Source organism: Cynocephalus volans, chromosome 2 (genome assembly GCF_027409185.1).
Source record: "Cynocephalus volans isolate mCynVol1 chromosome 2, mCynVol1.pri, whole genome shotgun sequence".
NCBI lineage: Eukaryota > Metazoa > Chordata > Mammalia > Dermoptera > Cynocephalidae > Cynocephalus > Cynocephalus volans.
This window is the reverse complement of record NC_084461.1, coordinates 40,733,246-40,877,424: the sequence shown is the minus strand read 5'-3', so window position 1 is coordinate 40,877,424 and position 144,179 is coordinate 40,733,246. Positions and strand designations below refer to the sequence as shown.

General features: G+C 36.4%; 1 protein-coding gene across 1 annotated transcript; it reads right to left on the bottom strand.

Moving 5' to 3' along the window:
* Window positions 1–25,416: 25,416 nt before the first annotated feature.
* Window positions 25,417–143,683, bottom strand: LOC134370482 (uncharacterized). Its single transcript, XM_063087588.1, has 4 exons — window positions 143,447–143,683; window positions 141,954–142,088; window positions 26,424–27,713; window positions 25,417–25,916 (listed from the first exon to the last, which is right to left on the bottom strand). Exons 1-4 carry the CDS (start codon window positions 143,681–143,683, stop codon window positions 25,584–25,586), a joined length of 1,995 nt encoding a protein of 664 aa, XP_062943658.1. The 3' UTR covers window positions 25,417–25,583.
* Between the last annotated feature and the right edge of the window lie 496 nt (window positions 143,684–144,179).

Sequence of the window (144,179 nt, the reverse complement as noted above, 5' to 3'; positions counted from 1 at the left end):
ATTGACATGTTACATTAGTGTGATACATTTGTAACCATTATGAATTAATGTTTATATATTATTATCACCTTAGTTTTACATGAGAGTTCCTTCCTCGTATAGTAGAATTCTGTGGATTTTTCCAAATGTGTAATGTCATGTATTCACCATTACAGTATCACACAGAATAGTTTTACTGCCCTAAAAATCCTCTGTGCTCCGCTTGTCTGTCACTCCCTCCCTCATCCCTTGAATCCCTGGCAACCACCGATTTTTTTCCCCATTATCTAGAACATTTATCATTTGTATGTGTTGGAAACATTCAGATCTTCTCTTCTAGCTAATTGAAACATGCAATAAAATGTTCTTAATTATAGTCAACCTATGGTGCTAGAGAATGCTAGATGTCATTCCTCCTATCTAATTGTGCAGGTTTGTTTTTCGTAAAGAAAACAAATCTTTTTTCTGAATGAGCCACACCATTCTAAAATCCTCCTGCTATGAAATCTAACAAATCTTGCTATGTTTGAAATACAGAAAGGTCACAAAAGTTCCATATTCAAAGTCTACTTGAAGAAGACGGTGATGAATGTCAATCAATGCTGGGACTTTCTGTAGGCACAGAAAGGAAATCTATGCCCCACAGTGCCAAATCTGTGGGCCCTCATCTAACATAGGGATGTTTCAATAATAACAGAATTCCGAAAATACCTGTTTTTAGCTGTATCACTGTGTTCTGCCACTACATGTACACAGTACAAATAATTTTGGAATGGCTTTTTAAACAGGTTCTGGCAAGGTTTTAAGCCACATTTGTATTCCTGAGAATTGCATCCACATGCCAACCTCCCAAATAGACTCTGTTTTTACCCATTCCTATTCACATACTAGTCTGCTCTTATTTTCTCTTTGCTCTAAGACTTAAAATTTAGGATAGTTTCATTAACTTATTTTTCTTTAATCATTTGTTTTTTGGAAAAGCTCATTTCTCACAATCCAGAGATATAATATAAATTGTGTCTAGTTATAAGAAACTAATTATTTGGTAAAAAATTCTGGATAATACAAATTAAGGGAGTTTGGTCTTTTAATTTGGGGGGTTGGTTTCAACACAAAAATGATAAGAACCAATTCCATCTTTGGAAAGGAGCAAATGTTTGGCCTTTGGATTATCCACAGAGGGTGTGTTAATGTTAAATTTCTGTAATGTTTGGATGCAAATAATGCTGAGGAGAGAGCCATTAAGTGACTTACATAATAAATTAGATAAAATCTTCTAAATTGAGCACTACTGTTTTATTTCATATTGGGCCACTGTGTACCGCAAAAGGGTGCCATTTCATACAAATATCCTTTTGGTTGTCTTCAGATTTGAAAGCTGGATATCTGTCTAGTTGATATTTGTACTATGCCTGCATTTGGGGTTATCTCTTCAATCTTCTTTCTTGCCTCATGTCTTTCTTAACTTTCACAAGTCTCCTATTCCTAGCTATTCTCAGTGTTCCATAAGGGATCAATCAATAGGCTGTATAACAGTGCATTTTAAAATACAAGAAACCTTTTGAATGGAAAGTTTGGATTGGCAGTGTACTTTGTACTGTATCTTTATGTAATTATGTATGTCTCAATAGTGCCAGCCTTCAATTAACTGAAGGCAATGAATGACAAGTATAGTGAATAGTTTTGCTAACCTTCTGCAAGGTGATATTATCATTTCCCAATAATGAGAAAAATGAAAGATGTTATTGCCATAAAATTTTAATACTGGAGCAGCATGCTGTCCAGAATTTTGCTCAAATGAAATTAAAAGCTATTAAAATTGTTTTATGGTTATATCAAATAGATATTCTGTCTTACAAATAGCCATGTTGGATGTTTTTCTTGATTTATAGTATATGAATAAATATAATACAGCACATATAGTGTGAGTTATTTGTTCAATTAAACTCTGCAACTGCCATGGTAAAGAGGTGGCACAATCTTGCTATTCAGCGTTCATTATGAGATACGTCACTAAAGATTCATTCAATAAATTGAATATTCATATATGCAGAACTCTCATTTTCACTTGTTTTACTGAATTTTATATTGAATTCATAGGTAACTAAATAAATGGGTTGGTTCAGCATCCTAGAAACCTCTCAGTTCTTCTGGTTCAAAGGAGTGCATTGCTCTTTTATCTTCTTAGGATAAGGTTTATTATTTATGGGGTACAAATTCATTAGTTTGCTTATTCAACAGATTCTTAATGAGAACCTCCTATGGTCAGAGTCCTAGGATAGCTGAAGAATACAAAGATATTTAAAGCATCTTTTCCATAAAGTAAAAGTTATTTAAATTCTAATGATTATTTTATAATAATTATAATAAAAATGCACTTCATCTGAAAAGTAAAAACAATGGGACATGATTATATGTATAGCTCTATATGAGGCAATGTATAGCATGTGTCATATGAGTGGTGTCACAATAGGTATTAAAGTAACTCAGAAAAAATATGAGTTCTAGCTAGGAAAGTCTGTGTGTAGAGAACAGTGTTGAGGAGTTAGTAGGGTTTCTATTTCTCATAATGATAACATGAAGGGGATGCAGTCAATACTTAATAATTTGCATAAGAAAAAGACCAACTCATACAAATTATATTACTTCAAGTACTATACTCGACATTGTACCATTTGGAACTGATGACATGACTGAATCATTGTGCCTAAAAACATAGTTATTACCTTCTAAATTACCATACATATGGCCATTCAAATTTATTTCAATAAATACTCAGACATCTTATGCAACTAGAGGAAAAAAACACTCAATGTGTTCAAGTTGGTTATTTTTAATATACAGCATCAATTACGCTATATGCTTATATAGACAATCAGAAAGCTTCCAAGCTTAAAAATCAATTTAGCTCAGTCACCATGAGTACTCAAACTAAATTTAGCCCATGACGCTTTCATCAAGAATAAGCCACTCAGAAAAATGCTAGTCAATATCTGCCAATTTTGACAATATAAATAATTGTGCCTGGAATTTGTCACCCTCTATTCCTACTCCCCAATATTTTAAGCCAAGAAAAGTTTTGGAATGGGCTGAAAATTTATCAACCTCTTCTTATCTTCAGCCATCACCTCAAATCACAAATATATCAATTTTATTCTCAATACTAGGCAGTTAAGGTCTTTTGGAAATAATAAAACAGAACTGTTGAACTGATCGTGAATTGGTATTTCAAAGTGTATGCCCACTGCAGCTTGTATCACTCAGTTTCTCACTTACCTTTCTAAACCATAGAAAGCATACACTTCTTCATGAAACTTTTCAGATTCCTTTCTTTGAACTCTTTTTATTCATTAGAGGAAAAGACTCAATAGTCTATGGTAAGTATCTCCATTCATTGTGTCAACATTTTACAAATATTTATTGTCAAGACTGGGAGCACAGAGGTCAGTAAACCTCCAAGCCCAGAGCCTGCCCAAGATGGGGCATCCACTAGGAATCTTACATTAAATTGTAACTTAAAGGATTACACCCAGAGGAGAAGTCAGAGCAGAACTAAGTCTACCACTCTTCCCAGGTTGCATTCAGGAAATATTTCCTTGGCGTTGCACTGAACAGGACAGACTGAGACATTGTAAACTACCAGCCAGTATTCATAGGAATATGTAGCACCACTTTGTATGACCCATGGGTCCACGAAATTTAAATTATGACTTAGTTTAAAGTTCTCAAGCTTGAAATGCCTTAGACCCCTCATAAAAGCAAACTTAGTGAGGCAGTAAATCTTAGTGGTTAACAACATGGACTCCAGGGCCAATCTTCGGTGAGGAAGCCTTGTACCCACCACTTATTAACAGTGAGGGTACTTTCCTTTAACTTCTCTGTTCTTCAGTTCCTCATTCTGTGAAATGAGATTCATAAATAAAGTACTTTTATCATAACACTATTGTAATGATTAAATGCAATTATATACCTAAAATATTTAAGTGTGCATGGCAGATATTAGATGCTAAATAAATTTTAATTGGTATTGCTATCCCCTTCAGAAGAAGATATTTTTATTGCAGGGGCTGGTGAAAAACTATCTTGATCGTATCTTATGCACAAATCATATATATTTATGTCGGAAAATGCTGGCAGGAAATAGAACACAAAATTAACAGTGTATATGTCTGAATTCTGTCATTAAAATTATTTTTACTTTTCTCTTTGTGCCTTTCAGTATATCCTAAAATATCTCAATTTAATATCAGAAAAAAAGTTATTAAAATTCTCAGCCAATTCAATGACAAAAAATTCTCCACTTCCTAATTACAGATATGACTGTCAAATAAAAATAATAAAAATAACAGCTGACATTTATTGAATAGATGTGCACTATTCTAAGAGCTTTACATATGTTAAATTAATTAACGATGCTCATTACAAGATGATGAGGTGAGGCAATTTTTAAAAGCTTTTTGTTTTGTAAATAATTTTAGATTTAGAAAAGAGTTGCAAAGACAGTACGTATAGAGTTGCCCTTTATTCCTTACTCAACTTCCCCTAATGTTACCTACCATCTTGCACACATGGTACATTGACCAAAACTAAGAGATTAACATGAGCACAATACTATTAACTAAACTACAGGCTTTATTTGGGTTTCACAAGTTTTTTCCACCTCAGACCTTTTCCTAGTTGTAGGATCTAATCCAGGATATCAAATTGCATTTAGTCATCCCTTCTTAGTCTCCTCTAGAACTCCAGTATGTAACTTTCTCAGCCGGTCATTGTTCTTCATGACCTTAACATTTTTGAAGATTCCCAGTCAGGTATTTGTAGAATGTATCTCAATTTGGGATTGTCTGATATTTTCTCATGATGAGACTGGGGTTATGGATTTTGGCAAAGTATCCTTTTCCTCAAATTATATCAGAGGATACCTTATATCAACATGACTTATTACTAGTAACATTAACCTTGATTATTTGGCTAAGGTGGTGTCTGCCAGATTCCTCCATCACAAAGTTACTATTTTTCCATTTCCTTAACTGTATTCACCAGAAGTGTGTCATTGGGTCCAGCCCACATCCAAAAGAGAGAAATGAAACTCCACATTCCTGAGAGAGAAGTATCAGAGAATTTTTGAATATGTATTAAAACCACCCTGCTGATTAATAATTTTTATTTGGGGGGAGATACTTTGTGGTCATGAAAATATTGTCATTCTCCTTAATGTTTCAGCCACTAATTTTAGAACTCAGCCATGGATTTTGCCAAGGAGAAGCAATTATTACTGTGTTGTTCTGTGATTTTCTGTTTCTTTTCCTTCTACATGTATTATTTGGAGTTCTGAAGGAACACTTGTCCTTTCTCCTCAATTTATTTATTTATTCAATCATATATTTATACCAATGTTGATCTATGGATGTTTATTTTATCCCTTGGGTTATAATCCAATAGTATCACCATTTATTTCACTGTTAAAATTGTCTCAGCTTTTGCCATTGGGAACTTTTTCAGATTGGCTTCTGGGTCATTTAGATGTGCCCCCAGTCTCATCTTGTATTTTTCCTGCCCCAGCCCCTAGAATCAGCTGTTCTTCCAGGGATCACGGCTTCCTATCTTTGGAAAATGGTCTTTAAGAAATAAGATCAGTAGTTAAGTGTGTTCATTGCTACTGAGCTGCCACTGCTCCTAGAACCTCCTGGTGGATAGAACTAGCAAATATATGTATGTACTATCCTATGTATATATACAGGCACACTTCAAAAAGCTCATGGAAAGGTTCATATCATCTTATAATTCTATTTTTCCATGAACTTTTTGAAGTATCCTTTCACATATCTATATTTCTGTATCTATTTTCTGTACATATCTATTAAATAAACATGAGTTCATTCTGTTATCTATGACTCTAGTCCAGTACCACAGCATTCATTTGAATTCCTCCCTGTTTATTTATAACTCACCATCTCTGACAGTGAGAAATGTGTCTACCATTATCTACATTTATTTACATACTTGTTCAACCTCAGTACACGTGTAAAGTAGTTTCACAGCTGCTAAAACATACTCCAGTGAGGAATGAATTTACCATATAGAGTAGTGTTTACATACAGTTCTTTTTGTCTTTAGCCTTATAGAAGCGAGTGAAAACAAGGGTGTCCAAAGTTTCCAAGGTCAGCTCCCTTTTCTCCACCTTTTCAGTGAGGTCGTGTCTTGAATGCATAATACGTTTTCTGCAGTTGGCCTTCTATCCTGGGATTCTTCACATCTTGGTTGACTTTTTAATCTGCATAACTTATATTCTCTCGTGGTTTTGACAAATGAATGGCAATGTATTCACAACTACAGTATCACATAAAACAATCCTACCATTCTAACATTTTTCATGTGTGGCCCTTTCATAGTTCATCCTTCCCTGTACCCCTGACCCTTGCAATCACTGATCTGTGCTCTATCCGGTACTTTGCCTTTTCCAAAATGTCACGTAAATGGAATTATGCATCATATAGCTTTTTTGTCTGTTTTTTTTCACTTTGCAAGATGAATTATGATAAAATGTAATCTCTACTTTAAAAGCTTTTTTTTTTTTTTTTAAATAAGATTGAGCAATAGAAAGCTTTTACTATGGAGACACCATCTTAAAATATTTAAAATCATTTTTAGTTTGAATAGTAAAAGTGAGTCATTTCTAAATCTCTCAAATCTACATTCTTAAGGAACCTGAAAATAGAATTTATAAGCTTTTTAAATAGAGAGTTTTAGTGGGTTTTGAAAGCATCCATAAAAGTATTAAAAGTCATTAGCATTCCAGTAAAATTAGAAGAAAAACGGAGAGCAGGAAAGTTGAAAACTTATGACCAAATTTCCAAAAAAATCCCTTTTAATGTTTTTATGTAATTGAAAAAATATATGTACTGTTTTAATAAATCATATCAATGGTATACAGTCTTTTAGATCTATGTATCTTTAAGAAGTAACTTTTTCAGGTATATTAGCTATTAAAATAAACAGAAATAAACAGAACTTAGAACCAGGGCTTCCAATCACCTTACCACAAAATATTAAATCAAATTTCAAAAATATAAAACAATTGTAGTCACACTATTGTTCCCATGTATTTCTGATTAATAATTGTTATTGAGAATACTTAAAAATATTATTTAATTTATATTCATTTTATATTTTTAATATATTTCCATGTGTATGATTTTTAAGAGAATAATACAATAGTAACATTTGGTAAATGTATATAATTTACAAAAGGTCCATGGACATATTAGGGGAAAAGTGTTCTAAAGGTTTTTACTATTAAATGGGCTAATAAAGAATGTCTGTAGTCCACTACAGTACAGCACAAGCTCAATTGCCCTAAAATCCAAGGAGCACAGTAGGCACACAATACATTTGTGCATTACCTGGAAATCCTTGGTCTAGAATGTGATTCCTTATTCATAGACACCTTTCCCACATTAAAAAAAAAAAAAATTAAGACCCATTAAGCAGAAACCATTAAAATCAAATAGTTAATGTGACAGCATTTGGAAAAGTGATGATATCACCTGTCATTGTAAGTTTCTCCATAGCAGAATGTCTCAAAAGAGGTGATGCGGTAGGAAAAGGGTGTGTGCTATTTGGAAGGAATTTAGAGAGAGGAAAAACAAAAACAAAAAACGAACAAACAAACAAACAAAAAACCAGAAGCATCAACATTTTCCCCTTAAAATTGTTTTTAAATACCAATAAGAACAAACATTCTGACAAATTTTCTTCTATAAAATATTTAAAGTTCAAAACATAGGTTTGCTTTAAGTCGTTTAACAGCAGAATCCTTTTCTATTTGACTATAGTTTCATTTTTGCATTTTTGACTTCAAAATATTATTTTTATATAACATTCATATGTCCAGATTTTTAATCACCCCCAGAGAGCTTATATATTTTTAATCTTATTTGATAAACTATTAGATTTCAAAAATAAGATTTAGTCTTTGGAAAAAGTTGGAGTGAATGTGCTCTAACATTCCCTGCCATGGAGAAGAAGCACTTCTTAATTAAATGCTGACTTGGGTGCAGGTATTAAACTGAACATCCTTTAGCTTGCAGTAGTATTTATTGGCAATGACTGCTAATCAGTTTGCTTTCCACAGAATATTACTCGAGTGTTCTAGGTGATATGACTGTTGAATCTTTTATTTACATTGTATTTAAGTATGATTTCTTAAATCCAGTTAAACACAAGATAAAGAGAGCAGCATAATAATAGCCAGGATTTGGGAACTGGAATCCTAAATTCTTCCTTTGCCATTAGTTTCCATATATACCTCAGTGGGAAAGTGGAATTTCACAAAATAACACGCTTGCCTCCTCTTCTTCCCACCTTGGGATGACAGCAACTTACCAGTGTCGAAGATTGACCATCACTGTTCCTGAGGTTGAAAGGACCTCGCCCACACTATTTCTGAAAAGGATAGTCTGTTTTGAAAACTATTTCTCTCTTAAAATAACAGAGCAGGTTTATCACTGTATAAAATACCACAAGTTTTATTCCATAGTGTGCACCATTTCCATGAGGGACCAGTTTTGCAAGATTTAAAGTCTTACAAAACTTTAAAAAGACAGAGTTATAATCATTTTCATTTCTCTTTTCCTTCCATACCTCTGAAAACTATTTTTCTTTTTTTATTTTGATTCCATTCCTAATTTCTCATTTGTTGTCAAATATTTAAAGTACTCACAAGGTTTAGAGTGTTAATTTGTATTAAGGGCTTTGAGAAAAAATGTTTATTTTTGTGTGTCTCTTGGTTCCCAAGGTATTTTTCCAAGCCTGTGTTCTCACGGCAGTAGCACCAAGGTGGGTAATAAATTAGGAGACAGCATCATTTCACCTGCCTGGCTTCATTTCCCAGCATATGGCTTTGCAAATTTCTAATGAAGCAATTACACAATTTATACCAAATTAGAAGAGGGTGAGGTTGCTAGGCCACCCAAATGTATTCAAAAGACATCAAAGTAAAATGTATATAATCTGTCAACATTCTCCTCTACTTTTTTTTTAATCTTGTTACAGTTGGAAATTGAGGCTATATTTCTTGATGCCACTAAATCAAATGGAATTTTGGCTTTCATCAATAGGAACTGTGAGCAATTTCCTAAGCAATACAAAGGCAGTCTTCTCAGTAGGAGGCCTAACTGATTAAGGTCTAGTTCAATAATTATAGATTTAATAAACACTGGTCTCATGAGATGCTCTGATGAAAAAACAAGGGATGGTGTCTCTGTGAAGTAAGTCAGGGAAATCGTGCCCACAGCATATCATTCTCTGAGATTCACAGTATATGTAAAGTGATCTGGGATCTCTTGCCCTATATATTTCCTTTTTTATACATATAAAAGTATATGTTTACTTTTATTATATGTATATATACATGCAAATAAGCAATAGATGAGATAGGCAGATAGAAAGATGAATAGATAGAAAGATACATGGTAAATAGTAAGTATTCTGTGGAACTTATTTTGGGAATTGGCGATCTTGTCACATTCCAGGTAGCCCCCTTGTGAATAATTCCCCATCTTGTCGGTCAGCAAATATACTTGAAACAGAGTTTTTCATGAGAGTTTTAATATTCATACCATTCTGTTTCCAAATGAATATGGAGTTCATCATTTTCGAGTTATGAAAATTAATTGTAAATGTCTTTTTTTTCATATTTTCTTCTTGTCCTAGATAATGGAGTACTCTTTCAACCACTATTTCATAGAATATTGTCTGTAAAATTATAAAAGTAATTAATATCTATTTTACATTTGTATTAGTCTATTTCCGTTGCTTATAACAAAATACCTAGAACTGAGTGATTTGTAAGAAAATGAAATTTATTGCTTACAGTTTCAGAGGCTGGAAGTCCAAAGTCCAGGGAATACATCTGGTGAAGGCCTTCTTTGGTAGTGACATCAGTGACAGTAGGGCATCACATTGCAAAATGGTGGAGCAAGAGAGCGAGAGACCAACTTCCTCATTCACTCTCCTTTTAAAGCCTTCAGAACCATGCCCCTGACCACCATTATTAATCCATTCACTACCACACGGTCTTACAGTCTAATCACTTCATCAAGGCCCCACCTTTCATCTCAACAATTACAATGGGGATTAAGTTTTGGGGGGACATTCAACTCAAGGCAACATTCTATATTATAATAAAAATTACTATTACATGCTATGAAAACTTCCTATTCAAAAAGAAGATTCAGAAGAATCCAAAGTTAATAAACTTTGTTTTATTTTTTAAAGAGTATTTTCAGGTGATCCATATATTATCATACATAAATTGCTTTACTCTGAGAAGTGACATAAAACAATCTATATTTCATTCTAGCTATTATCTTTATTCAGTAAAATGAGGATTTGAAAATAATATTACTCAGAAGATTGCTATTTAGCATGTATAAATCCATGAAAAATGATTGTGTTTTCAAAGATATTGATTCTTTGTGTGAAAGCAATTTAACAAATAAGAAAATCCCCGACTCTCTACTATGGTACTACAAACATTTTTTTTTAACTTGGAAAATGCAGTTCTGCTTTAACATTTTTAAAATATAAATTTATCTTTAACTCTGTTAGCAAACTTATCAGACAAGCTGGGTCACAAATGGCTAAGGACAATACATAGCACACCAAACTGAAATAAGCACTTTCGTTACAGTGTTCTGCATTTCAACTCCTTTGGTTACCAAAATCGTAAGACAGTACTAGTGAGATCCAATCTACCCTGACCATGTGTCTCAATAATTGACCTGAATATTAAACCCTGGCCTTCGTTAAATGAGAATAACTAAGTCAACGTTTTGTAATGATATTATTTTACTAGATACTAATTAAAGCATGAATATATGCCCCAAACTACAAAGTACAATACAGCGTTCTCTGAAATAAACTTTCATTTCCTCTTCACCAAGACACTGATGAGAATCTCTAAACATGTTGGCCAAGAAAAGTATGCTTTTTACCGAGTCTCTTCTCATTGTATTGTCCAAGGATCATCAGTGTGTATTACACCATCTCTCTTCCGGGATTGATTTACTTGTTTGGGGGCCATTGCTTGCAGATTAGCTCCAAATTTTGCTAATTGATTGTTCAGAGATTCTTTCATTTTAACCAAGCCATTGTGTATTGATGTTTGTTTGTTCCCACCAATATTGCTACAAACTACCTGCTGCTTTTTTATTTTTTAAACTAGATTTGGACCTTTCTAATCTGCCCATGTGTACCCTGTGTCACAAAAAAACGTGGTTTCCTAAGCTACGGCTCCAAGGAGGTTTACATTATATTCCCCATCTTCTGCTATCTAACTGTGCTGTCTAATTGGATTCCAAGCTAAAAATGGCTCTCTCATTAATAACAGAATTATGAATATAAGGGCATTTCTTGTGTAACATCATTAACAGCTCCCTGAGCTGCCAATGACCAGGATTTTCCTTTTTAATAATTGCCAGCCTTGTTTAACAATTTCTTGCATTGGTTATATTATCTTTGAGGTGATAACTAGACCATATTCTTCCATTTCCTAAGCAGCTACTTCTTTGTTGTAAGTGAAGCACATTTAGCAGCTCTGAAAGTTCTATTGCACTTGAGACAGCACAATCAATGTTACCTAAATGAGGCATGGATTGCTAATCCTTAATTCACAGAAGTAGATATTCAACACTTGACTCTCAAAAGCCCTTTTTCTGAACACGGCTTTTAATAAGGCCTCTGGCATGTCCAGATTAATGGTCCTGGTCTTTGTCCACTGGTTCTTTTACTAAACTGTAAACCTGTCCATTAGGCTTAAGTCAATTGGAACTGAGTCACATGGCTATCTCATTTACCCTAAAGTTCTGACACCTAGCCCTGCTGAATGATTGACATGATTAGTTTTCTCATATTGTAGTCATTTATACACTACTAACCCTCATTTGAATATGCTTCATTTAGGTTTTGAATTTGACAACAAAATTCTTTCTGGAAAATTAATGACTGAGCAAAACACACTAACACATAAGAAAATATGTTCAGGGAAAAAAAATATATAGCTTTAGGAACATTGTAGAGTTTTCATTGATACGGAATAAAAGCAACACTGTGGTCTTTTTAAGTATTTAAAATAAACATTTCCAATGTCATATAAATATCTGATTGAATGAAACTTCATAGTTATCTTATATTTATAACAAAACTTTTGACAATAGCATCCTAATATACTTATTAAGATAGTACTGCCACAGATAAGGATCACAGATAAAAAACTCTTCGAACTAGTTGTATAAACTAAACAAATTGTAGAGTAGTTTCTATAGGTTAATTTCAATAATTTACCAACAGCCTTTTCCATTTTGAGAGCCATCAATATGATTTAAGCAAATTTAACATGTAATGTATGTTGTAATCAGCCCTATTCCTGACCTTCTAAGTTCGCCCTTATATTTCAGGAGCTGGAAGACTGAAAACTGCATTCTCCATACTCACTCAGTAGAAGGATTCTGGTTTAGTTTCCATGAGCAAGATTTAGAAGGGGGAAGAGAAGAATCATGATTGTTCCAGGAGTTGAGAAGGCTCATGAACTTTGGCAGTTAAACATCAGAGGGGTTTGCCAGGGTTTCTCTGCACCTCCTACAAATTACTCACTTCAGGACTGTACATAGCTAAAGTCATGAGGGGTGTTTCCTTGCTGTTTTTGTAATTCATTATTTCCTAAAAAGTATTGCCTTAATTTATCTGGCAAATATATTTAGCAATAATCCAGTACTGGCTTCCCTGACCTTAATTCCCTCAGCCTTCTGACAGTTTTATGTCTCTAATCCCTCTTTTAATTCCTTTCTGCTTGAAATATGTTAGAGTAGCATCTGTTTTCCTGATCAAACCCCGACTAATAGGATACCTAAAGGAACCAGAATCCAACACTTTATAATATACAGCCCCCTCCCTGCATCAGTACAAAACCTGGGATTACTTCCCCCTTAACAAACTGGCAGAGTGGCAAAAGATGACAGGTATTGATAATGTAGATTTAGGGGGAAAATCTTTCATTATTTATTAGTCATTGACTCAGTTTTTGAGAAAAAGAATAACTTTCTCAGAGGAAGATTTCTGAACCAATTCTAAAAAACTGTCTTCAATTTGCTACAATAACATAATCACTGAAAATCTTCATTCCAAATCCTATAAAGAGATCACTACAAGCAGAACTTTTAAGATACATTTTCTACAAATTTGGATAGATAAATGCGTAAGAAAATAAAATACATGTATGTACTGTGTATATATAAAAAGGAAGCCAGGGAAGGGTGAGAGAAATGAAGAATGAGATAGAGGAATAGGTCAAAAATCTAAAATCTAGTGACTAGAGAGGAGCATTAATTCAGCACAGAGCCTTACTACTCACAGCAGCAAGCGGACATCTGCCTAGCTCTTACATGAAGGTGATGGGTAAGGGCGAGCATGTGCTGAGTTACTAGAGGAATCAGATTTCATTTAATGAAGATGTTGAGGAAAATTATTCTGTTTTCATCTGTAAGTTAATTGGACACTGTTTGTACTCATAGGTTTCATTAGTAGAGCTGAGTTACTTTGTAATTCAAGCGTGAAAAATGACCTTTAGGAAACAATGCTGGTCTTAAATTTCTAACAAAAGATTCTCTCATGTAAATAATCATGTATTCTGGGAACAAATTAACTTTAGATCTTCAAAAGATACTGTTAACGTGAAATGTCCTACTCCAACAAAGTTATGTATCCTTGCAACAGAACGACCAATCAAGAAGGAACTAAATATCACTTTTCCTGTAAGCTTATAGATGAAATTCTTTACATATCACAGATAAGATGATCCAGTTATGAGGGTTTTGTAAATGCTAATTCTTAATAATTATTCTTTTTCTTTTTAATGGTTTACAGTAGGTTTCTTTTAAATTGAGAACCCACTATATTTAGTATTTCATGTCATTGCCTGTGACTATTAGAGTAAATATAAAATACATGCATTTTATTTTCTTATGCCTTTATTTATCCAAACTGTATTTTTATTATTATCCAAACTATAGTTTATACTTTTTGAACTTAGTAGAAATGTTTATTCCCCTGGAATGATTTTATATACATATGGCAAAATGAACAGATACAGAGAACCTTAAAATCTAATGTATTATTTAACGCTTAAATTGTAGAATATGCCAAGATAATATGTAAAAATATACCGGCTTACTAAAATTTGGTAACAAAAAACATTTAGTCTAAAGTTTAGAAAGTTCAGGCCAAAATTTTTTCTTCACATGCCATAGAGTTGGCTTCACTGACCTTCAAAAGAAAAAGCTGTGCATTTGTGGGCTCAGAGCTGGGCAAAAACAGGTTCTATATATCTACTAAACACTTATACAAAGCAATATCTGTATGTCCACTTAACAAATTAAAGATAACAATAATCAGCAAATATAAACTAGCTACTCTATCACTAAGCAACAAAGCTGCTCAAAACATTATGAGAATTTGGAGGTATCAATTTAAGATCTGCTGTTTATTTAAAAGAGGGTAAGGTTTTTCTGCTGTTTATTTCGAAAAAGGGTAAGGTTTTGATGACTCTTTGAATATGATATTTTCAGTTGAGGATTAAAGTAAATCATAGTAACAGTGTCAATAATAAGCTACAACTTCAAATAAAAGACATATTTAAATACTTTGGTAAATACATAATTTGGATTCAACAATGCTTATATGTGTGTATTCGTTTCAAAGCTATTTTTATCTCTCTCCTCTCCTCCTAGCATGTTATGTATTTTATTTAACATCCAGTTATATAGCACTCCCTATGTGAGAGACACTGTCCAAAGTACTTTACCAGTATTAACTCATTTAATAATGAGTTCTATTTAACTCTTAAATTACTCTACAAATTATTAATTTTTTTCTTCTTCATGATTATAAAAGTAATAACACGTCTGCTTGGTTTAATCTTAAACCCAAGTATGAGTTCATCATGGAATGCACTTTGCACAATATTTCATGCTATACGGTAATCTATTTATACTTTGGTATCCATGAAATTTTTGTGCGGAGAGCTTGGACTGACTAAGTAGAGTAACAAGTCTATGGCTTGTACTTCCTCCCGTCCTTTCCTCAATTACAGTTTTCCAACATTGCCTATTGCCTATAAGAACCCTAAGTTGCATGTAATATATTGAAGAAATGTGTCCATATCAGCATTTCCCAATACTCCTCTCACAAACCACACTATAGTCTTGAGGGATTCTCCGAGAAACAAGCAAAAAGCTATTTAATATGAGCATAATATGAGCAATAATTGTGCAAGCAAGTCTGTTGGAATATGCATTCTAAATGTCCTGAGAAATCTGGTTTCTCCGAACACATCCAACAACAAAAGGGATCCACTTTATTTTCTAATTAACATCTCTACAAATCCTGAATAATTAGTCCTGTAGAGAAGACATCTTGAGCAACAATGGTCTACACCTGGCCTGCTGTCTGTTTTTGCACAGCCCATAACGAAGAAAGTTTTTTACATTTTTAAATGGTTGAAAAAAATCAAAAGTATATTTTCGACACATGAGAATTCCAATTTCAGTGTTCATAGATGAAGTTTGATTGGAATGCAGCCATGTTCATTAATTTTTGTATTGTCTATGGCTGTTTTTGAATTACAACAACAGAACCGAGAAGTTGTGACAGAGGGTCTACAGTCCACAAAGCCTAAAATATTTCCTATCTGGATCTTTGCAGGAAAAAGGAAAACAAAATTGCCAAATTCTGGTCTGCATTCCCAAAGAAGTCTTTCATTTTTTTCAACAAATATTTACTGAGAATGTTTCACGATGCTACACATGATTGCCGGTGCTAGAAACATAGTTATAGTGGTTGAATGGTCGTCTCCAACCCCTATTGCCTGTGAATGTGTGATCTTGTTTAGGTAAAGGTCGTTTGCTGACGTAATTGAGCTAAGGATTTTGAGATGAGATTATCTTGGATTATCCAGGTGCACCATAAATTCAATTACAAGTGTCCTTATAGGAGACAGAAGAGAAGACATAGAGAAAAGAGGAGAAGACCATGTGAAGATAGAGACAGAGACTCGAGTTATACAGCCACAGACCAGGAAATGCCTTGAGCTGTTGGAAGCTAGAAGAGACAGGAAGGATTCTCCTCTAAAGCCTTTGGAAAATGTGTGGCCTGCCAGCAATTTCGATTTCAGATTTCTGGCCTCCAGAAATTTCTTCTCTCACATTTTGTATGAAACGACAAAGCTTGAGTAATTTGTTAGAGCAAACCTAAGAAATTAATACAATAGCTTATATTCTACTTGGGGATGACAGACAACAAGAAGAAAAGTAGTATGTCAGATGATGATAAATATAATGCACGTTTAAAAAATAAGAAGGGAAGGCAGTGCAGTACAGAAACAAGTAGTCCTCATTTTAAAGCAGGAGATTCTGGAGAATGTAACATTTGAGAACAAACTTAAAGGTGGTAGAAAAACCCCACAAAGATAACTAGGAGTGAACATTCTAGGTAAAGGGAATGATAAATACAAATTCCCTAAAATTAGAGCATGTACATTAGTCTGTATCTGTTGCTTATAACAGAATATCTGAAAGTGGGTAATGTAAAATGAAATAGAATTTATTTCTTACAGTTCAGAGGCTGGGAAGTCTAACGTTCAGGAACACATCTGGTGAGAGCCTTCTTGGTGGTGGCTCTATAGAAATGCAGGGTGTCACGTGGTGAGTGGCTTGAACAAGAGAGAGCTAACCTGCTAAATCACTCTCCTTATAAAGCCATCAGAACCATGCCCATTACCACCCATTAAACCATCAACTTATTACTCCATGAATGGATCAGTTCATTCACTAAGTCATGGTCCTCATAATCTAAGCACCTCTTAAAGGTCTCAGCTTTCAATTACCATGATAAGATTTCCCACCCTCAACTCTCTTACAGTGGGGATTAATATATGAAACTTTGGGAGACACAACTCAACCCATAGCAGCATGTATGCCATTGCCTAGAAACAACAAAGAGACCAATGTGTCTAGAATGAAATGCAGGGGAGGGTTGATAATGGGATATGAGTTGAAAGAAGTAATGGGATGCAGGCTTGCAGACTAGCATATGAATTCCTGGATGAAATGTGATGCTGTAATAAGATTTTTGAGCAAAGAAGTGATATAAATAAATTACTTTTTGAAATGATAACCTTTCAGCAAAGTGGAGATGAGACTGTAGTTTGATAAGGATAGAGATAAGGGAACATTATCCATATCCTCCTGAGGGACTATTGACAATGATGATTTGGACCAGGATAGTGGTGATTAGTAATTATCATATTCTGATTATATTCTGAAGATTGAATCATCAAAGCTTTTGGATGGATTGGATATGAGATGAGAGAGAAAGAGGAAAATCCAAGTTTGTTGGCCTGACCTACTGTACAGACAAAATGCCCATTACTTGAGAAGAGAAAGAGTTCGGAAGGAGTAAGATTTGGGGGAAAGGTTAGAAGTTTATTTTTGGACATGTTAAGTTTGAAATACCTATTAGATTCTAAGCATAGTTGTCCAATGGTAGTTTAGGTACCTGTTGGTTCAGAGAAGAATTGAAGTTGTAGATATAAACTTGTGAATCATCATCTAACAAACGGTAAGTAATTAAAGCTACGAGACTTGAGAAGAGTGCTAAAAGAGTGAGTTTAGACAGAGAAGATTTGGGGCTGAACCTGTACAACTTCATGTCGCAAGTTTGGGAGATGCATAGAATCAAATAGTGCGGATCATGAAGAGCCAGACAGTGAGGTAGAAGAAAAACTGAGAGAGTGATGTCCTGAAAATCAAGTGGAGAAAGTGTGTCAAGGACAATGAAATGATTCCCTCTATCAAATGCTGCTGATAGGTCAGGTGACATGAGGACTAAAACCTGGATTGAATTTTGCAACATGGAAGTTATTAGTGACCGATACAAAAGAAGAATGGTGATGTGGTAGAACTAAGAGGGGTGTAAAGAGAGAGGGAGAATAGGATTTACATGTATTAAGAACAGAAAATCTTTCAGATATTATTACTATAAATAGGGAACAGAGAATGAAGTGTGGAGCTAAGAAAGGTGTTACTATTTGTTTTGTTTTTGTTTTTCAAGAGAGGAGAAATATGTCTATATAGTTCTGGAGTTATCCAATAGTGGGAAGTAAAATATAGTGCAGGAAGAAACAGCAGAGAATTGGTGGAATGGTGTCCTTGAGTAGGAAAGAGCTGCTGGGTCCTTCTCAGGCCGGGAGCATCAACAAGGCAATTGGTATCTGGTAATACGAAGGTCAGGTACTAGACGGATCATCTAACCGTAGCTTGAAATAATCAATAATTAATGGAAAAACTGTGCTGGAACAAATGACAAAGAGACAGAAGCTACAATCTTCAAGAAATGAGGGGGAGAAAACTGAGTCAGAAGACCCCAGCAAAGAGAGGAAATGGATCGTGTACTTTAATGCAATTCAGAGCTGGAGATATTTAAGAAGGAGAGGAAGATTAGCAAGGGGAAGCAAAGGGGAATACAGAGGCCAAACAGGTTACAGGCAAAATAGAGTAGTATCAATTTAAAATATTTTTAATTAATTTTTATTAAAATGTATTATTTTAGTCAAATAGCACTGTTTTGCAAGAAAATCAGTATTTCACAAAGAATCCTCTAGTTTCTGACCATTTTACTTTATCTTTTTAATTTATCCTTTTCCCTTTATTTTCACAACCATTGCTGTGATAAAAATGTATTAATTTTCAATCTTAATTTAATAAGATACCTACTCCTTCCCAGAATCTTTGGTAGATCCAAATCATTAGATTTAAAGTCTAATTTTTATGGGTCCTCTTCAACCGATCTCGGACTCTCCCAAAACAATAAATATTTGTCTCTTCAGGTGATTTTGCTAGATTCACCTTCCTCTCCCTCATATCCTCTGCAGGCTGATTTTCTTACCCTTTTTCACCTCTCATTTAATGCTGTGCGCAATATCCATCTCCATGATAAAGATATATGCACCTGGTTTCAGCGGTTTAAACTATTGGAGAAAGACTTATATGACTGCACTTGGTTCTGTCAGTATTTATGTTATTTTTATACATCCATTCTTTATAAAATATTACTTGAATGTCTAATAAGTCTGTAAGATTTTTAAAAAATTCAAAGTCAGGGTCCATACACCTCTGGTGTCAGTGTCTAATAGATTATGCAGAGTACACACTGTATTCTAGTTAGGATCATGTACATTTCCTCTATCTTTTCAAACCTACTAATATTACTCTCTAACTCAGCCAGCTTCTGCTTATAGTAACTGAATAGCTGAACTGGCAATCAAAAAATACAAAAATATTTTATTTTTCTTTTTGGATTTTAGGAAAAGTCTGGTCTGTTTTCTCCTCCTCCTCCCCCACCCCTTCCCCTCCTCCCTCTCCTTCTTTACTTAAGCAAGAGTGATGGCTTTATATTTCAACATTGTATCATCAAAACTTCTTGATAAGGGAGAAGTCATATATTCTACCTGATATAAAATGCAGTTGCACAGCTCTTAATAAATCAGAAACTATTCTAAATACAGCCATTAATGCATGGCAGAGAGTAGTCTAGAATAAAATATAGCTACTTAAGCTTTTCATTTGGCTTTTGTTTTGTCTAGGTCCACATATATCCCAAGTACAAAAACAAAAAGAAGTTATTTATGACACTTTAAATTGAGTTCGTGTCTAGAAAATATGCGATGTACGTGAATCTGAAATCTCAGCAATATTACCATGTGATCAATGTTCAAACAAATCAATTGGCATACTGAATTACCTGTCATGACAGTCAAAACAATATCCAGTCTACTTTTAAATTTTAGTTTAGGCACATTTTTTTATAACCTGATTAACTTTGAAATACTTTCTTTGTTAAAGTTATTAAAATTTATGATATTATCTAATTGTAATTTTTAATCACACTTTTATGAAAAAATTATAGTTCCTTTTTCAAATTAAATCAATACAAATTTAATTAATTTGGCTTTCTGATGACATTTTTATTCTTGACAAAGTATTCTAAAGTTTTGCATGTAACCGACATGATAATAATAACTAAAGAATTTCAAGCCCAAACAAGGAGCAAATATTTTTGAGAGGCAACAAGGCTCATTGGAAAGATTACCAATCTAAACGTCAAGAGGTGTAAGTTTATCCCTAAATTCATCTTGAACATACTATGGTGACCTTTGTCAAGTATAATATATCTATAACCTCAGCTTCCTCATCAGTACAAAGAAAATGTGTAAGTACACTGAAGTCCATTCTACATCAAATATTCTATATTTCCTACATTAAAAAAATTATTGACACAGTAATTGTACATAATTATGGGATCCAATGTCATATTTCAATACATGTATACATTGTATAATGATCAAATCACAGCAACTGGCGTACCCATCACCTTAAACATTTATCATTTCTTTGTTGTGGGAACTTTCAAAATCCTCTCTTCTAGCTATTTTAAATATACAATGTGTTATTGTTAGCTACAGTCACCCCACTGTGCAATAGAACACCAGAACTTATTCCTCCTATTTAACTATAACATTGTACCTGTTGACCAACATTTTTAAAGCACATATATTACAATAGAGCAAGGAGTTAAAAGTTTAAGTTAAAAGATACTGACCAAATACAAATATTTCAATATTTTTATTATAATTAAGATGCTGTGCTGAAAGCTCAAGTTTATTTTTATAGCATACTCTCTCCACCCTCTCTTTCTTTCTCTCTTTCTTCCTCATTCTCTCTCTCTCTTCTTAACAAAGTGAGATAATATTGGACAGATTATTCTGCAACTTAATTTTTCCTCTTAGTTAACTATGTGTGCATGGACATTCCTTCTGTTTAATGCATCAATATCTACATCATTCTTTGTGATAACTGAATAATGATCCATAATATGGATTTACCATTACCTTGTTCTGTGGATTGAATTGTGTCTTCTGAAGTCCATGTATTAGAAACTTAACTTCCACTGTGACAGTGTTAAGAGGGTGGGAAATTCTATTATGGTAATTGAAAGGTAGGACCTTGAAGAGGTGATTAGATTGTGAGGACATGCCCTAGTAAATGGATTAATAAATTGATGGTTTAATGGTGGTCATGGGCATGGTTCTAAGGGCTTTAAAAAGAGAAGGAATAAGTAGATTCTCTCTGCTTCTGCCATCCACCATGTGACACCCTACTTTGCTGTGAAGGATGACTACCCACCAAGGCTCTCACCAGATGTGTTCCCTGTACTTGTACTTCCCAACCTCTGAAACTGTAAGCAATAAATACTGTTTCTTTATAAATTATGCAGTTTCAGGTATTTTTGTTACGAGCAAAAGAAACGGACTAGTACACCTTGCTATGCACAGATTTCAGATTTTTTCCAATTTGTTGCAATTACCAAGCTGTGCCAAGCATTCTTGTGTATCTATGTCAGTACAGCACTTGTACTTTTACTTTAATAAAGATGATCTTCATAAAAGGTATTGTTAACACAAGACATGTATGTGTTTTACATGTTAATAGATAACATGTAATCTTTCCAAACAACAACAACAAAATAGTAGGAATTCACAGCCTCTTCTTGTGTCTAGGTAGTGGCCAGATTTAAAGTCTCATATGCCATTTTGAGCATGTGGGTCTGTTGCGAGGTTACACTGAAGTGATGACATTTTGAAAAGATGTCCAGTAGTATTATAGAGTCGGACTAAAAGTAGACACAGTCTGAAACCAAAAAGAATCACTAAGAGGTTGTTCCATTGTCTCAGTCTGAATTAGGACAATGCTGAATGATTGTAGAGAACAGCAATGCAGATAACTTCTGAGATAGAAGTGCACTAAAGTTGTTGGTTAGGTAATTAAAAATGACAAACTTTTTGAAGGTGAATTGAAATGAATTCAGTATGTCCAGCTTTGGTCTTTTCATTCATTTCCTTGACATTTATTGAGCCCCTGCAATAAATATGTCAGGCAGCATTGAACAAAGTGTTTGTCCTTACGAAGCTTAATTTCTACTGAGAAAACAAATAAACAAGGTATTAAGTGCATTGAAGAAAAATAAAGAAGGTAAAGGCAAATAAGAGTAATTGGAGACAGGGCATTTTAATGAGATGGATAGGTAAAGTCTTTCACAGAGGGCGAGATTAGAGCATAGATCAAAAGAAAATCAAATTGAAAGCAGCACTATATATATAAACACTTCAGTAACCAAAACCACAGTGGTAGAATATATTATTGGATTAAGAGTTCTAATAACTGTAACATAAAAAGATAACTCACAGGGAAAATTTTGGTACAATACACTATAGAAACATTTGGGAAATTAACTGACAATTTCATACTCTGTTATGTAAAGATGGATTTTACTAAATCTGTTAGGCTTTTGTCTCAGCAATGATCTTTAAGCAAATTAATAAATGACTCCATTAGAACAGAGTTTATGAATCTGCCATAAAAGCAAATGCTTTTAAAAATTACAGACAGCTCATTAAAATAATGATGGCCAATTTGGTGTGCATTGAAGAGTTCTTGGTTGCTTAGCTGTTAATCTGTGTGTCCCTGCCCTTGTGGGGATGTCCTTTTCTTCCTCCTGGGTTGTTTGGGTAGTGCTGCTTCTGTTCTAAATGCATATTGCATAACTGATTTTACAGTGCTGTTCTGTGTCCTCTGTGGTCCTTGTTGCATAGGTAATGAGGGTTTATTTAGCAGGTGTAATGCAACAGGTAGCACATTCATTTTCACACTACGAAATCTAAGCCTCCAGAGGGTTGATTGTCCAGAAGTTTAGTCCCCTTGGCCTACAAGATGAGAGTAAACAACACATTTTGAAAATGAACATAAATAAACTAGCAAAGAAAGTCGATCATTTTAACTGGAAGATTTTAGATGAGGCATTCCAGTGTTTGTCTTACTAAATTGTCCACCATTATTTTTGACCTAAGAGAAAGTTTTCTTTATCTCTTCAAAGTATATGCACAATTGATACATTTATTCATTTCACTGTTTAAACTTTATTTGGGGAGCACATTTTGCAAGATTTTTATTCTAATCACCTCTGAAGAATCCCAGCTGGCTATGTTCCACACAAATAAACCATTAAACAAAGAGAGAGAGATAAGTGTACACATGTTCAATAAGAATTGAGTAGGGAATTTGATTAGAAATTAAAATTTATAACTAAATCTAAATCTAAATAAGTTTCTAAATAAACTTCTCTAAGCCATAGTTGCATAAAAGGTAGACAGTTGACCACTACATAGATATAACATTTAACTGTATTTATTAATATTTAGGTGGGCACCCATACATTTTGCTCTATATAAAATAGTATTTTATAAGACGTTTTGCTCTTAACAACTATCTGTACTTTATATTTGAACTTGCTTTGTAGAGCTAGGGCTAGGGTCTGGTGCTCACAGACTCCTTGAACCCGTTCACAAACCCTTCACGCGCAGGTCTATGAGCTAGGTAGCTGGACAAAATGGTCCTTGGAACCTTGGTTGAAGAAAGAGTAGTCTTTATTCAGCACACACACATCTAAGAGCTAAGCAGTCCACAGGGAGAAACCCAGAAACTCCAAAACTCAACTGGTATCAGCAAAGTCCAAAGAAAAACTGAAACTGAGCAGCTGCCAGCAGAGTAAACAAGCCCTATTGTTAGACATGAGCTCTCTGCCACCAGCCTGCTTCACAAACTGCAGAACACACAAAAACAATTAACTAGAAAGATACATGGGTGCACATGCACACTAATTCCACCCACACAACTTGTTTACAAGAAATGTGCTGCTGGACCCCCCCCCCCAGCCAAACCTAAGCTGAGGGAGCCTGACTAAATTATTCTATTTTTCCCACATGCTTGTTTTCCTTTTCTTATATTCTTTTGGTAATATTTTTGCACTGGCTAAGAGGTCATTATTCAGACAGTTTCAAATCTCTCCTTCTTCAGCATTTTCAAACACCTCTGTCCTTCCACCTTTAAAGGGTTTTACGCAGTAATTGCATACATGATTTGTGTAAAAGATATCTAAAAGTGTAAAGAAAGACATACTGATAGGCAAATTGTCCTTGGGATAAATTCATTGTAGAAATAACACTATATTTTCTTTCTTGAAGATATCTATAATGTAAAATAACTGTCTCAAAAAAGTTGAGTTTATATACACTCAGGCAAAATTCACATTGAAAGCCTAAAAAAACTGACTCCAATATTTATACCCATGAATATTCATAAAGAAGAATGTCTTTGAATATGATACTCTGTCATTCTTAATAGACTGTGTGGAGCCCCATCCATGACTGTTTTTCATGATGTTATTTGCAAGTGACAAATGTTTTAGTATTTTTTAAAAAAGCAGAAAGTAATGATAAGTGCAATATATATTTTTATAGTAAAGTCCAAGAGCCAAAAGCAGAAAACTTTAATTAAAACACGTGTACTTTAAGAGAAAGGAGAAAAATATCTACATTTTTCAGAGAGAAAAACAACATAAAAGTTGTATCTGCATTACATATTAAAATTATCCAAGAAATACTGGCCTACTAGTGATAGAAAATATTAAATAAATATTTTAAAATCATATTTCTATGATGGACAGTGAATCATAGGTTTGAAATAATTATATAACAGTTGCTCATTGAAAGACTCCCGCAGTGGGTAGTCAGTCAGTTCAGGGAGACCCTCCCAAGGAACAGCGAGACCACGGCTTCGGATGCAAAAACAAGAGGTTTATTGAACACACAGGTACCCGGGCGACTCAGTCTTTCTAAAGACTGGCGCCCCGAGTGGAATTTCTGGGCTCATTTTATAGCAAAAAGCGCGGGTACAGAAGCGAGAAGCAAGGTAATTGGTTAGTTTAAATCAAGCCAGGGGTGAACTTCGGTCAAGTGGGAGTCCTTGAAACAGCTGAGGGGCACTCTTGAAACTTTAACTGACTTGTCTATTTCTGGGAACTATCCGCCCTTGGCTCCGGGCTGGGGCCCAGGTGCATAACTGCAGATATCTCAGACCTGCCCTCTTGGCTGTACTTTCCCTATACCCTTGTAAAAAGCACTTCCTTCATTCCCCCATTTCTCTTGTGGATCGCTCTAATCTTAGAGCGGAATTAAAAGTTATCTTCGCCATTTAAGGTTTGGTATTTTTGCCTAAGGACCAGAATCTTAACTGCACTTACCCTATCATTGATGAATTGGACTAGTCTATTGATGACGTAGGGCCCAAGGGTGAACAACAGAAGGAGGAGTAATAGGGGCCCGGCGATGGTTGACAGTAGGGTGGTCAACCAAGGGGAGTTATTTGATCTGGTTATAAGCATTTTCATAGCCTGAGTCAGGAGGCCCGACTCTTTTAGAGGCCGGTGCATCAATTTCTGGAATATCCCAAGCCTCGAGACCCGCCGCCAGGGCACATATATCAGGGGTAAGGGAGGGCCACCAAGTCCAAAGGGGGTGGACTTCTGTCTTGAACCAGACAACCTTTCCAGTTTGGGACAGTACCTGCCAGGTGAGGGTGTTGGGCTGGTTAGGGTTATTACTTGGTAGGCTTGCTCCGCCGCCGCCGAATGCGCAACTTAAGAGGATTATCAGTCCTCTCCAGCTCCCAGGATTCATCTGGTACGGAGGGTGGCGCAGGCTTGAGGTGAGAAGCATGTACCCAGGCTGCAATGCCGTCTACTTTTACCGCTGTTGGTGTGGTCAGTAGCACCAGGTACGGGCCTTTCCACCGAGGCTCAAGGCTGCCGGTCCGATGGCGCCTAACAAGCACTTGGTCTCCGACCTGGAACGGATGAGGGATGGCCACGGCACCTGGCTCGTATACCTCCTTGATCTGGTCCCAGATCTGGGTTTTTACAACTTCTAAAGCCTTTAAGTGAGTAAATAAGACAGGAAGAAAGTTATCATCGGGACCCAGTGTTCCTCCCAACTCAAGTATGGGGGGGGGTCCCCCGTAGAGGATTTCATAGGGAGTTAGACCGTACTGGCCAGGGGTATTCCTGGCTCTGAACAGCGCTAAGGGAAGGAGGGCCACCCAGTCTTTTCCACCGGTCTCTAAGGCCAATTTAGTTAAGGTCTCTTTGATGGTTCTATTCATTCTCTCTACTTGACCTGAGCTCTGGGGCCTATACGCACAATGTAACTTCCAATTTATCCCCAGTTGTGTGGCCAGTCCCTGGCTTACCTGAGCAACAAAGGCTGGGCCATTATCTGACCCGATCACCTTAGGGATCCCGAAACGGGGCAGGATTTCTTCTAGTATCTTTTTACATACAGTCAGGGCCGTTTCAGTTTTGGTAGGGAAAGCTTCTACCCATCCAGAGAAAGTATCTACAAATACTAGCAGATACTTGTTTCTATACCGGCCAGGCTTTACCTCTGTAAAGTCTACTTCCCAGTATACGCCGGGTCGATCTCCCCGTTGTCTTTTTCCGGTCTCTCGGTAGGTGGTAGCCGCATTAGTCATGGCGCAAGCCGGACACCGATTGGCGACTTCTTGAACGGTGGACCGGAGATTCGGGATGGAGAGGCTGGTGCGGCTCGTTAGTTGAAGGAGCTTTTCTGGTCCTAAGTGTGTTAGCTGATGTAACCGCTGAATGAATTCTTTTCCCTGGTCAGGAGTGAGCTCTCTTGGCTTGGTCCTAGCTTGAGCAGGCTCGATTGGCTCTTGAAGCTTTGTAGTTTTTGTTAGCACCTTGACCGACAGGGCGGCTTGTTTTGCAGCCTCGTCAGCCCTCCGGTTCCCGGCCGCCACAGGGTTATTCCCTCTCTGGTGGCCCGGGCAGTGGATAATGGCGACCTGCTTAGGGAGGTGAATGGCCTCTAGCAGAGCCAGAATTTCTTGTTTATTTTTAATGTCTTTTCCAGCAGAAGTGAGCAATCCCCTCTGTTTATATATTGCCCCATGAATGTGAGCAGTGGCAAAAGCATACCTGCTGTCCGTGTAGATGTTGATGTTTTTCCCTTCGGCTAAGCGTAATGCCTGCGTTAAGGCTATTAGCTCGGCCTTCTGGGCTGATGTCCCTTCTGGCAGGCTGCTTGCCCACACCGTCCGTTTGCCGTCTACGATGGCGGCCCCTGCTCTCCATTTACCTTCCGCAATGAAGCTGCTACCGTCTGTATACCAGGCAGGCACTCCGGGCAATGGCTGGTCCTTCAGGTCCCGTCGAGTCCCAGCTTCCTCAGCAAGGATTTCTGAGCACTGGTGTACTGGAGTGGATTCTGACTCGACTGGTAGTAGGGTAGCTGGGTTCAGGACAGCAGGGGGCGCGAACGATATTCTTTCGTTTAGCAGCAAACTCTGGTAATGAGTCATTCTGGCATTGGTCATCCACCGATTGGGGGGCTGCCGCACGATACTTTCGAGGCTGTGGGAAGCAATCACAGTCACATTTTGCCCCAAGGTTAACTTATCAGCGTCTTTGAGGAGGAGTGCCACTGCAGCAACCGCTTTTAGGCAGGTTGGCCACCCACTGGCCACTGGATCCAGTTTTTTTGATAGATAAGCTACTGGCCGTCGCCATGGTCCTAGGGTCTGAGTAAGCACTCCTCGGGCCACACCGGCTCTTTCATCTACGTATAGAGTAAACGGTTTGGTGAGGTCTGGGAGAGCCAAAGCGGGGGCAGACAGCAAGGCTTCTTTTATGTGGTCGAAAGCCTTTTGATGCTCCTCAGTCCAGGTAAAAGGAATGTTTTCCCTTGTCAGGGGGTACAAGGGTGCAGCCAGGGAAGCAAACCCAGGAATCCAGAGCCTGCAGAATCCGGCAGTACCCAGAAATTCGCGGACCTGCCTGGGGGTTGTGGGAGTAGGGATCTTCATAACTGTAGCTTTCCGGGCCGGGGTCAGCCATCTTTTTCCCTCCTTGAGCAGGTACCCCAAATAGGTGACCTCTTTCTGGCATAACTGGGCCTTTTTAGCTGATACCCGGTACCCCAACTTACTCAGTTCCTGCAAGAGCTTCTGTGTCCCTTTTTTGCAGCCTTCATATGTGGGAGCCGCCACCAGGAGGTCGTCCACATATTGGAGTAATGTGACCTGGGGGTTGAGAGCCCTAAAAGGAGTTAAATCCCGGTGGAGGGCCTCGTCGAAGAGAGTGGGTGAGTTCTTGAACCCCTGTGGCAGCCGTGTCCAGGTCAGCTGACCAGTGTTACCTTTTTCTGGGTCTCTCCACTCGAACGCGAACAGTGGCTGGCTGTTGGGGTGTAGTTTGAGGCAAAAAAAGGCATCCTTGAGATCCAAGACTGAGTACCAAGTGTGACTAGGCGGAAGGGAACTCAGGAGGCTGTATGGGTTTGGGACTGAGGGATGAATGTCTTGCACCCTTTTGTTAATTTCTCTCAAGTCTTGGACTGGCCGATAGTCATTGGTCCCTGGCTTTTTTACTGGTAGCAGAGGGGTGTTCCAGGGCGACTGGCAGGGCACTAAGACCCCTAGGTCTAAGAACCTTTGGATGTGGGGTCTGATGCCTTCCCGGGCTTCTTTAGTCATTGGATACTGTCGGACGGCCACCGGTGAGGCACCTGATTTCAGCTCTACTACTACTGGTGGGACGTTATTGGCCAGTCCCATACCTGTCTTTTCTGCCCATACGGTGGGAAAAAGTTGGAGCCAGGATGGGTCGATGGAGGGAGAGGCCGGCTTTTCATACAGCCGGTATTCTTCTTCTAGGTTTAGGACCAAGCACATGGTAGAGTGATCTCCCCATGTTACTTGTGGGCCCTCTGTAGAAAACTGGATTTGGGCCTTTAGTTTGGTCAGAATGTCCCGGCCCAACAGAGGAGCAGGGCACTCAGGTATGACCAAAAAGGAATGGGTCACTTGTTTATGTCCAACCTTTAAAAGTCTCTGTGTGGTCCAGGGGTAGACTTTGCTGCCGGTCGCTCCTACTACGACTGTCCGCCTGGACTCTACCTTCCCCATGGGTTGGGTCAACACCGAATGTTCAGCCCCGGTATCGACCAGAAACTCGATGGGGGTCCCCTCCACTGTCAATGTTACCCTAGGTTCGGGGAGGGGGTCCGAACCTTGACTCCCCTAGTCGTCTAGGGATAGAACCCTGGCTTTTTTGTCGTTTTTTTTTCGGGGGCATTCCCTTGCCCAGTGGCCTTTCTCTTTGCAGTAGGCGCACTGGTCCCTGTCGAGGGGAGGCCTTTTGTCCCTAGGTGTCGGTCTTGCCCGGTTGCTCAGGGTCCCTTTCTGCTTATCTGTAAACCTTTTATCACTTACTACTGTGGCCAAAATCCTAGTTAAATTTTTTTCTTGGCGTTTATCACGCCGCCTCTCTCTCTCTTCTGTCTCTTTTTTTTCTCTTTCCTGTCTTTCTTCTTCTGTTTCTCTCTTGTGGTACACCTTTTCTGCCTCCTTTACTAAGTCTTGTAAGGAAAAGTCTTGGAGCCCCTCTAGTCTTTGTAACTTTTTCTTGATATCTGGGGCTGACTGGCCGATAAAGGCCATGGCAACTGCCGCCTGCTGTCCCTCAGAAGAGGGGTCAAACGGAGTGTATCTCCTATATGCCTCCATTAGGCGTTCCAAGAAAACCGAGGGGGGTTCTACTGGTCCCTGCAAGACCTCTCTTACCTTAGCCAAATTGGTGGGGCGCCGGGCTGCCCCTTTGAGACCTGCCACTAGAGTCCGGCGGTAGACCAGAAGACGCTCCCTACCTTCGGCCGTGTTGTAATCCCATTGAGGTCGATTGAGGGGGAAGGCCTCATTAATGAGGTTCTCGAGTTGTGTAGGGGCCCCGTTGTCCCCGAGAACGTTCTTGCGGGCCTCCAGGAGAATCCTTTCTCGCTCTTCAGTGGTGAAGAGGATCTGGAGTAGCTGTTGGCAATCGTCCCAAGTGGGCTGATGAGAAAACATAAGAGACTCAAGGAGTCCCGTGAGTCCTGCTGGTTTTTCAGAAAAAGACGGGTGGTTAGACTTCCAATTGTAAAGATCTGCTGAGGAAAAAGGCCAATATTGTAGAGGAACTAGGCCGTTGGGCTCGGCTGGGGGTCCTATGGCTCGGAGGGGTAAAATCACAGTGGAGTCAGGACCTGAGTCGTCTGCCGGACTGCGGGCACGGCGACTCCTGGTCCTAGCGGCTGGTCCCTCAGGATCGGAACTATCGGGCGCCTGGCCCGGCACCGGTCCGATCGCCTGAGGGGCCAGAGGAGGCGGCAGGGCCGCCGGGTAGGGCGGGGGCTCAGAGAGAAGGAGCGAGTCGTCTGGTGTCGGGAGGACGGGGGGTTGGGGAGGGGCGGAAGGCTTCCTTGTAGGTGGCCTTTGAGTATTTTCTGATCCCGAAACAACAGCGACTTTGCTGGAGGGTGGCACCCAGGGAGGGGGATTCTGGGCGAGGTCTTGCCATACCACGACATAGGCAACCTGGTCCGGGTGTCCTCCGGTCTCCTGAAAAACAATCTTTTTAACTGTAAAAATGACAGTAAGATCAAAGGTTCCCTCTGGCGGCCAACCTACGCCGAATGTGGGCCACTCAGACGAACAGAAAGTCTGCCATTTTCCTTTTTTGATCTCCATGGACAGATTGTGAGCCCTGGCTTTGACATCTTTCCAATGATCTAGAGTAAGGGAGAGGGGCGTAAGGGCACCTTGCCCCATCTCGAAAATTTCCAATAGGGGAACGACGACGCAAAGACCTATCACAACCAAGACAAAGAGAAACCAGAAACGGCGACGAGTCCGAGTGCCGTAGAAATAGAAGAAAGAGTCCGATGGCAGAGCGCGCCTCCCGAGACGCGGTGAGACCAAAACACAATAATCCTCTGCCAAGGGGTCCACCAGGCGTCCCTGGTCCTCCCCTGATCCTGGGACGTCTCCCAGGATTGCCGGGTGGCGAGCCCCCGAACACGTCTGTTCGCTACCCGCACTTCGCTCCCAGAGCGACTAACCCGGAACAAACTGAAACCAAAATGCGCGCGCTCAGAAAAGACAGTCAGAGTCACAGGATTAGACACAGAAACGAGACACAGAGCAGTCGCTGGCCAGCTTACCTCCCGCAGGTGGGTCGATGGTCCCTGGGTAGGGGTCTCCGATCCCGGACGAGCCCCCAAATGAAAGACTCCCGCAGTGGGTAGTCAGTCAGTTCAGGGAGACCCTCCCAAGGAACAGCGAGACCACGGCTTCGGATGCAAAAACAAGAGGTTTATTGAACACACAGGTACCCGGGCGACTCAGTCTTTCTAAAGACTGGCGCCCCGAGTGGAATTTCTGGGCTCATTTTATAGCAAAAAGCGCGGGTACAGAAGCGAGAAGCAAGGTAATTGGTTAGTTTAAATCAAGCCAGGGGTGAACTTCGGTCAAGTGGGAGTCCTTGAAACAGCTGAGGGGCACTCTTGAAACTTTAACTGACTTGTCTATTTCTGGGAACTATCCGCCCTTGGCTCCGGGCTGGGGCCCAGGTGCATAACTGCAGATATCTCAGACCTGCCCTCTTGGCTGTACTTTCCCTATACCCTTGTAAAAAGCACTTCCTTCACTCATCAATAATGCTAAGAATGAAGATCGGTGTCAGGCGGGGAAAACATTGTTAATTATCTCCATACAAAGAATTTTACAACTGGTGAGAGGAGCTTGGATCATATCTAATCCAACACTAACTTGATAATGAGTAACTTTTTGTGTGCGGCTATAGCTATAGCTCTGAAACACTCAGTTTTGAACCTTGGACAAGATATTTAACTTCTTCAAGTCACAAAATTATAATTTAAGAATCGTGTAAAAGTACCACTTATGTGTAACTTGGCTAAATCTATGTGTCTGCTACAAGTCACCTTGGCATCTGATGTTGTTCAGTCAATAGCACAAACTTACAAGAGGGAATTTGGAATAACTTAGAAATGAAATAGTAATTAAGACTAACTAAGATTTACTAAAGATTTATATGAAACTGGCACTACTACTTAAAAACAAAACCTGTAAAAAGTTAAAATATGTAAGAGTTTTGGTTGAACAACCAATTGCTCCTTCTGGAGATAGTTAGACACAATTCCCTAGTGGACATCACGAAGTCTGTGTCTCGTCTCTCTCCTGTCCAAGAATCGAGGTAGACAGTCACAGAGGAACTGGTGCAGTCTATGGAATCACACAGCCTTAGGTTGGATTATGATTATGTCATATATTGATTGTGTGTTGAGTATGTACCTAATTTTATGACCCTCAATTTCTTTATTTATAAAATGAAGGTAATAGTATCTACACTAATAGGATTTTTGTGAGGAACAATTACTGTGAATTTTACCCCTCAATATCCTGAAAGAAAATTTAGCTACACACACACACACACACACACACACACACACACACACACACACACACACACACACACACACAAATACAAAACAAAATGAAAAACATACAATGCCTCTAACTATAATACAAGAGAAATATAAGAGCTTTATTATAAAGTATGTATTTTAATATATAAATACTTAATGATGATTAGCCTAGAAAACATAATATTCATATGCTTGCAAGTGGAATCATCATGAATGGGAATTGCAAATGCAAACCATTCAAGTTGTGGTGTATTGGTGAGTCCAATAACACAGAGACATCTGTGATGTGATTTTCTGCCTTGAATTTTATTAGTGCTCTACCATCACTGTGATAAAAAACACTGCCCCCCTAAAATTTGCAAAATATGACCTAAAGAGTAGAAATGTCTCTAAGGAGAACCACTAACAAAACATCTTCTGAACAACATGGGCTTTAGAATTGTGTGGACATGAACTTAAATTTTTTCTGTATCACTTTGTAACCTAGGATAAGTTGCCAAAATTCTCTGAACTTCAGTTTCTTGATCTGTAATAGGTGGGAGTGGGGGCATGATATATACCTAATAGCACACCTAAAGGAATTAAAGAAAATTATGTTTTGAAAGTATTTTGCAGTGTAACTGTACCTAGTACAATTATTTCTAAATATTTGTTAGACTCAATACATGAGATAAATGTTAGTTCCTATTTCCTCTCTAATTTTTTCCTACAGACTTTTAAAACTTCATCCTTAGTTCTCAAAGTTTCCCAGTTGACATCTCTGCTTTGTTATTATACTTGTTCTGTTTTCCAAGTTCTGGCTCCTTTCTTCCTCCTGCTCTCATTCTCTCCTGTGATTCCTATCTCCCAGCAGTGTTACTTTCTCCCTTATTCACTTCTGCATGTTGCACTACCTTTCTTCATATAGTCTTTTCTAAATTAGCACTCATGATAAAACTAAAGCTCCTTAAGGAAATTCTATGGTTTTCTTGAGAGCCCATCAAGAATCCCCTAAAATCAAATGTTATACCTCTGATACGTCATGGATCTTGGGAACAAAACCAGTAGGGTACTTTATTCCACAGTGTTTCTTGCTGTGGCCAATAGTAGAGAAGAAGGGACATACATGAAAGATCTGCATACTCAATAGCAGCTGCTATACAGAACAGGAGAACAACATCTCAGTGCTTTCATGTACATGATTTGCATGTGACTCAAGATACACATTTTGTATGTGATAGTTTTCTATACATTAAACATTAGTAAAGACCTTCTATATGGGCAAAAGAAACCAAATTGACATACCTGGGATAATATATGGCTTGACATACACAACAGATATGTGAAAATTTTACTTTTAAGTAATTAAAATAAATAGCAGCTACGTAAGTATAAGAAATAGAAATAACTATCTCAGACCAATAATTAACTAGTTGGAGACTTGAATACCCAATTTCAATAACAGATAGAAATAGGCAAAAAAAATTAGTGAGGAAATAGAAGACTTGATAAATAGATCTAATACACATCTATAGAACACTCCACCCAACAACAGGAGAATACATATTATTTTCAAGTGAACATAAAACATTCTCCATGATAAACCATACATTAGGCCATAAGAGAGGCTTCAAAGAAATTTTAAAAAATTGAAATCATATAAAATATGTTATCTGACCACAATGGAATAAAATTAGCAATCAATACAAAGAGGAAATTTGAGAAATTCACAAATATGCGGAAATTAAATAACACTCCTAAATAAACAATTAAACAAACAGTAATTTGCAAGAAAAATTAAAAAATACTTTGAGATTAGTGAAAATAAAAAACACAAGATACCAAAATGTATGCAATGTAGCTAAAACAGTGCTTAGAAGCAAATGTACAGCTAGCTGTAAATGTCTCTATTAAAAAAGTTGCAACAACATGGATGGACCTTGAGAGAATTATATTAAGTGAAACGAGTCAGGCACAGAAAGAGAAATACCACATGTTCTCACTTATTGATGGGAGCTAAAAATTAATATATAAATTCACACACACACACACACACACACACACACACACACACACAAAAAAAAAAAAAAAAAAAAAACGGGGGGGGGAGAAGATATAACAACCACAATTACTTGACGTTGATACGACAAGCAAACAGAAAGGACATTGTTGGGGGGGAGGGAGGAGAGGGAAGAGGGAGGGAGGTTTTGGTAAGGGGCAACAATAATCAACCACAATGTATATTGACAAAATAAAAGTTAAAAAAATAAATAAATAAAAAAGAGGAAAGATCTCAAATCAACAACCTAAACTACCACATTAAGAAACTGAAACAAAAAAGGAGAACTAAATATAATGTAAGCAGAATGCAGAAAATATTTTAGATTTGTGCAGAAATAAATGAAATAGAACATTAAAAAGCAATAGAGAAAATCAATAAAGCCAAATGTTTTTTTAAAAAAAGATTTTAAAAATGGCAGTGTTGTGCAAACTAATCAAGTAAAAAAGAAGACTCAAATTATTAAAATAGAAGTAAAAGAGGAGAAATCTACCAAACTTACAGATACAAAAGAGATTATAAGAATACTATAAACAACCGTATGTCATTAAATTAGATAACTTATATTAAATGCACAAATTACTAAAGCACACCTGCTGAAACTCTCAAAAAGAAACACAAAAACTGAGAAGACTTATAATAAGAGAACAAGTCAGTAATTTAAAAACTTCTCACAAAGAAAAGCCCAAGCCCAGATGCCTTCAGTCTTGAATTCTATCACACATTTAAAGAATTAACACTGTCCTTTCACAAATGTTTTCAAAAAGTAAAATACAAGACAACACTACTCCAGTCCTTCAATGATGATAGTATTACCCTGACACCAACATGAGACAAAGATATCACATGAAAAAAAACCAAACTATAGACCAATACTCCTTATAAATATAAATGCAAAAATCTTCAACAACATGTGATCAAATTAAATTCATCACAGTATAAAAAGCACAACATATCATTACCAAGGGGGATTGATCTCAGGAATGCAAGCTTAGTTTAACATATGGAAATTAATTAATGTAATATGCCGTATTAATAAAATAAAAGAAGAAGAACATAATATGAATAGATGTAGAAAAAGCATTTGACAAAATCCATCAGCCTCTTGTGGTAAAAACATCCAATCAATTGGGAATGGAAGAGAACTTCCTCAGCCTAACAAGACTATCTGTGAAAAACCCACAGTTAACATCAAACTTAATGGTAAAAGACTGAATGCTTTCCCTCTAGGATCAGGAGCCAGACATGAGTGTCCATTCTTGTCACTTCTAGTAAGCATTATGTTGAAGGTTTTAGTCAGAGAAAATAGGAAAAAAAAAAAAGGCATTCAGATTGTAAAACAACAAGTAAAACCATCTCTCTTTAAAGATGTCATGATCTTGTCAAGGGATACCTGCACTTCCATGTTTATCGCAGCTCTATTAACAATGTCAAGAGTTGGAGCCATCCTACATGTCTGTCAATGGATGAATGGAACACTACTCTGGCAGAAAAAAGAATGAAATTCTGCCATTCACAGCAACATGGATGAACTTAGAGAAAATTATGTTAAGTGAAATAAGCCAGGTACAGAAAGAGGAATACTCCATGTCCTCACGTGTAAGTGGGAGCTACAAAAAAAAAAAAAAAAAAAAAAAGAAGAAGAAAAGAAAAAGAAAGAAAGAAAGAAAGAAAAAAGGAAAAAAGATACAACAATCACAATAACTCCTCGAACTTTCAAAAGTAGAGAACAGAACTGAGGCCACCAGAGGTGGGAAAAGCGGGCAGGAGGGGTTAGGGAGAAATTGGTAAAGGGCCACAAAAAACGTTCATATTGTGTGATGATTAAAAAAAGGAACACAATAGTTTATTTTTCTGTAAAAGTGCTGAAGCCAATAATAAAGCAAGTCATAAAAAATTATGAAACAAACAAAAAAATAAAGATATCATGAAACTGCCTTTTAGTTATTTTTTTGGTAGATTATTATATCTTTATTTTTTTTGTTAGTTTTTTAATCTTTTATGACTTGGTTTATTATTAGCTTCAGCACTATTACAGAAAAATAACTAAAAAGTGATTTTAGCAAGGTTGCAGACTACGAGATCAATAAACAAAAATGAGTACAAAAATCCATTGTATTTCTATATATTAGCAATGACTTAATCCAGAAATGAAGTTAGTGGAACAATTCTATTTATAATAGCATAAAAATGAAATATTTAGGATCAACTTTAACAAAAGTGCAAGACTTATACAAAGGTACTTTAAAAAGTTCATGGAAAGATTCATATTATCTTTTAATTCTATTTCCCACAAACTTTTTGAAGTACCTTCATACCCTGAAAAGTACAAAGCATCACTGAAAAAAAAAAAAACCTAAATAAATGGAAAGACATCTATACATCTCATGTTCCCCAAATTTGTTAACATATTTAAAACAATATTTGACAAAATTCCATCTGCCTTTCTTCAGAAATTTATGAGTTGATCTTAAAAATATATATACAAATGCAAGGGACAAGAATAACCAAAACAATCTTGAAAAGAAAAAACAAATTTGGAGAAATCGCATTTCTCAATTAAAAAACTTACCACAAAACTACAGTAATTAAGACAGAGTATACTGGCATAAAGATAGACATATAGATCAACTGAATAGAATTGAGGAAAAACCTTATATTTATGGTAAATTGATTTTCCACAAGGGTTCCAACACAATTAACGGGGAAAAATAGTCTTTTCAAGAAATGGTACTGGGATGACTAGATATTCATATCCAAAATTTAACTTAAAATGCATCATAGATTTAAATATAAGAGCTAAAACTATTGAACTGTTAAGAAAAACATAGGCATAAATCTTTATGAACTTGGATAAGGCAACAGTTTCTTAGATATGACTCTAAAAGCACAAGTGACAAAAGAAAAATAAATAGGTAAATCAGACTTCATCTGGTTAAAAACTTGCACATCAAAAAATACCATCCAAAAAAGTAAAAAAAAACAAAAGCCACAAAGTGGGAGAAAATATCTGCAAATCATGTATCTGATCAAGGTATAGTATCCAGCACATATAAAGGACTCTTAAAACACAACAACAGAAAGACAAAATATTCAGTTAAAAAATTGTCAAGCAACTTGAATAGATATTTTCCAAAGAACACGTAGAAAGAGCCTATAGGCAATGAAAAGATTTTCCTTCTCATTAGCCATTCAGGAAATGCACATGCAATGAGCTACCACTTCACAGCCTCTATGATGGTATAATAAAAAAACAGACAATAACAAGAGATGGTGAGTATGTGGACAAATTTGAATTCTCATACACTGCTGTGGGAATGCAAAATGGTGCAGCTGCTTTGAAAACAGTCTGGCAGTTCCTTAAGGCATTAACATCAAGTTACCACACAACCCAGTAATTCTACTCATAAATATATACCTGAAAGAATTGAAAACATATGTCCACACAAAAATTTGTGCATCACTGTTCATGGCAGCATCATTTGCAATAACCATAAAGTGGAAACAACCCAAGTATCTATCAACTAATGAATAGATAAAAAAAATATAGTATCCTTACAATGGAATATAACTTGGTCATAAAATGAAGTACTGATATATGTAAGAAAATAGATGAATCTAGAAAACATGCTCAGTGAGGGAAGCCGATTAAAAAAGGCCTCATATTGTATGATTCTATCATATGAATTGTCCAGAACAGGCAAATCCATAAACACATAAAGCAGATTATTAGTGGTTGCCAGGAACTTGTCGAGGGAGGCAGGGAAGAGGAAGGGGAAGAGACACCTAAGGGATATGAGGTTTCTCTTGGGAGGTGATGAAAATTGTCTAAAATTAGATAGTGTCAACTGCTGGGTAACTATGAGAATATAATATAAACAACAGAGGTGTACGTTTTAAAGGAGTGGGTTTTATGGTATGTGAATTATATCTCAATAAGGCTGTCATATTAAGTAAAAAAATGTGGGGGTTTTTGTCTCTTTTTTCACTGCTGAAATTTTAATCCGAGTTCTTTTCAACTTGGGCCTGGATTTTTGAAAAAACTCCTAACCATTATCCCTGTATCCTCTTGTTTCCCTGAAATCCATCCTTCACACACAAGATCAATCTTCACAGACTTAATCATTACTATCTTTGCAACAATTTGTGAATGAATAAAGGTTAAAGTCTAAAATTTTGGTCAACCTTCTTTTCATTTGACCTACTATCTCTATTCCTACTGCTAATATTCAATATCTCCTGTATCTCCCCCAAATATCATGAAATTTCCAATTTGTGTTTTTAAGAAAGTACTTTCAATCAGCATAATACACTTCTGGAAATCTGCTCCCTTTCCTCTATGCTTCTGTCTTTCCCCATTATTTGGGTCCTGGTCCAAGCCCTGTTGTTTTGTAATCCTTTCTTTGGCTATCTCAGATCATGGTGACCGGCCCCCTTGCTGAAATCCTAATGTATTTCTTATAAGCATTACTCTATCCATAATGAAGTGCTTTGTACTGTGTTGGGTACAAATAAAATGGTAAATCAATTTCAGTTATCATCATTACTGTGTTGTTGTAGAGTAAAATAGTCTTTGTTAAGGATGGACTATTACAACAAGCCATGTTTAGACATATAAATAACAAAAAAATGGTTATTTAAACTTGCCTTTGGTGATTTCCACTGGTCATGTCTAGAACTATCTCATTTAACGATTATGCCCTTTACTAAATTAGGAAATGCCAGAAAAATATTCATAGCTGTTCCCATGTGTGGAAATGCAGAATCTTCTCTTGCGGTACATTATGTCCAGTCCCGAAAACACAAGTTGACATACCATTACCCCTTTCACTCCTTGGCCTTTTAACAGACAAATCTACTAACCAAATAGAGAAGGGAACCGTCCCCTAGAGAGTAAAGTTGGGAATGAGAATCAGGCTACAACTTAAGGGGAGAGGGGCAGAAAAGTTTAGAAGAGACTGTTAGTGCCCCCTAGCGTTAAGTCTCTTCCAGTTTTTTGTTTTATTTTATTTTGTTTTTTTAAATAGGATGCTTCACCAAGGGATTTCAAAGTTGGAAGCAACTAAGCTTCGTTCAAATGATTCTTCATATTAGGCTTCTTTAAAGTGCATACACACATAATTTTTCTAAGCAAGAAAATCCTTGAAGGCTAAAGACACACAATCTGGTTATTTCACTAAAGAGAGGCTGAATTACAAATGAGAGGAAATATGTCTAGGAGAGGGAATAAAATTCTGTATTTAAATATTTTCATTAATTGAAGCAATCAGAGTATCAAAATATGTACATTTGAGTAGTGGATTTCAGCCTAAGTAACTCTAACTGAAGCAATATAGTGTTTGAATCTACTTAAACTCCTTCGTGAGGCTATTTTTAATGGAAATGCTGACATCCTTAATATGGAGATCTGAACACTTCTATTCTAATAGCATATATAGCTTGCAGACAAGTCTCACTAAAATGTGCTGAGTTAACTTCCCAGCTTCGGGGCTTTTATTTCACAAGGGCAGAACTTTAATTTCACGACCTTCAAATGTTCTAAATGATTGTATATAACCACTGAGTTAAATAGCTGGTTTTATTTAATAGCTATTAAGCCTAGAGAAGGAGGTCCAAAGCTACAGAAACTGGAAATTACTTTTATTGGTATTTTTACTGATTAAACTTCATCTTCAAAAACCTATTATAAAAATGACAGTTGAAAACCTATTTCAGAACATTCATAACTAGCTTAAATAGAACTTAAATAGGTCATTATAAAGAAATAATTAGTTGGCTTGTTTTAAGCCGGACTAATGTTTCTTTCAATGTGATTACATCAGAAAATATTTTTACTCATGAAAAGAAAACCATGTCTGATGTGAAATTGATGTTAACAGGCCTTAAGTTTGAATCAAGATGTTTTATTTCTATTTTGATATAGTCCCTCCAAAATTCAAAGAACATACAATACTTCTAATGGTTTTTGTATTCTAGTGTTCCTCTGGTTAGGATCTTCTCAAGTTTTGCTCATTTTAAATTTCACCCTTAAAATTGGGGAGGTGGATGGTGAGCTGTCGTTCAGTGTGTCCACAGCCAGAATTATTCGTCACACTCAAACCATTCTATATTTCTTCCGTATAACTTCCCAGCCCAGTTACACTGTACCTACTCTGCATGCTGACTTCTTCCTAAAACTCATTCTTATGTGACAATACAGTAGTCCCACTTTATCTGCAGAGACATATTCCCAAACCCCCAGTGGACGACTGAAACTGTGGATAGAACTGAACCTTATATATACTACCTTCGATCAGATAACCTAGCCAGCTACTGATTGACTAAGGGGCGAGTTGCGTCGTAGCATGGGTACACCGGACAAAGGGATGATTCATGTCCCAGATGGGGCGAAATGAGATGGTGCCAGATTTCATCATGCTGCTCAGAATGGTGGCATGCAATTTAAAACTTATGAATTGTTTATTTCTGTGATATTCCATTTAATATTTTTGAACAACAGTTGACTGAGTAACCATAATCATGGAAAGCAAAACTGTATATAAAGGGAGACTACTGCAATGTCATTTTAATCTAGTCCCTCCATATCCCTTAATTCAAATGCAGAAGCGTTTAAAGTCATGATTATACTTGATGAACTTCTCCAGGGTGATGAGATCAATAGGTAAAGAGTGGCAGTTTTTTTCCAAGAACAGACACTGATGTGATTGGTATAGCTAAAAACGTCCTCACTAAGAATATTGACATAAATGAGTATACTAGAATGAGTTATCAAAAGCAGGTACTTAGATTCTCAGAAGAATGTATTAGTCCGTTTCTGTTGCTTATAACAAAGTACATAGGAGTGGGTAATCTATAAAGGAAATGGCATTTACTGCTCACAGTTTCAGAGACTAGGAAGTCCAAAGTCTCACACATCTGGTGAGGAACACATCTGGTGAGGGGGTCTTGGTGGTTATGAAAGTGACCCAGGGGCTTCACATGACAGAAAACCGCAGAGCAGAGAAAGAGAGAGATAGCTTTTCCTGAACTCTTTTTTTTTTTTGACTGGTAAGGGGATCGCAACCCTCCGCACTGTCGTCGGCACCACGCTCAGCCAGTGAGCGCACCGGCCATCCCTATATAGGATCCGAACACGCGGCCTCAGCACTACCACTGCCGCACTCTCCCGAGTGAGCCACAGGCCGGCCCTCTGAACTCTCTTTTTAAAGCTCTCAGAACCATGCCCCTGATCACCATTCTTAATCCTTTCACTATGGTATGGTCCTACAGTTTAATGACCTCTTCAAGGCCCCACCTTTCAATTACCATAATAGGATTTCCCATCCTCTCAACAGTCACAGAGGAGGCCAAGTTTCTAATACATAAAACTTGGGGGACACAAATTCAAGCTTCCGTGAGTTTGAGTGGGGGGACATTCAACCCACAGCGGAGAGGTAAGTGTGCACACATTAAGATTTTTTGTTCCGACCACATGTGAATGCTTAGTTTCAAATCAGTTAACTGTCATTGTGTTTTATTTTATTTCCAAACTCCAAGCTCTTTAGAAGAAATTAGAATTCTCATGGAGTTCATCCTCTTTTAGGGTCCCTTGGGCTTTTGAAATTAGTGGATTTAGAGCTAGGGCTAGGGTCTGGGTCTCTGGTGCTCACAGTTCCCACGAACCTGTTGACAAACGCTTCACACGCAGGTCTACCAGCTCTGTAACCAGACAAAAAGGTCCTTGGAGCCTTGATTGAAGAAAGAGGAGTCTATTCAGCATACACAACACTGAGTCAAGCAGTCCACAGAGAAAATCAGAAACTCAACTGCTACCGACAAAATCCAAAGAAAAACTGAAACTGAGCAGCTGCCAGAAGAGTAAACATGCTCTATTTTTAGACACAGGCTCTCTGCCACCAGCCTGTTTCACAAACTGCAGAACACACAATAGCTACAAAACTTAAAAGATACATTGGCTCACATGCGAACTAACTCCACCCACACATAACTTGTTTACAAAGAAATGTCAGGGAGCCTGACTAAATTATCCTATTTTCTTCACAGTGGAAAACTGAATAGAAATCACCACAGTTATGTCAAACTACAAAACCTCAAGAGTCCTCTAACCTTGGAGATTCCAAATATCTTGATGCTTCTCTAGCCCCGGAGAAAAATGCTGGGACACAGGGCAGTGCCAGGTGCTCAGAGATCTTGGCTCCCTGCACTGCCCGGCGCCAGAAAGCAGGCATGAATTTCTGTCTGCTTCAAGAACTAGAAGGCTGATATTTCCACTTTGCCTTTTCCTCTCACACACACTTTGTTATTGTCTTACTTTGCTTTCAATAAGTAAGGAAAAGTTTGATTTTATGACTAATAAAATTTTCTTTCGTTTTTAAGTGTTAGGGTATAACCAAAAAAGAAAAAAACTTTATAAGAGTACAGAATACACTCCTTTTTATTCACCAAAATGTCCAAGGAAATTTAGGGTATTGTTAATTGAATATCTAGCTAACCAGAGATATTCAAGTATAATAATGCAAAAATTCCAGTGTGTTAAAATCAATTCAAGATATCCTTTGGTACCTAGTGGCACCTCAATAAATATTGATAAATAAAAAAATAATAAAAAGCCCAATTATATTCCTCAACTTCTGAATGTAAATTTCTGAATTTAACATTTTTGTTTAAGGAATCATACAGATATCATGATGATTAGTTATGGATATACTCACATGATTTTACGTGATAACCTCTAATATAAGATATCATAAAATATTTTCAGTCAATGGGATCTACATGGCTTATTTTTAAGGATATTTATAAAGCACAAAAAATGAACAATATGGATAAGATGAGACTTTTTAGTGAATCAAAACCTTAGAAAATAATTTGGAAAGAAAAGCAGATAGCAGGTGTAGTACCTTTAGTCTTAATACAATATGAGAAAGTTTCCCATAGCATAGGAAAGAGTCCTAATTTTAAGCATAGGCACAAAATTTCACAATTTTTTTCTTTGTTGCTTTATATTCCCTGATCCCTTTCTTAGAGAGTACAATGAACTAAATAAATTGAACAAGCAGTCTTCATGAGGCCACATTCAAACACTGTTACACAAATCGGGGCATGAAATACCTAATCAGGCCATGGAAGTGAGTTCATTATATAATCACCTAGTCCAACCTGCTTATTATAAATGTTCATAGCAGTTAGAAAACATCACATTTTGGAAAACAATAACACCAAAACAAGATATCTCTGGTTTAGGAACTGGAGATTCTTTCACCATTATCTACTAGCCTCGAATATACATTTTTGAACATCCTTGGGGTTTGTTGAAATACAATTAGCACATAGCTTCTAACACATTAGAGAGTTATAGTCCAAATAGACCATCATCCTCATCATGAACGAAAATACACGGTGAGTTCCCTGTGCAGAGGCAGCTGATTAAGCCTCAGCAGTTGCCTGAGTACTCTGTGGTAAGCCTGCGGGTCTTGGAGTAGGGCTTGGTTTCTTGTTAACCAGAATCTTTGACTTGGACTTCTCACCTGATATGCTTCCTAGTCTGCATCCTCTGGACTCATATCCTTCTTCTAGTCTGGATCCATGTTTGCTAATTCTTGTAGCTAACTCACCTTGCCTCAGTAATTATTATTGCCAACTCATTCCAGATTAACCTCACTCACTGATCTGCTTTCCTAGGCTGTCCTATTGCTGTATAAGTCCCGATGTGACCACTCTGAATTAACAGCGCAGATGGCAGTCTCAAAACTCAAATCATTAGATGATACATTATCTATGAATTACCTATTTTTAATTTTCACTCATAACACAGAGGTCACAACCAAAATGATAGAAAACTACATGGTTTTTCAGGTTCCAGTCAAGATGGCAGAATAGATGGTCCGCAGCATCACTCTCTCCCATTAATCAACCAATTTACAACTATAAAAATGGAACATCAGCCAAGCTGAGGCCACTGGAGCTCAGGGGAAGAGAGGAAGAGACCTATGGAGTTCAGGAAGGCAGGAGAAACCTTGATGAGAGAAAGAAAAAACTGCTCTGAGCATTTAAGGCCATGGCAGCTTTAAGACTCAAGCTGCTGAGCACATGGCGCAGGAGCTGACAGAAGCCACAGCTGCGCCCTTCAGATGGAGTTACTTGGAAGGCAGAGGAGAAGAGGGCCTTGGTTGCCCCCAGGACAGCAAGACCACTAATAAGACCTGTGGACCCATGCAGGAGTGAGGAGCCAGAACATCTGAAAAAGGGGAGCCACTCAGAGGCTGGTGAGTCATCGCAAGTGACTAGTGCAGGGCCAGTCCCATGGGAAGTGTTTGGAGCACAGGCAGTGGGGGAGACAGGCCCACCAGGAGAACACTGGGACACAGCAAGGACAACCAATGTGCCCCCCCAAGCTGCAAAAGACCACTCAGAGGAGACTGGTCAGGAATGCAGAATTGCATGAGGTGCCGTTTGATGAAATAACTCAGGCCCAGATCTGAGTTTCTATACAACCCAGGTGCACCCAGTCCCTGGAGAGCTGAAAGTACCTATATGGTCAACCATTAAACCCTGAGCTACACAAAAAGCCTGCCCTAGGGAAACAGCAGCAAAGCAGCAATTTAGCTCAACCACAGAGCTTCAAGTACTGGTTCCCACAGGAAGTTCCTCCGTTTTAGAAGTAAAAAAAGAACAACAAATTAGTTCTAGCCCAGGCACACCACTGGCACCTTGGGGCCCACCAAGGGGACGTTAAGCATGTAGCGTGACTAGACCTCCACCCACAACCACTCACACCACCAGTGCCTTGGGGTCTGCCCAGGAAAACAAGTCTTGGAGCCGAGGACCAGACCCTACTCCCACTTACAGGCATACTGCCAGTGCCTTGGGGCCTGCCCAGGGTCCCAGGACATGCAGCTGGGGACCAGACCTCCCTCCCACAACCAGGCACACTGACATTCTCAGGGACCTGAGGCATGGAGAAGGGAACTGGACCCCCCTCCCACAACTAGATACACCACACCAGTGCCTCGGGGCCCACCTGGGGACTCGAGACATGGAGATGGGTACCGACACCCCCTCCCACAACCAGGCACACTGCCCCAGTGCCTCCAGGCCTGCCTGGTGATCTGAGACATGGAGCTAGGGTCTGGATCCCCCTCCCACAACCAGACACAAAGTGCCAGTGCCTCAGGGCATGCCTGAGGACTCAAGTCCTGGAGTCTGGGTCTAGACCCCCTTCCCACAATCAGGCACACTGTGCCAGTGCCTTGGGGCCCACCCGGGGACCTGAGTCCTGAAGAAGGGGTCTGGACTCCCTGCCCACTACCAGGCACACAGCCAGTGCCTCAGGGCCATGCACGGGGGCCTAAGGCATGAAGCCAGGGACCGGACCCACCCTCCCGCAACCAAGCACACTGCACCAGTGCCTCAGGGCCCACCCAGGGACTCAAGGCATGGAGAAGCGGACTGGACCCCCCTCCCACAACCAGGCACAAAATGCCAGTGCCTTGGGGCCCACCTGGGGACTTGAGGCATGGAGACGGGTACTGGACCCCCCTCCTACAACCAGGGACACTGCACCATCACCTTGGGGCACACTCAGGGACCCAAGTCATGGAGCCAGGGACCAGACACTCCCCACAACCAGGCACACTGCCAGCATAAAGGAGCATACCAAAAACTTCACCTCCATGTGGGTAGTCCACCACAGCCACCCCTATAACCATGGCTGCCACGAAAGTGGCTAGATGCCACAACCACCACACAGATGGTCCAGGAGCCACCAAACTGCACTGGCACAAAGAGTCACCAGCAGAGATAAAGAAAAGAAGAGGATGTCTCTCCCCACAAAGCCCATTTCAGAGTGACAGAAGAAGCATCTGCTCTGTAATAATATTGGGGGACCTAATCACACCTCTCAGCATTGGACAGATCATCTAGGCAAAAAATCAACAGAGTAACCATTACTCTTTCAGAAGGAGAGAAGAAATCTAGGGTAATTAGAGGTCGGAGGGGGAAGGAAGATGGGATGGGGAGAGATTGGACATGGGGCATAAAGAATAATACAATTTGTAACAATATATATGCTAGTAATATTGATTTGATCAACATATCTCAATGTTGAACCCCCAAAATTTGTATAATCAATTTTGATTCAATAAAAATTTTTTAAAAAGGAAAACAAGAAAACTACATAGTTTTGTGTTGGTGATTTGGAAGAGTGGCTATGGGTGTTCCAGGTCTATTGCTGAAAAAACTGAATGGTGAGTAGGCACCACTTTCTTAACTGTGGTGAACTTTGTGACCATGTGAGGAAAACTTTTTCTTTGTGTATTGGGAAAAAAAAATAAATTATTAAAGTTTTAATTAATTCCTTGCACAATGCTGGGAAGACAGTAAGGCCTCAGTAAAACAATTAATGAATGATGGAGGGGAAAATTGAGAGGGGAGGAAAGAAAGATATAATGAGGAAAGAAGGAAGGAAGTATTGTGAAGTGACCTATGGCACATTAGACAGTCAGAAAGTAACAAGCTCTTTGATAAGTAGGTGTACTCTAGGGCCTTATACAAGCCTTAGCCATGGACTGTCTACCAAGGGATATTACCAAATGCCAAAATATTGCTGAGTTACAAGAACATATTAGCAAGCATGTAAAATAAAATAAATGGAATGAAACAAAACAAAGTAAAATAAAATGCATACAATCTGCTCCAAGAAAGTCTGGAAAAATCCAGTCAGTACTCAGACACTCACATTGCTTCAGATGTTTACTGTGAGGCACAAAGCTCTTTAGTAGGCATTTTTTTTTATCAGAGTCAGGCAAGAGTCCTCCACAAGCTCTGCAATTTGCCTGATTTATAAGCCTTATTTATGCAAGGGGTGGCACCCACCCACTGTTGCTAGCCAACCACATGTCATAAACACTCATTTTCACCAAAGAAAATTTTTTTCTAATATATCTTAAAGCTAATTAATAAACCCCTTGGTATAAATTTCTATACTTTTATTTGAATGTCTCCGGAATGTGGAATCTTTGAGTAGAGTATTTCAAATATTAAATCACTGCCCTTAAAGAGTAAACTAACATTTTTTGCACTTCACCTCACACTCCAAGCACACATTTCTGCCACAATGTTCATAGTGAAAACTTTCAAAATAAATTATCACATAGAAAGTAAAACAGAAAGAAAGAAAGTGAGGTTACAGAGGGAATGCAAAAGAATGTCTCCAACCACTTCTCTGATATATTTAACTATTCCAGTCATGCTTGATTACTTATCCAATATATATATATACACACACATACATATATATGCATACATACATATATATATACACACACATACATACATACATATATATATATATATTTTTATCATTGCATTGGCAATTATGTTGGGAATTCTCTTACCACCCACTACCCAAAATAATAGACTAAATTAGCCACATGGCAAAACTCTCACTGACTTTTGCAAAAAAGCCACATACTTTGAAATTTCAGGTAAAATAAATGACTCCTTTTACTCCTTCCCCACTTCCCAGAAAACATTGCTTACTTCTTTCTCAGAAAGCAATGTGTGTATGTGTCCGTGTGTCCGTGTGTGTGTGTGTGTGTGTGTGTGTGTGTGTGTGTGTATTTTTGCTTAGGTATATCTACGTCTATGTTTCCTGATCTATTCAGAGCCCCTTAGCTCTTTGGAATTCCAGGACTCTAGTAAAGACTCTAAAATGTAACTTGTTCAGTAAATATTTAATTAATTAATTTGACTTTTGATTTGAAAATGTCTTCTAGACTGTGGTCCACTACAGAAACAATTTCTTTTCTTTCTTTTTTGGCCACTTTTTATTTATTTGTTTATTTATTTATTTTTATTTTTTAGGATTAGTCTATTTATTTATTTATTTATTAAATTTTACTTCTCAATATACATTGTAGTTGATTTTCATACCCCTTTACCAATTCCTCTCCACCCCCTCCCCTACCCCCACCACATCATATCTGTTCACTTCACTTAAATAGTTCAAGGAATTTTTGTCTTTATTCTGTCTTCTTCCCCCCTGCACCCTTGACTTGTTTGTGTGTTTATTTATTTATTTTTAGCTCCCACAAATTAATGAGAACATGTGGTATTTCTCTTTCTGTGCTTGACTTGTTTCACTTAATATAATTTTCTCTAAGTCCATCCAGGCTGTTGTGAATGGTAGTATTCCATTCATTTTTATAGCAGAGTAGTATTCCATTGAGTAGATATACCACAATTTCCTTATCCAGTCATCAGATGATGGAAATTTGGGCTGGTTCCAACTCTTGGCTATTGTAAATAGAGCTGCAATAAACATTGGAGTACAGGTATCCTTTTGTCATGTTGATTTCCATTCCTCTGGGTATATTCCCAACAGTCCATACCATTTTCCATACAGGCTGCACCATTTTGCAGTCCCACCAACAGCGTATGAGAGTTCATTTTTCTCCTCAACCGCTCCAGCACTTATCATTCTCGGTCTTTTGGATGTTAGCCATCCTAACTGGAGTGAGATGGTATCTCAAAGTGGTCTTGATTTGCATTTCCCAAATGCTGAGTGAGGTTGAGCATTTTTTCATGTGTCTGTCAGCCATTCATAAACCTCCCTTTGAGAAATGCCTATTCAGCTCCTTTGCCCATTTTTTAATTGAGTTATTTGTTTTTTTGCTGTAAAGTTGTTTGAGTTCCTTATATATTCTGGATATTAATCCTTTATCAGATGTATATTTTGCAAATATTTTCTCCCACTCTATGGGTTGTCTTTTTACTTTGTTGATTGTTTCTTTTGCTGTGCAGAAGTTTTTTAGTTTGATATAATCATATTTGTTTATTTTTCCTATAGTTGCCTGTGCGTTTTGGGTCCTATTCATGAAGTCTGTGTCCAGTCTTACTTCCTGGACTGTTTCCCCTATGTTTTCTTTAAGGAGTTTTCTTGTTTCAGGATGTATATTAAATTCTCTAATCCATTTTGAGTTGATTTTGGCATAGGGTGAAAGGTATGGGTCTAGTTTCACTCTCCTACATATGAGTATCCAATTTTCCCAGCACCACTTGTTGAAAAGGCAGTCTATTCCCCAGTATGTAGATTTGCTGCCTTTGTCAAAGATCAGATATCTGTAGGTTTAGGGATTGATTTCTGGGTTCTTTATTCTATTCCATTGATCCATGTGTCTATTTTTATGCCAGTAGAATGCTATTTTGGTTATTATAGTTTTGTAATATAGTTTAAAGTCTGGTAGTGTTATGCCTCCAGCTTTATTTTTTGACTCAGGATTGCTTTGTCTATGTGGTCTTTTGTTGTTCCATATAAATGTCTGGATAGCTTTTTCCATCTCAGAGAAAAATGTCATTGAAATTTTGATGGGGATTGCACTGAATCTGTAGATCACTTTGGGTAATATGGACATTTTCACAATGTTAATTCTTCCAATCCAAGAGCAAGGGATATCTTTCCATATTCTTGTGTCCTTAGTGGTTTGTAGTTCTCTTCATAGAGATTTTTCACATCCGTGGTCAGCTTTATTCCTAAGTATTTTATTTTTTTGGTGGCTATTGTAAATGGGCTAGCTTTCTTGATTTCTCTTTCTGCATGTTCACTGTTGGAGTATAGAAATGCTACTGATTTTTGTACATTGATTTTGTATCCTGAAACATTGCTGAAATCATTTATCAACTCTAGGAGGTTTTTTTATAGAAGCTTTAGGCTGTTCAATATATAAGATCATATCATCCACAAACAGGGACAGCTTGGCTTCATCCTTTCCTTTTCTTCTCTAATTGCTGTGTCTAATACTCTCAAGACTATGTTGAATAGGAGTGGTGAGATTAGGCATCCTTGTTTAGTTTCTGTTTTTAAGGTAAAAAGTTTTCAGCTTTTCCCTGTTCAGGATGATATTGGCAGTGGCTATCATATATGGCTTTAATTATGTTGAGATACTTTCCATCTATACCTAACTTGTAGAGAGTCTTTATCATTAAAGAATGTTGAATTTTGTCAAATGCTTTTTCAGCATCTATAGAGATGATTATAGGGCTTTTGTCTTTACTTTTATTGATGTGGTATATCACATTTATTGATTTGCATATGTTGAACCAACCTTGCATCCCTGGGATGAATCCCACTTCATCATGGTGTATAATTTTCTATATGTGTTGCTGTATTCTATTAGCTAGTATTTTATTGAGGATTTTTGCATCTATATTCATCAAGGATATTGGCCAGTAGTTTTCTGCTTTTGATGCATCTTTGTCTTGTTTGATATGAGGGTGATTTTTACCTCATAGAATGAGTTTGGGAGAATGGCTTCTGTTTCAATATTTTGGGACAGTTTGTAGAGAACTGGTATCAGTTCCTCTTTGAAGGCTTGGTACTACTCTGCAGTGAACCTGTCTGATCCTGGCCTTTTCTTTGTTGGGAGCCTTCTGATAACAACTTCAATTGCTTTTATTATTATTGTTCTGTTTGGTTTTTTCTGTATCTTCTTGGCTCAGTTTTGGTAGTTTGTATGCATCCAGAAATTTATCCATTTTCTTCAGGTTTTAAAATTTGTTGGCATATAGTTGTTTATAGTTGTCTCTAATGATTCCTTGTATTTCTGAGGTATCATTTGTAATATCGCCTTTTTCATTTCTAATTTTTTTATTTGGGTCCTCTCTCTTCTTTTCTTAGTTAATCTTGCTAAAGTTTTGTCGATGTTATTTATCTTTTCAAAAAACCAACTTTTTGTTTCATTGATCTTTTGTATTGTTTTTCAGGTTTCTATTTCATTTAATTCTGCTCTGATCTTAACTATTTCTTTCCATCTACTAACTTTAGGTTTTGATTGTTCTTGTTCTTCTAGATCTTTAAGGTGAAGTGTTAAGTTGTTTATTTGCCATCTTTCCATTCTTCTGAAGTAAGCATTTAATGAGATAAATTTTGCTATTAATACTGCTTGTTCAGTATCCCACAAGTTTTGGTATGGTGTGTCATGATTTTCATTAGTTTCAAGAAATTTTTTGATTTCCTGTTTAATTTCTTTTTGGACCCACATGTCATTAAGTAGAATGTTGTTTAATGTTGTTGTGTTTGTATAGTTTCCAGAGTTTCATTCATTATTGATTTCTAATTTTAATCCACTGTGATCAGAAAAACTACATGGAATAATTCCAATTTTTTTGCATTTGTTGAGACTTGCTTTGTGACCTAACATGTGGTCTGTCCTGGAGAATGTTCCATGTGCTGGTGAGAAGAATGAATATTCTGAGGTTGTTGGATGGAATGTTCTGTAGATATCTGCAAAGACCAATAGGTCTAAAGTATTGTTTAGATCTTGTGTTTCTCTATTTTTTTGCCTAGATGATCGGCCCAATGAAGAGAGTGTAGTAGTGTTCAGATTTCCCGCTATTATGGTGCTAGTGTCTATCTGTTTCTTTAGATCTAATAGTGTTTGCTGTGTAAATCCGGCTGCTCTGACATTAGGTGCATATATATTTATGACTGGTTTGTCTTCTTGATGGATAGATCCTTTTATCATTATATAGTAGCTTTCTTTATCTCTTTCCATGTTTTTTGCTTTAAAGTCTATTTTATCTGATATAAGAATAGCTACTCCAGCTTATTTTTCATTTCTATTTACATGAAATATTTTTTTCTATCCTTTCACTCTTAGTCTATGTGTGTCTTTACAGGTCAGGGGAGTCTCTTGAAGACAGCATATTGTTGGGTCCATCTTTTTAATCCAGTCAGTCAGTCTGTGTCTTTTGAGTGGGGAATTTAATCCCTTTACATTTACAGTTATTATTGAAAGGTATTGATTTACTCCTAGCATTTTACTGATTTTTGTTTAGATATCTTGAGGTCCTTTTGTTCCTTTCTAATTTTCTGTTTGTCTTCTATATTTGTTGGTTTCTTGGGGTGATAGATAAACTATGTTTTTCTCTTTTGATAGCATTTTTATTTTGCTGGTATGTATTGTTCTTTCTTGAGTATTCTTGGCAGTGATGGTTGTTTTTGTGGTATCAAACCCAGTACTTCCTTGAGAATTTCTTGTATGGTTGGTCATGTGGCAGTGAACTCCCACAGTTTTGTTTGTCTGAGAAATATACTCTTTGTCCTTCATTTTGGAAGGATAGCCTTGCTGGGTAAAGTATTCTTGGCTGGCAATTTTTGTTCCTTAGTGCTTTGAATATATCATCCCATTCTTTTCTGGCTTTTAGGTTACTGATGAAAAGTCTAATGTTATTCTGATTGGGGCTCCCTTATAGGTGACTTGCCACTTCTCTCTTATAGCTTTTAAGGTTCTCTCTTTGTCTTTGAGTTTTGCCAGTTTGATTATCACATGTCTTGGGGAGGATCTTTTTGGGTTGAATGTGTTTAGGGATCTTTGGGCTTCCTGAATGTGGAGATCTGTGACTTTTGCTATACCTGCGAAGTTTTCCGCTATTATCTCACTGAATATGTTTTCAATGTCATTTCCTTTTCCCTCCCCTTCTGGAATATCCATGATTCAGATATTTCAGTGCTTTAGGTTTTTTGTAGTCTCTCTTAGATTTTCTTCAATTTTTTGACTCTTTTTTTTTTTTCTGGTCTGTGTGTCTTAATTCAAACAGCCTGTCTTCAAGGTCAGAAATTCTCTCTTCTGCTTGTTCAAGTCTGCCGGTTAAACTCTCTGTTGTGTTTTGAATTTTGTTGAATGAATCCTTCAGCTCCACAAGCTCAGCTACATTCTTTTTCTAGGCATTGATTTCTTTGTACATTTCTTCTTTCAGATCCATTATATTTTTTCTCATATCATTGTGTTGTCTAACTGAGTTTTCTTGTATCTCATTTAGTTTCCTTAGAATTGTTACTCTAAATTACTTGTCTGTCATTTCAAAGACTTCCTGTTCTATAGGATCTAGCACTTGAGAGTTATTATTTTCCTTTGGTGGTGATGTACTTTCTTGGTTTTTCATATTTTTGATATCTTTCCTTTGGTGTTTTGTCATTGCAGCTGGGGGTATCACAGTCCACTCATTTCACCCAGATGACTGGCTTGGATCCTGAAGGGATTGCCTCTTCTGGTCAGCAGAAACTAGCCTGGACTGGGGTTCCTGCTTTGCCTGCCTGTTCTGAGACAGCTGGCTTGAGGTGTGGTGGCCTGAGCCTCTTAAGTCTCTCCCAGTGATGGGGACTGGCCTGGGCCATAAGTCCCACCCTGCCTACCTTCCCCAGGATGGCTGGTTCAGGGTGTGGGAACCCCAAGGCTCTAAAGTCTCTCCTGGTGGCGTGGATTGGCCTGGGCCAGAGATCCAGCCCCACTTGCCTTCTCCGGCACAGCTGGCCTGGGGTGTGGGGGCCCCTGAGCCTCTTAAGTCTCTCCTAGCAGTGGGGACTGGCCCTGTGCCAGAGGTCCCACCCTGCCTGCCTTCTCCGGCCTGGCAGGCTTGGGGCTTGTGGACCCAGAATCTCTAAAATCTCTCTATGCAGTGAGGAGCAACCTGAGCTGGGGTTCCATGGTGCACGGTTCCTGCCTGTTGCAGCACAGGTCTTGGGTCTTCTGTCATCACACCCTAATAGTTGTAAATTGATCATTCTGTGGGACGGAGCGACACCAGGAACCAACTACTCTGCCATCTTGATCAGAACCTACGGTAACAATTTCAAATATTACTTTCCCAGGTAAGTATAAAATAAACTATTAGGTAAGAAGAAAATGGTGGGTGAAAAGAAGGAAAATGTGGTACAAATGGACACAGCAGAGAGTTCGAGAGCCATGTCAAAGTGATAACAGAAAATAAGTCCATCAGTTTAAATGGCAATTGATGAGAACAAATTGCCTTTTGAAATCCAAGTTGAAGCGTTTTCCAACTTTTAAAATTTAAACATAATTTAATTAATATTTTGCACAAAGTATTCATTTTCTATACCCAAATCTCAGATATTTTATGTTATTTGTTTTAAAAAAAATTTTTTTTTTGGTGGATGGCCAGCACAAGGATCCAAACCCTTGATCTTGGCGTTATAACACGACGCTCTAACCAACTGAGCTAACCAGCAGCTCCCCAAATCTTAAATATTTTAATCATTTAAGTTATTTTCAAGTACAAGGTTCAAGACCGCATGTATTCTAGAAAAATTATACATTTAGAGTCTCTGGTAGTTACCAACAACTGTGAAGAATTTTTTAAAAATATTACGCATGATAGAACATTTAACAGGATCAGAGCCAGGTTTTAAAATCTAGCTTGACACCTTCTAACATTTATTCACAGAATACTGTAATGATCCTTTGAAATTACAGCAAGCCAAATAATATACTATCTCCCAAAGCAAAATTGATGGGCATCTCTGCACAAGTGATTCCAAGTTGCCATTGTACTAACCTGTATGAAACTTGGGAGAGTTTAAAATCAGCTATTGAGAAGACCCATAAAACACCCCTTCCTTGTCACTCTATTGCAGTGATTCTCAGTCTTGACTGTGCAAAAGAACCTCCTGGGGAGCTTTCAAAACCCAGAGATGTCCACCCTGCACAGCCATAGAATTTCATTTAATTTATCTGGGGGAAGGCCAGGTATTAGTATTTTTATAATGCATCTATTTTTTCTAACGTGTTGCCAAATCAGAGAACCACTATATTGCTAAGATTTATGGAAAAATTGGAATATTCTAGGAATCAATTTGACTTTAATAGGTACCTGAAAGGGTCTTTAGGAGATTTTACTAATGCATTTATACCTTGTCTTTTCAACGAAGTAGCAGTTAGCTAGATGGCATATTTCTAAAAGAATATGTAGAAAATTACTACTTATAGAATATTTTGTTACTCTTTGTCTATACTGGTAGAAAACATAACCTTATTGAAAGGTATTCATGTAGTGAAATATTAGAAGATAAAGAGAAAAGTTATGGTTTATTCTGAAGCATCTGAAGCTTTGTTTCTTACATTCTGACAGCAATCAATTACCAACTAATATAAATTTCAGTTGAAGAAATATGTGATTCTGACTATATTTGGAGGTTAATACATAACAGGAAGAAAATATATTTAACAAACAAGAAAGTGTTACACAAATAAGATTGTTATTAACAAATCGAAACAGAGAATTGAATAGTCACTAGAGCTCATCAGAGGAAAAGTCACTTTTACCAAATATCTAGACAGGGGAAAAAACCCACAACTTTAATTAACCAGGAGTTAAGTTATCAGAATCCTTAACAGACTAATGTTATCACAATACTTAGCTTTTAAATGAAAGAAATTGTTAGCATAATATCTCAGATTTTCTCTAGTTACAGTACTCCAGGTATATCTTAAACAAAATTGAGACATAAATGACATTTATCCTAGTGACATCTTTTCCCATTTTAAGATTTGTGACCAGTAAGGGGATCGCAACCCTTGGCGTGGTGTCGCCCACACTGCGCTCAGCCAGTGAGTGCACCGATCCGAACCCACGGCCTCGGTGCTCCCAGCGCCGCTGAGTCCCCAGCGCCGGCACTCTCCTGAGTGAGCCACAGGGTCGGCTCCATTTTAAGATCTTTATGCTGCGCCTTGACTTACAAGTATCACTCATTGTAAGCCTGAAATATTCCTTTTATGCATTCTACCATAAAAATGTCCCAGTTCTGTGTTCCATTCCTCATGTATTTGCTCTCCATATTCAATGGTGACGAACTAATACATGTTCAGGTTTCTGTGTTTAATAAAGACCAAACTTTTCCCTTATCAGGTAAAATCGGCATTAAACAGGTAATCTCTGAAGGTCAACAAAAATAAACAAATGTTTAATCGTATGTATCATTTTAATCACTGTGGTGGGTGACTAAGAACTTTTATTCATTTGAGAGTGGGTACCAAAGAGGAAGGAAACTTTCTATTATCATCTCACTCATTCTGCTAAGCCAGATGTCTACTTTGTCATATCTAGGGTCCTCTGGGTTTTGGGTGTTAAAGCAAATTAAAATGGAAACCAAACCTAAAGAATCCTTGAGCAACCAAAGCTAGTAGCCTCATAAGTGACCTTAACCTTGCTTTACTTGCAAACACAAGCAAAACTTAGTGTAATCTATTTCTTGTAAATGACTACATTAAAGAAAAACAAAACTTAAGCTCAACCAATCAGAAACAGCCGACACACCTATAATTATATAACTAGGGACTTTCCAACGGTATAGACCAAATAAGGCAACTGTGTAAGTGTGAACAATCAAATTTTTATTTATTTATTTATTTTTGCTTCACTTCTATGTTTGTGTTATAAAAGCCTGCTCCTTGTATTCCCTTGGTGGAGCTCCTGAACTCCTTATGGTTGAGAGGTGCCTGATTAAGAATAGTTGCTCAAATAAATTCTATAACTGTATGTGTATCGTTTTACCTTTTCAACATAGGCAAAGGCTGAAAAATAAATAGAAGTGATGCTTTACAAATTTAATCAATGAATATGTCAAATATAGAAAAAGAAGAGTTAAATAAAATATCTTATGCTTCAGAATGTGGAATGATTTATAGCAATGCCCTTCATTTATTGGTACGTTTGTATTGCTTTAGAAAGAATGACGTTTGCCCAAATCCTGCATCGATTGTTGGATTTATAACAAAGCAAGTAGCTTAAACAGTTTGATATTAAATGTAATGTTTGTAGTAGCAACCTCATATTTAAACACAAAATGGGAGAAAACTTCTGTGCTCAGCATTAGCCATTGAGAAATGTGTCTTCTGTGGAGTGTTTGTAGTGTTTTTTACTACCACTTAACTCAACACCTGTCATCAATTAGAAACAGCTTAGTTAAGTCTATAACAGATTTCTTTCTCTTTTATGTTAGAACATTTATCTCTAATAAGACTGGTAGACTTCATTTATATTAAATTTATTTGGGACAAGTTGTGACTGCAAGTGTTCATTGAAAGCCTATCCTGCTAAAAAAAAAAATCAATGAATTAGTGAAATTGGATGCAAGCACAAACGTTTGGAAGCAAATAATATGTATATATGCTATAGTTGATCAATCCTAGATTTAAATAATCAATAGCTCTTTCTCAGGATACTTTGATTATATAATTGTACCTTACTGGACTATATTTATATGACTTACTTTCTTTGTAATAAATTTCTCTATTTAGTTCATAAATTTTAGAGTTCCAGTTTTTGTAACTACCATATAATAACTAAAATTAATTAAAGTAACATTTTTTCTATTTAATTTAAAAAATCAATGAAAAAAATGCCTTAATATGAAGAGTCATAGGATTAGTCAACAATAATAAATACCTAATGCATTGGTTTAAAAATCTATCAAAGTGAAAAATTAGAAATACATTAAAAAGTAGAAGTGACCATCAAAATTTCTATGGACTGAATGTTTGTGTTCTCCAAAATTCATATGTTGAAACCCTAATCCCCAATGTGATGGATTTGGAGATGAGAGCTTTGGGAAGGAATTAGGGTAATTAGGGTTAGATTAGGTCATGAAGGTGAAGGCCCCTGATGGACACAGAGGGACATTATGAGGAGATAAAGGAACCTAAGCTCTCTCTCTCCACCATATGTGGATACAGAAAGAAGGCATGCCCTTGCAAACCAGAAAGAGGGCCCTCACCAGAAACTGAATTGGCTGGCACCTTGACCTTTGACTTCTCAGTCTTCAGAACCATGAGGAATAAGTTTCTGTAATTTAAGCCACCCAGACTATAATATTTTCCTTATAGCAATCCAAACTGACTAAGACACAATAGTACTGGCCCAAAATTTTTAAGGTTTTTATATTAGTGTTCACGACTATAAAATTGTCATCTTTATTAATACTGAAAAGTGTTAAGAGGTAAAGGCAATTTAATAGGCTTAGGCCTTTTTATGAGTAAACTATCAAACTGATTTGAATATGCTTTCTAAGCAAACTGCTTTTTCACCTCAGCTCCTGCCCTTCTTTTTAATGCCTGAATACCCCAGGAAGTGAATTCCATTTTGGAAATTGAGATAGTTCATGCTATGAACCCTACTCTGCTCTTTTAATTTCCATAATAGCCTTTATTGTAGAAACATTTTATCCAACTCAGCAGTCCCTGTAAATTGAAAACACATTGTTCTGAAAATGCTGTTGGTAAGTGTGTATTTGGCTCGCTAACCCCTTCAGTTGCAGAATCCTTTCTTCTTCATGTTGTCAAAGATCCTTATTCTGCTTCCTCTCTGCTCTGGGCTCCCACAGAATGACCCTTCTGACTGTGCCTTACCCTTGGTACACTCTATGTTCTATTAAAAATGTCCCCACTAAGAGTCCTCTGGCTTCTTAATTCAAACACATATGGTAAAATGCCCCAGGCAAGTGTGACCATGATGCTAATATTATATTATTATATGCATCTTAACCTTCAGGGTCAGGAGACAATTCTATCAAAACATAGTGTCTGTAATGTTGGATTTTCCAAGTAGTGTTATGTTTAGAGTGATCATTTCACTTCACACACACACAAAATGCATCCTTGCTTAAGCCGCCTGTGCACAGGACAACCAATGAGATGCATTTTAGATTCCCACTGTTCCAATGAATCTAGCCTATTCATAAACATACCTTGGTTTTTCTCCACCTCTGCCATCATTTTGCTCATATCTTTCCTCGCTCTCTATCTATTCTTCAAAGTTCAGTACAAGTCTTACCTTTTCCATAATTCCTAAGACCAACCTAGAATACAGTAGGTTTACCTTCCCTGAAAGAAAAAATGCTGATTGGACAAAAGTGATTTGTAAAATACATATATTTGTTCTTCCACCTGTTTCCTGACGTACAGCTCCTAAAATCTTTGCAATCTCCAGAGTGATGAGTGTCTTTGTATGCTAATAAAATAATTGCTGGCTGTGGGCCCCTAGATAGCTTCAAAATGGAGAACTGGACATCCATCAGAAAGACCAAGGAAGAATTAGATGGTTGAGACTTTCAACCCCACCTCCCAAACTCCAGGGAGGCTATTGGGGGTTGAAGGTTAAGTTGATCACCAATGGCCAATGATTTAGTCAGTTATGTCTGTGTAATGAAGCTTCCATAAAAACCCAAAAAGGCTGGACCACGGAGCTTCCAGATAGCAGAATGCATGGAGGCCCCTGGAGGGTAATACCTCAGAGGAGGGTAGGAAGCTCTGTACCCCTCCCCCCATACCTTTCCCTATGCATTTCTTCATCTGTATCCTTTGTAATATCCTTTATAATAAACTGCTAAATGTTAAGTAAAGTGTTTCCCTGAGTTCTATGAGCTGCTTAAGCAAATTAATCAGACCCAAGGAAAGGATCATGGGAACCCTAATTTATTACAAGTCAGTCAAAAGCACAGGTTATCCCCTTTGCTTGCAACTGGCATTTGAAAAGGAGGGCAGTTTTGTGGGGCTGAAGCTTCCCTAAAAACTCAAAAGGGGTGGATTCAAGGATCTTTTGGATAGCTGAACACTTGGAGGCTCCTGGAGAGTGGTGCACCAGAAGAGGGCAGGAAGCTCTCCCTCAACCTGTGGGATCTGATGCCATCTCCAGGTAGTTCATGTCAGTTCTGAGTTAAATTAGAGGACAACCAGCTGGTGTCTGCTGGAAAATTGTTTGGTTGATGTATGGAGAAATACCTCCACCCATCTGGTATCAGAAATGCTGAGTGACTGAGTAAGGAGAATAGGGAAGAGGACTTTTGGTTTTTTTCTACATCCTATAGCAAATATTGGGTTCTTGGCATATGTTGCCTCTCAATTATCATCCCAAGACGCATGCTATTGTGGTTTTCTTTTCTACTTTTTGATGTAATTCTTCAAACTTCAGTGTAAGCTTCTCGAGGGCAAGATCTAAATTGTATTATTATTATTTTTTGTACCCCAGTAATGTTGTACAACTCCAGGAGATACCATTCACTTTTTAATTCACATTTGAATGTTGACTTTAGAATGCGGAATGAGCAGCCTTGAGTTTATAGGACGTGGTGTGTCAAAACATGATAGCTGATTCTTAATCTGACAACTTCATAAATGTGTAGCAATTAATTTAGGCTTAAATGGTAGAATCTTCTTTAAAACCAATGGAAATACAGGTAACAAGAGTGTGGATATTTTACACTCAAAAAATTATTAAGAGAGTACATTAAATAGCATTAACAACTAGTACACAAAGGTCCTCATATGATTCACAGAAAGAAATAATACATAAAAACAAACAAGCAAACAAAAGACTTGTTTTTCTCTTTAATCTACCTTACAAAACTTTCTGTAGAAGCAGCCATCTCATGAACAGAAAGTTATATGACCTAATCAGGAACTACTGTTAATATGTCATCTATGTCTGAGGAAATCTATGTTTTCTCCATTCCAATAGACAGAATTAGTAGTACTAGTTGAATAAGCACAGATTTAAATTTGATGATAGAAGCAATGGCACTTCAAAATTATTAGGCTCTTAGAAAAAAAGAAAAACAATCATTTTGCACTTAAAATCATTAATGTGAAATATTAATGAACATTTTGGTTAATATATTTAAAATAGAACTAGTGTTCTTTGCAAAATGTCCAAAACAGTGGCTCTCAACTGGGGGATTTTCTCCCCCTTAGGGGACATTTGGCAATATCTGAGACAATTTCCTTTGTCACCACTGTGCTAATTTTAGGGATACTACTGGCATCTAATGGGTAGAGGCCAGGGATGCTGCTAAACATCTTCAAATGAACAGAATATCCCCCAACAACCAGGAATTATCTGGCCTCAAATGTAAACACTGCCAAGACTGAGAATCTCTACTCTAAATTAATCCAAGGAAACATTTCATAAAACTGTACATCTTTCTTTTTTAAAGTTACCTAAAACATGGCCCATCTGTGGGTCTGTTGGAGAAAGGAATGTGTTGCCTGCCCTTATCTAAAAAGTGGAACACAAAACAGGGTCTGGAAAGCAGAGCAGAGGATAAAACATAAAAAAGACTAATATTTTGGAAAGTCTCCATCTCTAGAAGATTTCAGTGCTCCAAGAGCATTATGAATGCTTGGATGAACAGCAACATTCACTCACCATGCATGTACTTTTGCTGGTTTATGGTCTATATGCCACATGCTACCAGAGTAAGCCTTTTAAAGCTGTTGAAAACCTTTTGGTGGCTTCCATCACACTAAAAAGAAAATTCAAAGTCTTTACCATGACCTACAAGACCTGCTCAGATCTGGTACCTGGTTACTTCTCTGTTCCCAGGACCTACCACTCTTGCTCTCTCTCTGTGTGGCAGCCACACTGGCCTATTTGCCGTTCCCACAAACACACCCCAAGCACGTGCCTCCTCAGGGCCTTCCTGCTACCTGGGCCATTCTCCACAGCATTCTGTAGCTTTTTCCTTCTGTACATTGTATTATCCAGATCTCTGCTCCAATGCCACCTCCATACATAAAATAGTAGCTTCTACCACTTGTTATGTGGTATTTTTTTCATAGCACTTTTCGTTATTTGACTTTATTATTTGTTCATTAATCATCTGTCTCATCCCACCATGACTACCCCAAATGAGTGAGATATTTATCTTTTATGTATTTTCAGCCCCTAGAATAGTGCCTGAAAAACAGTAATCTCTTCATAAATATGTTAAATTAATCAATACATGAATGAATCAACGTTTAAGACGTTCTACCTAGACTACGAAAACAGTCTTTCTTGTGCCTTAACATTCTCACTGTTTACCTTTTTTTTTTTTCATATTGGGGAAAAGTTTAGACCTAATTTAGAAGAATTAAGCCTCTAACTAGAATGATATTGGAACAATAAACACTTGGTAGAAAGATTTAAGCATCCCAGCCAAGGCTACTAAAATTTAGAAACAAATCCTTTTCTGTAGACAAGAGGTCCATTTCATATGCTACACTGTATGTTTACAGAGCATATATCACTTTAGTAACATTCTAGTATGTAAGATAAAGGTGCATAGAGGTAATAAAAGAATACAAGTGATAAAATAAAATGACAAAAGAGAGGAATTATGGGAGCCTAAAAATGAAGCAATATTTTAGAGTTATGAGCAATTAGATTTTGGGATTATTTAGATCTGTGTTCAAATATTGCCTGTCCTAGGCTGGGTTCCTGAGAAGCAAGTCATCGGTTGTGGTTTCATGTGTAAGTGCCCACAGAAGAGACCAGTGAGGGAGTCAGGGAAGCAGGAAGGGAAGAAGAAGCCACATCATTGCCATCACAAACAAACTCACAGTCTTTGCCTAATCCCTCCCAGAGCACCAGAGCATGAGCTAGTTCAAGAGAGCTGTGCTTTTGTACTCCTGCTCAGGGCTATCATTGGCTACAGACCACCCAGAGATGTGAACTCCCAGGTAATTGCAGTGCTTGGTATTGGGCAAAGCAGCTATATGGGTGAGCCCGCAGGAAGTAAGCAGAGCAGGAGCTGAGGGATGGCTGCCCAGCACCAAACAAGGTGATACAAGGGGACCAGGGCGCATCTCTGACAGCAATTGCTACAGTGGCTTTTGACTTTGGGCAAGTTACTAACTTACCGGGAGTCTTCATATTTCATATTAGATGAATGAATGCTACTTCACAGGTGTTAAAGACTGAATGAAATACAGAGGATATATATATCCTTTTAATATATATATATATATAATATATATATATTATATATATATATATACACACATATCCTTTTAATTGTATTAGCTACATATATATCACCTAATACAATTTCTGGAATTTTACTCAAATGTGATAATTATATATTCATATTTTTTATGATATAAAAGAAACATAGGAGGTGAAAAGAAAGTGAGAGTGGGAGTGAAAATGAGAGTCAGAGAAGAAAGTGAAGATGAGAAGACAGTGAGAGCTTAAAAATGTAATTGTTTTTAAAGCACTAAATTTTGAAAGAGTTACTGTTGGATTTGCACTAACTGTTCCTTTACCCCAGTAGGGAGTTTCTAAAGAAGGATGAAAAAATATCCCTCACCTTGAGTCATGAAAGCTACAAAATGCTTCACAGATTCACAAAAGCAGCATTCTCAGAACCACCACCTGGCGTTTCCATAAGCAGATGGATTCTTAGGTCTGAGTGGCACTTTAAGGTGCTAACAGGGAGTATTTCAGAAACACCATGTACTTGTAATTTTAATCACTGGTTTATCTTTCTAAAATTTCAGAGAGCCAACAACAGATTCTTACATTACTGTGAGTTTAAAGCTGCCATATATTAGATTTTCTGCTTTCCAGACGAACATTAGCTGGCACAGCCTCATCTTGCTAAAGATTGTTTATATCCAAAATTTCCTAATTTTAGCTAATTTAAGAACTTTTTTCCTTTTGAATGAGAATAAATGCATTCTAACGGTATCAAAAATCATGTTAAATATACAGCACATGCAATTTTTTAACCATTTAGCCAAACATACCCTTTTATTGAAGACCTTGGATTTACATTCAATTATTCTTCAGTGACTCCTTTCTTGGAAAAAGTGTAGTTAAAATAAATAAATAACTTACCAGCACCAATGATTTTCTTTAACTGTAAAATCACTTCCACCGAGCACAGTTTTAATTATTGAGTCATTAGTAATCTGTGTATAGGTAATTTTTTAAAAAGCAGACTTTATATTTTCCAATAAAACTTGTGTGTAACAAACTATCCAACTTATTGACTATTTTAGTGCAAGGAAATACATTGATGCATGTTAGAAGAACTCAGATAAAAGTTTTACTAGATCCCAGGAGATGTGGACCAATGATTAAAACTGTTGGAATAAGGAAGAGAACAGCCCAGGTAGCAGTTGAAATGAGACATAACATCTATTCTCTTTGCACCATAGTTTCAGTGATTATTTCTGTCTGCTGTAGTTTGAATATCCGCCAAGCTCATGTTGGAACTTAACCCCCCAAATGGTGGTGGAAGGTGGGGCTTTTCAGAGGTGATCAAGGGCACAGAAGGACAGTGCCCTTCTGAGTGGATTAATTCATTCATGGAGTAATGGGTTGATGGTTTCATAGGTTGTCACAGGAATGTTCTAATGGCTTTATATAGAGAGCAAGTGAGAAGGTTATCTCTTTAGCTCACGCCATTCTCTCCATGTGATACTTTGGTCACCACAGTCCCCTTTAAAGAGTTTCCACCAAGAAGAAGGCCCTCACCAGATGTGCCCTCTGGACCTCGGACTTCCTGGCCTCCAAAACTGTAAGAAATAAATTTCGTTTCTTTATAGGTTACCCAGTTTCAGGTATTCTGTTACAAGCAACACAAAATAGATTAATACGCTGTCCCGCAGCAGGAGCTGAGGAGGGAAGGCAAGGTTTCTGATACCTCTGCATAATGCATATAAAATGAGAGAAGTTGGCAGGTTAGCTTAGGCCCGTGATTCATATTTATGAGTACAGTGAATAACTCTCTTGAATGCATATCACTAGGACAGATTCTGGTCATTCTTTTTCCCTGAATACCAAAGATGGGGAGCGAAACAAAAGGGTGAACTGATAACTACCTTATAAGTAATATATTTATTTATTTATGGAAGTAGAAATCTCCCTGGATTGGTCAGCTATTGTCACAATAATGCTGCATAGCAAATAATCACAATATCTCAGTGGCATACAGCAGTAAGCATTATTATCAAGGATTCATTGAGTTAAGGCTGGGCTGGGTAATTCTGGCTCAGGCTGCAGTGGCTGGAGCAGCTGTGGTTCTCACTGCACATTCACGAGACAGCAGCGGCAGCTCTGCTCCTCATGTCTCTCATCCTCCTTGGACCAACAGGCTGGCCAGGTATGTTTTCTCATAGCAATGTCAGAAGTTTGAGAGAGCGAGCAGAAACACAGGATGCCCTTGAGACTTAGGCTTGAACCTGGCACACTGTTACTCCTGCCTACATTCCAACAGCTAATGCCAGTCACATGCCTAGGTTCAAAATCAAGGGAAGGCTCCTTTGCACATGATGAGGCCATGACAACAGTGGGACTAATCATGAAATCCATTACACTTTCTTATTGTTCAAATTTGAAAACTCTACTGCTACAGGCATTTATTTATATTAAGAATGCCTTCTTAATTGAAAAAAAGAAGTTAATGAAATCTGAGATTTGTATGAAGACTTTAATAGCAAGCCTCCTGTAATATGCTTATTTTAAATGAGTTTATTTTTGCCAAAGTCATACTGCAAATACACACACACACACACACACACACACACACATGAGTATATACGCACACAAACATACACACACATGTCTAGGTAATAAAAATTGTGTCTGTGATGCTTACTGAAATGACCAATTAAAAAATTACTTATTATACATATTATACACATATATATACTTGTATAGTGATTTTCAATTGTATTTTCTTAGAAATTACCTTACTAAAACTCTCAAAATTATAATTATTTTGTTTTAGAGTTGAATCATAAAATTCTAAAATGAAAGTATTTCTAGTTTGGGCAGGATTTAATAGCAGTAGATTATACTAAATGATGTGTCAGCCAAAATCTTGCTTGTTAAGATGTTGAAGGACTCAAAAAGATTTAATTTAGTATTATGTCTGCAATCACTCAGAAAAACTTGAATTTCAGAAATGAGTCAACCCATGGTGGTGATAGGACTGGTAAATTTTGGAGAATACCTGCTAGCATCAATGTAAAACAGGGCACTGTTATTTAAGTGATCCCAATAATTTGCCTTCTTCTAAGCACACAGAAAGTGTTTGTTGGATGATTTAAGAAATTACAATTCTTTTTATTTCCCCCCTCAGGGTGCCCTCTTTTTATTGTCTGTGATTGATTTGATGCCAGATTTTTAAGATAAACAAAACCATCTGAAATGTCTAGCAGATCCACATATTTAAAGCTCTCTTCAGACATGAAAAACTTGATCATTCTTGTGTACAGCTTGAGAGGAAATTATTGATTAAATATTAATAGGAAATTATTGATTAAAAAATGAGAACAACAATTGCTAGATTTTAATAAAGAATTTATGATTTTTTTTGCCTTCTTATCAGAGTTACAGAGATCTAATGCTCAACATCATGTTGTGTTCTTAGAAGAGTAACTTTTCCCTGCTTCTATTTGTTTCTAAAATAGTTGATTACTATGTATGTTCCTGGGATCACACGGCTTGAGAAATGTCACCAATAAAATTAATGAAGGTTGTAGTGATGGCAAGAGTGCATCACTGGGGTCTGCACTCATCAGATTTAGTTTAATCATGTAGAAGAGAATAAATACTCACCTTGTTTTTTCTACTTTTTAAATCTTATAATAATAACTATATCTATTTCAATTGTTAAAATTTCAAAGACAACATAGAATAAAAAAAAAGAATGACCTTGCTTCAAAACAGAAAAAGTATTAGATAAAATAAAATAATCGTTCATAATTTTAAAAGGAGAAACCCTCACAAATAAGAGTTAAAGGGAACTCTTTAAACTAGTAGAGGTCACCATAACAAACATCATTCATAGTGGTGAAAACTTACAAGCATTCTTTCAATGCTCATTCTCATTGATTCTTTCAACATTAAACTGGAAGTTCTAAATATTCCAGTTCAAAAAAAAGAAATAAAAGTATGATAATAATATTATACAAATAAATAAAGTATTGTTCACATATGGTATGATTGTCTAAAGACTTCCGTGTACAGCCAGTCAGGCTCTGAAATGCCCGAATCGCAAAAGCACAATTCAATTTGAAATCTATATTAGTTTGCTAAGACCACCATAACAAATGTCCACAAACTGAGTGACAAACAACAGAAATGTATTCTCTCACTATTGTGGAGGCACGAAGTTTGAGATTAAGGTGTCAGCAGGGTTGCTTCTTTCTGAGGCTTCCTTCCTTGTCTTCTCGATGGCTATCTCCTCTCTCAGTCTTCACATGGTTTTCCCTCTCTCTGTGTATTTGTCCTAATCTCCTTTTCTTGTAAGGACACCAGTCATATTGTATTAGGATTCACCCTAAGGACCTCATTTTAGCTTACGTCTTTAAAGACCTTATCTCCAGATAGAGTCATATTCTGAGATACTGGGGTTAGGACTTCTACGTAGGAATTTGGGCAGGACACAATTCAGCACCAAAAAAACCCAAAAGAGTACACAGACAAATTATTAGTATTCTGAAAGTTTAGCAAATCTGCTGAATATGTTTTTTAAATGGAAATTACAATAATGATAAAAACATAAATTTCCTGGAAGTCAAACTAACAAAATATTTAAATGGCCATTATGTGGAAAATTCACAAGAAAGGGTTAATTTGTCCAAAACTGATGCTGTAGAAGGGCTCCTGCAAAGCTACATGGAAAACCAACTACATTAAGTTCTTCAAGTCATCACTTTGGTAGAGTGTAAAGGTTGCGGTTGAGGTCACTTGGCTTCCGCACCACAGGGAAAACTTAAAAGCATGCACCACAGCTCCCTTAATCTCATCAGAGGAGAGAATAGTGTTCCACCAGCCATGAATGCTGATATGGCAAAACAGGGCATACGTCAGGTTTCTACATGTCATATGAGTGTTGGAGACCAACCACAATCACATGAAGAGAGGGGCTTCCTTAGTCATGCATCTTAAACCAACTCGGTCAAAGGCCAAGCTCCTTCCAAAGTCTGAAATCAGACACAATTATATCCTGTTTTTCTGTGTGTGCAGAGCAGAGCGTGATGGAAGACCTACAATTCTGGTATAATTCCATACTCATAAGTTTTTCAGAATTAAAGTGACATAAAAAGCTTAGTTTGTGTTTCCAGGTAATTCATCTTTGTTCAAAAAAATGTTAAACGGTTTTAAAGAAGATCTGAATAACCGGAGATGTGGAGCATGTTCACAGATAGGAAGACTCAATATTGTAGGACTATCAATTACCCCAAATTAATCCGCAGGTTTAATGTAACGTTGGTAAAAGTCTTCGCATGCTATTTCAGAGTACTTTATAAGCTGATTTATATAGAAGAGAAAAGGGTCAGTAATAGTCAATACAATATTAAAGAAGTATAAAGTAGGGTAAATATAATACTCTATAAGATATCAAAATCTATTATAATGATGCATATTTGTTCTTGTGGGTAGGGATAAAAAATGATTAAAATTAAAAACATCTTTTTATCAAGAAACATCATAATGAAAATAAAAATCAAGTCAACAAATGGGAACCGGTCTCTGTATTTTCTAGTTATGGTTTATTCTCAACACAGCAGCCAGAATGACTCTGCAAAACATAAATAATGCCAGGTCTTTGCTCAAAACTCTCTAATGACTTTCTACTTCACTCAGAGTGAAAGCCAGAGTCTTAGTCGGCCAAATATGTGATGTAATCTCGCTCTGTGTTTCTGACCAAAATTATTACTCTCTCCTTTTCGCATTCTGCTCTCTGTACTCACTTCCTTGCTCTTCCTCAAACACACAAAGCCCACGAAAACCTCAGGGCCATTTCTCTCTCTGTTACTCTTGACTAAATCACTCTTTTCCCATATACCGACATTGTTTAACTCCTCATTTTCTTCAAGTCTCTGCTCTAATGTTTTCTATTTAGGAAGGTCTTCCCTGATCATTCTATGAAAATAAAATAAATAAAAATATAGTAGCATTCTTCTCATTAGTAATTCTTTTTTTTATTGTGGTTTACAATTTGATGATTTGATACACATATATACTGTGAAAAGATTATACTCTCAGACTAATTAACATGTCTATCACTTCACATAATTACCATTTTTTGTGTGTGTCTGTGGTGAGGACACTTAAGAGCTACTCTGTCAGCAATTTTCAAGTATACGATACAGTATTATGAACCATAGTCACAATGAAGTACATTAGATCTCCAGAACTTATTTATATTATATAACTGAAAATCTGTACCCTTTAACCATCACCTCCCCTCAGCTACTGGTAACCACCCTTCTACCCTGTGCTTCTATGAATTTGACTATTTTAGATTCCACATACAGGTAAGATTATACACTATTTGTCATTCTGTGTCTGGTTTATTTCACCTTGCATGATGTGTTCCAGATCCATGCGTGTTTTTGCAAATGGTAGGATTTTATTTTTTTTTAAAGCTGAGTAATATTCTATTGTATGTACAAACCACATTTTCTTTATCTATTATCACTCAGTGGACATTTAGATTGTTTTGTTTTTTATTTCACTTTTGATTTCTTGTTTGACCCATTGGATATTCAGGAGTGTGTTGTTAATTTCCACATATTTGTAAATTTTCAAGTTTTTCTCCTATTACTGATTTCTAGTTTCACAGCATTGTGGTCCGATTCTTAGGCCTTTTCTATGGATGCTCCCACCCCATTCTTCATTTTCCCTGTTGTGGGAGAATGTTTTGGATTGTGTGCCATCTCATGATCTTGCAAAGTCAGACTAGGTGCTGAAAGCTTCCTGTTTGTTTTCCACAGGGCAGTGCCATGGAGATTTCAAGGTTGTGTGCCTTCTCCCAATCCTGCAGAATTGAGTTGGCTGCTTATAACTATGTGCTGCCTGTGTGGGTTTGCTCACACCCTCTTGCAGAAGCTCAGGCTTGCCATTTGTGGAGGCTTACATGATCCATTTTGGTCATGCATGCAGAGTTCTGGGGGTGCAGATTGGCCAGTTTTAGGAGGGCTATAGGTGAGTCATCTCATGAATTTATGAGCAGGCTTCCTGATGGAGTTTATAAGCCAGTTAGTGTGATCTGTGTCTGGTTTTTCAGTTCCATGTGATGGTTACTGTGAGTTCCTTCCCCTTTCTTTTGCTCTTAGCTCCCCTTGGGCTATTCAACCTTGCGAGTCTCTTTAGGATTCTAGGTGGGCCAAAGCAGAAGTAGGCCTCTTGGGCAATGTCCTATGAGGCTGGGGAAGCTGAGTTCTCATTCTGTTCTTATCTTCCATGGAAGAAATTGAGGGCCGAGGGGGTGGCTTTTGACGGTGAGCTCTGCTGCCTTGAAGGAGGAGTGATGTGGGTAAAGCAATACTGTTTTTCTTATCCTTTTCAGTGCGCGTATTCTCAGACATTTTTGCTCAAACATGATGCTGGAAACTCTCCACTAGATATCTTTGTTCCCACAGAGGTATTCCTGTCTGTAGATAATTGTTAAAATTGATGTTTCTTTGGGAGTATGAGGGCTAGAATCTTCTATTTTAACATCTCGCTGATGCTCTACACACTGTAAATCATATCCTTACCTTGTTTCATTTTTTCTCTTAAGTACCCACCACCACCTGATATATCATACACTTTTGTGGGTTTTTAAAAATAAATTTTACTTGTGAGCAATTTTAAGTTCACAGAAAATTGAGAGTAAAATACAGAGAGTTTACATATACCCTCTCACCACTCCCCTCAGTTTTTCCTGTTATTAAAATCTTGCAGTATTACGGTGAACTTGTTACAATTGATGAGCTAATAATGACACATTATTATTGACTAAAGTTCATAGTTTACATTAGAGTTCACTCTTGATGATGTACATTCATGAGTTTTGACAAATGTATAATGACATTTATCCACCATTATAGTATCATACAGAATAGTTTCACTGCTCTAAAAATCCTCTGTGCTCTTAATATTCATTCCTGGCTCCTTCACCTCAAACCCTGATCTTTTTATTGTCTACATAGTTTTGCTTTTTCTAGAATGTCATATAATTTACAGCATATAGTATGTAGACCTTTCAAAGGTTGGCACTTAGCAATATGCACTTAAAGTTTCTCCATGTCTTTTTGTAGCTGGCTAGCTCATTTCTTTTTATCACTGACTAATATTCCATTGTGTGGAGGTATCATAGTTTATCCATTCACCTAATAAAGAACACCTTACTTGCTTCCAAGACTTGGCAATTATAAATAAAGCTTCTATAACATTCCTGTGCAGATTTTGTGTAGACATAAATTTTCATCTCATTTGGGTAAATACCAACGAGTGGGATTGCCAGATCATATGATAACAGTATATTTAGCTTTATAAGAAACTGCCAAACTGTTTTCCAAAATGGCTGCACCATTTTACATTCCCACTAGCAATAAATGAGAAATATGAATTCCTATTGCTCCACAGTCTCACAAACATTTGATGTTCTCAATGTTTTCAGTTTTAGTCATTCTAATAGGTGTATAGTGGTGTCTTATTGTTATTTTAACTTGCAATTGCCTAACAACAAATACGGTTAGCATCTTTTTGTTTATGTGCCATATGTACATCTTCTTTAATGAAGTGGCTATTAAGATCTTTCACTCATTTCTAATTTGCGTTCCTTGTTTTCATTTGTTGAGTTTTAAGAATTTTTGCTTGTTTCTTGTTTTGTATATGTTTGATACCAATATTTATCAAATATGTGTTTTGCTAATGTTTTCTCCCAGTCTATGGCTTGTCTTTTTATTCTCTTAAACATTTATGTGTTTTTAATCTTCCTTCTTCCTTAAATAGAATATATGTTATATGAAGCTTGGAATGTGGTCTGCTTTGTTTACAGTTGTATCCCAAGCACCTAGAAATTTGTATTTTCCTGGCTCATAATTATTGCACACTAGAAATTTGTTGAATGAGTAAAATTGTAAGAAAGATGTGCACACAAATAATCAGGAAAAAATTAATAGCCAAAATATATAAACATTTTTACAAATCAAAAAGAAAAATGACTAAAAAGAAAGATATGTAAGCAGTAACCATTTATTTGGCCAGGAGCAATGTATGATTCCTATTTTCTAATTTCTGTACTTTTCTAAGCACTTAATATTTAAATTAATAAATTTATTTCAAATAAATGCATTAAATAAAAAGCCAAAAAAAATACAATTAGTCGAATAGAAAAGAAGGGGGAAAATATCAATAGGTAATTCATAGATCAGAAATCACAAACTGCCAATACATGTTGAAGAGATAGTTAACTTTATTGGAAAATGCTATTTATTTATTTACTATGAATATTCATGAGATAACAAAGGTGATTGTCCCCCCTCCTGCCCATGATGTGAGGGCCAGATTCATACTGGGGGCATACCTGTTACCATAAATTACTTTAGTACCCTTTATCCCCTCTCAGTTATCCCCCAACCTCCCCCTCTTTCCCCTCTCCCCTCCACTCCAATTTGTAGCCCTAGGAATGTTCCCTCCCTCCGTTGGATCATGGCACTACTGTGGTCTTTCTTTCCTGCTTTCCTTTCTCTCTTAGCTCCCACATATGAGTGAGCACATGCAGTATTTATCCCTCTGTGCTTTGCTTGTTTCAGTCAACATAAGTTTCTCCGGGTTCATCAGTGTTGTTGCAAATGGGAGTATTTCATTCTTTTTTATGGCAGAGTAGTATTCCATAGTGTATTTATACCACAGTTTCCTTATCCAATCATCTATTGATGGACATTTAGGTTGGTTCCATATCTTGGCTATTGTAAACAGAGCTGCAATAAACATGGGAGTGCAAGTATCTCTTCAACATGATGATTTCCATTCCTCTGGATATATACCCAGAAGAGGGATTGCTGGATCATATGGAAGATCTATCTGTATTTGTTTGAGAAACCTCCAAATTGTTTTCCAAAGTGGTTATACTAATTTACAGTTCTACCACCAGTGCAGTAGTGTTCCCTTCTCTTCACACCCTCACCAGCATTTGTTATTTACCGTCTTTTTTATTATAGCCAGTCTAACTAGAGTGAGGTGGTATCTCAATGTGGTTTAAACTTGCATTTCCCTGATGACTAGTGATGTTGAGCATTTTTTCATGTGTCTGTTGGCCATTTGTAGGTCTTCCTCTGAAAAATGTCTATTCAGCTCCTTTCCCCATTTTTTAATTGGGTCATTTATTTTTACTGTATAATTGCTTGAGTTCTCTATATATTCTGGATATTAGTCTCTTGTCAGATGCATAGTTAGCAAAAATTTTCTCCCACTCTGTAGGTTGTCTTTTCACTCTGTTGATTGTTTCCTTTGCTGTGCAGAAACTTTTTAGTTTGATATAGTCTCATTTGTTTATTTTTTCTTTTGCTGCTTATGCTTTCGGGCTCATGTTCATAAAGCCTGTGCCCAGACCTAATTGCTGCAGTGTTTCACCCATATTTTCCCATAGTAATTTTACAGTTTTGGGTCTTATACCTAGGTCTTTAATCCATTTTGAGTTGATTTTACTGTATGATGAGAGATGCATATCTAGTTTCATTTTTCTGCATATGGATATCCAATTTTCCCAGCACCACTTGTTGAAGAGGCAATCTTTTCCCCAATGTAGATTTTTGTTGCCTTTGTCCAATATCAGATGGCTATAAGCCTGAGGAGTGATTTCTGGGTTCACTATTCTACTCCACTGGTCTGGATGCCTATTTTTATACCAGTACCATGCTGTTTGGGTTACAACAACTTTGTAGTATAATTTGAAGTCAGGTGGAGTTATGCCTCTGGCTTTTTTTTTTTTTTTTTTTTTTTTTTTTGGCTCAGAATTGCTTTGGCTATTCAGGGTCTTTTGTTTTTCCATATGAAGGGTAAGATTTTTTTTTCCAGAAGAATGTCATTGGTATTTTGATGGGGATTGCATTGAACCTGCAGATCTCTTTGGGTAGTATAGATATTTTCACAATGTTAATTCTTCCAATCCAAGAGCATGGAATATCTTTCCATCTTTTTGTGTCTTCTTTAATTTCTTTCAAAAGTGGTTTGTAATTCTCATTGCAGAGGTCTTTCACCTCCTTGGTTAAACTGATCCCTAGGTATCGTACTTTTTTGGTGACAATTATAAATGGGCTTACTTTCTTTATTTCTCTTTCTGTTAATTCATTATTTGAGTATTTAAAAGCTACTGATTTGGGGGAATTTATTTTGTATCCTGACATGTTACTGAAGTTATTAACCAGTTCTACGAGTTTTTTGATAGAATCGTTAGGTTTTTCTATATATAGTATAATGTCATCTGCAAATAGGGGAAGTTTGACTTCATCTTTTCTTATTTGGATTCCCTTTATTTCTTTCTCTTGTCTGATTGGTTTAGCTAGTACCTCCAGCACTATGTTGAATAGAAGTGGTGAGAATAGACATCCTTGTCTTGTTCCTGTCCTGAAGGGGAAGGCCTTCAATTTTTTTCCATTCAGAATAATACTGGTAGTGGGCTTGTCATAAATGGCTTTTATTGTGTTAAGATATTTTCCTTCTATACCTAATTTATTGAGAGTTTTTATCATGAAGGGATGTTGAATTTTGCCAAATGCTTTTTCATCATCTATTGAGATAATCATATGGTCTTTGTCCTTGAGCTTGTTGGTGTGAAAGTCACATTTATTGACTTTCATATGTTGAACCATCCTTGCATCCCTGGGATGAATCCCACTTAATCACAGTGTATAATTTTAAAAATATGTTTCTGTATTCTAATTGCTAATATTTTGTTAAGGATTTTAGCATCTAGGTTCATCAAGCATATTGGCCTATAATTTTCTTTTTTTGTTGTGTCTTTATCTGGTTTTGGTATCAGTGTTCTGTTGGCTTCATAGAATGAGTTTGGGAGAGTAGCATCTGTTTCAATTGTTTGGAATAATCTCATGAGAATTAATATTAACTCCTCTTTAAAAGTTTGATAGAATTCATCTCTAAAGCAATCTGGACCTGGACTTTTTGTTGGAAGATTGCTAATTGCTGCTTCAATCTCCTTGCTTGCTATTGGTCTGTTCAGGTTTTCTCTCTTCTTGGTTCAGTCTTGGTAATTTATATGTGTCTAGAAAATTATCCATATCTTCCAGATTTTCAAATTTGTTGTCATACAGTTGTTTATAATAGTCTCTAATGATTCTTTGTATTTCTGTGGTATCAGTTGTAATGTCTCCCTTTTCATTTCTGATTTGTTATTTGGGTCTTCTCTCTCCTTTTTTCTTTTTGTTAATCTAGCTAACGGTGTGTCTATTGTGTTTATCTTCTCAAAAAACCAATTTTTAGTTTTGTTGACCTTTTCTATTGTTTTTTGGGGTCTCTATTTCATTTACTTCAGCTCTGATCTTAATTATTTCTTTTTGTCTACTGCCTTTAGGTTTGGATGGTTGTTGTTTTTCAAGTTCTTCAAGGCATAGTGTTAGGTCATTTATTTGAAGTCTTTCCATTTTTTGATATAAGCATTTGTGACCTAATATACAGTCTATCCTGGAGAATATACTGTGAGCAGATGAGAAGAAAGTGTATTCTTTAGCTGTTGGGTGAAATGTTCTGTATATAACTGCCAAGTCCAGTTGGTCTAGGGTATAGATTAAATCCTGTCTCTCTTTGTTGACTTGTTGCCTGAAAGTCCTATCCCATACTGAGAGAGGGGTGTTCAGATCACCCACCATTAACGAATTAGGTCCTATCTCCTTTAGGTCTAAGAGTGTTTGCTTGATATATCTGGGTGCTCCAGTATTGGGTGCAGACATGTTTATGATTGCTATGTCTTCTAGCTGGATAGTTCCCTTTATCGTTATATAATGGCCTTCTTTGTCTTTTTAAATGTTTTTTGGTTTAAAGTCTATTTTTTCTGATATAAGAATAGCTACTCCTGCTCATTTTTGTTTTCCATTTGTATGGTATATCTTTTTCCATCCCTTCACTTTTAGTCTATGAGTCTTTACAGATGAGGTGGGTCTCTTGAAGACAGCATGTACTTGGGTCTAGCTTTTTAATCCAGTCAGGTAGTCTGTGTCTTTTGAATAGGGAGTTTAGTCCATTCACATTTAGAGTAGTTATTGAGAAGTGTTGTTTAATTCCTGTCATTACTTGCTACTTGTTTAGGTGGTTTCAATATCTTTTGATCATTATTTCCCCTTTTATTTCTCTTCTTCAATGTGATTTGGGAATTTAAGGCAGAATGATTTAGCTTCTTTCTCTTTCTTGCAGGCCTTTTTGTTTTAACTGTGGGCTTTTCTCTTTCTTGTGTATTCATGATGTTATGAATCATTCACCATTATTCAGATTCCAGATGAATGACTCCCTTGAGAATTTCTTGCAGAGCTGGTCGTGTGGTGGTGAACTCCCGCAGATTCTGTTTGTCTGGGAAATACACTATTTCTTCCTCATTTCTGAAGGAGAGCCTTGTTGAGTAAAGAATTCTTGGCTGGTGATTTTTTTCTTTTAGTATTTTGAATACATCATTCCACTTTCTTCTGTCCTGTAGGACTTTGGTTGAGAAGTCTGCTGTTAGTCTGATGGGGGCTCCCCTGTAAGTGACCTGACACTTTTCTCTTGCTGCTTGTAGAATTCTTTCTTTGTCTTTGAGCTTTGCGAATGTAACTATAATAAGTCTTGGGAGGATCTTTTTGGATTGAATCTGTTTGGGGACCTTTGAGCTTCCTGGATCCAAAAGTCTGTATCTTACCCAACACCTGGGAAGTTTTCTGTTACTAATTCCTTTAGTAGGTTTTCAACACCTTTTCCTTTCTCCTGCCCTTCAGGTATACCTACCACTTGTATGCTAGAGCACTTGAAGTTGTCTGCTATCTCTCTTAGGTTTTCCTCATCATTTTAAATTCTTTTTCCTTTTTTTTTTGTCTGTCTGATTATTTCAAAAAGACCACCTTCAAGCTCTGAAATTCTTTCTTCTGCTTCTCTGCCCTGCTACTCAAGCTCTCAGTTGTTTTTTATTTCATTGAGTGAGTCATTTCTAGAAGTTCTGCTACACTCTTTTTTATGGTATTAATCTCTTTGTAGATTTCCTCCTTCATATTCTGGATATTTTTTCTTGTTTCTCTGTGTTCTCTAATTGTGTCTTCCTTTATTTCTTCAAGTTTTCTTAAGATCATTGCTAAAAATTCTTTTTCAGACATTTCAAGGATTCCCTGTTCCATGGAGACTGACTTTGGAGTATTACTGTATCCTTTCAGTCGTGTAATTTCTTCTTGATTGCTTGTACTTCTCATATTTTATTGCTGACACTTGGTCATTTGGTAGGGGGTTTGCTTCTTCTATTACACTGAGCTTGGCTGTGGAGTGACCCTGGTTGCTATTGTGGCGGGTGAATTGTCTTTGCTTGACCGTAGGTGTGGTGGTTGTTATGTTAAGCCACCTTGGTTCCTATTTGAGACTCTGTGGTCATAGAATGAGTGCCTAGCAACATGGAATTCTTCTGGGCCAAACTCAGTGGGTCAGATACATAGGCTGGTGCTCCTCTGTGGCTCTGAGACAGGGTGAAGGGCCATGTTCAGCCACACAGTTCCACTGGCTGGTGTTGCTGCCAGCTGCCAGCAGTGGACTCACCTGTGTGGTGCTGGTTCAGGACTCATGGGTGGGGTCTGGAGCTCCCCCCCCCCAAAGAGATTTCACAATATCTTTTTCTGTTTATTTCTTTATTTTTGATTTTTGGGTGAATATAATTGGATTAATTAAATTCCATGACTTAAGATACTAACATAACTGGTATATTGATACAAATATTTTATTTATCTATCTATTTATCTTTTTATTTACTTATTTAACACATTTAACATCCATAAACCCGAATCCATATCTATATTCTACTTGCAGAACATTAGTAAAATTAACCACTACATATTTTTTCTTTCTCATTCTATTTACCTGTATGCTGCCTCCCACAGAAAGATATAATCCCATTTATCTATTTTTCCTTTGGTTGCCCATACTTTTGGGGTCATATCCATAAAGTCTGGGCCCAGTCCTACTTCCTGAAGTGTTTCTCATATGTTTTCTTTAACAAGTTTTATTGTTTCAGGGTGTATATTTAATTATTTAATCCATTTTGAGTTATTTTAGTATATGGTGAGAGGTATGGGTCTAGTTTCATTCTCCTGCATATGGATAACCAGTTATCTCAGCACCATTTGCTGAAGAGGCAGTCTCTTTCCCAGTGTACAGGCTTGGTGCCTTTGTCAAAGATCATATAGCTGTAGGTGTGTGGGTTGGTTTCTGGATTCTCTATTCTACTCCATTGATCAGTGTGTCTGTTTTTATGCCAGTACCATGCTGTTTGGGTTATTATAGCTTTGTAGTATAGTTTAAAGTCAGGTAGTGTTATGCCTCCAGCTTTATTTTTTTGGCTCGGAATTGCTTTGGCTGTGTGTGGTCTTTTGTTATTCCATACAAATGTCTGGAAAGGTTTTTCCACTTCTGAGAAAAATGTCATTGGAATTTTGATGGGGATTGAATTGAATTTGTAGATCACATTGGGTAGTATGGATATTTTCACAATGTTGATTCTTCCAATCCAAGAGCATGGGATATCTTTCCATCTTCTTGTGCCCTCTCTAATTTCTCTCAGCAGTGGTTTGTGGTTCTCATTATAGAGATTTTTCATATCCTTGGTTAATTTGATTCCTAAGTATTTTATTTTTTTGGTGGCAATTGTAAATTGGCAAGCTTCCTTGATTTCCCTTTCTGCATGTTCACTATTGGAAAATGGAAATGCTACCAATTCTTGTGTGTTGATTTTGTATCCTGCTACTTTGCTGAAATCATTTATCAACTCCAAGAGTTTTTTTGTAGAGGCTTTAGGCTATTTGATATATAGGATCACATCATCTGCAAACAGGAACAGTTTGATTTCATCTTTTCCAATCTGGATGCCCTTTATTTCCTTCTCTTTTCTGATTGCTCTGGTTAGTACTTCCAACACTATGTTGAATAGGAGTAGTGAGAGTGGGCATCCTTGTCTAGTTCCTGTTCTTAGAGGAAAAGCTTTCAGTTTTTCCCCTTTTAGGATGATTTTGGCAGTGGGTTTATCATACATGACTAATTATGTTGAGATACTTTCCATCTATACCTATCTTATAGAGGGTCTTTGTCGTGAATGAATGTTGAATTTTGTCAAATGCTTTTTCAGCACCTATAGAGATGATCATATAGTCCTTGTGTTTGATTTTATTAATATGGTGTATCACATTTACTGATTTGCATATGTTAAACCAACCTTGCATCCCAAGGATGAATCCCATGTGATCATGGTGTATAATTTTATGAATGTGTTGCTGTATTCTGTTAGCTAGTATTTTATTGAGGATTTTTGCTTCTATGTTCATCAAGGATATTGGCCTGTAGTTTTCTTTTTCAGTTGTATCTTTACCTGGTTTTGGTATCAGGGTGATGTTTGCTTCATAAAATGAGTTTGGGAGATTTGCCTCTATTTCAATCTTTTGGAATAGTTTGTAAAGAATTGGTGTCAATTCCTCCTGGAATGTTTGGTAAAATTCTGCTGTGAATCCATCTGGTCCTGGGCATTTCTTTGTTGGAAGCCTTCTGATAACAGCTTCAATCTCCTTTATGGTTATTGGTCTGTTCAGATTTTCTACATCTTCTTGGCTCAGTTTTGGTAGCTTGTGTGTGTCCAGAAATTTATCCATTTCCTCCAGATTTTCAAATTTTTTGGCATATAGTTGTTTATAGTCGTCTCAAATGATTCCGTGTATTTCAGATGTATCAGTTGTAATATCACCTTTTTCACTTCTAATTTTTGTTATTTGGATCTTTTCTCTTTTTTCTTTTAGTTAGCCATGCTAATGGTTTGTCAATTTTACTTATCTTTTCAAAAAACCAAGTTTTTGATTCATTGATCTTTTGTATTGTTTTTTGGGTTTGCATTTCATTAAGTTCTGCTCTGATCTTAATGATTTCTTTCCATCTGCTAACTTTGGGTTTGCATTGTTCTTCTTTTTCTAGTTCTTTAAGGTGAAGTGTTAGGTTGTACACTTGCCATCATTCCATTCTTTTGAAGTAAGGATTTAATGCGATAAATTTCCCCCTTAGTACTGCTTTTGCAGTATCCCACAGGTTTAGGTATGATGTATCATTATTTTCATTAGTTTCAATAAATTTTTTGATTTCCTGTTTGATTTCTTCTTGGATCCATATGTCATTAAGTAGAATGATGTTTAATTTCCATGTTTTTGTATAGTTGCCAGAATTTCGTTTGTTATTGATTTCTAATTTTAATCCACTGTGGTCTGTAAAAATACATGGGATAATTCTAATTTTTGTGAATTTGTTGAGACTTGACTTGTGACCTAACATGTAATCTATCCTGGAGAATGATCCATGTGCTGATGGGAAGAATGAATATTCTGAGGATGTTGGATGGAATGTTCTATAGATATCTGCCAAGTGTAATTGGTCTAGAGTGTTGTTTAGATCTTGTGTTTCTCTGCTGACTCTTTGCCTAGATAGTCTGTCCATTATTGTGAGTGGGGTGTTCAGGTCTCCTGCTATTATGGTATTTGTGTCTATTTCTTTCTTTAGTTCTAATGAGTTTGTTTTATAAATTTGGCTGCTCCAACATTGGGTGCATACGTATTTATGATTGTTATGTCTTCTTGATGGATCAATCCTTTTATCATTATGTAGTGGCCTTCATTATCTCTTTTTATGGTTTTTAGTTTAAAGTCTATTTTATCAGATATAAGAATAGCCACTCCAGCACATTTTTCATTTCTGTTTGCATGGTAAGTCTTTTTCCATCCTTTCACTCTTAGTCTATATGAGTCTTTATGGGTGAGGTGGGTTTCTTGAAGGCAGCATATAGTTGGGTCCTCCTTTTTAATCCAGTCAGCCAGTCTGTGTCTTTTGATTGGGGAATTTAAGACTTTGACATTAAGAGTTGTTATTGAAAAGTGTTGATTTATTCCTAGCATTTTATTGATTTTTGTTTGGATGTTCCAAGTGTCTTTTGTTCCTTTCTTCCTGATTTACTGTTTGTTTTCTGTATTTGTTAGTTCTCTCGGTTTTAGATAGCCTTTTTTGTTTGTTTGTTTGTTTGTTTTCTCTTCATAGATGCCAATTTTATTATGCTAGTGTGCTTTGATTTTTCTTGGGTTTTTATGGCAATGATAGTTGTTTTTCAGCTACCAAACCCAGTACTCCCTTGAGAATTTCTTGTAAGGCTGGTTGTGTGGTAGTGAACTCCTGCAGTTTGTGTTTGTCTGACAAATATACTATTTGCCCTTCCTTTCGGAAGGATAGCCTTGCGGCGTAGAGTATTCTTGGCTGGCATCTCTGTCTTTCAGTATTTTGAATATATCATCCCATTCCTTTCTCGCTTTTAGGGTTTGTGATGAAAAGTCTGATGGTAGTCCAATTGGGGCTCCCTTATAGGTGATATGATGCTTCTCTCTTGCAGCTTTTAAGATTCTCTCTTTGTCTTTGAGTTTTGCTAATTTGACTATAACATATCTTGGAGAAGACCTTTTTGGTTTGAATACATTTGGGGATCTTTGAGCTTCCTGAATCTGATGATCTGTGTCTTTTTCCAGTAAGTGGGAAGTTTTCTGCCACTATGTTGTTGAATATGTTTTCATTGCCATGTCACTTTTCCTCCCCTTTTGGAATACCTATGACTCGGTTATTTGAGTGCTTAAGGTTGTCTGATATCTCTCTTAGATTTTCTTCAATGCTTTTAATTCTTTTTTCTTTTTCTTTTTTTCTGCTTGTGTTATTTCAAACAGCCCATCTTCACGGTCCAAAGTTCTCTCTTCTACTTCTGCAAGCCTGCTGGTCAAACTCTCTGTTGTGTTTTTTATTTTGCTGAATGAATTCTTCAGCTCAGCAAGCTCTGCTACATTCTTTTTCAGGGCATTGATTTCCTTATGCATTTCTTCTTTCAGGTCCTGTATACTTTTCCTCATTTTATTATGTTGTCTAGCTGAGTTTTCTTGTATCTCATTCAATTTCCCTAGAATTATCACTTGAAATTCTTTGTCAGATATTTCAAGGGCTTTTTGTTCTGTAGGATTTAGAGCTTGAGAGTTATTACCCTTTGGTGGTGTGCTTTCTTGATTTTTCATATTTCTGGTATCTTTTCCTTTGATGTTTAGTCATTGTGGCAGGGGGTGACACGATTGTCTGGCTAGGATGTTGCTGGGGTTGCCAATTTGGTTTGGCTACCTCAGTGTTTGCTTGGTTGGCCACTAGTGCCTTGTGTGCATGGTTGCCTCAGGTCTTGGGCCTCTCCAGCGAGCCACCTCTCTGGTCAGCATGCACTTGGCAGGGCTGCTGGGTCGCACACCAGCACCGCAGGGCATGTGGTCTCTGCGGAGCTTCTGCCTCCCCTGCTGGACGTCTCTCTGGTCCACGCACACTTAGATGCTGAGTCATGCACCGGCACCACGGGGCCTTTGGTCTCTGCGGAGCTTCCACCTCTCCTGCTGGACTACAAAATTAGATCCTTTTAATCAAATATTTTTTTTACAGTCAAAATGGTCATAGAAATATGGGTCCAGTGCAAAGACTGATTTTAGATATGACCAAACTAAGCAATAAATTTACAAATGAAGAGAATTATTAGGGGTTCAATGAGGAGATAAGAATGTGGGTGCCACCTAAACTTAGGTGGATTTTCTTCAGTCATTTCAATGACAGACATCAACCCTGCTCTCATTTGGCATATGCTTAGTAGAGAAAAAAAGGCAAATCACTCCGTTAAAAGGAAAATTAAACACTTGATAAATGCACCCATGGAAAGATACATGACCCTATTGAAAATATATCCCAGAGAATTGATAGATCAAAGAGATTAGGAATGGCCCCTTGGAAAGGAAAGTGATAAATCAGCTATCTTTAGGGCAAAGGGGTGAGGAGAAGTTTCCTAGGAGAAGAAAAGTGAGTTCAAAGGCCTATGTCCAGAGTACAGAGAGAAAGGGCTATAACAAAGCTGAAAAATAAAAGAAAAAATGTTTTAAAAAGAGTGAAATTAGCCTACTCATTTTAATTTTGACCTCCCCCCCCACTGTAAACTCTCTAGTCATTATTCTTTAAACAGCAATCTTTATTAATTCATTCATCTCTAGTCTTAAAGTAAGTATTAAATGAAAAGGGCCTGAAGAAAGGCTAGTTGTGTAAGAGTGTGACATACACACACTTATCAATAAAGGTCAGTTTCCATTAATGTTTGAAAAAATTTTCAGCATATAAAAATCTGTCTCTGTAATATATTACCTGCAATCCAACTGTAATGTAATAAATGTTGTTGATTTTTAGATCTCATTTTTATTTTTATTTTTTTTTTTGGTGGGTGGAGACAGGCAGGAACTGAAAAATTGTTCCTTGCTAATATGAAAAGATATGAAAAATAGTACAGTATTTAGTGTTTTATCTCTGTTAAATGCATGTTATTATCTATCACTTAATTCTGATTTGTTAGACCCTAAAACAATTGATATTTTTAATAGTTCAGGAAGAACTGTCACTTTAAAAGGTTTCTTACTCTAAGGGTCTGTATAGTTTTCTACATGAACTAAATTATACCAATTTTAACTGTTCTGTGTGATGCCATAACAATATAACATTAAATATCTTTTTCATATGAGAAAATGACTACATGAGGATCTAAGAATAAGTAGTTTCTCATGTGTTTTTTTAAAGAAAAATAATGATTAGTTTTGTTCTATTCTTTAAAATCTTTAGCAGTCTCATTTACTCTACATTGCTGTTCAAACAAGATTTCTCTAATTTTATGAAAGCCATCTGGGACATTACATTTGCTACATAACAGGAGGAATTTAGATAAGTACCACAAAACCTTCAATAATGTTCATTGAAATTGTGTGCATTCTGTTTTTTACCACTGCCTTTTCTCCCTACACTCACCAGATATAGTAGAAAGAGTTTCAGGCCTGCTGTTAAAGTATGGGGTTTAGAACCCAATTTTAACGCTTAGGAGCTGTGTTACATCGGGTCTAAGATTTTCAATCTGTAAAATTGAAATAATAATCATACTTACTTTGCAAGGCTTTATCTAAGATGTAAAATTTATATAAGTGCAGCTTAAATCTTCTTGGAGGTAGAGATCATGTCTTAAGGTTCACTAAATTCCTGGTAATGTATGTGGCACTCCTTTGCTTCTCAAATATGCTTAATTTGCACATAAAAATTATATCTAATAAATTATTGAGATTAACATTCCAAACAAAGACTTCATTTTGTAAGAAATTTGAGAGGATAAATAAAAGAATGATCATTTTTCTCCAAAAGTTATCAAGAAACTGCACAGAAAGTCCCGAGCAGCATATATTGACTCAACAGTATATATATCCCAGCATCTTTCCTGATAAAGCTTAAGACATTTCATACAACACTTAAAAGCACATGTCTTCAGAAAGAAAATAGCTTGGAAATATGTGTTGGATCATGATTGATTGCTGGAAGGATTGAATTGGATCCATGTCAACAAAGAAAGCGTCCCTGGAGAAAGACATATTTTTCCCTTTCCTTTGGTTCTCTTACAAAAGGTATGTACACTCTAAGAAAGTCTTGGTCTTCTTGATGTTAGAGGAAAATGATTCATAGATATAATGAGTGAAAAACTCAATCACTTTAAATTGGAAAATAACAAAAAACTGTCATTTATTTCCAAAGTGGAAGCTATTGCTAATATACATGTAACATTTTGAGAGATTGGACTTTTTAAAATGTTTTAGAAAACTTTATATATATGTTTGTTTGTGTGTATATATATATATATATGCGTGTGTATATATGTGTGTGTGTGTGTATCTCCAAATAATTTGTGTATAGAGAGATGTTGGACTTTCTAAATAGTAGTCATTTGTATTTCAGACAAGTATGGTATCAGACAATATGAAACATCTGATGAAGTCTATAAGAAAGCATATGAAATTCAGGATTGAGGGAAATTCACAATAGAGAAGGGTAATATAACAGTAAAAATTAACCATATGTTGCTAGTGATTTAGAATGTGAGAAGAATTTTTTTAAAAGATGAGATCTACTACATATGGATTTAATTTATTTTCTGAAATCCAAAACTTTTTATGATTATCAAAATGGATGTTTCTTCAGATCTGTCAATAAAGAAAACATTTTTCTCAGTGACACTGAAGGTGCCTCCTATACATCTGTTCCTTCACTTGGTGGGAAAGAGTGTGAACTGGGACAAAGATAACTCTGATCAGCTCTAACTTGCCCTGTGGCTTTGATACAAATCCTCAAAGATGTGAAATTTAGTATGCTCACCTAAACAAATTTTCCATATCAAATATGGAAATAGCATATCATATTTATGATATGATATTAGCTATTTTATGATAATAGCATATCATAAAGCAGAATATGCTATTATAAACACTACCCACTGAAATCATTAGAACAGCAAGTTCTGAAAATCTTAGAAACTATAAAATTGGTGTTAGAAGAGACCTTAGAATTTTCTGTAGCACCTTTTATCAAGTGTGTTCCCCTGACCCCCTGCATGAAAACCATGGGACTATCTGTTCAAATGTAGACTCTTGAGCTCCACACCAACCAACCTTCGCATCAGACTAAGTGAGAACCTGGAACCTATACTTTTCACAGTTTTTGCCAGGTGATTCTCAGATTAAAGTTTGAGAGTCAGTGATCTAGGAATGTGCTGCCCATTATGGTATCCATAGTCACATGTGGCTATTTCATTCTTGAATTATGGCTAAGTGACATGCTGAAAGCATAAAATCCACTCTGGATTTTGAAGACTCATTATGAAAAAAAGGTAAAATACCTTAATAATTTTATTTTTTTTTCATGTTGCAATTATAGTATTGTGGATACATTTGGCTAAATAAAATATATTATTAAAATGAATCTTACTGGTTTCATTTTTACTATTTTAATACTAGAACATTTAAAACTACACATGTAGCTTGCATCATATGCGTTTTGGACAGCGCTGCTGTCTACAGTACAGATGTTGGTCATAACTTTATATCTTTTATTCAGCTTTATACTGAAACATTTAGATTTTCTTAATAATTTGTTAGAATATTTAAAGAATCTTAATTTTTAATTTTTATTTGTGACATCCGATTACTAAATTTTATTCTTTTTATACATACAAGCTATTTGTCATAGATAATGTCATGACTTTAATGTTATGAGGAAAACCAGTTCTGTAAATAAACTTGATATAATTTATCAAACTTGAACAATTACTGTAGACTCTTAAATTAGTATACTTTAATGGCAGTAATAGTTTACTACTGTTTATGGATGAGAATTACAAACTGCTTCTTCTATATTACAAGGTGGGTGTGTGCACTCACGCTTGTGTGCACATTTGTGTATGAATGTGGGCACAAGAACCTAATACACAAACTAGCTATTTCATCAAATAAATTTTCTGTTCCACGTGAGCACACAGCAAGAAAACATATCCCAGCCATCCTTACCATTATGTGAAACCCATGTGACTGTTTTGGACAATGGAATCAGGGTGGAAATGACTGACCAAACCTTCAAATATGGTCAATAAAATCCTCCATTCACAATTCTCCATTCTTTTTCTCCATCAGAATATTAAATGAAGAAAGTTCCAAGGAACCTAGAAGCATGGCTCAGTCAATAATGGCCCAGAAAAAACTCCCAAAAAGGAAACACTCTTTTTGGATTGTTGTGAGTGAAAAATTAATAATAATAATAATAATTTGGCAAGTCACTTAAATTTTAGTGTTGTTTCCTATAGCAGTTAGCCTACCCTGACAAATAGATATATTTTTAGAATGCTTTCTTTTTCTTCTTAAATCTTAATAGGTAATGTTTCATACTTATTGTGTTCTTGGCATAAAACTGACTTTTCTAGGAAATCTATAATTTTAGAAAAATAAACCTCATAACACACTATTGCTTATTTCAGGCTTCTATAAGTCATCTTTACCTTTTTCATAAGTAAAATTGTCTAAAATGCCACCTAAAATACCTTAATTTACCTTTCTTTGTATATGCCAGGATTTAATTTTTTTTTCCTGCCAAAGTCATATAGTAAATATTTTCAGCTCTGTGAATCTCTATCACAACTAATCAACTCTGCTCTTGTAGTACAAAAGTAGCCTAAATGATAGATAAACAGATGGCTATGGCTGTGTTCCAATAAAACTTTATTTATAAAAAAAGGTGGTGAACCTGACAAGCTGTAGCTTGCCAATCTCTGGTATCAACTGCTAATTGCTAAATAGAAATTTGAAGATATCAATAGTAGTATCAGGATAACACAGCACATTCACTCAGTATGCTAAAAATATTACTATTTTATGTTGTTCTAGACTCAATTCAATCTGTGTTAGTTTTTCTCACTTAATGTATAGATTTTCTGATATATTTTTCAGTACTTTAAAAAAAGATTTTTTTCTGTCTACCTGCATTTTTTTGGCTACTTTGGATATCAGTTTGACCTTGTCTTGTTTTCTTACTTGCTTTTGTGCCCTCTATTGCTTTACCTACTAAAAAAAAGTTTTTTCAAGTACTCGAATAGAACTGACAGAGCATTACATTAGAGAAAGAGAGGGAGAGAAAAAAATAGAATTAAAACAGAAAATAATTAATTACCTAACACAATTAAAACAGTCACACATTTAAACTGTCTTGATCAGAGAAATCTCTTTGTAGCCTTTTTTCTGAGAATGTTTTCCCTCTTTTCATTATTTTATTGCTTGTTAAATTTTTAGAACTTTTCCCTAAGTTGTTATTCATTATGTTCTTTTCATAAATTCTTCTTTTATAGAAATTTGATTTTGGCCCAACTTCAGCGCTTTCACATGTTTTTCCTATGTCAAAAATGCAATTGAAATAAACTCTGAAAAAAGGAAATAAGGTAACTTCTAGAAAAAAGAAAATAAGTTGTAACAATGTATTTCCATCCCTTGACTCTGATTATAAATTAATCAGACAACACCTAGAAGAGGGAAAGATGAAAAAATTAGCTTCAATTGGATGACTTTCTTTAAATAACTGAAATCTAATTTGAATGAACTTTTGATTGATTGTGCCAATTTGATCAAAGCAGAAATAAAACAAAATTTCACATTAGTTCTATCATTTACATATCCTTTACTATTCAAATTTGATGGGATGTTTAATTTTTAATCAAAGATGTTATGTCATATACATATAAACAAATTTCATAAAAAGAAAGCTCCCCATACATATTTTAAAGTAAACTCATTTTAAGACCAAGGATCTTGTGCTGTAATTTTAAGTGTTTTTTCTTGTTATGCAATAACAGTTGATCTCATGTTTTCTGTCTACCATAAAAATGAAGAAATCAGAAAGATGTACTGTAGTCCATTGATTTTTAATCACCATTATAATAGCCTCAGCCACAATGACATGTTGCTTTCTATCCAGAATGTTCTGGCTTTACCACCAGTGGTTTTAACTCTTGTTTGCATACACCTACTAGTTAAAAAACCAAAGGAGTAATGTTTAGGAAGTGGAAATGTGTTCCATGAGAAAAAGTGATGAGAGAGATCCTCTGTATCCTGATTCCTAGAGAAAACAGTTCCCATATGATAAAATAAGAAAGAAGTTTCTTAAGGAGTGAAGAATTTTTGTTTTATATGAAGACTTATAACTGTGCTCAATCAATGAGAAACTCAGTAATTTTAAGATATATGTCCAGCAACATTTGGTATAATCTTCTCCTGACAGTTTTGAGAGTCCCAATTTCCTCTGACCTTGACACTCTTTACCAACCAGATGAGAGTGAAAAGTTCTGCCCTCAGTTAGAAAAGACTCTATTTTTATATTATAAAGTTGAGCAGTGAACCAACTCTGAACTTATTGAAGAACTAAAACAAAGTCAGGATTTGGCAAAGGCTAATAGAGAATATTGCTTATTATTAAGAAATCATCTCATATTTATTTTTCCTTGGAAATAATTCTGGCTTTATATGGTTAATTTTCCTAAGCTAAGTAGTCAAGTATTCACTAGAAATTATTCTGGCATCTGCCACCAATTTATTATTTCAAAATATGCTGGTGACTGTGGAAAAGAGGGTAGTGGGTATAGTTGAAATAATGCTTGCTTTGTTAACTAATCCTGTTTTCCTTATTCATTTCACTGTGTCACAGTATTTTTCAATAATATAAACATTATGTATCTGTTGTGCACACACCATGCTATCTCTAAGGACAAGCTGGGGGGCAAGACTGCTATTCTGCCAACTACAAGAAAGCACAAACAAACACACTGAACTGCACACAAGACTACAGAAATACAAGAAGCAGAAGTCAATCCTGTGGACTGTAACAAAGTTTTACAATACTGGAGTATGAGGATTTTATCATTTTTTAGCTACAAGGGCTCATGGATTTTTCCTGTGACAGGAAGATTCCAAGAAAATCAATTCATACATCATGGCCTTTCAAGGTTGCTATGTTTCAGAAGCTCCTGTCAAGAAAGATTGATAGAGCTGCTCTGCTCTTGATTTCCCTTTGCTCTGTGTCTCTGCATCAATCTCATACAACCAGAATGGCTAAGAGCAGGGTTAGCTAAGAATGGTGTGACATAGTTCACAGACCCCTTCTAAAATTAAACAGATGGAGCGTGCCATTCTTTGGAAAGACTCTGCTCCCCCCTCAGAATCATCAAATAAAATAGCACAGAAAGGCTTCTTCTTTCCTTTCCATCTGTCTGTCTGTCTCTCTCACTTCCAACTTCAACGCCCTGCTTTCTAATTGTCTGTTTCTAGGCTCTGCTGAAAAGAGTATTATTTTCCTATTAGTTTGCTTTTCTAATTCATCTTTTAATTTCCCTAATATTTTCTCTAATTTAAAACAGAATTCTACATGAGAATAAATGTCTCCCACTACACACACACACACACACACACACACACACACACACACACACACACACACAGAGCAACTGCAGGTTAAGGCAAATAAGGGGGCTTTTAATTGTTGAAATATTCATGATGAAGAGTCAGTGTCTGCCTCATAAGTTTTTCAAGAACCGGACTAAGAAATTTCAAACACCATCTCCTGCTCCAGAGATAGCATATTTAAATTCTTAATGTCATGGCAGGTTCTGCCTATGTCAACTTCTAAAATTTGCTTGGTTCTATGTTTAATTTTTCTAAGCTATATTTCCATTCCTTCACTTTATTGGATAATTTCAGTAACAATAAAAATGACCCTTCTCTAAATCATTCATTTAGGTATTCTACACAAAAGCTTTATGCACCTATTTTGTGTACCTGACACTGTCCTAAGCATGAAAACTATAAAGGGGAGTAAAATACCCCTTTTATTATTTTAATAAAATTTCTTCTCCCACTGATTTTTTGTTGCTCTTGGCCGTTACAGAAAACAAGCCCTGGATCTTGGTGTTATCAGTACCACACACTAACCAACTGAGTTAACTGGTCAGCTCTTCTCCCATAGATTTTATAGTCTAGTCAGTAAGTCATACATGAATCAAATAATCCTATAGAAGCATTTGTGCTACCTAGCTCTGAAAGTGCCTCAGGTCCTCTGATGATGTCAAACAGGGACATGACCTAGTTTGAGAAGTCAAGAAATTGGTTGCTGGAGGAAGCAGAAGGTGAGCTGAGATTTGAAGGACAACTAGACACATTTATCTTTATTTTCTCTAGCAATTAATTTGTTGTCATTATGAAACACAGTTTCCATATAATTTGTGATCCTGGTAGATATTGAGGGTTACCATGTCTTTCTTGCTGCAGAGCCTTTGCTGTGTTCATATATGTTCATCTTCCCCTATTTGCGGGGAGTATGAGGATGAATGTCAATGTCTAACCCAATTGTAACAATTCTATTCTTGCAAGTAACTTATTTAGGCATGGTATGAGTCGCAACCCTGGCCAGTGAGACATCAGGGGAAATCATTTGGGGTTTTTCGGGAAAAATGTTTTAGAAGGACATATGTTAGGAAAAGTACCGTTTCTGCCTTTGGACATTGTTATATAAGAACCTGATGCCTAAAAGAGCTGTAGCATTTTGAAACTGTAGGCAAAGTGAGGTGTTTCTGTCAAGGTGGGGATGGGAGCGTGGAAGGATGGGGAGAACCTACGTCCTTGCTGATATTATTTAGCTATTTGGTTTACCTTGGAGTTCCTGCCCTGTTTTTGGATCTGACTTATGAAATAATAAGCAGTTGTTTTGGAGCCTTTGTTTGTCAGATATTGGGTCATCAGAGCCAAAATAATCCCAATGAGAAAAAAAAGTCCTAATACTTGGTTTTAATAGACTAATTATAAAATCATAACAATAACAGAAAAAGATCTGGAAGTATCCAGACAATAGTTAGCTATAAAGTGGAAAGAGATGCTGGAGGATGGGAAATGAATGACTTTGACAAGTTTGCAAAAAGCATGTATTCATCGATGGCTTTGGTGAGGAAAGATATTTTTAAAATTGTAAAATTATAACTTTTTATGCTTGTTACAAAAATTAATTTTTTTCAGGTGTTAGTACAGTGCTTTCAATGCTTGACATATAGAGAATACCCAATTGATGTTCCAATTAATGTTTACTGAAGGAATAAATGAATTGAACCCTTTCGAAATGTCTGGAGAAGGGTAAAGTCATTTTATTCACTTATGTTAACTACACTTGACATCGACCTTATGACTAAGTATTATTATTTTTATTTTGTATGTGAGAAATTTCAGCTTCAGAGAGGTTTAGAAAGGGCACAGCTATTGGGTTACACAGAGCTAAAATTTAAAGCCAAAGTTTTCTTACTTAAAAACCCAGGAGTTTCTCCAAGTAGTCTCTTCTCTTCATAATATATGACCAGTAATTTACAAGATGGACTGTTTTTCATTTTACCTGAAATCCTATTGCTATTTTCACTAATTACTTAAACTCCTTAGAATTATGAATTTTCTTCCTAAAGAGAAAAACAAGCTTCCTCTCTCATTTCACTGTTTTCCTGCATATTACCAGGGCATATTTTAACATGTAATTCAACATAGAGGCCTTAAATCAGCCATATCACAATCACTTGTTAGACTTAGAAAAAAATATTTCTAAGCTCCATATAGCAGTTAGACTCAAGAATATACATTTTTATAAAGCTCTTGATAGACTCTAACATACACACTAAAGTCAAAGAATCCACATGCTCCACTCAGAAAATATACTATTCTTGTTAAATAAATTACCCATAAAAAGAAAATAAAGTCCATTAAGAATGCAAAAAAATATTCATGGCTATAAACTATCATAGAAATGAATTTTCCTATTTTCTTATTTTTTAACCTTTAAAATAAATAATTGACTCTCAAGAAAACACATGGCCCTTCTGTAACATTTTATCTCTACTTTATCAGTAGTTAAATTAAAAATAATAAGTTTTTATCTAATTAAATTATTCTGACAAAAATTATTCTAGCTAAAACCAGTAGTGTATATGAGTCTGATCTTTCTTTAATAACAAATACTTTTAAACTAAAGCAACTTATAAATTGGAAATTTGGCCTGATATATTAACAGGATCACACAGCACATTATTTGTCAGTATAATGGTAAAAATAGAAGACTGAAAAGTGAGGTTACTTCCTTTTCTTATGAATATGACAATCAAGCATTTAATGTGCTCAGGCATCCTGTGATAGGAAGACCAAAGAACAGGTATTAGGTGCAAGTAGATGCAGTTCTACAATTTCAATGTTTTCCTCTTCATTCGATCTAAAAATTACACAACTCCCTTTAATCACTTCTTGTTCTAAATGAGAAATAGTTTACATATGTTTAATAAGCAAATTCACAATATGCTCTCTGATTTCTCTAGATCATAAAAGCCTACAGAAGACATGAAATTTATTAATTTGTTTCTTCATGCAGACATCTTATGAATGTCTATGGCATCTCAGGTACTGTCGAAGGCACAGAATATAAAAAATCCAGTAGGACATGGTGGGCAGAGGCACAACCATGTGTAAATACAAGGAAACACTAAGAACCATATTTTCAGGTATCTTTAATCATTGCATGAATGTATGTGGTGGAATTAGATTGGAGAAGTAAGCAGAGTTAGATCATCAAGACCCTTGTATCCTAGATCAAAGACTTTGAGTTTTATATTGAAAATTTAAGAGATTCTAATAGGTCCAGTGATAGGAAATTACTATGAATTAAGGGTTAAAAACATAGATTAGAATTCATTATCTTTATCCATTTCTTTCTCATGGTTAGTGAGTAAATCAACTAGTTATATGCCTGGGGAAAGTTATTTAACTTCTCTACTTTGATATTTACAATTTATTGAGTCTCAAACTATAGCTAGGATAAATATCCCCCAAGGCGTTTTGTGGTTCCATAGTGTCCTTTTGAAGACCTCTGTGTGGAAGAATCTGGGAATATCTACACAAAACACATCATTGACATTTTTATTTATTTGTTTACATGCAGGGCTTTGGGTAGATTACATTTACATAAAGCATTAACCACCCAGGACCAGATCCACTCTGGAGAGCCCCACCATCGTAAGATAACATGTCTATAGTTCTAATGTAATATCCATCAGTGTGGATTGTCTAAAAATCAGAATAGTTGAAGCATCTAATCAAGAACATCATTCTTCGCTAAATGAATTACTTAGAACTCCTCATTGCAAGTGACAGAAAACAGGATTAAATTTGTTCAAAAAAATAATGTGAAGTAATTGGCTCACTGGCTTATGAAGGACAGAGGTGAAGCTGGCCTCAAGCAGATCTAGATGTGAGGACTCAGATGGTGACATCTGGTTCCACTCTCCTCTCTCGCCACCTTGTCTTGCCTCTGCTGTAAGTTGGCTTCAATTTCTCTTCATGCATTTAAATTTGCTATCATGCTGGACTAAATAAATACACACAATTTTATCTGTTTAAAAATAAACCAATAAATAAATTATTTCCAAGCAGAGGGGAACTTATCCAAAGACAGTTTGAGGTTTCCATCATCCAAGTTGGGAAGAATATAAGAGGAAAGTGAGAGCTTCTATTTTTTGCACTCACATATAAGTTCCAGAGAAAAAAGGTTGGAATAGCTAGTACTAGATCACTTGTCTAGGTCATATCTCCCTATTTGTGGCTGATAATTTTTGAGTAAATTAAACACATACTTACACACACAAACATGCACACACACATTCACATTTTCCATTATGTTGAAACAAATTTTGATCAAAAATCTCACAATTGGTTGTAAGAAAAGGAGTGATGAAAGCTTACTCTTATTTCGATTTCTGTCTGAATAAATAGTCTCTTTAGGAAAGAGAGTCTTGGCATCCTCTGGTAGCACAATTTATATTATTTCTCCTTCTTATTTTTTATTTCAATACTGTACTTAAATGTTTTGATTCTTGGATTCATTGTATTAGAATTCTTTTTTCTGGACCTATGATCCCTTACTTTCACCCAGGATTTACACAGCAATTCATTCATTCTTCATTAATATGTTCAACAAATATCACCACATAGTTTAGAAGCAGGTATACAGCAAAGAACAGAAGATTAATAGCCTTCACACTTTATTGGGAACTTATATTGTATTGGAAGAGACACACAATAAGCAAGTAAACAGTAAATGAACAGTATAATTTCAAATAGTAGTAAGTGCTATAAAAGAGGTAAAATAGGTTAAAGGGAGAAAGCAAGGGCAAAGTCAGCTGACTTGAAGGAGAAATCTTGAATGTGAAAATCTACAGAGTGAGCATCCAGACAGAGGGAAGACTAAGTTCAAAAAGATACATTCGGATTCTTTAAGGGACAGAATGAATTTATAAGGGGCTGGAGTGGAGTGAGCTCCATTGCAAAGCATGAAGTGAACAAGAGGAGAGTCCAGATCAAGTAGACATTTTCAAGCCACAGTAAGAATTTTAAATCTTACTATAAGTGTAATAGAAAACCATCAGAAGATTTTGTGCCAGAGAGAAACATGGTTTAATCTGTAAAGTGTCATTGGCTGCTCGATGAAGAAGAGACAGTGAGGGGTGAAGATTAGAATCTGCAAGAGCAGTTGGAAGGTAATTGCTGTAGATCCTGCGGGAGATGATGGTAACATGGTTGCTAGGAACAGAGTGAAAGTGATGAGAATGAATTTAATTTGAGGTGGGAGGTGACAGAATTCCCTGATGGATTGGATATAGGGAAAAAGAGGAACAAAGACGAATCTTTGGTTTCCAGACTAAGAAACTGAGCATAAGAAGTAGCAGAAACAATGACCTACATTGTGAACATTTGGACTTAGCCTGAAGCTCTTAGTCCATTCGTTAGGCAAAATTGCCAACTAGTATAACTATAATTCCAGAGAAAAACGGTTTCTTTCTTTCTTTTTTTTTTTTTTTAATTTTATTTTGTCGATATACATTGTGGCTGATTATTGCTCCCCATCACCAAAACCTCCCTCCCTCCTCCCTCCCCGAGAAAAACAGTTTCTGAAATGATCATTGAAAGGGTACTACTCAGGAATTTCAGATGACTTCCAGTGATTGTTCACGAAAATGCTATTTCTGGTGTGAAGGACTCAGAATTATAATTTTCAGAAATTGTGGATCTGTGTTTCTCCACTTATCATTGTTTAGCATGGTTGGTTTGACTGATAGTGATTATTTTTGAGTTTTGAGTATGTGATGACTATTTTCACTGATTTCTTTGGCAGCATACCAACACTTTGATGAAATTCCCACTAGTTTTTCTACAAATATGTTCTAATTTATAAAGATCTCAAGAGTCTACTTATTTACAAGTATTTCACTTTATAGCAGCCTTGGGGCATTTAACTAGAATATCTATCTGACAAGAAATTCGAGTTTTAAGACAGAAACAATTTTGTGTATGGCATGGGAAAAGTCTATTAAGCAAAATCACTTCTAGAATCTTAATGATAAGAAATTTCCAAGATTTCTGACATATACAAAGCTCTAAGTCTAATATTTGCCATTACTTTTAGGTTTGCCTTATAAAACACTACCTCCAGAGCCTCATTTCAAATGCTTCCTAATGAACAGTGATTCTGAGATACATGACCATAATCTAAATATCTGGTCCTTTCCATATGCAAAGCCAATGGCTTGCTTGTCCATTCAATTAAAAACAAATCATCATAATTACCTAAAATTTATCCCTAATGCACATTTTAGGACAGGATAAAAATAATGCAACTTCCTAAGTGTATTCTGCTGTTTTACCCATTAGTTTTTAACTATGCTTTTTCAATGATTAACCTAACTGATAAATAATATTCAACAAGCATATATTCAGAACACATAGGCGCATCTGTGTCCTACTGAATAGTTAATTACTGATCTATAATTTCTTGTTAATAACTTTAGGGGAGGTACTGGTTCACCATCTTTTTACACTTAATATGAGAAACAGTAAGTATCCTCATATCATTTCATTACTGAAGTCTAAATCTAAAGAACAAAAGAATACAACCAATGTCTTTTGAGTACCTGCTATGAATCTTGAAGTTTAGACTTATCACCCACTTTCATCTTCACAACAGCCCAATTACAGAGATAGTAATATTCACCTTTTTCTAATTTAAGGAAAAAAAAACATGAAGGTTGAGTAATTTTTCTGAAGTCATACAACTTATAAGTGGTAAAACTATAGTATAGCAAAGGTCTGAGTTCCAGCCCATGCTATTTCTCCTGTATTATGCTTTAGTTTATTCAATTAAAGGGAGAAGGAGATTTAGTCTATCTATGGGTAATTTATATGTTCTCATTTCCCTGGGAGGTCTCTGTTATCACCCCACACACATTTCATAGCAAGATTCAGCCTTTGTTGCATTGCAAATTGAGTTTCAATTCCACAATATGATTTGAATGTGTGCTGGTTAATATTATGTGGCAACTTGGCTAGACTACGGTGCCCAGTTGATCAGTCAAACACCAGTATAAATGTTTTTGTGAAAGTATGTTTTATATATGATTAAAAATTTAGATTAGTAGACTTTGAGTAAAAAAGATTATTCTCCATAATGTGAGCAAGCCTCATCTAATCAGTCAAGGCAGCTTTATTCATAATCTCCCCAAACTGGAAACAATGAAGATGTTTGAATTAGTTGAATAGATAAACACAGTCTGGTACAACTATATACTGGACTACTACTATTAAGCAATAAAAAGAAATAAGCTATTGGCTCAGAGAACAATACAGAGAAATACTAAATGCATTTTGTAAAATGAAAGAACCCAAACCCAAAAGACTACATATAATATGATTTTACTTACATAAAATTCTGGAAAAGACAAACTATAGATGGAAAACATATCACTGGTCACCAAGGATTGGCAAAGAAAAGAATTGTTGAATACCAAAAGACCACACAGGGAAATCTTTAGGGTAATGGAAATCTTCTCTAGAGTATTGTGATGGTGAAAACTCCATGTATGTAGCTTTACTGTATACAAACTTGTATAAAGTCAACCAAGATTCCAGGGATAACAGGATAAAATGCAGATTGTGACAAGTAAATTTAACTGTGTTGCATATGTATGACATAAATTCGATAAAGGAGATGGGGGAAAAAGGAGCTAACTTTGGAAAATAGTGTTTTGACTGGATTTTCTAAAGCTAAAGAAAAAAAAACAAAAACAAACAAAAAACCAAGAACTATACAATATGAATATTCATGCACTATGATACAAATGTAATTTGGTGCAATAACTTTGGAATATAATTTGGCATGCTATACTAAAGTCAAATATATAGAGGACCAGAAATGTCATTACTTGGTATATGCACAACATAAACATGTACATATGTTCACAAAGAATCGTGTATAAAGGCGTTCATAGTAGCATTATTTGTTAAAGCCTTACCCTGGAAACAACCTAAATGTTCATACAAAGTAAAATTTGTATAATTTAATATTGTATAACATAAGTTATCAAACTACAGATCATGAGCCATATTCAGCTAGTTACCTGATTTTTTGTACCTATAAGCTAAGAAGTTTTATACATTTTTAAATAATTAATTTTAAGTGGTTATATACACAATAGCCTCTCCATTTTGCCCCTTGCTCACAAAGCCTATAATATTTATTATCTGGCCCCTTAAGAAAAAAATTGACACTCCCTGCTATGCAGCAATAAAAATAAATGAGCTTCCACTGAGTGAAATATAGATGAATCTCACAAATTTAATAGTGAATGACAGAATACACACTATAGGATTCTACTGCATAAATGTCAAAGACAGGCACAACTAAACTATAATGTTTGTGATTCATGCTTAGGAGGTAAAGCTAAAAAAGAAAGTATCATAAAGCTTAGGATATTGAATATCTTTGGGACAATCTAGAAAAGTTAGTGGCATATTTGGAGAATTCTGAGGTAGTAGCAACTTTCTATGCCTTAACCTGGAAGGCAGATATTCAAGTCTTCACTGTGTGATAATTAATGAACTGTATGTTTAGATTGTATAAACATTTTCTGTATGCGTGTTATACTTCACAATAAAAACAAAAACTTTTAAAAAATAGTTGGAGCAGCTCAGGTAATGCAGATGTTCCAATGGTAGGCCCCTTCATAGGAGATGCACAGATTTCTGTCTTATTTTTCAGTTATAATCAGGCATTCATTCAACGTGTATTTATTGTGCTCCTACTGGTGCCATGCATTGTCCTAGATGCTGATGAAAGTTTATCACTTTTGGATATCATGTAACAACAAAAAATAAAATAAAAATACATATTTTACATACTACATAACTGAATTCATGTATTTCTTAAATTGATCATGATTCCATTAGTGACAGTTTTCATATTACATGCCAGTTGCAGGTATTGAAGAGACCTTGTTTCTGCAAAAGCTATTCTCACGTTTAAAGATGGGAGATGTTTCAAGAGCTCCCTGTTGATTCTAAAATGAGGATTTCACTGTATAATTTTTTTTTTTTTTTATCACACATGAGATGTTGTTCTTCTGTGCTAAAGAGAGTCATTGGATTTTAGACCTGGGAAGGAACATTTGAGATAATCTAGCTCAGATACAGAAAATGGTTCCCAAAGCAGGTGAGGGTTCTGTTGCACAGTGGTTGGTTACAGTCTGATTTTCTGAACATTGACCTTTCTACCAATGATTTAACTACTCTCAGGCAAGGCAACAATAAGATGATTAAAATGCCCTTAATCGTGTGGATTAGACACTTGTACACAGAAATATGGCTCATTAAAATTTATGCCAACACATGAATAATCTGGAATTGTGATATTCCCGTTAGCTTTCTTGGTATTTTGAACATCACTATAAAGGCTGAACTGATAATTCATTAATATTCTAATGGTTTCTTGGTTTTACAGTAGTTTAGAGGCAGTTGCTCTGCTTGGGAGAGATATTCTCTGCTGTGCTCCAAAGGCAACTGGCATGGAAAATATGTAAAATTTTTGTATGTAACAGTCTTGGTAATATCAGCTCTTCTCGAATCCTATTTAGGTTCAAAAGTAACATGCTTTTCTTTCATGCCCTTTGATTCTGGGCTTTGTTGTATATAGTTAGGCCACCTTTCATGTCAGGGGGAGGACTCTGTAGGGTGTAAGTAGAAGTGAGGTTGGTTGGCCAAAAATGTGAGTTGGCGTGACTGTTCCTCACATTTGCTACAAGGTTAAGAACAGAGATTTTTGCATTATTTTTTCCCCATGTTAGTGGCAAACATAGAAAAAGACAGCATCTTTTGAATATGAACAAATTTATTATTGAAACACATTCATCTTATTTCTATCCACTTCAAGAAAGTCACTTTTAAGGTGAACTGACAGGACTTTCAGCAAATGAAGGCTATATAGGAATCTTCTAAAAGTCCATGGAAAGATTCATATTATCTTTTAATTCTACTTTTCCATTAGCTTTTTTGAAGAACCCTCATGTTTCTCTAAATCAAAAACCGTAAATGTCAGAATTATCTAACTTTGCAAATGTTACTAACTTTTGCTTTGTTTCCAAATCATCTATCTGATCTTGTAACAGTCACATCATTTATCGCATCTTCAAAAATTCACCTCCCAGACTCATGAAAAAATCCTTAACATCATTCAGCATTAGGAAAATGCAAATCAAAACCACATTGAGATATCATCACATCCCAGTTAGACTGGCTGTTATGAAAAAGACAGAGAATAACAAATGCTGGTGAAGATGCAGAGAAAGAGAAACTCTCCTGCATTGTTGGTGGGACTGTAAATTGGTGCAGCCATTATGGAAAACTGTGTGGAGTTTCCTCAAAGAAGGACATATAGAATTACCATATGATCCAGCAATCCAACTTCTGGGTATATACCCAAAGGAATGGAAATCGTCATGTTGAAGGGATACCTGCACTACCATGTTTATTGCAGCTCTATTTTTATAATAGCCAAGAGCAGGAACCAATCTAAATGTTCATTGTCAGACAACTGGATAAGGAAAATGTGGTATATTTGCACAATGGAATACTACTCTGCCATAAAAAGAATGAAATATTGCCATTTGCAGCAACATGGATTAACTTAGAGAAAATTATGTTAAGTGAAATAAGCCAGGCACAGAAGGAGAAATACTGCATGTCCTCACTAATAAGTGGGAGCTAAAAATAAATAAATAAAAAGAGAAAAAAGGAAGATACAACAATCACAATAATACTTTGAATTTTCAAAAAGAGAGAACAGACTAATGTTACCAAAGGTGGGAAAGAGGGAAATGGAGGAATTGGTAAAAGGCCACGAAAAACGATTACACTGTATAATGTTGAATATACTAATTATCCTGATTTCAGCATCACATATTGCACACTGGTATGTATATTAAACTGTGTACCCATAGATATGTACAATCAACTATGTTACAATAAAAGAAATTTTTTAAAAAAAATTCACTTCGTGTCATTTATCACCCAATAGAATAGATAAACAAGTTCCGGAAAGCAAATTGTGGTCTTTTATCTTAACTGAAATAGGCCAGGGGTAAAAAAGGGAAGTATTTTGTTGTCGAGAAGCTTCCATACTTGTTTTAAACTTCTTTCACCCTCTCTACTTGGTCTGCCAGAAATGGAAGTCTGGGTTATCCTAGTATAGAAAATGTCTGTTCAGCTTTAGTGGATATGGCCAATTTTCAAAACAGTTGTACCAATTAAAACTCCCACAAGCGACTCATTAAGTTTCAGTTTCTCTATACTCTGGCCCAAATTTGGTATTAGCACATTTTTCGATATGTTTAGGCACTTGTACATTTGTTTGTTAAAACCATTACGGTTGTTGAGTAGTGAGATCTTAATGTGATTTTATTTTGCACTTTTCATATAACTAATAATGTCCTTTGGACACTTCTTCTTTTCTTTCAGTTTGAAGTGCCTAATCAAGTTTTTTGCCCATTTGAAAAATTGGGCTGCCAATTTTCTTCTTGGCAATTTTTAAGGGTTGTTTATATATTGGGAATATGAATCATTTGAGATACATACACACACACACACACACATATCAAAAAAAAATATATATATATATATGTTGCAAATATCTTCTACCACCCTGTGGCTTTCATTTCTACTCTCTTGTGGTGTCTTTTTGGTAACATAATTGTAAATTTTTAATAAATACCAATTTATTAATCTTGTCCTTTATAGTTAGTACTTTTTGTGCCCTGTTTATAAAATCTTTGCCTAAACCATGATCGTATGTTGTTTTAGTGTCAGAGTTCTCCAGAGAAATAGAACTGATGGGAGATATATGTGTGTGTGTCTATGTGTATGTGTATGTGTATGTGTATATAAACATATGTGAGAGAGAGAGAGATTTATTACGGGAATTGGCTCACCTGTTTACAGAGGTTGAGAAGTCCCACAGTCTGCTGTTTCAAACTGGAGAAAAGGAAAGCTGGTGTTGTAACTCCACTCTAAGACCTGAGAGCCTGGTGATGGGTGGGGAGTTGGGGGTGGAGAGGGGTTGCTCGGGTACATCCTGGAGTCTGAAGGCCCAACATCAGAATTTCCATGTCCAAGAGCAGAAGAAGATTGATGTTCCACTTCAAGAAGAAAGAGGGAGAATTCACCCTTCCTCTGTCCTTTGTTCTATTTGGGCTCTTCCACATTGGTGAGGGCAGATCTTCTTTACTCAATCTTCCAATTCAAATGCTAATCTCTTCCAGAGACACCCTCACAGACACACCCAGAAATAATGCTTTATCACCTATCTGATCCTCCCTTAGCCCATTCATGTTGATGCATCAAATTAACACTCACAAATGTTTTCTTATACAACCTGTATTATCTTTTATCCATGATTAAATCTACATATTTAGACCTACAGTAGAAGTGATAGTTTGTGTTTGTGGCTTTATATAGATGTAGGGAAGGCAAAATGTTATCTCTACCTTTTTGGGATTTTTCTGGCTGGATCTGAGAAATAAATTCACATAAAACAGATCAATTGGAGAAATGCACACAACTTTTTAAAACATAAGGGTACCTCAAAAAGTTCATGGAAAAATAGAATTGAAAGATAATACAAATCATTCCATGAACGTTTTCCAGGTGCCTTCATGAAAGCTTTACATGGCGTATAAGGCGTCATAAGGTAATAAAAACCCAAAGAAGCAGTAAGAGTCAAAAACTTATATACTAAGTTGGACAAAGAATAATAACTTGTGAAAACGCAATAAAGCAAAGGTGTTTGAGCTAGAGTAGTTAATTGGGCAGAGAAGTGACTAACATAAGAGTTGTTTGTACACATTTCCCTTGGCCTCAATTTTCTATCCTTGATTATAAGAATGTTACTTTCCTTCTGGTATAGGGAGGGTATTTTTTACATGGGAATTTCATCTCCTGCTTTTAAGAAACAGAATGAAGGTCAGAATGATCTTTGTTATTTTTCGAGTGTCTTTTACTTAAAATAGTCAATATGCCAGCATGACATATTTTGGGGTGCTATATTCTTAACTCCTTCATGGGGATAAAAACTCTTTTTTTTCCATGTAGATATCCAATTTTCCTTCTCTATAGAATCTTGGACTTTTAGGAACTAGCAAGCTTGGTTGTTCTCTAATGTCTTTAAAGAATGTTTGTTTTACTTCCATGTTTTATGATGACAGGATTAGTCTGATAGAAGCTACTCTTTAACATATGAGGTAGGAGCTCTGTATACATTTTAGTGTCAGCATTCTATATGAAGCACACTCAAAGATTTTCCCCTTCCTTTAACTTAATGCATTAAATAACCTATACGAGTGGTCTTCAAAAAGTCCATGAAAAGATTCACATTGTATTTCAATTCCAATTTCCACAAACTTTTGAAGTACCCTCCTATTTCTTCAGAATAATCATATGATATACATAATATGATAAAGAAAGAATTTTCTGTTGACAATCAAGTCCATATAAAAGCAGTTTAAACTATGACATTTATTTAGGAGGAGCATTCCAGAAAATCTTCAAACATATGAGTCATAATGGTCTTGGTTATATTAGTAGAATATGAACTATTTCCTGGAAATTTAACTTTGATAAGGAAAATTTTATATTGGGAGATTCCAAAGGCTCTCTTTTTTCCAAACAAAAATGAATTAAATATAGGCCAACTTTCAAAGTTGGATTTGATATTTATTGAAATAAAAGTGAACACAAGACACATAAAGATTGATTACTCAAATATTAGAGAAGTACATCAACATTTTGAGTTAAAAGTTTTACATACTAACAGATTCCACCTTGCAAAAGGACATGGGAAATGATACTGTTTACTGAGGATAGTCAGAAAATTCACAAAGAGTAATAACTTAAAGAATGAAATTAAGAAAATAACATATTAGGCTATTTTTTAAAAGCAATGATAAGGAAAATGTCTCAAATAAACACCAGTTGAACATATTTCAAAACTCTTAGGGTTATGAATTCTTACATATTCTTCTTTTAAACAGTCCGAATCAGAAGCCTGGTTTTAGTATTTCTCTTTCCTCTGCAAAGAATGTTCTACCAGGTTTTGCCTAGGACTTTCAAGCACATCTTTCAACTACCTAGTCAAATATAATGTTTCCTTCTATAGTGATGCTTTGTCTTTAACCCTGTGTTACTTTCTTCATGGAACTTACCATTATCTAAAGTTTTATTTTGTGCTGTGTTTTTGTCGTTGTTGTGTATCTGCTGTCTCTTTTATTATAAACTGCACTGTAAACAGTATTTCAGACAGTGCCTGGCACACTAAATATGTATTAAAAGAATGGATAAATTATTGAATGAATAAATGAATCTACGGTCTTTGGTGTATGAGGTAAATAACCAATTGCAAATTTGGAAATATAACCAGGTCTCTTGAATACCAGTTGTGTTCTCCTTTCAACAAACACGACACCACTGTTTCTTTGTGCAGACTTTTAAAAAGTCGGTTGTATTGAGGTGTAATTTACATGCATTTAAATTAATGCATTTAGTCATATAGACTATGTACATCGCAACGAAGATATAGAATATTTCCATCATCCCCCAAGATTCCTTTATACATCCCTTTTAATCATCTCCAGTCATTGACAAACATAGATCTGATTTTTGACCTTTTCAAAATGTCATGAAAATGAAATAATAAAACATAGAGTCTTTTGTGTCTGACTTCATTTACCAGCACAATGCCTTTGAGATTTCATCAGTGTTAGTATTTGCCTTTTGCTGTTGCTATTGTTATCTTCAGGACACCACAAGCTTCCATTTCTTCCAGTGATGGACTGACATCACTTACCTTGTACTTAGAGTGGCAGATGGGGTGCTGGAGGTTTTAGTTTCCCTACTTTCCCTTCAGCTTGCCACAGAGGAGTTCTATCCATGCTATTGCACCTCCCACAGTGGTAGATTGCGGCTGCTAGCTATATAGTTGCTAGGTTTATACTGCAGGCAGGTGGGGTTCTCTTTTGTCTTGGTCCATCCTTAGACAGGTCCTGTGCAAAGGACAGGGCTTTTTCATCTCTCCTGCCCTTCTTGTGGCACCTAAACCCTGCCTGTTATCTGTGTATTGGTCTTGGCCAAGAATTGCCTGACTCCAAAATTTTACTTCTACTTTTTCCAGAAGCAATGAATATTTGCGCATTAGGGTCAAGAAGGTGTTTGATCTCTCTCCCCCAGTAGTTTAAGGCTTAACTCATAGGAGAGAAGTTGCCGTGAAATTGGGAGAGTCTTTCTCTAATCTCCAGCAGCCACTGCTTATCTCCTCTGCACCTATGCCACAGAGCAGGACTCTCCCAAATCTCCTGCCCTGCCCCCAGTCTTTCCCATGAGCACCTGGAGAGGACAGTAAAAAAGAGCTTGAGAGAAAAAGTGAGCCCTGTTTGTGTTTTGGCCACAAATATTCTAGAGCAGTGTTTACTTGATTGCTTTATAAACTCAGCTTTCCGGTAGGCTTGAGAAAATTTATGCTTTTGAGGGTTGACATTTTCTCATTAATAATATGAGAAAAACGTTCTTTGCAAATTTCTTCATCCTAAGTGGAAGCTGAGACAGGTGTGTTTGTGTAGTCAGCGTGGGGATTTTCTGCAGATGCTACCCTATTTGAGGTAGTATTGATTACTGCAGGTTGCTTGCCATGAGCCAAAAAGTGTCTTACATAACAGGTTCATTTGTGATCAAAGACCTAGTCTAGTCTTTGGAATCAGTCTTTTACGCCAGTCATAACCCTTTCAAAATATTCAGGCAACAGGATAAAGTTTAATAAATTGCATCACTTTGAATAAAAGAGAAACAGAAAAATCAGAACATTAGGTGAAAGTTCTGGGGGTTTCTTAAATTATTATTTATCACATACAATTTATTTGTTGCCTCATTCATTCTCCTCATCCGATTTGCTTTTTTGTACATTTTTACATGACTCAAACTTCATCTTCTACTTTGATTTGTGCAATCAAGTTACAGCTAAAAAATTCATATGATTTTTAGTCTGTAAAATTGTAAATTTTATGATGCCATCCATATAAAAATGCATAGAAAATTGAAAGGAACTATTTCAAAATGTTCTATTAGCTACCTCCAAGTCTTAGAATTACAGATTTGTTTAATGGTTAATTTTTTCTTTCTTTTCTTGCTTTCTCAATTATATACATTGGACATATTACTATTACAAGAAAATTTAAGATATCCTGTATATTTAATATATTCCTCTATATTCTCCTAAAAGTCTGATTACAAATTTCACCTTCGTGTAGAAAAAAGCCTTTTTCTCTACCCACCAACTTCTTAATCATCATTTTCTCCTATTACTTTGGAAAATCAATTGCCTCAGTCTTTGAAGCCTTTATCTTTGTTATTTTGAATTTCTTCTCTCCCTCACTGGTAGTCTCACTAACTCTCAATATTTTAAAATGTAATTATGCTTTTCTGTCTCTATAGTCTGGCTTCTAGCTTTTATATTAAATATCTGTTTTTTGATGGGTTTTTTTTTTTTTTTTTTTTTTTTTTTGGTCTCTGTCTACATTTAAGAGTTGAGGTAAATATCTAAGATATTCATCTTAATAATTCCAACTTAAAACTGAGAGTAAATTAGTTTGGGCTATAATTATAAGATAAATATCTCATTGCCAATTGCCTTTGAATATATAGGCAAATTTCTTAAGTTAAGAGTGCTTCACCTTCCGGTCATTTTTATATTCTATAAGGAGGCACTACTCTAACTTTATTTAAACATTAATAATTTACATTAGGAATGTAAATTACCCAAATTTCCTTTTCTTCTTGATCTGATTCTGTCACGTTCTTTGCTACTTTGGTTGCTTGGTTTATGCTCCATGAAAATAATCTAATAACTCTACCAAGCTATGTTCACTTGTTGTTTTAACTTTGAACTTAGCCTATCACTTTCTCTTTGTTAATTTTTCGTTGCCCGAAAGTTCTTCCATTATGTTCCTTAGGCCTGTCAGCTTCTACATTTTCATGAAATACTACTTCCATCTAAAAAATAACTTTCAAAATCATTCTACTGCAACAACACATAAAAGTCATAGGCAAAAAAAAAAAAATGATCATAGGTTAAATAACGAAGAATTGTGTCAAAACCAGTTTTTAATCCTTAATATTTTGAGGTTCAAATGTCTCAAGCTTCAATTTATTACAAAAACTTGACTAGACTCTGAGAGGCTTTATCAGCATCCTTCTTCATTATTTTTATGCTTTTTCTTTCCTAAAGTCCTCATTTTGTTGTTTTGTTTTGTTTTTGGGGGGGTTCTTCCAGTTTTAGGCTCAATCTTGCATTGAGTCATTGAGTACTTTGGCTTCTACCCTGATGTCATCTAACACTCCTTAACAAGGAATCCAGGGAATCAACAACACCCCCCAGTATTGTTTTGAAACTCCTGTGCTCATAATCAAGCCCAGCACCTATTAAGGATAAATCTCTCCCCTTTGCTGCCCCTGTGTAGGTCAAGTCCGTAAAATTGGAGGTCACTTTGAATCCTCTTCCATGTGCTAATTAATAACTTTATCTAATAGAGTGGTTGTTTTTAAGAGTGCAAGACTAGTACAAGGACTAAAGATCTCCTAACCAAGAAACAATCTCCAGGACAATAATCACCTGCCTGGCTGAAATTCCAAATAACAAAACTCAGTTCTCTAGAGCTCCCCACCAAGCTGTATACTCTTGCTTTTTTCCATTAGGCTAATCTACATAAATTCTGAGAATCATACGGAGACTTAATCCTCAGTGGCTGAGATGGACAATCCATTCGCAGGTAACACATAGATACATAAGGCACTGACCAGATTGTTCTAAAAGCAGTCGGGTGAAGTAAAATTGCAGTCTGGTTCATAATATGAGTTTTTGTACTGCCCTTTGCAATAACAAGCTGTAAATCCATGTGTTGGAATCTTATGACTTTGAGCCTATTCCCTTTTAAGCAAATTGATGTATGGACTAGATATTTATGGTTTCTATGAGATCTAATATTCCTCAATCATTTTATACAATTTGAAAACTCACAAAATAGATATATCAAGTGAAGATTAAGCTCATTATTTAAAGACTATTTAGCAAGCAATAAAGAGTAGTGTGCTATTGAAGCAAAAAATTTGAAGTCAGGTAAACCTGGGCTGAAAACCTGCTCTACCACATACTAACTGTATGCTTTTTTGATAGGTTAGTAATTGACTTGAGCTATAGTTAGCTCATTTGTAAAGTTGTTAGTGTAGAGATACAATTTTATGAATAGATATATGTTATGTTGAGTGATATTTATTTGAATTCAAACACAGGGTGAAGAAAGCACATTTAATTCTGAAAAAATTATTAGTAAGACATGTAATATGTGTAATTATTAAAATTCAGTTTTGTTACTGAACATATATTCAAATACCATTTTTGTATTAAAAAATTAATACATCAAGAATTTTAATTTACTCTAATATGTAGCCTCATTTTTGAAACCCAAGTTTGGGTACTTGGTTTTAACAGAGTTCATTCCTGAAAATTTTTTCTGATACTAGTATATAACAAACAAGCAATTTTTGATTCTACATACTAAGTGAGGGAAGCAAGGAAGAGTGTTATCTGAAATAATAGACTCAAAAGATTATATTTGGAAATATAATCTATTCTCTTCCAGAATATTTCTCTTCCTATTTATGTCTGATTTGCAATAGAATAAATTGGGAAATAGACTCAATGCTGGAGTACAGATTAAGCTCAGGGGTGTATCTGGGCACTGGTTCTGCTATTGGATCTACCCCCAACTTCCACCATTCTACTAACATACAAGGGCATGGTATTCTTAATAATCAATTTGACTCAAAACCCAGAAAAATTGTTCATATCAATTGAAGAAAGAAGTAAATCCTGTTTAAAAGGAAAGTGGTAAACAAGATGTCAAGCTGCTCAAATCCAGCAAGATCCCTACCCAGCCAGTGTCACTGATGGCAACACACCCCAATTATGAAATCAAGCTGGGACATGCTCTCTCTGCAACTGTTCTCTGGGACCACCTCAATTCTAGTGAGATGTTGTGCTTTAAGCTAAATAGATAGAAAGATTAGCAAATTTTAAAGTGTCTACTGAGGGGTCTGAGATGAGAAGTATTTCTTCCCACCAACTCATAGACAATCTGAATCTGAAACACTCAGAACTGTTCAGATCAGAACTGAGGATGAGAGGAAAATGGACTAAGGTACATGCCAGAATATATGCACACCAATTAGGCATTATTATCTTCCCGTATGTTTTGGCATTATTTAAATATCCTGGAATTGACAAAGTGTGGGAAATCATAAATTGGACAAGATTAGTATGAACTGATGGAGATTTCCCTGAAATGACTGATGACTGAGATTGCATTTTTACCACTGAGCTGAGTAGAATTGGGGCCTCAGAAAGATGTTAAGTTTGAAAAAAAAAAAAAAAAAGTTATACTATACTTTTCACTTATCTGAGTTCTGGGAATATGAAATTTTACCTGTTGTGCACTTTTGTACAAAGGAAACTCCTGTTTATACAGCAACAAAAGTGAAAAACAAGCAAAAAATAACTTCTAGCTTAAGAATTTCTAAGGATTAAAACTAAAAGAAATGCATTACTTAAAAATTTAAAACTAATTTATTCAGATTTGTGATGAACTGAATATCTGTGTCCTCCAAAATTTATATGTTGAAGTCCTAACCTTCAATGTGACTGTATTTGGTGATAGGGCCTATGAGGAGGTGATAAGCGTTAAATGAGATCATAAGGGTTGGGTCCTGATCTGATAGGGCTGTTGCCTTTGTAAGAAGAGTGAGGCAGCACCAGAGCTCCCTCTCACTCATCCACATGAGGAAACAGTTGGAAGGAAACTATCTGCAAACCAGGAAATGAATTAGATGGCACTTTGATCTCGAACCTCCCAGCCTACAGAACTGTGAGAATTTTTCTGTTTTCTTAAGCCACCTAGTATGTGGTATTTTATTATGGCAGCCCAAGCTGACTAATGTAAGATTCCATTCTTAAAAAAACACTAATTTTGAAAGACTGAAATAAAAGGAACTCTTTTTTGATACGAGATATTTGATTGCCTGAAATGTGTACATTTAAATGGCAAAATATCTATGTAAATAAATGGTTACAAGAACTTCCAGTTGGAAAATATTTTCATATGCAAGGCTTCCTTGAGTGTATTATTTTCCTCTTGCAAAAAACATTTAAACTCTCCTCTTGGTTTTCTTTATCTCTAACAGACAAGGGAAAAATGACAAAGTAAGATATAAATTACTGGATTATATAATTATATATGTAATCACTGGATTACAACAAGCAGACATATCTTGAGTAAAAAGGAACAATTTTCACTCTTTTAATTATTTTTACCAAATTTATTCAGAAAGCTCTTCCAATATTGTATCTAAGTATCACAGCTGAAGACTGAAACTAATTTGTCTCAGCAAGGAAGAGCACTTATCTAATTATAATTTATAGTTTTGTTTACCTTTCTATTGTGAAATCTAATTATTTGCCTGAGTAAGAGTTCTGCCTTATTAAGTCACTGGTGAGTGAAAATACAATTTAAATTTTATGTGTGTGTTCACTTCACAAGCTGGGTATCTCCCATTAGGTAATCAAATCCCTTTAAGGCTATACATATATCAAATGTATAGCCCTAAAAGAACTAAAAGACCATTCTTAAATTTTAAATAATGGCCAGCGGAAGCTGCAATAATCATCAAATAAGATCAAAACCCAAGTCACTTGATTTGTAATGACTCAATTATGTGATCATGACAGCAAGTTATTAGCCTTGCCATTTAAATAGCTCTATTTAAAATGAATCAAGAAAATATTTTCTTCCTTTTCTACTACCAAATGACTTGTGGACTGTATTCAGCAATTCAAATTATCCCCTGTTTCATTCTTCTGGGACACTCATATGTGTCAAAACAACTCAGTATTCATGACCACGAACTAAAATAAAGAGATTGAGGAATATGGGAAAGGAAGCAAATGGCATCAAATATTTCAAGTCTTTATCTTCTGGCTCCTTTTACTTAGTCCTGTTTATTCGTTTGGAATAAATATAATACCATGGATCTAGAGTTAATACCTCCTGTTAAACAATGACTCAGCTACATGATTCCTCAACTTTTCTATTCTGGGGAGAGCCAGAAGAAAATCTTCCCTTCCAAAGAAAATAGGCCTCTTTCAACTACAGTTTTTTTATTCTATAAGTGTATGCTGTAAACAATAACATCTATTTTATAGAACTGTCACGAGCATCAAAGTAAACAACAACAAGTTTCTTGCAAACCATAATGGTGCTAGTAATTGTTTTATTATGCTACAAATCTCTTGAGGTTTTTCAGAGAAGTAGGGGGTGACCATGGTGCAGTGATATTCACCAAGTATCTTAAAATTCAGATTTTAGCAGTGAAATTAACTGAAGGGTTGATTTTAATTTGTATATAATGACAATCAAACGAAACAGGTAATATTTGTAGATACAGATGATTTTACCAATAGTAACAATGTAGTACATAAAGCTATGTATTTGGGGGCTTTAGGGTTTCTTTGGCAATTACTGATGCTATCACATATATAAACTCAAAGAGAGGATTTTATTAAAGAATAAGAATTCCCAGCTAAGAGTCACTTAATCAAACCTTATTTTTAAGAGTGGAACTTGCTTGTTTTATCATCTTTATTCTTCCCACACATACCCCTCCTATATTTGTGTAACCATTGGAAGGTGAAAATGATGTCAGCACCTCCAAGTACTTATAAGTAATCAGAAGTAAATATAAAGTTTGTAAGGGCATAATAATTCACACTATTTCAATGGTCTCCTGAAGCTGGTTGTTCACTTCTACTATCTACAAAACAAAGAGAAGAGAATTGCTCATCAATACAGTGAATACTGCAATAACATAGAAAGAATTTTCTATTAACTTTTTGAAATACCCTCATATTAGTTCAATAAGCCGTCCTGAATTTCTTATGCATTGCCTTTTCTTAAACATTTTTTTTAAAATGACAATCTAGAATGTTAAATGACCCCCTCAGTAGCATATTAAAAGTATCATTCACCATAATCAAGTGGGAATTATCCCTGGAATGAAAGGATGATTCAAAGTATGCAAATCAATAAATGTCCCATGGTCATCTCAATAGTTGCAGATAAAGCAAAATACAACATATTTTCAAAAGAAAATTTCTCAACAAATTCGGTATAAAAGGAATGTACCTCAACATGATATAGCCCATATATAACAAGCCCACAGCCAACATCATACTCAATGGTGAAAAACTGAAAGCTTTTCCTCTAAGATCAGGAACAAGGCATTTCTATTCATCATAGTACCAGAAGACCTAGCCAGAGCAATAAGTCAAAATAAATAAATAAATAAAAATAAATAATAATAATAATAAAAGAAAAGAAATCAGAGGACTCAGAATGGTAAAGGAAGAACTAAAATTGTCTTGGTTTGCTGATGACATGATTTAAATGTGCAGAAAACGCAAAAGATGCTACCAAAAATATTTCAGAAATAAACAAATTTAGTAAAATTGCAGGATACAAAATCAGCATACAAAAATCAGTAGCATTTCTATACACTAACAATGAACTATCCGAAAAAGAAATTTTTTAAAAAATCCCACTTACAATAGCATCAAAAAATACTTAGGAGTAAATTAAACTAAGGAAGTGAAAGACATGTATACTGAAAACTATAAAATATGATGAAAGAAATTGAAGAACAAACTAAGTGAAAAGATAACCCATATTTATGGGTTGGAATAACTAATATTGCTAAAATGTTCATACTAGTTAAACTGATCTACAGATTTAATACAATCTCTATCGAAATTACAATATTTTTCATAGAAATTTAAAAAAAAATTAATTCATGTGGAACCTCAAAATACCCAAAACAATCTTGAGCAAACAAAGCTGGATATATCACACTATTTGATTTCAAGATGTTACAAAGATGTAGTAATCAAAACACCATGGTACTGGCATTAAAACAAACACATCAATCAATGGAACAGAATAGAGAGCCCAGAAATAAATCTATGCACTTCCAGTAAATTGATTTTTGACAAAGGTGCCAAGAACATACAATGAGGGAAGGATAGCTTCTTCAGTAAATGGTGCTGGGAAAACTAGATATCCACATGCAGGATGAAAATGGACCTTTACCTCACACCATGTACAAAAATCAACTCAAAATGGGTTAAAGACTTACATGTAAGGTCTGAAACTATAAAACTGGTAAAAAAAAAAAAATCAGGGAAAATCTTCAAGTCATGGGTCTGGGCAATGATTTCTTGGATATGACCCCAAAAGCACAGTCAACAAAAGCAAAAATTACAGAAATGGGATTGTATCAAACTAAAATCTTCTGCACAGCAAAGAAAATAGTCAACAGAGTAAAAAGACAATCCATGAACTGGAAGAAGAAATTTGCAAATCATACATCTGATAAAGGAATAATATCCAAAATATATAAGAAACTGAAACAATTCAATAGTGAGATAACAAATAACCTGATTTAAAAATGGGCAAAGAAGCTAAATAGACATTTCTCAAAAGAAGACATACAAATGGCCAACTCCTTTGTTTTTAAAATGCTCAGCATAGTACTGACATAAAAACAGACACTCAGACAGATGGAACAGAATAGAGAACCCAGAAATCAACCCACAAACTTATAGCCAACCGATCTTCAGCAGAGGCACTAAGATCATACACTGGGGAAAAGACTGCCTTTTCAATAAATGGTGCTGTGAAAATTGGGCATCCATGTGTAGAGGAATGAATCTAGACCCATATACCAAAATCAACCCAAAATGGATTAAGGATGTAAATATAAGACCTGAAAATATAAAACTCCTAAAAGAAAACATGGTGGAAACACTTCTGGAAGTAGGACTGGGAGAAGACTTTATGAATCTGACCCCCAAATCACAGGCAACAAAAAGAAAAATAAACAAATGGGTTTATATTGACCTAAAAAGCTTCTGCACAACAAAAGAAACAACAGTGAAAAGGCAACCTACAGTGTGGGAGAAAATACTTGCAAACTATGCATTTGACAAAGAATTAATATCCAGAATATACAAGGTACTCAAACAACTTAACAGTAAAAAAAATGATTAAAAAATTGTCAAAAGAGCTGAATGGGCATTTCACAAAGGAAGATATGCAAATGGTAAAGAGACACATGAAAAAACACTCAACATCACTAATCATCAGGGACACGCAAATCAAAACCACATTGAGATATCATCTTACCCCAGTTAGATTGGCTAATATCAAAAAGAATAACAAATGCTGGTGAGGATGTGGAGAAAGGGGAATCCTTCTACACTGATGGTGGGACTGTAAATTGGTGCAGTATGAAAGTCCCTCAAACAACTGCAGGTAGAATTGCCATGTGATCCAGCAATTCTACTGCTGAATATATTTCCAAAGGAATGGAAATCATCATACTGAAGGGATACCTGCAGCTCTATTTACAATAGCCAAGAGTTGGAACCAACCTAAATGTCCATCCTCATATGACCATTCAAGGAAAATGAGGGACATATACACAATGGAATACTTCTCTGCTGTAAAAAAAGAATGAAAAACTGCCATTCACAGCAACATGGATAAACTTAGAGAACATCATGTTAAGTGAGATAAGCCAGGCATAGAAAGAGAAATACCACAAGTCCTCCCTCATAAGTGGGAGCTAAAAAAATAAACAAATAAATTTGAAAAAGGCAAGAAAAATGCAATAATACGTTGAACTGTCAAAAGATAGAACAGAACTGAGGTTACCAGAGGTGGGAAAGAGGGAGATGGGGGCGGGTAACGTAGGAATTGGTAAAAGACCACAAAAGATGATTACATTGTATAATGCTGAACATACAAATTATCCTGATTTGAGCATCACATATTGTACACAGGTATTAATATTCAACTCTGTATCCCAAGACATGTACAATCAACTATGTTACAATAAAAATAAAACAAAATGCTCAACATCACTAATCATCGGGAAAATGCAAATCAAAACCGCAACAACCTCACACCTGTTAAAATAGCTATTATCAAAAAGATGAAAGATAACAAGTATTGATGAGAACGGGGAGAAAGGGAACTCTGATGCACTATTGATAAGAATGTAAATTAGTACAGCCATTATGGAAAAAAGTATGGCGGTTCCTCAAAAAGTTAAAAATAGAACTACTGTATGATCCAGCAATCTCACTTCTGGGTATATACCCAAAGAAATTGGAATCAGTGTATTGAAGAGTTGTCTGCTCTCCTGTGTTCATTGCAGCATTATTCACAATAGCCAAGATATAAAATCAACCTGAGTGTGGGTTCATCAATGGATGAATGAATAAAGAAAAGGTGGTAAATATACACAATGAAATACTATTCAGCCTTAAAAAAATTGGAATTTTCTGTCATTTGAGACAACATAGATAAACCTGGAGGATATTATGCTAAGTGAAATAAGCCAGGCACAGAAAGACAAAGAAAAATCACTGAATGATCTCACTTATATGTGAAATATGAAAAGTCAAACTCACAGAAGCTGGGGTTGAGGGTGGGGGTTGGGAATGGGAAGATGTTATTCAAAAGGTACAAAGTTTCAGGTAGATAGGAGGAGTAAGTTTTTGAGATCTATTGCATAGCATGGTGACCATAGTTAATAATAGTTAGTATATTATACGTTTTAAAATTGCTAGAAGAGTAGATTTTAAATGTTCTCACATTGGACCATGTTTTCTTTTATTTTTTCATTCGTCTATCAATTCATTTCACACACATATGGTGGATATGTTAATTAGCTTGATATAATTATTTCACAATTATACATATATAAAAAAATCACATTGTACTCCATAAACATATACAATTATTATTTGTCAATTAAAAATGTAATAATAATAATAATAAATAATGCCCTCAGCTCACTTTTCCAGATCTCATTTTTGGAAAGAAGATATGCATTTCAACCTGAGAACACAAATTATTTCTAGTTTGGGACAAAAGCATATTTGGGTAAATGACTGGTGATCCAGGAGTGAATTGCATCAAGAGTTGAAAAAATACCTGGGAAATAATTCAGCCTACGTGGAGAGGAAATTGAGAAGCAAAACACAGGAGTAATATACTTTGGCTAGAGTATCAAGTCTCTTTGTAGGGCAACTAGGTAGATCCTCTGGATCTGGGCCCAGCCTACCTCTCCAGCTTTCCTTCCTTACCTTCCATGGTTCCTCCTTCTCTGTGCTCTAGCACATTGCCTGCAGTTTCCTCTCTCCCCTGTGATGTTTATCACCGCAGCACCATTGCCCCTGCTGCTTAGTAGGAAGGGACTCACTTCTTTACCTACCTCACTATTTATATTCACACTTGAAAGCTCAATCCTAGTATCATCTGCTCCTGGAAGATTTTCTTCAGCTTCCCAAGAAGTGACTTTTCTGTATGATTTCATAATATGCTTTGTATGCACATACTATTGCTTTTGCATCTGAATTATAAGTAGTGGTACAGTTTTCCATCACTAGAATGTGATCTCCTTGAAGATAAAGACTGGGTTTTATCTACCTCTCTCTCTTCAGAGCCTGACAAAGCACCTGACATATTATAACCTCAATAAAATGTGTGTGAAATGAATTGATAAATGAATGAAAAAATTAAAGAAAGTATGGTCCCAAAAGTCTGAGCCAACATCAGAGAGAAAAGACATTCAGTGTAGCATATTTCTCAAAGTGAACCCTTTGCAAATGCAGGGGAATTACAGTGATGTATCAAGACATATAAAAAACCACCTGAGAACTTGGGAGAAATGTTGTTGCTATCGTTGTTGCTCTATTTGTCTTAGTTTCTATGCTCTTAAATTTTTTTCACCTGCATGAAAAAGCAAAATTCAGAAAATACCACTGTTTTAATATTGGCTAATTTTGTGTCTTTCCTTTTTTCATGATAGCTCTGAAAGTAAAAATGTTTATGCGCAGAGTGATTAGAGTGTGTGTGTGTGTGTTTGTGTGTGTGTGTGTGTTCTTGGGGAATCTAAAGGTATTGGTGCTATTTTCATGTCACAGTGCTTCTAGAGCTCATGTCACAAGGTACTGCTTTTAGAGCTCATTGTGCTGAACTAATTGTCACTGGCGCTTGCATCTAGCCCCAGCCTGCTTAGCAAAGAAGCTGGTGTGTGAGAGTCCTTGCTGTTTTCAAGCCCTTTGCTGCCTGCAAGTTAGTTATTAGAAAATTATTATTTTTTCCTTCTGTTTTCTTTGAGAACAAAACAACCATGGCAACGACAAACACACATACACAAACTGACTCACCCAAATCATTTCAATTTTCTACAGTTACATTCACACACAAGTTTGTTTAGAAACTGAACACTGAAATGCTCTTCACCTCTTCACCTCCCTTGCATCACAAAAGAAATAAATGTTTTATTTATGATGCTTTAATATAATTAACATTTTTATTTTTATCTAATTTCTGAAGTATAATAATATTTAGTTGCTTAAACTAAAGATAAGGATTGGAAGTTAAAAGTAGAAAATTTGAAGCAGAAAACTTGAAGCCATGCCCAATATGCAAGAGGACGGCAATTCAGAAACCTGAAATCTGCAAGGTTTTTGACAGACATGATGATGATCAGTGTTGGCCATGACATAGTGACTCGTGGAGTTTGATGATTTAGGAGGTAATTCCCAAGGCAGAACTGTTTGTAACAAAAATATCATGCTGAAAATAAAACTAGAAACTAAGACTAGAGTCAATGCAGAGTCAACATCTCCTCTATACTCCCTCCAATGTTAAAAGAATTTTGACAAAACATTTTGATTTATACTGGTGTACTGCCTAGTTTCTCTCAGTCTTGGACGAATGGACATATTTTTAGTTCTACAGTAGGTCCTTAGATTTAATTGGCAAATTTTTAAGCTTTAGTCAGTCAAGTTTCTGTTTCATAATCTGTGTACCAGAATGGTACAATTTGGAGGGAAGTTCGTTGTCCTTATTTACAAGAATATGTTAAGGAAGAGAATTGACACAGTTGCCTATTGCGCTAAGTTGTCCCAGCTCCCATCTGGACCAGAGAAAGAGGGAAGGGCAACGACAAGCTAGTAGCTTTGGTGGGAGTGTGTGGTCCTGCCACCAAACAGGGCTTTAACCAGATTAATTTGCAGCACAAGGGGACAAAATGGTGACTGTTTCTTGTGGAAACAAAGAAGAGAGTTCCCAAGCTCAAAAGAAATGTCCTCAAATAATTGGAATCACTAAGGACATAAGAGGAGCTAAAGCCAGATAAACCCTGCTTATAATTCTGTGACGGTGCTATAAGCATTCTTTATTCCCATTATATGGGAACTCTGCATATGAGAAGATAAATGGCTTATACTTGCACTTATACATAGAACTTATATGTGAATATTGGGCATATCTAGGCTTAAACATCTCAGACCATTTTCTTGTACAGTACAGAGGAATTTAGACCATCTTCATTATACTTTCTCAACTTTCATCCTATCCCAGGGTTCAACTCCTCACACAAAACGACCTTTCAAGGTATGTTTCCCCTTAGAGTTAATTCCTTCCTTAGTAGAAAGGCTGAGTAAGTCATTTTAAAACTACATTTGTAAAAATTTGGTTTTGTGCAAATATCTTTTAAAAATTATATTTGCAAAGTTTCAGTTTGTGCAAATATCTTTTGTAATCAGATAATGCTAAAAAATCTATTCAAACAGAGGCTTAAAGAGAATTTATTCAAGTTCTACAAACTCTTTGTAATGGCCATTTGGGATGCAACAAACAGGATGACAACTTTCTCACATAAATTTCTATGAAGCCAGTCATCAAGGGGTGTTAAAAACCAAAGCGTTGGAGGAAAGTGTTTTTAATAAGAAACATTCCAGGGCAGATAAACCACTCTGAGACATGACAAATAAATTATAATTTATCATCAACCTCATTATCAACAAATATTCACTAAGACCTTTGATGGCGTCCAAATGCATTGTACAAAATTATTTTAGTTTCTTGACAGCCTAAATTCCCTCAAGACCCTAAAAAGGAGGAAAGATTTATAAATATCTTAGAAACAGAACGAGGTTATTATTGATTCAGAAATTTAACAGCACTCTAAGTAGGCCACAACTATTTCTGGCATATATATATAATGTGATACACATTTTTCCAAATGAATATATATATTTATATATTTTATATATTTATATATATATAAAGGCAGCAAGATTCCTCAAGTTTCCATTTAAATAATTAGCTTTAGTTAATGTCTAAATGTTGTTTATATTTATACTGTTCAAGACATTTATTTTGCCTGCTTTTCATTTATTTTACTTCATATTATTTTATTCTGCAGTACAGGGATACCACTTAGGTGTCTTAGACCAGTCAAGTTTACTACATAATTTTGTTTGTTTTAGTAATAAAATCAGACCAATCCTTGAAAGAGTACCAATCATTATTGGAGATTTACTAATCAATTCCTCTTGTAAAGATATACTGTTCGTACATTGTAAGTGTTTGCACAGTATTTTATCCACTGTAAAGCAAGTAAAATCCATGCGTAATACTATGCTTGTTTAATCATAAAGAACTGTTAAGCATGTAGGTCCCAGTACTAGTCACAGAGCAAAACTAGGAAGTAGTGGAAGAGAAATATAATTACAGACTTTGTTAAATCTAAATGATTATAATCTTATCAAATATTTCCTCCACTTTATATCATAAAGAAAGAAACCTAGCTTTGCTATTGACTTCAGAAATATAGTTGAAATAATATTCAAAGAGAAAGATCACTATTGGGAGTTAGATCTCACTTCTAGTTCTTGTGTCTATTAATATAGCCAGTATTAGCCTAGTTGGATAAATCCCTTTAGTTTCTTTGACCTTTAGTTTGTCATCCAGAAACAAAAGGTTGAATTGCATTGTTATTGTATGACTATGCTTACAGAGAGGCCTCCTTAAAAGAGAAAAAAAAAAAAATTGTGTGATCAGGATTCTTAACTTTTAAATGTTGCCAATAATATGGTCTTGTTGCCTCCTACATCTTGTTACTTCCTACATCTTGTTACTAATTTTGATTTGTTTTGTCCTTGAACTTACCCATTGATCTTACTTAGATTTGAACTTTTATCTTAACCCAGGAGGGAAATGATGTGTCTTCTCCCCAACTTTGCACTGACAAAAGACAAAGACTTATTATTCAGTTATCACAATTCCCACATCTTTTCCATCCTCCAGTTTACTTGTGGGTTTTTAGCCTTATGTATCTTACCTATTGTCGGCTCACATCAGCTCTAACAGGTCTAGACAGAATGTAACCAGTGAAACTTCTTTCTGGTTCTAGTTTTTTTTGTTTTGTTTTGTTTTGTTTTTAACCAGGGGTTCTATAGCCCTAAAGTACCTAACACAAGATATAAATAAAGACTTTAAAATAAAATCTTAACTGACTACATTGTGATACCTGTAGATCAGCTGAAATTTCCAATACTCCAGGACTCCAATGGTCAATAAAGGGTAACAAAGGATATTTCAACTTTATTCACAGAAAGCACCTATTTTGCTTCACCTTGGATTTTTATCATGTTCTCTCTGACTTTTGACTTCTCGCTTTCCGAATTTAACCCTCATGTTTTCTTTGTAATTTTGAATTGGCCTCTTTCTTTTTGATGTCTTTTAATTCTTTCTAGCTTCTTTCTTTCTAAAATACAAATCCCTACACCAGAGATAATCCTGCATGGATTAAGACCTTATACCATCACATAGACACAAACACACATCCAAATGACCTCATGCAATTTTATTAACCATGTTGGGTCTCTACTCCCCAAACAAATATGTAGCTATTTCCGAATGATAGGCACCCAGGAAAAAAGTAAAGATAAACACATAAAGGAAAAGCATTTCAACATTACTAGCCACTAGGCATATGCTAATCAAAGCCACAAGGAGACACCACTTCACACCCACTAGGATGCCTATAACTGAAAAGACACATGATAACAAGGAGCATGCTGTTGAGAATGTGGAGAAATTGGAACCCTCATGAACTCCTAGTGGTGATGTTTGATGCAGCCACTTTTGAAAACACTCTGGTAGTACCTCAAAAGATCAAACACAGAGTTACCTTATAACGCATCATTGCCACTCGTAGGGAAATAAAAACACATGTGTACACAAAGATTTGTATATGTATGTCCATAATGGAGTTTTTCATAATAGTCAAAAAGTGAAAGTGACCTGAATGAACATCAACTGTATAAGTAAAATGTGATATATTCACACAATGGAATATTATTTGGCAATAAAAGAAATGAAGTACTGATTCATGTTACAACATGGATGAACCTTTTAAGCATTATGTTAATTGAAAAAAGCCAGTCCCCCAAATACCACATATCATATAATTCCATTTATATGTCATGTTCAGAATAGGCAAATCTTGGAAGAAAGTTGATTAGTGCTTCTTTAGGTTTGAAATGGGACAGAGTTTCTTTTTACCGTAATGCAAATGTCTTAATGTGATTATAGTGGTGTTTGCAAAACTATGTGAATATTCTAAAGTCCATTGAATTGTACACTTTAAATGAGCAAATTGTATGGTTTGTGAATTATATCTCAATAAAACCGTCATCTATAAAAATAAAAATAAAGACAATTGAAAAACTGAAAAACAAGGTCCTAGCCATTTCTCTTTGCCTCAATTGTATTTAGAGATATCAGTAAAAGTTAAACCAGCGCTCTTCATTCTCAATGCTTATATGAAATGAATCTCATATTCTCAGCAAATTCCACAAAGATCAAGGGGAGTGAAATGATCCCTTGCCTAATTATTGCACTGCAGAAAAGGCAGGACTCACTGACGTCTGACAGTAAAAAGTGAAATGATCCAACATGCTGTTTCTTTACAGTGACAAAGAATGAAAACAAGCAACCGCTTACTGCCTCCAGACCCAGCATTGTCAATTTAAGGACAAAAAAGAACTATAATGTTGTGGCAGCTATGTTATAAAATGCAAGTAGAAAATTAGAAATTTGTGTCTGGAAAAATAATCACGAAGATGCATAAAGTGAAGTTATCCCTTTCAAGATTGGCTAATGAGCAATCAGTGAACAAGATACATGCCAGGAGAGAAACTGTTCACACCCTAATGTTTGCATATTGTTCCAAATGCCTCAGCAAATCTGATTTAACCTCAATCATAGCCTTTCAGATGTAGAAAAATCTGCAGCAAAATTTAGGTTGAAATGCAAGCTAAGAGTGTGACTGATATTTTTAGAATCTAAATACCACCACAACTTACATAAACATACATATTTTGCCTAATAGCATAGAAACTTTGTAATTACTGCAATTTTTCTTTCATAATTTTCTCACAATTTTAACTATGATATTCATGCTATGCAAGTGAACTTTCCTATATGTAAAACATGTAATAATAGACACATTGCAAGGTCACCACCAGGGAATCAATGGATATTGATTAAGAGTGTTTACAAATCCATTTAAAATATTCTAGTATTTGGCCACACAGCCTAAATTATAATAGTCTTATAAATACCATCTAGGCCAAGGATCTACATATAGTGATGCCTATTATTGTGCTTTAACTTGGTATATTATTAAAATGATAAAATGATTTGCTGAAAACAGCTAAACCTACACCATAAAAAATACAGTGTGCAGCTTAATAAATGTTAATTTATATATAATTATAATCAACAAGCCTCAATATTACACAAATATATTTTGATATTAATTTACGGTTCCTCCTTCACGAGGAACTGGCATGAATTCCTAGTCAATATGTTTAAGCCTCTGTTCCGGTCACTACTCCGGTTTGATATGTATTCTTCTTTTCCCGTATTCTGCTGGAGTGGAGCTCCTGCTAAGCTACGGCTAATGTCTGCACCCTGCTCCCAGCGCCAATCGTGGAGCCACAGGTAATGCCTTTAATCCTGTTCGTGACACCAATTGTAAAGCTACTCGACCACGACTACACCAGTTGTGGTGCTCTTTTACCTGCTGGTAATCCTGCACCGACTAGACTGATTGTCGAGCTAGGGCTGGGTCTGGAGCCCACAGACCCCTCAAGCCCGTTCACAGACTGGGTCACAAACCCTTCATATGCCAGGATAGGTCACCAGACCCCTCACATGCCAGACTGGGTCACCAGACCCTTTGCACGCAGGTCTATGGGCTAGGTAACCGGCCAAAATGTCCTTGGAGCCATCGGTTGGAAAGCATGGCTGTGACGGGCAGATGCCCAAGGCTGACACCTGCCCACCTGTCTCATTCAAACTCTTTCTCTCTCTCTCTCTGCAGAATAACAAAAGAATAGCAACCAAACTGAAAAGATACATTGGCACACATGTGCCCTAACTCCACACACACACACACACACACACACACACACACACACACATACACACACACACACACACAATTTGCTTATAAAGAATGCTGAGCCACACCAAACTGGACCCAAGGCAAGGGCCCTGACCAAACTATCCTATTTTCCTAGCAGCTGGTCTACTTTTTGTCCTATTCCCCCTGCTGCCTCCCCCTTCCTATCTGTCTCTGATGGGTTCTTTATCAGTTGAAACTCATTCTTATTTGTAGAAAGTCATGAGTCTTCATGAATTGATTTTTGTGAAGGTTTTCTTTTCCAATAAACTCTGTAAATGCCGGCTGCTACTTACACTTGTTATCCCCAAGAATATAATAGTGAAAGTTGCAGTGATTTCCCTTCAGCCAAAAGATTCCCTTTTTAATTGGTGACTGGACTGATGGCAAATTCTCCCATTTCCCAGTACCATGACATTACCTGTGCTAAGCACTAAATGTTCCCTCAGCAGCAACTGCTCGAAGGCCTTACTCTTTAATCACATTGTATTCACCATGGCAGGATTTTATTTACAAGTTAAAAATCATTAGTGACCACCAAGTTCAGATGGTTCGGCTTACAATTTTTATACAAATTAAGTCTAGATGATAATACAAATTTTAAAAGTACAGAAAAAAATGAAAGTCTAGTTGTATTCAACATCAAAAATGTTATTTTGATTATTTCACATTGATTTAAAATAATTAGAATTGCCATTCTTAAAAGACACCAATGATACATGTTGAATTACTGGAGTGTGCCAATTATCTAGTACTATGTAATGAAATACTACACCTTTGGTGGCTTAAAAACCACGTACTTATTATCTCATAATTTTTGTGGGTTAGGAGTCTGAGCATGGCTTGGCAGTATCCTCAGCTTACAGTCTCACAAGATTTCAGTAAAGGTTTTGGCTGGCAGCATTCTCATCTGGGGAATGGGGAAGAGTTCATTTAGACTCTTGGCAGAATTAATTTCTTTGCAGTTGTCGGACTGAAAATCTGGCTTCTTGCTGGCTAGCACATAGAGGACACCCTCAGGGCCTGGACTGAACTGGCTGCCCCAGTTTATTGCCATATGGGCTTCCCCAGTGTCTGCTCACCCCATCAAGGTGGCATAGTCTCCAGAGTATGTCTGCTGGCAAGAAAGTTTCATATAACATAACACAATCACAGAAGTGACACCTGTTAACCTTTGTCATATTCTACTCATTAGAAGCAGCAAGTCACATACACTCAATGAGAGGAGAGGGCATAATACAAGGGTATGAAAACCAGGAGGTAGGGATTATTGGGGCCACCCTAGATACAATTTTTAACTAATTACAGTAATTTAATCAAAAAGTAGCAGCATACTAAATATAGTAATACATAATTGCTGTCCAGAGCATAACAACAAAAAAATAGATAGGTGTTGTTGATCCATGGGTGTATTTTTCTAAATATGTTTCATGTAACTCTATTCTAGTGGACATTTATTCATTGCTCCTCCTGTGCTCCTATGTGTCTTTGTGAGTGTGCAAGATGGCAAGGCCCTGACTGCTTTTTGTTGCAACGTCATTTTTCATAATTGTTTATGCAGCTGGTAGCCTTGGTAAACCTCCCCCACTTAGACACATGCAGGTTTGTTTACTGCTTTCAATAAAAGCATCAGAATCCCCAGGATGAATGCTTCTCAGCTATGACACAAGTCCGTTTTCTGTACGTATACCATCCATCTGGGCCTATTGTGTAGCTCCTGGGGGACTTTGTAGCTAGGAAAATTGCCGTAAATATGGTATTTGGTACTCATGCTGTTTTCTGTGGAATGAATAGTACAGCCTTTTGTTTTTGACCCAAGAACCTCGTAGTATCTACCAGCATCTATGAAACAGTAACAGGCTAACACACTAACTTGTAAGTAGCATAAAATATCATCCCAGATATTTCACAGTTCTTGTCACTATCTAACTAGTTTGAATTCCATTCATCCAAGTTTAAAATCACCAAACATGTCATAATTATTTTTGTTTCTTATCCTTTCAGTCTGAATATTTTAAAATGCTTTGAATTTCACTTGCGAAAGTTAAGTTAGGAAACAAAGCTCATGGTATCTTCCAAGATTTAGCAACTTGCACGAAATTTGGAATTGATCACACCATTATAAAAGTCATAAGTGCAGTAAAGTTTCTGCAATCTAATGGCATTTCTGTTCAGATCGTCAAGTTGAGAGGAAAAGTGAGGGGAAGTCCTTCTTAACGTATACAGTTTTGATAAGATGAAACAAATTTTGCCAGAGGCTCTTATTTAGGGCACACCAGGAAGTATGGTCAGGACATGCAGAAGCTTTCTTATGTGTAAAATTTTAAACTGTAGTGGGCTATATATTTCCTTCTGCTTGATATCCAAATTTCTGTTTATTCTCAGGGCACACTGTCTTCCCAACACAGGTCATGATATTCAGGTACCTTTCATAACATCAGTCCTCCTATTCTGTCTCTATGATTTAAAGTCAGTAATATCACAATCAAAGACTATAACTTATAGTTGATAGAAAACAAATGCTGATAACTTCTGTTGACATATTAATAACTAGTATAATATATAACAATTACATCTACTGTACATGTGCACTTGTGCCAGAAACTAAGATAAGCATTTGTATACATTATCTCATTTATCTTCATAAGAATTATTTTAAGAAGGTAGTATTACCAGTCCTATTTTATAGTTAAGAAGATTTAGATTTAGCGAGGTAAAGTGTTCAAGATGGTACAGCGAAGAAGTGGCAAAAGCAGGCCTTGAACCCACTTATCAGGTGACAGTTTACTTCAAGTTCTCCTTTAATATTTGACCTAGAATAGAATTCAAAGTTTAAGCAACATTACAAGGTGCATCTGTTGAGAAGAGAATGAAGATCCTTTATGTCTTGGGCTAAATGGAATAACTTCCTTGTGACATTTTATGCAAAAGAGCAGTCTGTTTTACAGGTTTACAGCATTGAGGAATCATATTCAAGAGAAAAATGATCATTACACAAATACATACACACACACACACATTTGTCCATTAATATGTATTTACTTACACTTTTCTGACTCAGTTTAGAGTCATATGCACAATATTATTTGTTACACTCAATTTTTTTATTTTAAAAAACACAAAATAACTAATAAAGATCTCAAATAGATCAAAATCAGTGAGAAGTTTTCTTAGTGCAATTCTCCCTAGTTTATATTCTATACATAAATGTTCAAGATCAAGATTTTTTAATAAAAAATGGTCTATTGTTGGGAACTCAAACCATCATATATGTAAGAACTAATTTCTAACCTGAAGATAATATGATTTATAGGAAACTTCAAACTTTGCCAAAACATTGACCAGCATTCAAAGACCATGAGTTAGACTATATGCAGAAACAAATTGTTTTAAAATAAATCATTTTTAAAAGCAACTACGTTTTTAGCAATATATCATTACATTGAGGGGGAAGATTTGAAAAGAGCTTCCAACACAATCTTCCAAATACTTTGCAGTGTACCTCTCAGAAATGGGCGATGGAACAACCTTCAAAGCCTGGAATTGGACACAGCTGCCTTTTCTTTGCAGGACATAGAACAAGAGATTTCGAAAAGTGTTTTCTTCAGACCTGAAAGTTATTATGGGGGCAAGTATGTACACTTAAGGGCACTGTGCTAGTGCTGATGTGCCTATGTGTACTTTAATAAATTCACTTTAATTTATTTTTGTTTGTAATATGCAGAGCCCTCTATCATGCAGAGCTCAGAGCAGGGCCTCTCTGCCAGGGTTCAAGGGTGGTATGGCCCATAACAACCCAATGAAGTCAGTACTATTGCTATTCTCTTTTTGAGGACATAAGGAAACTGGGGCACAAATAAGGAAACTGAGGTACAGAATCCAACCAGTAGAGCCAGATCCAACTGAATCAAGATAAACCCAGAACTCAGGTTTTAACAACTACACAGAACAGTATCATGAACCTTTGGGGACTACTGATGCTTTTCATGTTGTGCTGTGTTATCCCCAGCCCTCCTTCCAGACCTCAGAGCTCTTCAATCTTGAACTCTATTGTTAGAGAGTGGTTTGCTGTCCTGTTACTTTTTCTCATCTCCTACAACGACTTTGCTCTTAACTGCTTCTGTGGTGTTGTGTTTATTGCTTTCCCCCTCCTCTCCTCTCCTCTCCTGTGATTATATTCCTCTGTCTTCAGTCCCACCAATTTTCCTGTTTTAGAATATGCAATGAGAAAAAATAAAACCTTTTGTCTGTCATTGTTTTTCATGAAGACAGAGATTTTCCATTAACAAATTGAACCATATATCTGCTGAATTATGGAAATCATATTTAACTTTGTGTAGTTTTCTGTTTTGCCACATTTTAATCATTTGTGGAAAAACAGGAAGACTTCAAAATGTAGCATGTGATTAAACTTTGCAGTCACCTTGGCTTCCACTGGAATTTTCCACATTGACAAAGTTTCTGTTCCACTTATTCAGGTCTCAGTTTTGCTTACAATAAAAAAAATTACGTATTGATTCATATTGTCTTTGAAAACTGGGTGGTGAATAGAAGTGTTACAGAATTATTTTTTAAGTACAAGAGGTTTTTTTTAAGTTACTTTTATTATTATTATTATTTTTATCTTAACTTCTCAATATACATTGTTGTTGATTTTTGTGACCCTTTACCCACTCCTCTTTCCTCCCTCCTTCTCTCCTCTCCACCCTCTATATCATATCTGTTCACTTCTCTTAAGAAGTTCAAGGAATTGTTGTGATTGTTGTATCTTCTTCCCCCGCCCAGCCTTTATTTGTTTGTGTATTTATTGATTTATTTATTTTTAGCTCCCACAAATAAGTGAGAACATGTGGTATTTCTATTTCTGTGCCTGACTTGTTTCACTTAATGAAGTCCACCAGAGGAATGGAAATCTTCATGACAAAGGGATGCCTGTTCTCCAATATTTATTGCAGCACTATTTACAATAGCCAAGAGTTGGAACCAGCCCAAATGTCTATCATCAGATGAATGCATAAGAAAACTGTGGTATATCTACACAATGGAATTCTACTCTGCTGTAAAAAAGAATGAAATACTACCACTAAGTTACTTTTTTAAAAACAACTTTCTCAAATTTTGATTAGCAAGAGTTACTGAGTATTGTGTTTTCATGAAAGTGGGCAGTGCTATGAGGTATACCCGTAAAATAGCAAAGTCAAATCTACAACCCACCTCAGATAATTTAATTATTTTATAGTTTTTAAGGAAAAATTTTTAAAGTTTTGGTTGCAAATATTTCAGAATGAGAGGTAGGTAAGATAAACTGGTGTCAGCCCGTGTGGGGAAAACTTTTTAAATAGTATTGTTATGATTATGTTACCATGATGAGAAAAAAGCAAGTAATACTATGCAGGTGTCTATGAGAAATGAGTTTTGGTTTAAAATGCACTACAGAGGGCTGGCCAGTTAGCTAAGTTGGTTAGAGCGAGGTGCTATAACACCAAAGTTAAGGATTCAGATCCCCCAAACTAGCCAGCCACCCCCAAAAAGAAATAATAACAAAATAAAATAAAATGCATTATAGATAAGAAATAAATTTGTGTTAGTGATATCTGGCCACAAATTAATTTTAATCCTTGAGTATTAGTTAAATGTTTTTGTTTTAGAAAGGCAAAGCAATTGAGCTAATATCAATTACTTCTTTTTCTTTTAATGTCTTAGGAAAAAAGGAACCTATGAGAAGTATGTTCCCACTTCCCATATAATAATCTGGGAGGAAGGGGCCAGTGGGGAGCTTATTGTAATGTATAGAAACAAGACGGAAGGAACCCCAAAAGAGAACACATACTGCATCATGGTTTAGGGAAAATATTATGTTTAACCTCTTATTTACTTAGTACTTTGAGATGCAGTTTGATTCTAATGACTTTGAGGAAAAATCACCAAACAGGGGCCACCTAAAGTTCATCATGGCCCCAAAGAGGACAATTAAGCCTCATGCATGCCAAGGGAGTTTCTGAGACTTTTCTGTTTGGAACCATGGATGAGAAAATTCTGAGGGTGAAGGCAGTGGACAGGCATCTGATATTACTTCCCTTTATTTAAGAAAAAATCTGTTATACCCAGGAAATAAGTGTGTACACACACACAAACACACACACACACACACACACACAGAGAGAGAGAGAGAGAGAGAACTAAGGTGATTGATTCTAAATACTGTGTGGACAGGCTGAGAGGTACTTTTAACAAGATGATTTCCTCTCCTCAAGTTTCTACAGTTAACATCATTATCGAACAACTGTCTTACTATCAGTACCCAAGAATACATAAAATGACCCTTCAGTTTTCCAGAACACAGGGTTCTGTCCACATCTAGTGTTCATATACTGCACCAAATCTCAAAGGTTTCTATGGCTTTTCTTCTAAAGAGCTTTTAGCATCAGAGATTTCTTTCTTTTTCAGTAAGTAGCAACAAAGATATGACAAGGATACCAAAACCAAGTGTTAGATTCCATTCATCTTGGTCAGACAGCACACAAATAGAAGGCACTTTTGCTTTCACTGGCTGGCAATAGCTATCTGTAACAGTAAAGATAGCAATTAACTGCTGAGTGCATACTATGCTGATTGCTTTACATATTGTAAAATTCCCACCAAATATAGGGGTGGTTAAAACAGAGACTCTTGAGTTAGACTGACCAGATGTTAATCCTGGTTTCAAAACATCATGACCTGAGTAACATCTAGCAGATTTTAACTGTTTATGACTCAGTTTCCTCATCTTCAAAATGCTGATATAATAATAACATCTACTGCATAGGGTTATTACGAGGATGCCTGAGTTGACATTTATAAGATGCATAGAATAATGCCTGGCATACAGTAATACAAAGGGTATAAAACAAACCCCGCAGGGCTGGAAATGCTTCCCCTATTTCAGATGGAGAAACTAAGTCTCAGAGAGGCTTATCAATTTTACATGGTTTGTAAAGGCCTGGATTTAGTAGAAGGATTAGAAATGAGTAGGTGTTGTCTATGAGAGACATTGCCAAGTCTGACTTATTAGTTATAATTTTTTTATTAGAATTAGCAGGACTTAACAACTCTTTAAAAACTTGAGGAGTAAAATACTTCTAAATATTTCTACACTCAACAAGAAAGCTAAAAGTGAAAGCTTCGTCTGTTATTTTTGGTTCAGTCAAAATGAAAAGCTTCTGACCACTTTCACAAACTGCTTTTAGAACAAAACACCTAAAAAGCTTCTTTTCATTTAGGTCACTGTACCTCCAGCTTGAACATTAATCTCTTTTTCATACTGTTCTTTTGACAGAATGTAACATAATTAAAGAGGGGAACTATAAACATGTAGTTGTTTTCTGCCCCACGTCATTTGCTGGGGAAATTTGGTGTAAAATTCTCTTTCCACACCCCCAAAATCCAGACATTCACATTTACAGCAAACATTCTTAAATGTGAATGCTTCTATGAAGTTAAAATACAATTCAGAAAGGACTTCACAGCAGTGTGTTCTGCAATTTGGGAAGGAGAGAATATCTTTTTACAAAATCACTTAGTGAGCCATTTTGAAAGCCTGAATAGAGGCTTGGTTTATAAGAAAAAGGTGGACTGTTAAAGAGTTTGCCTGCTTTTGTTTATTCCTTTTCATTTACATGGTGTAGTAGCATATTCAGCCAAAGGAATCTGAATTAATTCTAAGGTTCCTAATAGTAAAGCTATTGTTGATATTGTGTAGGAGAAACTAGGCATTATGGCAGCAACTAAATGCTTTGGGCATCAAGAATATTTCAGGTTTTTGGAGAAAGCCAAAGCATCACAAGGGCTTTTTCTGCCCTTTGCCTTCAGCCCACAGCCCCACTGATCATAATGGCTCCCAAACACAGGCATCCAAGATTTTGTCTCCTGTGGGGGAGGAGTAACTGAGTAGCTTTTGATGGCTCTCTGTGTGAAACTAAGAGAGGGAGGAAGAGATGACTCACACTGCATGTGACTGACTGGGACCCCAATTTTATGCAAGTTTTGTATATTTTGGAAAACATTTCTTAATCACACTTGAGCAGTCTTATTTATGAGACAACTTTTCTATTGCTGAATAATCATAGTATAAATGTGAAAGGTATTCGGTAAACTTTGGAGTGTCTTAAGTCAATGCTTAAGTCTCTTAATCAGTTCCAGGAGTCTTAAGTTAAACAACCAGAAGTTTTTGCCTCAAATACTCGGTTACTTTATTAAATGGGTCAAAATAAGCCCTAGGTGAAGAACTGAGAACTGGAAGACAAGGCACAGTATATATAAGAGAGGGGAAATTTCTTCTAGTTGAATCTTTGATTGGAAGAACATACTTTACCGTGGATTGATCCATGGTAATCATACCCCATGGGAATTTCCAAAACATAGCTTTGAGCATAAAAATAATTTTAAAATATTAGGAATAATAGCAATGATAAATTGGCATCCCATTTTAATTGCTTTCTCATATTATCAAATGAAAATGTATTGATTATGAAATAAATCTAGAACTTAGATAAAATCATTAAGAGGATAATAGAAATCTCATGCTCTAGAGACTGTTTATTGTCATATTATAAATGCCATGTACTTCAATATAAAAATAACTTTGTAGCTATATAAAATAGAGTGATAAAAGTCATTCATAATTTTCACAGATCAAGGACTAACCACAGTTAACCACTGTCGAATGGTCAAATAACGTAATTAATTTTGTTACATTAAGGAAATCCAAAACTTAATAGTTAATTATTGTAAGGTCAATTTAAAATCTTAGCCTAGTTAATACTAAGGTAATATCACATAAAAATTTCACATTTTCAATGCATGCTGCAATGGATTGGATATTTATGTCCTCCCAAAATTTGTGTTTTAAAATCCTAACCTCCAAGGTGATAATATTAGAAGATGTGGTCTTCGGGAGGTGATTAGGTCATGAGGGTGGAGCCCTCATGGGCTTAGTGCCCTTACAAAAGAGGCCTGAGAGATACCGCTAGCCCCTTCTACTATGTGAGGACACAGCTCTAGAAGGCACCAGCTATGAACCAGAAAGCAGGCCCTCACCAGACTCTGAATCTGCCAGTGCGTTGATGTTGGACTTCCCAACCTCCAGAACTGTGATAAATAAATTTCTGTTGTTTATAAACTACTCAGTTAATGGCATTTTATTATAGCAGCTTGAATAGACTAAGACTATGTATATAAAGCTAATAGTTCAGGTTTTCATGTAGGTCAGTCTCTTTATGAAGTCAAAATTAAGAAGTATATTTCAGTACCGAAAGTAAGTAGAAAAAAATCTTTATCTTTTAGAGTCCTCCACATTCAACTTAAATCCCACACTAAGATTTTTAAAAGCCTCATTATCTACTACATTATTATCCATACCCAGCAGTTGCTTGGGAACCACTCACAATTTAGACAGCTCAATTTTCTTTCCTCTCTTTAATCTCTGATGCAATTTCAATTCTAAATTTCAATTTAGAAATTTTGGCCAGTTGCACTCACAGCCCTAGACCAATGCCTCATAACTCGTTAGTCAATCTCTCTTCCTAAACATTGAGGCATTATAAAAAAAAAAAACTTCCCTCATAATGTGGGTAAGGAGAGAAATTCAGTTGCAAATAACTGGGGATTTTTGGGGGGATGGGAGGTGTATAGAAGATGGAAGAAGGAAAAACTGTGAACACTTTCCTGGTAATTTAATTTTTTCCTGTCAAAGGACCAAAATTTGAAGTTTTGTTGGATTAAATTAGCGATGCCCTATTTGAACTATAAAGTTGAGGCATTTTTTTATTATGTCCTAGGAATTATGAAATATCCAATAAGCCACATTAAAAGAATTGAAAAATAGATGAATGCAAACTCAATTGTGTGTGTGTGTGTGCATGCATGTGTTTTGAGTAAATGTGTCACTGAACATACATGTGAGCCTCTTGTAACCAGCAGCTAACAAGCACAAGGTTAAAGAAGGGAGTTTTGGAACTTAAATAGAAGATTGAAGATATTTCTTTGTAGATCATTAGAAATTTGGCTGAAGACTGGAAAATAGTTTCATGGGAAAGGACTGTGGTGCATTATAAATACTTCGGCAAACAAGAAGAATTATTATAATCTTGAAAAATAAAAATGAAGTCAAAATAAAATACTGTAATATAACGAGGAAAGGAAAAATAACATTTAAAAATATGAAAACCTTGTATATACACATATGAAAAGAACAATAAAATTACTGGAATTTTATGTCTTTCTATCACCACATTATGTAGAATGCAGACTGTAAATGGTAAAAACTAAATTATTGCAAACTAGCAGGATTAAACGTATGTTTAAATAGATATTACTGAGCTCGGATTGTAACTTCTGTTAATTCTTTTTTGTGGGTATTAGAGTGATTTCTTTCTGAAAAATAACATTTTAGATGGAAAAGTGTTAACAAATAAAAAGTAGACAAAATTCCAGATATATAAAAAGACATTTTAGTAGTTTTTTTACACATGCCACAGAACTACCAAAATTATAAGGTTTATTAAATTATTTTAGACCAAAATGGATATTTCTGTTCTAAAACACACAAAAATATCTGATTAGACTACGTACAATTCTCTTCTAATTTAATGTGCCTGTGAGTCACCTAAGGATCTTCTTCAAGGACAGATTCTAACTCAGTGGGCATTTGGAGGTGCCTGAGATTTTTGCCTTTCCAACATGTTGCTGCTGCTGTTACTGCTGCTGGTCCTGTTCTTCGACTGTATTTTGCATAGCAAATCTCTATGCCAGATTTGTCCAATAGCACTTGTGATGATGGAGACATTCTATATCTGCTGATGGTTATTGAGTAGTTGAAATGTGGCTACCATGACTGGGATACTGTATTTTTATTTAAAAAAATTTAAATTCAGTTTAAGTAACCACACATGAGTAGTAGCTACCTATGGGTCAGTGCAGGACTCTACACAATATAATGAATTATAAAAGTACCACTTATATATGGTCTGTGTAAATGCACACTGTCTGTGAATATGCTATACTTTGCAAGTCTTCATGAGAACACACATATACTGGTTGTGGAATAATGCACTTTAATAAATTCTCCAGTGAGATTTACTATCCTGGCAGCTATTCACTGAGAAAATTCACTCTGGAATGTTCTAAATTTCACCTGTGGGAGAATGGAAAATAGAAAATGAGTCATCAAGAAATGTTGCAGATTACCAAGGACCTTTTATTAGTATATGTGCTGCCGAAGCGAGCACTACCAAGGACCTTTTAAAGCAAAATAAACTGTTCCTGTTTTTTCTTTCAGCTAATTGAAATTCACAAAGTCATATACACAATAGAAACAAGAATCTTGTGCAATCAGAACCCTATTTTTGCCAAAATGATTTCAATTTCAGATAAGCTTTTACTTTATGATCGTTTTCAACAGGATAATGGCAACGTCAAAGTCTTTTCGGAGCCATGTGACAATAAAGCTACATGTCATGGATCTGAAGCCCAGACAAGAGAATCATAAATGAAATTCTGCTTTTGCTCCTGATATCCCCTGCTTTCTATCTTGGCCTTGGGCAAGGTGCTTCTCCTCATAATATTCAGCATGCACATAAACATAAATACATAATGACAAATGGTGATATAAACATTCATTGCTCAAATAAATATAGTCATAGTGATACCAATAACAGTGATGAAAAGAAGAATATTTTACCCTTGTACATTACTTTGAAGTTTACAAAGTACTTTACACATAATATTCTTATTAAAACTGAGTTAAGATAGCGAGCAAAATGCTTAATAAATGCTGTTCATGGTTTTATTTTTGCATTTTTTTCTTTTCTTAATACACTTCCAAAGAATATAATGTTTTAGTCTCAAGCTCCTTCGGAAATATGTTTTGATGCTTTGCAGCTACCATTCTCCTTCTCCTGAACCGGTAATTATCATCATCTTCATTTTCATGACAATGTCCCTAAAAACTAGAATGCTTCCATTCTAGCTTTTATATCAATATTTTTCATGTCTTCTTGAAAGCCAGTGGTGTTTTATGCAAAATCATAGGTTCTCTCCAATTTATAAGAACTGTATTTCCTCTTTTAAACCGTACCTCTAGCAAAAGGCAAAAGAAAATTAACTTCCAAAATCTATAGAATAAGAAAAATTAAGAAGTACTTTGGGTTGCTAATATGCATCCATAAACCATAGAGTAATATTAAAAACAAACAAAAACAACTAAACCTTGTTGCATGAAACAATATTCCCAGATAACCTATGTCTTGAAAGTTGTGTCTTTGAAAATCATAACCAGAATTCCAACCTCTTGAAATTATACTCACAAAAGTATATGATGTTGCTAAAATTTCCAAATTATAAACTGTTTAACACAATTAATTTGATTTGTTGTTCAAGGGATATGAAAAAGGGCATCTCAAAGCTTATGTTTATAATGAAGGAAGCAAAGTCAAATATATATATATATTATTCATGTTAGAAAAATTCCAAATTAAAGTCAGATTTATTTATTTATGATCCTTTTAAACATTTTTATTAACATTTTAAATATTTCTTTTAAGTTTTATCACCTCTTAACATAAAGGGGGGAAGGGCATAAACTCAATTATAAATGCAGAAACATATAATACCATTTCATCTTAAAAATGTAACAGCCATTAAAGTATTCAATCATAGTGCTTTACAGTGAATTTATAAATCCTTTATTTCAACATTCTCAATTTTCAAATAACAGCAGTGAGCTGGAAAGAAGAAAAGGTTGGTTGTTTACTCATCCACTAAACTTTTAAAAAGTGTCTAAGAGGTGCCAAGTGTCTCAGTCAATAAAATGTGAGATGAATTAAACATAGTCCTGCCCTCAAGAAGCAGACAATTTAGTAAGAATGTAGACACATACTAAAGCATAATATGAAATTGGAAGTGCTACAATAGAAGTTTGGGTGAAGGAGCAAGTACCATCCCTATACGATGGGTGGGGATGCTTCATAGGGAAGGAAATTTTGAGCTAGTCAGTAGTGGGCTACAGATAGGAATCCATATTTCTGGGTTATTTATTTATTTGGTCCAATGTTCTTTTATGTTAGATACAAAATGCTGGCCCAGTTGTAATGAGGAATATGCTGTAGTTCCCTTGGCCCTAGTGCTTTGCATTCTAGTATTTTGAAAGAATTTCACTCTAATGACAAAGACTGAGGTTTTTATTTCATTAATTTGCATAAATTAGCAATTTTATCCAAGCTTTTCTCACATTTTACATAAATATCCTAGCACAAAATTTGACTTACATGGATTTATGTATGTTTAATGGAATATTAAATGAGAATTTTCCTCTTGCCTCATAGTTTTGGCTAAAGCCTTAATATTGAGAATAGTAGGTAATTACTAGTCCCACGTGTTAACGAGTATCTTTAGGACTAAAAAAGGGACCAGACTTTTTCCAGAATTCATCAAGCCACATTTCTCACTTCCCAACTATATAAAGAACAGAAATATAAAGGCCACTGAAAAAAAAAATCTTTGATATAGGGAATTATTGGTCTGAGGCAAAGAGGAGGTGAGATTCCTACCATTTCTCCGGGAAGGAATCTTACTCCCAAGCAGGAAGGTTGCTATATTAATTTCCTGGGGTTGCTGGTACAAACTGGGTGGATTGAAACAACAGCAATTCATTCTCTCACAGCCCTGGAGGCTGGAAATCCAAAATTCAGGTGTTGGCAGGGCCATGCTCCCCCAAAGCCTCTTTCTTCCTTGCCTCTTCCAACTCGTAATAGTCCCCAAATGCTTTCATTTGTGACACCACAACTCCAATTTCTGTTTCTGTCTTCATGTGGCATTTTTTTGTGTCTGCTCTTCTCATCTTTAAAAGACACCCATCATACTTGTTTACTCTTAGAACCACCTCAATGACCCCACCTACAAAGACCCTATTTCCAAATAATGTCACATTCACAGCTACCTGAAGATAGGACTTCTACATTTTTAGAGGGGTGACACAATTCAACCCATAACAGCTGTTGAATTGAACTTTTTAACTGAATTTATAACAACATTCTTCACCTTAAACAATAATATCAAATGTTTCACATGTGACAAAGCTTTATTTTGAATCAAGGCTTTCACATTATATTCAAATTTTACTTTGATAGTATGAATTGCTATATATTCATTTTTAGTGCCGTGTGCCCCTCCTCACTAATACAGAGCAGGTTGCAGTGTCTGTAATTTACTTCAAAGTCATTCAGCAGAGACGGAGTGAAATTATTAATGCTGGTTAGGTTATTATTATTATTACTTTTAAGTGTACAAATTTATTTAATTGGGGGGGATACAGTATTGACTACCTTTACTTGTGTACAATATGATGATCAAATCTATAATATTAGCATATTCATTATTATACATCATAATTATTCTTTGTACCCCTTACCCAACTTCTCCCAATACCCCCTGTCCCTCCCCCTTTCCCACTTCTAGTAAACATAGATTAGTTCTCTTCTTCTGCAAGCTCAACATATTGTGGTCTTTCTTTCCTTCCTTCTTTCTTAGCACTTACTTATGAGTGTGGATATGCAGTATTTCTCTTTTTGTGCCTGGCTTTTTTCACTTAACCTAATTTTCTCCAAACTCATCCACGTTGTTGTGAATGTCAGAATTTAATTCTTTTTTTTTAATGGCTGAGTAGTATTCCATTGTGTATATATACCACATTTTCTTTATACAGTCTTACGAGGATGGACATTTAGGTTGATTCCAACTCTTGGTTGTTATAAATAGAGCTGTGATGAACATTGGAGGGCAGGTGTCCCTTTGACATGATGATTTCCATTCCTTTGGGTATATACCCAGCAGCGTGTTTGCTGGATCATATGGTAGATCTATCTGTAGTTGTTTGAGAGACCTCCATACTGTTTTCCATAATGGCTTTACTTTTTACAGTCCCACCAACAGTGTAGAAGAGTTCCTTTTTCTCCACATCCTTGCCAGAATTTGTTATTCTCAGTTTTTTAAGTAGTGGCCAGTCTAACTGAGGTGAGATGACTTCTCAATGTAGTTTTGATTTGCATTTCCCTGCTGATTAGTGATGTTGAGCATTTTTTCATGTAACTGTTGGCCATTTGTATGTCTTTCTTGGAAAAATGCCTATTCAGCTCCCCTGCCCATTTTTTAATTGGATTATTATTATTATTGTTTTTACTGTGAAGTTGAGTTCATTGTATATTCTGGATATTAATCCCTTGTTGGATGTACAGTTTGCAAATATTTTCTCCTGTTCTGTAGGTTGTCATTCCTCTCTGCTGTTTCCCTTGCTATGTAGAAGCTTTTAAGTTTTATATAATCCCATTTATTTATTTTTTCTTTTTGTTATTTGTTACATTGTTTCTGAAAAGGATAAGCAAAAAAGAGAAAGGTTTGGGTTACAATAACAGAATATCATAGACTGGGTGGCTTATAAACAACAGAAATTTATTTCTCACAGTTCTGGAGACCAGTAAGTCCAAGATCAAGATGCCAGAAAATTTGGTGTCCAGTGAAGGTCAACTTCCTGGTTCATAGATGGCCATCTTCTAGCTGTGTCCTCATATAATGGAAGGGGTCACGGAGCTACTATTGTCTGAATGTTTGTGCACCCCCTCTCCAAATTCATATGTTGAAAACTAATCACTGATGTGATACTATTAGGAGGTTGGGCCTTTGGGATGTGAGTATTTCATGAGAGCAGAGCCTTCATGAATGGGTTTAGAAGCCCTGATAAAAGAGGATTAACACTGTCTAAAAGAGTCCCCTTCCACTAAGTGAGGACACAGCTAGAAGGTGCCATCTGTGAACTGGAAAGTGGGTCCTTACCAGCCACTGATTTTGCCAGCATCTTGATCTTGGACTCCCCAAGAACCTTGGACTTCTTCTAGCCCTCATGAATTAATCACCTATCAAAGGCCCTACCTCCTAATGTTGGGAAAATGCCAAAACAATTTTCACATAAGTCTGTTTTGTCCTTGAAGTAATATTTTGTCTTTGAAACAATGTTAGCTTGTTACACTAGTCTGGCCTCTAATCACTACTTGCATTTTTTGCTTCTGTAACCAAGCTCGCTTATCTATGCTAGCCTAGTGAATGCTGAGAAAAGAAAAAACAAACAAACAAACAAACAAACAAACAAACAAAAAACCCTGGAAGAGTCTGCTTATAAAAACTTTGTGAGACCTGAGCTCAGGGTCCAGATTTTCAAGCATTAGCATGTCTGGGCCCACAGGCATAATAAATACCTTACTCTCCAACCCTCTAAGTGCTGACCACTTCTTGCCAAGTCCATTTCCACAACATTTTTGGTGCATTGGCTAGGAAGCAAATAGGACTGGCCCTTTGAGCCACCAGTTTGGGCGTGTGGCTCAGCTGGATCGGCGATACCACAGAGGACTGAAGCAGGCACTGCCCTGCTATTTTGTCAGGGCTTCAGTTCCATTAGGACCTCACCAATCCTAGGGAGTGCCTGCCTGACTGGACTCAGCAGAGGGAAGGACCATCCAGACCTTCCCCCACTGCCTTCTGCAAGACAGTTAGGCACCCCCCCCTTAAGTTTAGTCAGACCTGCCTCCAGGCAGAAGGGGAGCTTGGTCACCTCCCGAAAGGGCCTCTTTGAGTGCCCAATCGGTCCCTGAATATTTGTGCCAGACCTTGTAATAAGGCCCATCTGGTTGGGGACCTGTGGCGGGGCCCTTCTGTTCAGCTGAGGTCAGGGTTTGGGGGAGGGAAATGTTTAACCTCTGAGTGAGTGTGAGTGTGTGTGAGTATTTGTGTACGGAACCAAGTGATAAACACAGTTTCTGAATGGGTCCCAACCTGCAGTTCTATGGTCATGTCATATGGCATAATGGTGATTCCAGTCCCTGGTGAACTGGACCAGGCCCAGGGTTTATACACGTACACCTTAGCCAAGACGGACCTAAAGTCATAAGGGACGCAGCCAGGTGATGCCTGTGTGATCTTCCTCTCTTCCACGGGGTGGGGGGCTCCCTACTTTTGTCTGTCTTGCATCTCTAATGCAGGGAGGGATCTGGAAGGGGTCCCACATGCAGCAGAGGGAAAAAGCCTTTGTTAATGCTTGAGCACACTCTAGCATCCTCGAAACAGAGGCAAACGCTTCTTTTCAGACCTAGGCAATGTTTACTTGACTCCTGAGGACTTTCACATTGTTTGCTCCAAGAGATCCACTGCCTATTCTGCCACAGAGTTCCCCTCCCCATGCATGAGTTCCATACATCCCCGGGGGTGAAGGCCCCCCTAAGCCACTTGGAGGGGAACCCACCCTCTTTTTGCTTTAGTCTGTCTCCCCTTTTAGTAAAGCATTACTTGCTTTACTGCTGGGTACGTTGTTCATTTCTATGACTTTGGAATCCAAGAGACTAATTTAATTACTATCAAGAATTGGAAAGCTCTGGACACCAGAGAAGACTCTAGCTGCAAGGAGGCAAGTAGCCAATGGGACTATTTTGCTCCCATGTCTCTGCTGCTGGTGAATCTCTTCTGCAATCCACAGCCTAAATTCTGACAAGGCAATGCTTTATTCTCTTTTACTCTCCTTTCTTCCCCTTTTCTTCCTCTTTAAAGTGACTGCCAGACAACTACAACTTAAACTCCTTTCAACCTGTGAGAAGCATGCTCCCTCTGGCCGGCAGCAGCTTGCCCTGATGGGTAACTAGCAGAGGTGGGAAAACCAGTCCTACATCATGAAGACCTTGCTTGAACAGGTTCCCCTTGATGGGGAATGCATGAGAATGGTGGGAATTCATTCCCACGCCTCCAAAGAGACTGGAAGTCTGGAAGCTGCTAAAATTCTCTTTACCTTTCTCTGAATGTCTGAGCCCTCTTCTGCTGTTTGGTTGGACTATATCCACTACTGTATAGGTGCTCCCTGGAGGGCTCCTGGCTATGCTTTGTTTCTCTGATTTGAATCTAGTTGGTACTTATCTTCTTTGTGCTGACAGCAGTGGGAAAACTGTTTTTACCAATTACTACGTCAGTGGAATGGGTTGGCACCACCGATTGGGACTAGGTTAAACTGGACCCCACTGCTCTTCTTTCCTCTTTGTTTGTTTGCTTGGTTAGGCCTTTAGTTGTGTACCGGTAATCTGAATGAGCCTTCCAGTCCTTGCGCCAATGCTCTTTGGGGCATAAACGCCTGAGGCAGGAACAGGAGACTAAATATGGGGACAAGTGCTTCAAAACCTACTGTCCTTAAATGCATGTTAAAGAATTTTCAAAAGAGCTACTCTGGAGAGTATGGAATTAAAATGACCCCCGGGAAACTCCAGACCCAGTATGTATTAGAATGGCCCACCTTTGGGGTTGGGTGACCTTCAGAAGGGACCCAAGACCTCCCAAATGTTTGAGCAGTTTATGAGGTCATAACAGGAGAACCAGGGCACCCAGGCCAATTTCCATACATAGACTCCTGGTGGGCAATAGCTTTGACCCTGCCACCCTGGGTCTGGTTTTGTGTTTATAAGGGAAAATGTAAAGTTCCAGAAGTAGGAACACAACCAGTGAGAAACAAAAAGGCCTATATATCAAGGGGATCCAGATGAAGAACTCTTGACCCCACCATACTCCACTTCTTCAGGGACACTTGGCCCTAGACATCCCTTACCAGACAGCCCCCCAGCTTCAGTCCTGCCAGCCCCACCGGCATTGTTGCCAGAGAGTTCAGAAAGTCTTGAGCTGGCAGGAAGATGGCTCCACTCCACCCAACAGGTTCCAACACTCCAGATGCCCCTACGGAGACCTGAGATGCACAGCAAGTCAATCCAGATTGCAGTGTACAGCCAGGGCACCCCCTCTTCTACTACCAACCCTTCACAACCACAGACCTCTTGAATTGGAAACACTATACCCCATCATATTCAGAAAAGCCCCAGGCTCTCATCGGTCTCTTGCAGTCGATTTTCCTTACCCATCAACTCACCTGGGAAGACTGTCAGAAGTTACTCCTCATTCTCCTCAGCACTGAGGAAGAGCAACACAACCTGACCAGAGATAGGCAATGGTTGCAATAGCAGGTACCTACAGCCGCAATGGATCCCGAGACCTGGGTGATAGATGCTGCTCCAGACCCTGCACCAAACTGGGACTTCAATGAAGAAGAAGGAAGAAATCAACCCCGCTGATATAGAGAGACGCTCCTGGCAGCAGCCCTCAATCGAGACCAGAACTCCATATGGAAAAAGAAGAACCCCTGCTGAGGAGGAGGACAGGCACCCTACAGTCCAACCAGTGTGCTTTCTGCAGGGAGTTTGGCTATTGAAATAAAGGGGCCCAAAAGCAGGGAGAAACCCCAGCCAACGTCCCAAGACAAGGCACACTCTGGAAAGAAAAGATATTAGCCTGAATCGTCGAGCCAGGAGTTCCAGAACCTCTTTGGCCTTGTGGGAATAAACTCAGATTAGGAAAGACTAGGCTCCCTGTTCCTGGGCCCCCAGGAGCCCATGGTCAAAATAGTGGTAGGGGGCCAACCTATGACTTTTATGTTGGACACTGGGGATGAACATTCTGTAGTTACCTGCCCAGTGGCTTCATTCTCAGGTCGAAAGGCTACCATTGTTGGTGCTACAGGGACACAAGCAGACCAGCCATTCTGCAAGGCCTGAACTTGCCACCTTGGGGGTCACAGGGTGACTCATGAATTCCTATTTTGCTCAACTGTCCAGTACCCCTACTAGGAAGAGATTTGCTGAGAAAACTAGGTGCCTGTTGATGACAGGAAGAAAGACAATCAAAAATAAGGAGAAAATTCTCCAGCTCCTCGAGACAGTTTGGGAGCCCACCCAAGTGGCCATTATACACTGTAAAGGACATCAAAAGGGCACTGTCAGGATCAGTGAAGAAAAATGCTCGGCTGATTAGAAGGCCTAGAGAACAGCCACCCAAACAGAGCCTACTAAAAGCCTGAAGAAAATTGCCAAAATCATGCTGGTACCAGAGATGGCACAGCAGATAAAATACACAAAAGAGGAGTATCAATGGGCAGAAAAAGAAGGTAGAATTAAAACCCCCAGTGGATGGTGGAATATCCCAGGCCACAGACTGATGATTCATCAATGACTGGCCCACCAACTAGTCCTAGAGTATCACAAACTGACTCACTGGGGAGAAATGGCCCTGGAGACCACTCTGAGTTGCTACTATTTCATCACAAGCTTGGCTTCCCTGTGTGCCCCGGTCACCTGCCGATGCCCCACTTATTTCCAAAACAATGCCAAGCAAGGACCCCAGCCGACCCCTGAAGTCCAGCCAGTTGAGACATCGCCCTTCGAAGACCTGGTAGTGGATCTCACTGAAGTAAAGTCCCATAGGAGCTACAAATATTTGTTGTGATGACATGTACCTTCACTGAATGGACCAAGGCATTGTCCACCTGTTCTGAGCAAGCCCAGGAGGTTACAAAGGCCCTGTTAAGGGAAGTTGTCTCAAGGTATGGACTCCCTCTGACTATAGGGTCAGACAATGGGCCAACATTCATTGCAGAGGACGTTCAAGGACTGGCCAAAATGCTGGGGATAACATCGAAGCTTTATACAGCATACTGACCACAGGGCTCAGGGAAAGCGGAATGCATGACCCTAAAGACCTTAAAGACTACTTTAGCTAAGCTTTGCCAAGAGATGGGGCTACCCTGGGTAGATATGCTTCCCTTAGCTTTGCAACAGGTCCGGTGTATGACAGGACCAACAAGATAGTCCCCTTTTAAAATCATGTATGGGAGTCTACCCCTGCTTATAGCTAGACTGCAGGGGGACCCTCACCAGCTGGGGGAGGTATAGATGTCACAGTACTTACAGTCACTGGCTAGGACTTTCAAGCAAATAACAGTTCTGGA

Excerpts from the sequence above, each read along its gene's own strand:
- LOC134370482 (XM_063087588.1), bottom strand. The coding sequence starts at position 143,683 with ATGTCATCACAACAAATATTTGTAGCTCCTATGGGACTTTACTTCAGT. Across the intron at positions 27,714-141,953 it reads TGAAGCTGGGGGGCTGTCTG|CATCAAAAGGCTTTCGACCA; the intron begins GTAAGGGATGTC and ends TGGACTGAGGAG. Across the intron at positions 25,917-26,423 it reads GGGAAGTAGACTTTACAGAG|GCTTTAGAAGTTGTAAAAAC; the intron begins GTAAAGCCTGGC and ends ACTCACTTAAAG.